The 144,179-nt window shown below is 40.1% G+C and overlaps 1 protein-coding gene across 2 annotated transcripts; it reads right to left on the bottom strand.

Moving 5' to 3' along the window:
• Window positions 1–31,635: 31,635 nt before the first annotated feature.
• On the bottom strand, window positions 31,636–118,898 carry GPRIN3 (GPRIN family member 3). Of its 2 annotated transcripts, XM_075201767.1 has the most exons (3): window positions 118,629–118,898; window positions 88,467–88,569; window positions 31,636–36,090 (listed from the first exon to the last, which is right to left on the bottom strand). In XM_075201767.1, exon 3 carries the CDS (start codon window positions 35,993–35,995, stop codon window positions 33,776–33,778), a length of 2,220 nt encoding a protein of 739 aa, XP_075057868.1. In that variant the 5' UTR covers window positions 35,996–36,090; window positions 88,467–88,569; window positions 118,629–118,898; the 3' UTR covers window positions 31,636–33,775. The 2 variants fall into 2 exon arrangements, with proteins under 2 accessions (XP_075057868.1, XP_075057877.1); XM_075201776.1 differs by lacking the exon at window positions 88,467–88,569.
• Between the last annotated feature and the right edge of the window lie 25,281 nt (window positions 118,899–144,179).

Here is a 144,179-nt window from a genome sequence, read left to right as displayed (position 1 = left end):
AAGGGAATGATGAATTCAGAAAATAGAGTGATATTATAAAGCACAGAGTTAATCCAGCTATGGAGAATAACTACCTACATGGTGATGTAATTTTCCAGCATGACCATACTCCTTGCCATATTTTAAGAACAGTAAAAAACGTTATTTGTGAACTGGAAATAAACATGCTTCAGTGGTGTGGGATCTCCCTTGGTTCAAATCCCATGGAGAACTTTTGGGGTACAGCAAAGTTATGGCTTGGAAAAAAATTGACTGTTCATCCAAGGAATGGTTAATTTCTAAAAGTGTGGTTTCATGATGATCAAATAAAAAATATACGTAAAAAAACTTGCTATGTCAATACCATATTATGTAGAACAAGTTATTGCAGTGTGATCATATTATAATAAAATGTAAAAAATGTCATGAATTAAAAAAAAACAAAGCAGCAAAAAACAGCTGTGTCCTAATTTATTTGCAAACCACTGTAACTTTAAGGTAGAGATTAGCAAAATTTTCAAAAATGTTCTGCGTAATATTTGTCTCTCTCTGGTGAAATTTGGCCTTATGGAATTCCTCCTACCTGATTTTTGAGCAGAAGCAAATTGCATCATCATAATTTATTTATATAGCTCCACCAATTCCGTAGCTCTGTACATAGAATATTTTTAGAATATTCAGTCCTTGCCCAATTGGAGCATACAGTCTAAAATCCTTAACACACACACACACACACACACACACACACACACACACACACGTTCCTTTTGTCAGCAGCCAATTAACTTACTACTTTTGGAATGTGGGAGGAAACAGGAGCCCCGTGGAGAGAAGCCATACAAACAAAGGGAGAACATACAAACTTCGCACACAGAAACCTGGTTGGGAATTGAACTCATGAACCCAGCGGTGTAAACTGCTAACCACTGAGCCACTGTGCTACCTGCATACCTCCTCAGACAATACTTACACATTAAAAAATTAATGGAATGCAGAAATTACAAATACAGTAACGAATGCCATTTTGCGTAATGGAAAAGCAAAATGCAAAGCTTGAAGACTATATTGAAGAAAAAATTCCGCCTCAACTTCCCTCATCTTTACTTTATAGCAACAGAAATGTGTTCTTGGTTTTTGGTTTGGATGCAACAGGCTAGCGTATATAAAGGTCACGTCCTACTATGACTTTAGGAACACCTCTTTATTCCCTTAAACATTATTTTATTACTAAAATACTGTTTAGTTTAGCCATTTGTAGCATTGTAAAGCCACAATCAGTAGAGGTCGGGACCTTAACCATCTAGGAGCCTTATTCATGTTACGCCATTTAAAGCAAGTTCATGGAAAGCTTTTGTGAAAATCAGAAACTTATGCTAAAAAATAACAACAAACAGTCCAGCATCAGATACCTCCCTTCTCTCAGCTAGGTCCCAGCACCTGTAATCTACTCTCCCAACACCTTCATCATCAATATCCTCACAAGTGATGGGAGTTAGTCCTGCATTCAAGTTTCTAAGGCGAGATGACTCCTCCCCTATCCCGGATTCCTCAGAAGAATCCTTGAGGATTTGGTCCACTGCTGCTGCTCCTGTTGCTGGGGGTGGATCTTCAACCCAGAAGCAGACCAAGAAGAACACTTCTAGTAGTTTATAACAATTGACTGTTAAGCAATCCTTTGCAAGAGAAAGCACGTATGAAAGCTGTCACCCAGTCGCAAAGCGGATCACAGACGCCATGACGACTATGCTAGTATTAGATCTGCATCCAATATCCACTATTAATGCAACTGGTTTTAGACAGTTACTTGAGGTCTTCTGTCCCCGTTACCAAATTCCAACACAACACCATTTTACTAGAAAAGCTATTCCTCACCTCTACCAGAAGGTTCGTAAAAATGTAATTATTGGCCTACAATATGCCATTCTACCCACTGTACACTTAACCACAGATATGTGGACAAGCAAAACTGGGCAAACGAAAGATTATATGATTGTGACAGCCCACTGGGTTGGTGATTCACCTTCACCAGCAGGAACAGTAACAGCATGTACCCTAGAGCGTCACATTTTTCAGAGGCAGGCTACTGTGTTTATCATCTGCTTCACTAAGAGGCATACTATTATTATTATTATTGTAGATTTATAAGGCACCACAATGCTCCACAGCGCCGTACAGTAGGGAAGACAAGGACATACATAAAATTAGACATACGTAAAACAAAAACAGAAAAGGCAGACAAAATGAATGGAGACATAAAAACAAAGGGTATAGAGGACCCTGCTCATTAGAGAGCTTACATTCTAAAGGGAAGAGGGCATAGCTGAAACAACAGAAGCAAATGTGGCTCAGAGTGGAGATTGGGATAGTTGTGAGGGTGCAGTAGTGTGAATAGTGTTATCAAGGATAAGGTCACCTCTAAAAAAGAGATGTGTTTTCAAAGAGCATCTAAAGATTTGAAGGCTGTGGGAAAGTCTGATTGAGTGTGGTAGGGAATTCCATAAGTGGGGAGCAGCACGGGAGAAATCTTGAAGGTGGTAGTGAGCGGTGGTTATCAGAGACGTGACAAGGTGCAGGTCAGAGGTAATACCGCTGACAACCTGTTTGAAAAACTAAGGGATATCATTGCAACATGGCTTATCCTGCTTGGACTCTCATGAGGATATGTGATTTTTGATAACCCCACCAATATTATTAGAGCATTACAGCAGGGAGAATTCCATCACATTCCCTGTTTGCTCACACAATCAACTTGGTGGTACAGAACGTTTTAAAAAATGACAATGACATGCAGGAGATGCTGTCTGTGTCCTGAAATATTTAGGGTCATTTTCGGGATTGTGCAACAGCATGTAGGAGAATGCAGCAGCTGAAGAAGAATAGAATTTAGGGGGAATGTACTTTAGTCCAGCGCAGTGGAGAATACTTTCCGTTTTGTGCAAGGTGCTGAAACCACTCTAAGTAGTCACCTGTGAAGAGAGTGTAGACACTGTTGGCTTGAATCAAGTGATTCTCCTAATTAGACTTTTTGAAAAGCAGCAAGAGAAATTGAAGGAGGAAATGAAACAAAGCAATTCTGTTTATTATATTGGACTTGTAAATTAAGTATTTTATTCGCTTCGCCAGGATCCAGGAGTTATCAACATTTTGAAATCGGATCATTAAATTTTGGCAACTGTATTTGATCCTAGGTTTAAAAGCTATGTATTTTCTTTCTTTCCAACTGACCCCGATTTTCAAGAGATCCAATGAGTTCCTGGTCAGCAAGCTGACAGCTCAAGGGATACATGACACAATGACGTCTCCTCCTTCAGTTTCTCTGAAAATTGCTGCTAGGAAAAAACTTAGCTTTCCCAAAACACCCAGTGGTGATGCAGATGAGTCTGCACAACATTTTGACATTTGGTCTGGTCTAAAAGAATTGACCAAAAATTGTGACATCTCTTCTGTAAAATGAACTACAAATTTCATGAGGAAGGCCATTACTGGCAATTACATCAAAGTACTCAGACTTCTGTGATGGTGGATTCCAGCCGGGATGAATTAGTGAATATGATGGCAGTGTAGATTGCATGTACTAAGATCTAGCTGAGAGAAGGGAGCTAGCTAATGCTGGTATGCTTAGTAATATTTTGGGTAGAATGGCATGTTTGCAATTTTATGTTTTTCTACAGCAAACTTTCACCTTTATTAGAGAGGTGTTTATTTCTTTAAAAAGGTACAAGCTTTTTATTTACAGTTTTGTTTCCCTGACTTAAAACCACTATGAACTTGAACATAGGCTTTAGCACATGAAGTAGAGTGATTAGTATCATCATGACTGAGACTGGAGAGTGACAAGAACAATGCCACCCCTGCTGTTTCTGTATGAGCTATGGCACAGTAGAATGTCACTGGAGACTGTTAAGAACACTGACAGCCCTATTATTATTACAATTTCTGTTTCAGCACTGAACCCTGACACCTCTCCTGTTTCTGAGTGAGCTATGATACAGTAATATGTAACTGCAGATTTAGACCAAGACTGCCAGCCCTATTATTGCTATTTCAGCAATGACAATTAGCAATGGAGCAGTGAAACTCTCCTCTTTGTGTGTTACCTATATAACACAGTACAATGTGACTGCAGATTTAGAAGACCAAGCCTGCCAGCCCTATTATTTCTATTTCAGCAATGACAATTAACAATGGAACAATGGAGCGCTCCTCTTTGTGTTTTACCTATATAACACAGTACAATGTGACAACAGATTTAGAAGACCAAGCCTGCCAGCCCTGTTATTTCTATTTCAGCAATGACAATTAGCAGTGAAACTCTCCTCTTTGTGTGTTACCTATATAACACAGTACAATGTGACTGCAGATTTAGAAGACCAAGCCTGCCAGACCTATTATTTCTATTTCAGCAATGACAATTAGCAATGGAGCAATGGAGCTCTCCCCTTTGTGTTTTACCTATATAACACAGTACAATGTGACTGCAGATTTAGAAGACCAAGCCTGCCAGCCCTATTATTTCTATTTCAGCAATGACAGTTAGCAATGAAACTCTCCTCTTTGTGTGTTACCTATATAATACAGTACAATGTGACTGTAGATTTAGAAGACCAAGCCTGCCAGACCTATTATTTCTATTTCAGCAATGACAATTAGCAATGGAGCAATGGAGCTCTCCTCTTTGTATGTTACCTATATAACACAGTTCATTGTGACCCCTTCTCTTTCTTTTCTACCTATAACACTGCCCAACTGCACTAGAGACTGCCAAGAACTGTGGTGCCCCTTCTGTGGTAATTATAGAGTCCAAAACTTGCGAGATTCGAGATACGACGAAATAACAATGACGTTTTGCCTCATTTTCAATTCCGAGGGCGCGCGAAAGTACCGAGCCGGCTAAGTTCGGTTGTGTTTGGTTCTTGGGGAACCGAGCCTGAGCATCTCTAGTCACAATGCACCTGGAAATGTATTTTCCCTGAAAAGTGCAAATGGAAATTACAAAGTACATCCCATTATATGCAAACGGATGAGGCCTGATCTCCCGGATCTCATTTATTGCAGAGAATTCAAGGCCTTTTGTGGGAATAAAAAGCTTTGCGCCCTCCAACAAAACAAGCAATGCCGCTGGAAATGTCATGTCATCATACCTTCACCTCATTTAAACAATCCAAACCCATACATTTTTTTTTTTCGTTTTTGCAAAAGGAGATACACTCCTGTGCCTATTCTACACTAAGCAAGGAATACCCATAGTAAGTGGGATAGCTGGGATCAATTGCCAAATCCATTGAGAGTGGTCTGCAATTGACCAGGATTACCAGTGCTAAATCCAATCATATTTTAATAATAGATTTTGTCAAGATTCTTTTTTTTTCCTTTATCCTTCTTTTAATTTAACATTGTAAATTATATTGTGTTTCTCAGCTAATTTTCTCATTATTCTTTTAGCAATATTGTCATATTAACAATTTCAATGTGGATTAGCTGCAGCTCAGTAATCAGCACAGTAATTAGTCACTGTCTGATTGTTTGCAGTTTTATAAATCTTAAAAATTGAAAGTGACAGCAGAACACACTGAACCTTTGCATTTTTGTAATTAAGAATAAACTGCAAAATGGAAAACATCCTGACATATCTAGTGCAGAAATGATTTACTACTGGTTTATACTATCGCCAAGCTGTGTGGCTATTGCATACAAAAAAAACATGTTATACTGAATCTCTGCACCACAAATAACAAAAGACTGTATTTACGACTGGGAAAATGTGGTTGTTGGTGGAGTGTGAGCAACCGCACCAGCAAAAAATATATAAAAATGGATTTTTTAAGAACTAAGTGTTTACATTTCAATGATGTAATTGTGGAGCAGTGTCATAAGAATTGTAAGGTAATTCCCTTCTTTCCCTCTCTCATTGGGCATTCACCTGGCAGCTACAAGTGATTCTTAATTCAAGCAGTATTATTCTTCTTGTCTATGTCAACCTTGGATCCAGGGGCGGGCTGGCCCGGGGGGCAGGGGGGCATCGGTTCCCCGGGGTGCTCAGTTTACCCATTGTTAGGGCCGGCCTCCCAGCTCCGCCTCCCCCCCCGACTGCACTATAACTTAATTAATGTCATGTGACGCGCCTGCTTCAGCGCACAGGCTGGCGCGTCACATGACACGTGATGCCTGTGCGCCCACCCGGGCTGCATCTTGCCATCCCGCGCCTTCTTGGATCATTCTAAAGATCAGTACCAGTACTGGCAGTAGTAGTACATTTTCAACCTCTACTAGTAAAAAAGGTTATGCAGGAACAAAATATAAGAAAGCGCCCTCAAACAAAACATCAGCTCTTGATATAAGGATGAGCATTAAGATCAAAGTTTCTGATGAATGTAGTGTGATTTGTACAAAAAAAGAAAATAGTTAACATTATATGCACCACCCGCAGTGGCAAGACAAAGCTCAGACCATGCCCACCTTTTGCTAGTAAGGGTCTTGCTACTCCTGGTACTTGTAAAAGTACTAAAATGCCCATTGCAAAAGAGAGTGACCAACACTGTCTTGCTTTTTTCTTAACTTCCCATGCACCACCTTCTCACTAATACCGCTTTGTCACCAAACTCTCAAGTCAAACACAGGATAATGAACATGGTTTCAACGTGTGTTGAAACACAAACACTGCATTTTGGACTCGGGTATATCCCGTCTTTCACAATGGATCCATTATCAAGCACAGTCATTAAATGGGGACAGTAGAGGTTCAAATAGATGACATAGCAGGCTCTTATAGATGAGTCATAAAAAGTGGGCAGTGACTATATTGTTATAATCATGGGTGACAAGAGATATAAGCAGCTACTATGCAGTATGAAATTCCTGTATTATCATGTATTCCTTAAGTTTCTGGATGCAAATGACAGCTTAATGCAACTGGTTACAGTCTGTAATCTTGCCCAGTGTTATTTCTGTATGAGAAGGGTGGAATTTTGTCTAAGAGGGCTAAAACTCAATGCCAATACTTACACAGGAGGAGAGCCTTTATATTGTCCACAATTGGCACCATAGTGAAATACAGCACTGGGACAAGCAGAAGAATGTGGGTCAGGGAACAACGTCATGGACAAGCTTTCTGGTGTATTGTTGAAGGTTTTGATAAAGAGCAGAGTATGGCTCACTTTCGTATGTGCAATATTTAAATATTTGTCAGAACTCATCACCCCAGCTCTAGCAAAACAAATGCAAACTACTAAAAACCCTTTGAACCAAGTAGGAGACTAGCCTTTGTGTTGTGATAGTATGCAAACCTGGGAGAGTACCGCACAATTTCTTGTTTGTTCGGTGTAGAGCTATCCACTGTTTGCACTCTGGTGCACGAAGTGACTGCAGCAGTGGAAAAAACCCTGTACCACCGTTTTATCTGCATGCCACATGGACAGCGCTTACATGACACTATAAAAGGTTTCAAACAGCGTGGATATCCATAGTGTGCTGGAGCCATAGATGGGACACTCATCCCAATTATTGCCCCCAGAGACAACCTGGCATACTACTACAATCAAACAATTTCTGGTAAGCATAATATGTTCTTCATGTTTAGGTTAAAATACAGCTAATATGTAATGTATCTCCTGAACCGTTATATGTATCCTAACTAAAATGCATTCTTTTCAGTTTCACAGAAGTATACATTGGCTAACCTGGTTGTGCACACGATGCCAGAGTTCTTTCCAATTTTGACCTCTACCAACCTACAGAAGAGCAACATGATGGCTGGCTTTTCCCCAGAGAGGTAAGAATGTAATTTTTGTTTAAATAGGTCTGAAATGTAAAGTATAGGATGTATCAAGTAATATTTAACCTACAGTGCTGGTCAAGAAATTTATAGCAATTTTAATTGATATATTATTTTTAGTCCTACCAATTTTAGAATTTAACAGCATGGATGCCATATGTGAACCTACTCTGCTGTTTGATTTACACTGCTTTATTGTTTTTCAGAAATCCAAGATGGTCCAGGAAGTGGAGATCCCAGTTTATAATATTGGCAATGCTGTGTATCCATTGAGGCGATGGTTAATGAAAGGATACACCCAGCATCAGCAACTTTCACCTGAACAGATGCTCTTCACCCATACTCTTAGACCTGCCCGGATGGAAGAAATTACTAATACATAGGCCCCAAAAGGAGTTAACTTACTGTCTGTTTTTTCATGTAGCACACAAATACTTGATAGCTTTATTTTTAAACTGACTTTTAAAGTTGATCTAGGACATGCCCTTCCCCAACTATAAGTCTGTACCCACATTTTAAATTTAGCTCCCCTCCAATGCAACATGGTTTTGCCAAGGTTCAAAGTTACTAATTTGTTTTCTTTACTTTCCTTAATGAATCAGGCCCAGTGTCATTACAGTTCCTGTTGGTGTAATGGTCAAGCGTCTGAATATTTTTGTCCATATAGGGTATATCCAATATGACTTCCTCTTTTAAAGGGCCAGCTCACAATCTCCACCTGTGCAGCCCATAATTTCCACCTCTGACCACAAAATGTCTTGGGAGATGTGGGAATTTAGACCATTTTTGATTTTGCATATGTGTTCCTGCATACAAAGCTTCAGTTGTCTTTTGGTCTTTCCCACAAAAGTCACGTTCTGGTTACACAGAATCATGTAGATGACAAATGTTAGCTTACAAGTAATGTTTCTCTCCGTCCCAACATTGAAACTGGTAGATTTCTTTTCCATAAATTTACAAATGTGACAATGTTGGTACAGGAAGTTGCTTTTTTTTTTATTCGTGTTAACCATTTGGAGTCACTAGACTCTATATTTTCTCTTTAACATTTTAATAGACTTGTTGTGCCCCAACTATATGTAAAAGAAATTCATGCTTTAAAAAGCGTATTTACCTTCAGAGGCTCAGTTGAACACATTTCAAGATGTGGCAGCTCTAGAACACTGGTATATGCACCAAGTTTATGTGAAGTGTGTATATTTATGCACCATGGTGGCATGGAAATAGATTGTACGCTCCTTTGAGCAGGGTCATCTCTCCTCCTGCCTTCACCACTCTGCTCTCCAGCTACCTAGCCCTCCTCCTCGAGGACCCTCTCCCCCCTGTCCCCTGTCGCTCCCTCCTCTCCCCTCTGTGGGTCTCCCTGTCATCCGTGCCCTCCCTTTGGACTCCGTCGTAGGCGGACCTTCCCCTCTCCCCTCCCCCGCCCCTCTAGCTGTGCTTTGAGCTCACTGAGTTACTGTGCTTATTGTTTACTGTACTGTGCTGTCTCACCTCGTATTGTATTTTCGTTTGTCCGTGTATGGTGCTACGGACACCTAGTGGCGCCCTATAAATAAAAATTAATAATAATAATAATAATAATGGAAAAAGTGTAGGGATAATGAGAGATGTGGCTTTACCGTGTTGGTAGTGAATTAAACATTTGCATTACCCTATTTGTATACAATATAATACTGTCATATACATGTAACCTTAATTACATTGTCATTCTTCAGAGTTGCTATTATTTTTTTAATTAGGTTGTAATACTGTTTATTGTTACCTCTTCTTCAAATTCAGGCCCACTTAAGGTCCACAATGTACGCTTGCCATTAGTATTAGCCTCTACATTTTATATGTGTGTTCAGTATTCAGTTTCTTGCATCAGGCTGTGCACTCATAGGTAAGTGTAAACCAAGAGTAATACCCCTCTTTACTATTACTCTAACTAATGATTTAACCAAGTAACATGATAATGATATACCACCTTATTCTTCTTTTTCACAGCTAAGTATATTACCTCTCTTAAGAGTCATTTAAATAATTATTAAGTATCATTAAGTCTCTTAACAACTTTACTACTGTTCATTCATTCATTGTGTTGAAATTGCTTATGACATTTCTATTCAGATATTGTCTTACGTATTAAGTATTTAGACACTGTCTTTGAGTATTATTACCAGGGCCGGACTGGCCATCTGGCACTTCTGGCAAATGCCAGAAGGGCCGATGGCTATATGGGCCGGCCCGACTCCCCCTGTCTTCTTGGTGGCTGGAGGAGCCACCTCTGCTGCGCTCTCCCCAGCTCCCTCCCCCGTTATGCTGTGCAGCCAGTTACACTGGTGAGTTTCCTGTCCTTTTTAATTTTTTTTTTTTCTTACTGAAGAGGGGGGGGGGGGGGGGGTGCCACGATTCTCGGGGAAGGTCGCGGGGGTGCCGCGATTTTCGGAGGGGGGGAGGTGCCGCGATTTTCGGGTGGGGGTGCCCGCGATTTTCAGGGGGGGGGGGTCGCGGGGGTGCCGTGATTTTCGGGGGTGGGGGTGCCCGCGATTTTCAGGGGGGGGGGAGTGGTCGCGGGGGTGCCGCGATTTTCGGGGGTGAGAGCCAAGGGGTGCTGGGAAAGAGGGTAAGAGCCAGGGGGTGCTGGGAAAGGGGGTGAGAGCCAGGGGGTGCTTGGAGAGGGGGTGAGAGAGCCGGAGGGGGTGCTGGGAAAGGGGATGAGAGCCAGGGGGTGCTTGGAGAGGGGGTGAGAGAGCCGAAGGGGGTGCTGGGAAAGGAGGTGAGAGAGCCGAAGGGGGTGTTGGGAAAGGGGGTGAGAGAGCCAAAGGGGGTGAGAGCCAGGGGTGCTGGGAGAGGGGGTGAGAGAGCCGAAGGGGGTGCTGGGAAAGGGGGTGAGAGAGCCAGGGGGTGCTGGGAGAGGGGGTGAGAGCCGAAGGGGGTGAGAGAGCGGAAGGGGGTGCTGGGAAAGGGGTGAGAGAGCCAGGGGGTGCTGGGAGAGGGGGTGTGAGAGCCGAAGGGGGTGAGAGAGCGGAAGGGGGTGCTGGGAAAGGAGGTGAGAGAGCCGAAGGGGGTGCTGGGAGAGGGGGTGAGAGAGCTGAAGGTGGTGCTGGGAGAGGGGGTGAGAGAGCGGAAGGGGGTGCTGGGAAAGGGGGTGAGAGCCAGGGGGTGCTGGGAGAGGGGGTGAGAGAGCCGAAGGGGGTGCTGGGAAAGGGGGTGAGAGCCAGGGGGTGCTGGGAGAGGGGGTGAGAGAGCGGAAGGGGGTGCTGGGAGAGGGGGTGAGAGAGCCAGGGGGTGCTGGGAGAGGGGGTGAGAGCCGAAGGGGGTGAGAGAGCAGAAGGGGGTGCTGGGAAAGGGGGTCCTGGGATAGGGGGTGAGAGAGCCAGGGGGTGCTGGGAGAGGGGGTTTGAGAGCCAAAGGGGGTGAGAGAGCGGAAGGGGGTGCTGGGAAAGGGGGTGAGAGCCGAAGGGGGTGCTGGGAGAGGGGGTGAGAGAGCTGAAGGGGGTGCTGGGAGAGGGGGTGAGAGAGCGGAAGGGGGTGCTGGGAAAGGGGGTGAGAGCCAGGGGGTGCTGGGAGAGGGGGTGAGAGAGCCGAAGGGGGTGAGAGAGCCAGGGTGGTAGGGGGTGCAGGAAGAGGAGTGAGAGAGCCGGGGGGTAGAGGGTGCAGGAAGACGTGTGAGAGAGCCAGGGGAGTAGGTGGTACAGGAAGATGTGTGAGAGCCAGCGGAGAAGGTGGTGCAGGGGGTTAAGTGAGAGGAACAAAGGAGAAGATGGTGCAGGGGCATAGGTAAAAGAAAGTGTAAAGGGAGAGACATCTTAAGAATGGGAATGTCAGGTATGCAGCCATCATAAAACACAAGTAGTAATGAAGAATGGAAATGCACAGAGGGGACAAGTGTTAAAAAAAAAAAAAAATCAAGCCTTCATACTCCATTCACTTATATTTTCTATACCCCCACTCCTAAATTTCTGCCCTTTTATTCCTGCTCCCGACTGCCTGTGTGAGCTGACAGCTGCTGATCCCTCCTCGCCCAGCGCGCCCACTAGGAGAACAGAACACAGGATGCCATAATCAGGTAAGTTCATATATTTTCTCGTGTGCAATATGTTTTTAACCATCCTTTCTTGAACTGGGGACACTACAGCGTATCCAATAATGTTTAACACTATGTAATGCTCATTATTGCGCTGTAATGTTTTTTGCATATTTATCTGTACAGAGATTTTTAATTAAGAGGAAAAAACATTGCTTGTCATAAATTTTATCTGTAATTGTGTCAATATATCTATTTTTGTTTGCATTGTAAATGATGTATTAAGCTGCTCTTGGGACTCACACTCAGTATCTGATATGCTGTAGCAATTTTTATTTGTGAATGAGTTTTTATCTGAGCTTTACTAATGATTTGGGGGCACTACTATGCCATAATATGATTTGTGGGCACTTCTGCATGACCAAATATGAATTGAGGGTAATACTATGTGGCATAATATGAACTGGGCACACTACGGTGTGGCATCATATGAACTTCTGCCAAAGGTAAGTCTTTAATTGTTGAATATGATGGGAGCCCAAAGAAGTTGCTGTATCGGGGCCCAAAATTCCTCTTGTCAGCCCTGCCTGTGAGTCAAGGGGGTAGACGCCTCCAGGTAAATAATCTAAATGTTTCCTATCTAATCAAACTGATGGATCACATCCAATTATTTCTCACCCACCTCCTCTACCCCCCTTAATTTATATACTGTGTTATTTAAAATGAATAGAAAAGATGCATATTCAGTTACTGTAGTAAAACAAAAATATTTTTCTCTGACATTTTGCTGTAGATGGAAATACTTTTAATGCGGCCGTGTGGGTTTAACTGATCATTCAATAGTTATGTTTTTTTTAGATATATGTTAGTTTTATTTCATGTGGAATGATTCATGAAAATTCTGCCATTACTATTTAATTGAGGGAAAAGGGTACCTGTTACCTATATGTGTGTGTAAGTACTCTGTTCGTTGTTGCTATTTTGTGGGAGATTTGAAAAAAGCAAAACATTGTTTCCTACAGTGGCGTCTGTATAATTGGTGGTATTGCTGTAGTATGGGGTGGCGTGCTGGTGGCAATGTTGTAGTGTGTTTGGTGCTTAGTATTGCTAATAAGTAGGAGAGGGTATTGCTATAATGTGGGGGGTGATGCCGGTTGATGTAATGTGGGGGGTGATGCCAGTTGCTGTAATGTGGGGGTAATGCTGGACGCTGTAATGTGGAGGGTGATGCTGGACGCTGTAATGTGGGGGGTGATGCTGGATGCTGTAATGTGGGGGTGATGCTGGTTGCTGTAATGTGTGGGGTGATGCTGGTTGCTGTAATGTGGGGGTGATTGATGTAGTATGAGTGTGTGTGGGGGGTTATTTATTGCTGTAATTTGGGTACTAATAATGTATTGTCATGGTGTTTATTGATGTAATTGCGGTGCTAATAATGTAATGTTGAGGGTCATTAGGAGAAATAAATCCCCCCCCTCCCCACACATCAGTGTGCAACAATATAGTGCATGGAGCCCACAACACGTGGGCCTGTGTGCTTTAAATGCCAGGGCTGATTTTTAGTCCCAGTCCGGCCCTGATTATTACTGTGCATTATTGTTCAGATAATCTTATTATTCCAATTTATTGTATCTTATGTGTTAATATCCATTCATCATCTTGTAGTTTATTACATTGCACCTTTTTCATCACATCAGAGATTATACTTGTTGTACACCCTTATTATTTTTCAGACCATTACAAGGCCTTATAATAAACATGCCAATTAGCTTGAGTGGGAGTGTGTGAGTATCCACAAAATTTTTCTGTGGTGTGCTTGTTGCATTGGAAAAGTCAGACGCTTGCTGTGGGCTAGCTGGTACCTCCTGACTTCTTACTATGGATTAGGACTGCTGGGTAGCGGGCAGAGTGTTGACACAGAGACGCTGAGTTCAACACAGGACAGCCAGGGAATGGATTACAGTGTAAGCTCTTACCTGTTGGTCACATGATACAGCAGGTAATAGTCTCAGGCAGAATCTTCAAGCAGTGATGGTTTATTGCTCAAGAGTCCCGACAAGGACTTTTCCACATCAGTTTGAGGTACTGGTGATCATCCAGAACAGAGGTCCTTTTATACAGAATCTGACACACATGTTGTCAGGGTGTAGCTCAGCCACCTGATTCGACCAGGCACAGAAATGTCTGATATTACTTTAGATAATTTGACTTCAGGATTTGATATTTTCCTAGACATGGAGTTAACGCAATTTAACTTACAAAATTCACATAAATCTGATTTCCTAAAACTTGTTATTGGCGTTATTCATGTAGTTTGTCAATTCTTTTTAACAAGGCAGGATACAGGTAACTACTCCCTTCCTGTGCTTTTAGGCTAAAAATACCTATTGGCTACTGAGATGAAAAGGTCTAATTAACATGAGATTAACATGGGGTCCTTTCTTCAGACAGTTGCAAAAACATATTTCCTTCACATACATGGTTATTGCATAAGGAATCAGTACATTGTAAATATACCAGTATCACAAATCAGTACATTTACAAGGATAAAAATTGATGCATTGCGCCCCTAATTTAAATACATTTATACAATACATTATTTATAAGTGTTCCAGCCACAATGACCCAATGTAGAGACTGTTATTGTTTAGAGTTAGAACCACCCTATTAGCAGAAGTACCTTGACAGGGCGGGTGTCTTACCATGCAATTGCAATTGTGTGGAATTGAGAATTCTGCATTTTTAATAGTTCAGCGGTGTGCTAGGGGATTTTTCTCTGTGATTGTTCATTTCAGAATAACCTCACCCTTTCAAGCGCCTGCTGTGACCCTATAAATTGATTGCTCAACTTCCGTTTCTGTATTATACTGTCACTGCATTTGTTATCCAGCAATGAGGTACTAATTTAGCATTCCTTATATTCAATTAGTCATCTTAGAGATTATACTCCTGTATATTTTAGAGGTCTCCAGTCATCAGGATTCTCACCTACAGTCCCTTTTTGAAATAAACATTTATATTTATCATTAGTGCAGAAACGTTATGACATGTTTAGGGAGTCAGGTGGGAGTTTCCGAGTCGACCCCTTTAGCCAATCAAAAATGTCCTGATCGTCATCATAATAATGTGTTTATATTTACACCAGCCATCCAGCACCCTCAAAAGACATAACTCCTGATATTCATCTGTGTTCAGGTCTAGGAGACAAACAATGGGCAGCAATGTAACAAATAATGATTTTGACAGGGTATGAGGATTTTCTATAGGCACTGTCTATATATATTCTCATTCAAACAGGTTATTTTCCTGTTTTCTGGTCATGGCCATCTATAGTGTTTTAGGTCACCTGACTGGTCATGCAGCAAGGGGCTCCACTGAAGTCTCAGGGTGTCTTGATGGTATTTGCAAATGTTATATTGCACATTGAAAGAAGAAAAGGATGCCAGACACTTTTTGTTTCGAACTGGATATTAAAACAAGGAGAGTGGATTAGGAGCGAGGGAAAACTTTTTAGGTTGCCTCACACATGTTGTTTTCCTGGCAGACAGTATCTGAACTTTATCTTCACAGTAGTGACATAGTGTAGAAGATTGTGGAAGGAGCCTGTTGTAGGGAGCACACACTGGACCTCCTAGCAATCTACAAAGTTCTTACTTTCACCAGGTGCGCTCCTTTTGAGACTATTCAGCATTGCAGCACTAATATTTAAAGCCAACCCCAGTCTAGAGATAACTAGTCAGGATTGGCTACTAGAACTGGCAGTCAAATATGCATAGGTATGTTCAACTCCCATACTCTGAGGTCCATAAATAAAGTCTAAACAGATAGAAAATAGGTTTTTGACTCCTTAAGGGACATTCACTTCAGGGGGTAAAAGTTTGCGTTTAAGGGCAAGTACAAGCCATTGCCTTTACAAGCCATCGCCGCTTTAAATATCCCCTGCAAAGTCGTCGATTTCTGGCATCGTGCATAAATCAGAGCTTAATACATTTACCCCCAGAACTTATATTTTACCAACTAATTTTTTACCTGGTATGGGTAGGCTAAGCCATAAACTGTCATAAGAATTTCATTATTATATCACATAAGAACATGGTTGCTGGCTGCCCAAATGTTACTCATACTTGCCAACTCTCCCTGAATGTCAGGGAGACTCCCTGAAATAGGGGTGATCTCCCTCACTCCCTGAAGAGTCTGGCATTCTCCCTGATGCTGAGCCAGTACAAGACGTGGTTGGCTTCGCCATCTGTGGCATGATGACACAGTTCAGAAATTGTGTCCTATATCCATGTATTGATGTTTATGGAGGTGGCCATTTTAATGGAGACCAAGATTTAATCAAAGACTGACAGGTAGACAACATGAGTTCAGTAATGGAGACAAATGTAAAAGACACTTCAGGCTCTAGAGATTCATTAACTGCTTTTCTTTAATGCATAGTTGCCTACTCTCCCGGAATGTCCGGGAGACTCCTGCATTTCTGCGAGACCTCCTTGGCTCCCGGGAGAGCAGAGCAATCCCCCGGTTCTCTCCTGCGCAATAGATAAGTTGAGGGGGGCTTAATGATGCAAATATTGTGTCACCTTAGCCCCAAATGATGCAATTTGTCAAGCCCCGGCCCTGCACACCCACCTCCCCCGGGATATCCCTGAAGCCAATGAGGAAAAGTTGGCAAGTATGATGTTACTCTCTCCACATTCTCACATAATATCTGACTCAAGTGGGGGTGATTGAAAGATAAATCACAATAGTTGATAGGTCTGCTACCTGTTTGGTTTTCATATGGACAGTTAGGTTTTGAAATGCCTTGTGCAGTTTACAGTTCACTGTTTGCTTATAAAAACTAGCATATTACAACCTACATTGGCACAGATGATGAAAACAAATCAAGTATGGCAAAGAGATAAACATAAATTAGACAGAATATGAACTAACAGAAAGCAAACATTTGACGGCTCAGCTGCAAATCTTACTGTTCTATTGTTGTTAATTTGCCACCCTTGCAACAAGAGTAAACCTTAATTAATCCCTTATTACTTGATTAGCCATCCAATGGCTAGCTCCAACATAATAGTTCTGTAATGATATTCATTTACGACAAGGTCTATTTAATTATACCAAGACAATAGCATGTGTGCATTAGTGATATGCAGACGTAATGCTGATCAATATGATGTATTCCTAGCTGCAATATATGTTCTGTGTAATCAGATATAGAAAGCATTTCTTTGCTAAGCATGTGTGAGCCTTCAGCAGCTAAAAGAAAAATAATTTATTTCACATGACAGCTTGTCAGGATTATTAAAGAGTTTAAATTGATTAATGCTTAATCCCTTCTGACAACTGATGAAAATTTTTAGTTGGTGCTGTAGCAAGTGTTGTGTTAGATGCTTCAAGATTGTACTGTTGGCACAGACTATTTCACGGAAAAAAAATCATTAGACATAGCAGAAATATTTGGTATTTGGTACAAGTTAGTATTCGTGATTCAGCTAAAGACAGTGTACCAACATGGTGCCAAATTTCCCAGCGGAACACACAGAGAATTTTTTTAAATTAAATTATTGTCACCTGTTATATTGTTATATCATCAGCATGTTTCTTAATGAATCAGGCCCATTATGTAACAAACTATGTTATTGTTTATTTAAGATATTAACTGTCAAATGTTTTTAGCAGGTACTTGTGCAGCCACAGTGTACAGATTAACAAGCTATGAGACTGGTCACATGGACACTCTTGGCAAGCTACAAAATTGTGGTAGCATAAAAAAAAAAATCCATGTATAGACCATGATGCGTATGCCCTAGAGTCTGCACATGACACTAATAGGTCCCACAATAATCAACACCACATAATAATTATTTACTGGAAGTCAAAATGGTGGAGCCTTGTGTAATGTGACAGACAATGCTAATAACCTATGCCTTCATATATATTCTAATGTTGTGGTTTATCACTATGAAGCTTACATTCATTACTATAAATGTTTTACCCACCTGTTGGGACATAATGTATATCTGATAAAAATTCTGCTACTTGCACTCAACTGCACTGCGGCTGTCAGATTGCCTTTTATTATTTTTTTTTATTTTTTTTTTAACGAATAAAATTTTTATTAGTTTTTTCAAGGTTTTTCAAAGGGGGTACAAAAAAAAAAGGGGAAAGGGTACATAAAGGGGATGGAACACATACACAATATCCTTGAGAAAAAATACAGCGTCAAAATCAAATGCAATTGACTATACGTTGTGTACACTCGGCTTGGTTAATACTTTACACCCCATCAAACAAAAGATCATTCACCAGCGTCATTGTCATTAGAGGGTGAGGTAAGTGAACGTGATGGATTTCCCTCCCCATCTGTCACATAATTATGCCAGGCTCTCCACTTAATCAGCGGGGACGATGTTGACGTGGAATATGGGACACCCAGGGTTTCCATTTCAAAATTGAAATTAATTTTGGAGATTATCTTGGCCAGAGTAGGGGGGAGAGGCTGCTTCCAGGCCTGGGCTATAGCTGCTTTGGTTGCTATCAGTATCTGGCCTGTCACGTATCTATCCCAACTGGGAAGAGAGGGGGGATAATATTGCAATAAAGCTAACTCTGGTGTGGGGAGGTCCGAGTGACGAAGGACTGAGCTTATCAATTGAAAGGCCTTATTCCATATAGGCCTTATTACGGGGCATGACCAAAATATATGAAAAATATCGCCACGCTCAGAACAATTATGCCAACATAGTGGGGATATAGAAGGCCAGATCTTATGAAGTTTGTCTGGAGTAACATATATTCTATTCAATAATTTTACCAACATCTCAGTGTGATTAAGGCACTTGGACATTTTAAAAGAGTTGGCGAAAATATGTTCCCAGTCTTCCTCTGACAAATCTAACTGAAGGTCTGATTCCCATTGGATCTGAGGTTTGGATTTGGGAGCGATATCAAGACTCAATAAGGTTTTATACCAGAGGGTAATACTGGCTCTACTACTACCTTTAGTTAATGGGGAGTAATACCTGGCTAAAGGAGGGCCTATTGCCGGAATGCTCAATGGTAAGGAAGTTAATAGATGCCTGATTTGAAGGTATTTGTAAAAGTCACCTTTGGGCAACGAATATAGGTCACTGAGGTGTGAGTAGGAGCAGAGCCCACCCGAGTCCATCAAGTATCCTAGAGTCCGAATACCCCTACCAATCCATCCAGAAAGATTCAAGTCTGGTATTTGTTTGGCGATTATTCGTAGAGACACACCCGTCGTGGGACGCAACAGTCCCTCGGTTCTCTGGCACAATCGATCCCACACAGCCAAAGTATCTCTGATAAGAGCCGGCAAGGTCTCCACAGGAGGTCTCCACTGGACAGGTATCCATAAAAGATCTGTCAAGGGGAACTCTGGAATAGACGCTACCTCCAGATCTACCCAAGGCTTCACTCCTCCTGGGAGATACCAGTCTCGAATCTGAGATAAAATACAAGCCTCATGATATTTTGTCAAATGAGGGAGGGCCAGTCCCCCTTGCTGTTTCCCCCTAGTCATACGCTGCATAGCAATACGGGGGGTTTGGACTTCCAGACATATGTTTTCAACAGGGAGGTCAATTTGGCCAGCAGACCCGAGGGAAGGCAAAATGGGAGCATGCGAAATAAGTACATTAATTTAGGGAGAAGCATCATTTTGAACGCTGAGATCTTGCCTAACCAGGAGACCTCGAAGCACATCCATGAACCTATAAGCTTCAATAGTTGTTGATGTAATATAGAGAAATTATGTTCTATAATTAAAGCTAAGTGAGGGGTTATTTGAATCCCAAGATAAGTAAGTCCAGTAGTTTTCCAAGAGTAATTAAATTTATCTTTTAAAGCCTGTAATACGTCTACCGGGACATTTATAGGGAGCACTTCTGTCTTTGAAGTATTCAATTTATAAAGGGAGGCTTTTCAAAACTGTAACAGCAGGTCCTGGATCGCTGGCAGCGAGGTCTCCGGGTTAGTCACAAATAGGAGCACGTCATCAGCGAATAGACACACTTTATGAGATGTCTCTTTCACCTCTAAGCCTGAGCATATTTGGTCCAGTCTTATCCGTGCCGCCAACGGTTCTATGGCCATCAGATATATTATAGGGGACATGGGGCAGCCCTGTCGGATCCCGTTAGTAATTAAAAAATTTAGAGAAAGAAATCCATCGCTATACACTCGCGCTGAAGGGTTCAAATATAGGGATAGTATGGCCTTTAAGATGTTGCCAGCGAATCCGAAGGTGTGAAGAACCTGAGTCATATAAGACCAGTGTAACCTATCGAACGCCTTTTCAGCATCCAGGGATAACAGTAACATGCTATCATTATTCTTATGGCATTGTTCTATTAAGTGAAGTATACGCCTCAAATTATCGGGTCCCTGTCTACCTGTCACAAAGCCCACCTGATCTGGGTGGATCAGTTTCAGGATGATAGGAGCGAGTCTGTTAGCAATCAGTTTTGCGAATATTTTAACATCTGAATTTAAAAGGGCTATGGGACGATAGTTCTTGCAATCAGTAGGGTCTTTTCCAGGTTTGGGGATAACTACTATATGGGATTCTTACATCTCAGAAGGGAAGGAGCCAGAATGAGTCCCGGCCTCATATAATTGGAGAAGGATAGGTGACAGTACATCTTGAAATGTGGAGAAGAATGAATTGCTGTATCCGTCAGGACCAGGCGCCTTATTCATTATTTTATTTTTTAAATAAACGTAGATCTATTATTTTACTAAAACAAGAAATGGACAATTAATTATTACCTTTAATAAAGGTTAAACACTTCAGTGCCTTGATTAGTTCCAGAAGGTTCATCTAGTCAGTTATTCCAGACATAATTAACTCTGGGGTGCTAGAAATGTAATGTTGTTTTCTGCTGCTAAAAATTACGAATTTAAGCCTTGCCTTTATCTTTTGCTTCCAGGGTGCTTCCTATTAAAAGCAGACCTTTATCGGAGAGGTTTGTTTTGTTTGTTACTCCTGAAATGTATTTAATTGTTGGAAACTTGTATTGCAAACTAATATTTTATATCATTCACTTTGCCAATATCCACCTACATTCCAATGCACAAATAACATATTTTACTGATCAAATAGAGAGGAAGGTGTCTGTCTTGTCCTGTTTGTATACATAGGGGATAGCTTTTATCTTACAATGAATATATTTTTTCGTCAAAAGTTTAGAGAAACAACTACCCATTGGATTTGGTTGTACAATACATTTGCTTCTAGGTTGTAGAACATATGTATGTTTTATCAGAGCCTGATTCATGCAAAAAGTTTTTTTAAAAGTGTATAGTGTGTACACATGAATCGACCGACCGATCGGACCTTTAGTAGTAGATACAATAATTGTAGATAAAACATTGGTCGGAAAAATTCTGCAGTGTTTACATTGCCTAACTCATGGATCAATGGGAGAGGATATTGTTTGTTTAAAAAAGTTACTTTATTAAATTTCATGTAAACATAAAAATAAACAATTTGATGACAAATGAAAATTGCATGACACATCTAGCAAGACCATTTTTATTCCTGAACAAGAGTGGTTGCTTTTATATGTATCTTTAGTTGTAATCTGCTTTAGCATGACAAAACCCAGCCTTTAGATTTGGAGACCTGTATCTATCTTTAAAAATTATTGGCAATAATAGGTGAGGATGAATTATTATAAGCTTTTCTTTATCTTCCTGAGATGTAAAGATATACAGTATGCAAGTCCTCAGAAAAGCTAATTCTTTTGAGATCTGCTGTAAATGTTATCTTCTTTACACTGCTAGAACAATTAGCTACATAATGACCAAGCTTAATGCATAATATACAAACACCATCATCTACACCTCATTTCATAAATTAGAGGTCCTTAAATCAAGACTACAAGCATTGGTTTAGAGCAGGGGTCCTCAAACTTTTTAAACAGGGGGCCAGTTCACTGTCCCTCAGACCGTTGGAGGGCCGGACTATTCAATTAATAGCCCAAAACCACCCCAGCATTAAATTAAAGGTCTTGTCACCTCACCTTAAATTAATAGAGCCCACTATTAAACAGTTTCACCATTAACCAACAAATAAATTAATAGCACCGACCATTAAATAATTAGCTCCGACCCACAGTCCATCTTTAAATTAATAGCCTACCTCCCACCCAAATTACAGTAGAGACCCCCCCCAGCAATAAATTCATAGCATTTATGTTAAATATACCTATTTCCTGCAACCATCACTGCCATAAAATAATTCATATTCATATTTACATTCACCCCAAAAAATCCCCACATTCAAATTATACCATACCCCCATACCACCCAAGGATTAAGTTAAAGGTCCCATCACCCCATCCTAAATTAACATCCCCACTATTAAATTAAATTGCCCCACCATCACCCACAAAAATAAAATAACACTTACTAAATAATTAGCCCCAACCTACACTCCATCATTAAAATAATTGTCTACCTCACACCCACATTATATTAAGACCCCCCACTCACTTCCCTCGCACATTATAGTAAAATAGCAGCCCCCTTTCTGTCACATAGTATAATAGTATATAAGCCCCTTCTCTCACATAGTATAATAGTAAAGAAGCCCCCCCATAGTATAAGAGCACCCCACATAGTAAAATAGCATCGCAGCCCCCACATAGTAAAATAGTATAACAGCCCCCCACATAGTAAAATAGTATAACAGCCCCTCACATAGCAAAAGAATAGTATAACAGCCCCCACATAACAAAATAATAGTGTAACAGCCCCCACATAGTAAAATAATAGTGTAACAGCCCCCACATAACAAAATAATAGTGTAACAGCCCCCACATAACAAAATAATAGTGTAACAGTCCCCCACATAGCAAAATAATAGTGTAACAGCCCCCCCCTCACACTTACACTTACCTTGTTGGAGTCATGCTCTATTGAAGTCTTCTCTGCTGCATCGCCGCGCACACATGGGACAGCACCTGTCACGTGGTGCTTGTACCATGTGGCATTCTGCTTGAACGGGACTGGAGGAGGCCAAGTATGGGAGGAGGGGAGCCCTTTGATTCTTATTTTTACAAGTTTTTTTTTTACTCCTCGCTGCGGCGCCGGCCTCGTTCTGTCCCCCCCTCTCGTTGGAAAATTCCGGCCAGCGCAATGACCAATCCGCCCCCGCCCGGCAGGCCACCTAAATGGCCTTCGCGGGCCGCATGCGGCCCGCGGGCCGTAGTTTGAGGACCCCTGGTTTAGAGTTTGGATCCAGAGTAGCAATAGTTTTAGAGAAGTTTTGAATGGTAAGATAAGGACAACTTTAATACTTAAGTTGTGGCGCAGATATTCCTCATCAATTTATTCTTTTTTCAGAAAGTAGTTTATCAATCTAAATAATTAACATATGCATTAAAATTATGTGGCGTTAAGATCATCTCTTATTTGTTGGATAAACATTTATGAAAATAATGTCGCTGTGTAGAAGCACTTAAAGTAATATAGTACCAACAAGAATTCAGTACTTCAATACCATGATTTTGGCCATCAAAAAGTACAACATATCCTAGATAGAAAATATAACTAAGAAGAAACCTTCATCTTAATCCCATTACCGGGGATGTTTTTTTATCCTCCTGACCTGGCCACACTTTAAAATCTTCTTTTGAGTTTGTGTAATTGGAAACTATTTTAAGCACTTTGAGCAGCCTAGTGAAAGATTTTTTTTAAGACAGATAGCGTTTCTTTTTAGTATCATATAAAATGAATATATTTTAATTGTGTTATACAGGAAAAATAGGGAAAAGTTGCAGAAGTTACACTTTTATTGATTCTTCTCATAGTTACATTGCAATTATAAAAAGTTACTCTAAATATTAATGAACTAGTCTTAGAGTATAGTGATATAAAAAATGTGTACTTTATGTAAGGATAGTCACAGCTGTAAGGCCCACTAGCAAACGGTTTCATAATTTTAAGTTTTTTAGTAATGTAAAGTTGGACAAACAGTTGAAAAAGAGGAATTATCAAATTATTCTGAGTAGCTGTTAGTCTAGTAACAAGACTGGTGCCACATTTATATTGGTTTACTTGCAAGTACACATATGCATTTAATGCTTTTATATACATATATATATGTTAGATTGTCTAGTGAATATATAGGGGCCTCTTTGTTTGAAAGAGTAGACTCTCCATTTTTAAATCAGGGTGCCCCCGCACATATCAAAAATGGGGAAGCAGAAATTTGGTTTCTAGGAGAGCCACCCCTGATGTATTTTCATAAATATTGTGGGTTTTTTTGTTGGATGATCATGATTGTCACCCTAATTTGAAAGAGGAGACTCCATTTATTCAAAGAAGGGTGTGTCTTTATTAAGGAATGTGGGGAACTAATATCAATGAAATTTGGTTTATAAGAGTCACTCTCTATTTTTTAAAAAATTAATTATGCTATTTATTGCCTTGCTGACCAGCATGATATGGACACCTTTGTTTGACTTTCCCCTTTCAAAAAAAGGTGCCCCCAAGTTTTGTGCCAGGAATAGGGAGACCAAGGCTCTAAAAGAGCCACTCCCTACCAGCGGAGGGCTGGCAAATTTCAGCCCGGGGGGGCAGGACTTGACTCAGCAGCCTATTTTAAAGGGAAAACAATGCAGATGCCCCCTGCCCCTGCTCTCTACCCATGACATTGGCAGTGCTAGTTGCAGATGGTTTGTGTATGTGCACAGTGTAATGGGTTAGGGTTAGCAGAACTCCCACTGTAATACTGCAACAAAACCCACCAATGCTCATAAGGGGTAAGTACCACTCACCCTTAGCAGTTAATAGGTTGTGGCAATAGAAAAACACAAAAGAAACATACTCATCCAGTGTAAACTTATGCTGCTTTTAAGGGTCTATTTATTAAAATGTGTTGATAAGGCTTATTGTTTATTGCCGCTTGTTGAGGCAGCTGAGTGATGTTGGTAGCTGTAAGGGTTACCACTTCATCAAACCAGTTTCAGGGAATATGCACGAGTGACCCAGCTAGAGAAACAGAGCTTTAAGTATTTAACATTTATGTTTTTGTTTTTCTGTGCCATATGTTGCAGATTTATTAGGCTTGCAATTTTTTAATCATTACATTTATTTTTTAAAGGGGCCACTGCACGCATTCCCTGAACGTGCTGGGTATGCCCTAGAAAGCACTGCTCGTGGCTCAGTTGGAACAGAGTTTGTAACACTGACTCAAAAGCCAGGTATGTATATAAATAACATAACACAAGCTGTGCATTTTGCAGTGATAGTCCTGTACTCTGTTTATATCATAAATAGTCCTGCAGAGTTTCCATGGTAACATGATTTTTCACTGTCTAAAACCATGAAATAGGTCACAGCAGTCTTTCCTGACACCACTTCTACACTGAAGTAGGTGTGCATGGAGATTCCACAAATAATGGAGAGGGTAGATTATTTGCTAACAAAGGGCAAACACCCACACCAATCAATCAGACGAGTTGCAGGTTAGCAAAAGCTAATTGGTTGACATTTGCACTCTGTTAGTAAATAACCATCATATGTATCTTTCCTTAAGAAAAAAAAAATTGGTACTCTCTAACTGCCTACTGGTTAGAGAGGGGTCAAGCAGTGAGCTAACCCTGAATGAGGGCTAGGGGCATATTCAATTGTCACAAAAGTAACGCGGCTTGCACACTATTACCGTTATTATGGTAATAGTCCGCGTAATTACCGTTATTACGGTACCTTTAACGTCGACTTTAATCCGGGTTAGAATTACCGTAATAATGGTAATACTTTCAACACCGCATTACTTTAGAGAGTAACCCGGACAATTGAATATGCCCCTAATTGTTTTTGCTTTCTTTAAAGACAGTGTTATCTTGATGCAAGATTGCTGATAATTAAAACTCATTTATATTAAAAAGTCCCGTGTTTGTTGTTTGGAGACCCTTTTTGAGCACCAAAAAGAATACTACCCGCTGCACTTCCTGCCCCAGGGAGCAGACAGCCCAATAAATGAGAGAAGCCTAGTGTGCTGGATATTTTCCTTCAACACATATCATTGTCATGTAGTTTTAGTCTGGGGTAATAACTCACCCACTGATGGGGGAGGGTATTCTTCACATCTCACAGGGCAGAGGGAATGTCTGCATGACTCCTTTGTTGCCTAAACTCCGGGCCATAAATACCTCCCTGATAGCCTTGGGAAGTAGGGAAGCAGAATACTGCCCTTCAACCTAGCATGAGGTGCCTTTCCAACTTCCCTTGATGGTAGTGAGAATGGGGAGAAAATATTAGTCAGCAACCTATGACGGAAACCTATTCCCATTACCCCTGATGCCAATGGGGGGGGGGGGGGTGGAAAAGAAATAAGGCCCACAGACCAGCACTGTGGGTCCTATCCAGCCTAATGCCTGTATGTTTTCTTCTTATCCTCCATGATAATGTACAATAACCTTGGGGGTCACAGAGACCGTGATTAGTATACACCTATACAAATGGGATGCAAAACTCTGCCAAATAACGCTTGATTGTATCATTTGGCTGAACCAATCCTGTGACATCTGAACAACCACTTTGCATGTGTTTTGTTTGCTATTCTTTAAGTGAGAAAGAAAATATAGCAGAATTTGACTTGTCCTCATATTACAGTTGGATAACTGGGCACACATTAAGCTTCATGGGCTTATTTTTCAATGTGAATACTTAATTAGTTATTTTTAACTACCTTTCCCTATAACACTTTGTACTGGATCCTGTCATGGATGGTGGTTGTTATTCCTGTGCGAACTTGGGAAAGTTTCTTTACTAATATATGAAAGATTTCAGTGGGTTTTATGCAAAATGGGGCCCTGGGCAGGAATCTAGGTGGCATCCTCTAAGTAAGTAGTGAATTATGAGCCAGTGCCATTTTATCTATAAATAAACAGCCATTACTGTAGCAGTCAATAATTTAGATCTTTCTATAAGCCACATTGCACGTTCCTGCAAATCTACTTCACACAGATCCACTGAGCAAACCCATTGCACATCTACATTGTGCAATATTTCACATCCACATTTGAAATCCCAGTATATTTAGTACTAATATTACTGCTACTACTAATATTAATAACATTATATTAAGAAGAAAAGACTTGGGTTGCAGGCCCATTTTACTGATTACCAGTTCAAGTCTAAGGGTAACTATAAGGGTCATTTTGAGTTGAACGCAAGCTCAATTTTTAGCACAAAATGTGCATTTTTTGCATTTTCTGCACACATGCCCCAAAATCATGTATCCCTGACAGGCACCTTCTTATGAGCAGGGAAAGAATACATAAGGGTAGGCAGAGTACAGTAGAGGCATGTAATAGTCCACAAAGAAAACCCTGTGTGCAGTGGGTTTTGGGGTAATAGTGTTATATAGTGAAAATAAAACATTTTGGTATGTGCCACTTCTGGCCCTAGCAAATTGTGGCAGCTATAAACTACTTGGGTATGATAGCGCTCGTAGAAACCATGGCTGACAGACCATGCTGACACTTGTAGAACTACAAGCACTAGTATTCCTTGTCAACTAAGGCACAATGGGTACCACATAAGCATATATGATTACAAAAAACACAGACACCATGAAAAAAGCCTTTATGTCAATAAGGAATCCCTAATTCACCTCATTTATTATTCACTTTGGAATAAAAAAAATAAAAAAATGACAATCTATCCTGCTCCTTGCTGATGTGATTTACAAGCCAGGAGAACTGTCAGCAACTAATCAATACAGAGTAACTTTTCACTGATCGGTCAGAGAGTGAGAAAGCTGCTCAGACTAGTTAGTTGCGGCTAGATTGTAAGTGGAGTCTAGTCGCAATGAAATTCACTGTGTCAATAAGATTCATTAATACGATATATGAATGAAACTCATTTATACATTCATACATAGTCACTCATTGATACAGTGAGACCTAGCAGCAACTAACCAATTTATTTATGAGTGCTAGCACTTGGATCCTATTTTTTATAAATATATATATATATATATATATATATATATATATATACATATATATATATATATATAGGAAAAAGAATCAACTAAAAGGGGGCTTACATGAAGGAAGAATCTTACAACAAGGTATGATTGCTTTGTTTAAATATAGCTAAGGTGAATTCAATCACATAGCTCAGGGGGAGTCTTTCTTTCTACTGTCATGTTGATGACAAGGTCACTTGTTCATGCCAGTATGAAGAACATTTTACATACACTTGATGAGCTAGTCCAGTTCTTTCAATGACCCTATTTAACACCATGGTTGTTACATTTTGGAATCTATCATTAAAAATTCCATAATGTAATTTATGCTTGAAAGTAGTTTCTGCTGATGGAATTTGTGGTTTGCTATACATGTAAAATTATATTGCACGTTTTATGTTACCCTCTAGAGAAAGATATACAGATGTTACATTTCTTGTACTTCTCTATAAGACTCCACTTAGTTTATGTTGCCACAAATAATGTAAGTGTCCACTCTCATTTATCGAATAAAGTTTTATTTGTAATGCCTTTGTTTATTTGTCTATCCTTTCTGTCAGAACTGGCTTCAGTCATTTAACCAATACGCACTGCATTAGACACTATATTGTGGAGACAATGGAACGCTATAGGCCTGTGGCAGTACTACCATTGGTGCGTCAGGTGCTGTGCACCGAGGCCAATGAAGATAATGGGGCCCGCTGCATGGCACATGCAGAGGGTGGGAGGCCCCGGTTCCCTTCTTCCCGCCTCTTTGCGCCGAGGCTTATAGCTCGCTAGTTTAGCTTCTGCTACAAGCTGTTAATGAGAATATATAAAAATGTATTAATTGCTTTATAATGCCAACCAATTTATCATAGTTTTTCGTATTTCATTTTCCACCGTTTTTTAAGGACACTAACTTATTTAATAGACCAATTCAGTTTTATAATGTTCTTAGTTCCCTCAATTAGTTCAAAAGTAGATTATTCCCTCTCTAATCTCAATTAATTTAATAATTCCTCAGGTCACCTAATGATTCATATCAATTTTGCCTATATTTCAGCACTAATCTTACCAAGTTTGACTCTGAATACTGAAGGAACATGCGGAATGTATTGTGAAAACGTCGGAGGGTGGTCATGTGTCATACTAGTATGTTTATATTCTCATTTGAAGGGCAGGGAGATGAAGGGTAACAGCTCAATCTTTGTGATGTTGATGATAACAATTTATCCACCTCCTTATTTTTCTTCTCATTAATCATGGTCTAGACACTTCCAGAAAGGTAAAAAAAAAGATATTTACACATAACAAAATTCAGAGGTAGAGATAGTGAGCTAAATGAAAATGTTGCATTTAATATTTTAGCACTTTATATAATTTCCACGTAAAATTGTTATACTTTCACCTCTCTCAAAAAATTGCAATAGAAACATTTCACATCAGAATCACAGGGCGTATAGGCTTACTAAGCTAGCTGTGCTAGTAAATTTGCTTATATAGGTAATCATTAGGTAGAGTTAACATTTTCTGACTTCTCTTAACTGCAATACCTTCATCTTTTTCAAAGCTCTCACGTCAGTCTTATTGAGAGGTGCTAATAAGTTCAGTAGATAATAGTTTGGGGGTGATTGACTAGTGTCTAGAGATATGTGTGACTTCACTGGGGGTGTGGTAAGATATCACTTTATGGGGGGAATTCAATTCCTACAAGAATTACGCTGCACTAAGTGTACTAGCGTTAATACGGTAATTTTAACACAGATTTCCGCTGGTGGCTCAGCGAGCCGCAAGCAAAAAGCCGGCATTCAAATTACCGTATTAATGGTAATTACGCACACTATTACCGTAATATTGCAATAGTGCGCAGACCGCGTTATTTTTTACAGTAACGTGAGTTACCAGACACATTGGGGCATATTCAATTCCGATCCCGATTTGCGGGATCGCGCCGGTACGGCCGCAAACCTATTCCGCGGTACCGCAATAACGTGGATTTTCGTTCGCAGCCCGTAGGGCTGCGTACGAAAATCCGCTTTATTGCGGTACTGTATTACCGGCAGTACTGCGCATTTTCCGCGGAATTGAATATGCCCCATTGACTGATTGTTGGCCACCTTGTATACAGCATTGCTTTCTCCATGATAAGCTGATGATTTACCTTTGACAAAGTAATATGATGTATATTCCACTAAATAAAACTAAATTAAAACAAAATTAGCCCAATGCTGAAGAGAGACAAATAGTCTAAAAAACACACATAGTTTATAAAACATTTAATACATGGTTTATTTTATATGTATTACATATTATTGACACAAGTGCATTTAATTATTCCAGATATATGTTTATAAATGTTTACATACTACTATAATAAAAAATGTTCATATGTTTTCCTTTTTCTATTAAATTACTATGATGGTTTAGATCTGAAATGTGTGCCAGAAAATATGAATTCATTCAAATAAAAATACCTTTTTTTCTACAGCTCTTGACACATAAAATAACATTCTTATCTTTCAATAGCTTCTGGATTAGTGTTTTATTACGTCACCATACATATAAATTAAATGTTTTTCAATTTTATGGATTTAAGATATTTATTCTTATAGCTTTAGGTAAATGTTTACACAAAACATCAACCAAGATTAACTCCATCTTTACTTGTTTCTATATCACACCTTTGAAACACTGAAAGTGACCTAAAAGGATATGTATAAAATTAAAAAAAAATATTCTATTAGCACATTTTTCAAATACTTTGCATCAAGAAGTGAAAATTTTGCGGGTTACAACACTTGAAATACTACAATCACACAGAGACTTACAGATTGTTTTCAAATACAAACCTCTTCAATGTTAGTATACATTAATTTTCGAAGACTGACATTATTTTATATTTCATCATGTAGAGGAAACACATTTATAATGGATCATGAAATACGCTGAGATTCAAATCAATGCATATATATTTACATTGAACTTTTTTATATTGCTTTTACAAAAGTGTAAGAGAAAGCATAATCAAATAAAACAGGAATAAAAATGTGTTACCCATAAAAAGGAAAAAAGACCATCTTTGCTATTCAATATGAAGAACTTAGTGGCAAATAGTAAAATATGAGAACATAACAAATCGCTTTGCACTGTTAAATTAAAATTATGGAATTATGGGTAAAATGCACAATTTTACCCAGCATGCATTTGGGCAACACAGCACTGCAGTGTTAGGCATGTCCTAGGATTAGCTTGGATTGACAATTCAGTCATTTTGATTTATTCTCCTGTGCTCACGCAGGAATATCCTTAAAACCTGCAGTTGGATGTGTCTTAGAGAAAGAAGGGTTAGGAACATATATTGCCCCTGATTACTGGTACATTGGATAGTGCCACCAATAGCTGTTCAACACCCGCTTGCTATGTTATCACACATATATACTCTCATGCTTGACAGGTGGAGCGTGAAGAAAGTTCAGTTTGAGAATGAGCAGATTCAACTTTCAGAGCTTGATATTATGAGCTGTGAGAAAGAGATCATTGACAAACATGTCCTGATTCACTTCTAGAAGCTAATTTAATACAATTACAAGTAGGAACAATATAGAAAGTAATTTGAAATGTAAATATTAAAAATAAAAGCAAAGAGAAATGGATAATTTAGTAGGCTTTGAGGTTTGAGGTTGAGATGTCATCCGAAGTGTTTTTGGCTGTGTAACTGAAACTGTTCTTGCAAGTACTTTTGGAATGCTTCATTGCCTACATACTGTAGCTTGGTGTGCTAATTGCTATCACTGTAGATATGTATATATATATATATATATATATATGCTGAACGTTTTGGATGCTATTTTTCGATACATTTAGCTTACTAAATGTTGGCTGGAAAATAGAACACTTTCTAGTTGGATTATGCATCTTCTGTTTGATACTCTGTAAAGGGAATCATTGCCAATAGTATATTTTTAACACTATTTTAACTACTCATTTCTTAAACATTGTCTTCAGATGATAATAAGTTTATTTGTTTTTACATTTTCAGCTGCTGTTTAGTAGACCTTTCTCCTTAAGTACTGCAGTTGTCAGCAAGCTACAAACTTATACCTTTTATATACAATTAAGACCTCATTTAGAGTCGGACGCAAAGTCTGTTTTAGACGCAAGTGTCCAAGATGCAGGTGCTTGGTGCTTTCTGCACATGCATGAGTGTTTTTTTGTTGGATGCGCCTGAAACGGACTTTGCGTCTGACTCTAAATGAGGTCCGTACTGCTTATTCCTTGTTTACCCATGCTGTGATGCAAGGTGTGCAAATGCTATTTCATTAGCCTGCAGGGACAATACTACCTACTCTTTCTTGTAGCACACTAATACTGGACAGCATTATTTTAGCACCGTGCTTTAAAGGTGAGCTACGGCCCACCCCTTCTAACTCCAAATCTGTCACATCTAATAGATTTGATCCCATGCAGGGCAATATGGTTTTGCCAAGGCGCAAAATTGCACCTTCTAGCTGGATATTCTCCTAACCCTGAATGAGGCCCTGTGTGCAGGTAAACCAGAAGAGCAGGAACAGGTATCATTAATTCCTAAGGTAAACTGTTCTCCTCATTGACACTAGAATACACATTAAAATCCAAAATGCTGAAAAAACAACACAGTGGTCTTTCAGCACATTGTATTTTACTATCTGTTTAAGTATGAGATGGAGAGTTTTTGTATTAGGAATGATGAATCCTTGTGACGGCTCTTTATTTCCTCTTGGTTACATGAACTTTTAAAACAAAAATGAAATAAAATGACTTGAAAATCATGTTGTTAACAATTGGAGTAGGCTATATGAGTTAAATAATGTGCAATATAGGAATTTACATAAACTACACTACTTAATATTCAACTAACCAAATCATCTAAAATGTTTGCACCTATATATTCCATTCTTTCTTTCTTTATGCTATTGATGAACTGAAATGTATTTCTCTATCAGTTATTCATATTCTCCAAGCCCTTTCACCATGGACACCCAGTTTCAAAGATCACTTCCTAATTTGTGTTTAAAAATATGTATCTTGTAATGCTTATTTTCTCATGATGCAAACAAATGAGTAGAATTAGTAGTAGCATGTGCCTTCTGCTTTTCTTCAATATTTTGGACTAAAAATTGTGTGTCTTAGTGGATAAAGTAAGCTTTATCTGAGAGGAGAGTCTATGCTTTCACTTCTGATAACATGGAAGCCCTAATTTCCCCAAATGATGGCTACAAAAACATATTTACCTACAGTATGGCTGGACCATGCATAATAAACATATATTACTGAATTATTATAATCACACTGGATGGTGTATGTGATTGCTGGAGCAGTATCATTAAGACGCTAATTTTTTCCAGCATATTTGACATACCACCGGCCGTATATAACGGAAAATATTGTGGTCAATGAGCTATTACTACTGGCGCTACATGCGTCACTCTGCTCACTGTGTTAAGTTCCCATTGTCCCCGATAAAGCAGGTGCTGTTACATATCTAGGTTAAGGAGTTTACATTGGTAGAGTGGAAGATAATTATGTTGTTTTGTTTAAAATGTATTGGTCTAATATACAACAAGTCATTGTCACTCATTCTTGTAGCATAAACGTCAGAGTACAAAATAAAAAGGCTGATGTGATAAAGGCGTCTCTGGCACTGTATTTAATGGCATACTTATTAACATTTCAGGAACTAAGTAACTTCAGCATAAACTTGGTTCTTTGTTTATAGTGATGAAAATATAAATTCAACACTTACAAAACTGGTATCAAATGTTGGTCCTGTAAAGACATGTTAGTTTATTTAATATTGTCCACCCAGCCAAGAAATGTAAAACCAGAATAAAGTGATATTGCATTATAAAATAGTGATGTGACAATCACCCTAAACCCTGTACAGTAATTAAAGATTACCCACAACATTCTTAAGTGCAAAAAACATTTTTGTCTACTAATTGAGGTGGCAATGGATGGAAATGTTTCACAAATGTACAGAAAGTCACTCTAACACAGCAGAAGGAGGAGGATGGCCACAGCAGTTGGGCCGTCTGAAATTCCTAAGTATGGTTTGAAATACTCTGTGCTGTCTTCTTTTGTGCTTTTTTCCTGAATTTTCAGAACAAATCGATTTACGGTTTTGCTTTAATTGAGCCCTAATCATTTTCTCGTGTTCTCTGATTTGTCTTTGTAAATGGTTCTGTATTGCAATCCCTAATGCTTCAGGGTCCATAGCAGCTCCATAGACTTCCCATGTCATTCCCTGTTCATCCCATACCACATCCTTCACACTTTTAGCTGGCTGTTTTGCGTGGGATTTTGCCTCTGCGCTTGAACCTGGGCTTGATTTTTTTCCATGTGACTTTGAAGGTTCGGAGGTCGGTAGAGTGACCAGAATCGGTTCCTTTTTCTCCTCCCTAGCTTTCCTTAAACGTGGTGTGAGCTGCACTGCACCCTGATGCAAGTCTGATGCAGGTCTGGTTTGCAAACTTAGACTGCTTGACCTTTTGCCATGCTCACCTTCATCTTGTTCCTTTCTAACTAATACTTCAAGTATTTCCTCTACCTGACCTCCAGTAGCCCCAATACTGCTGTTGACTTGAACTTCGACATGAAGCGGCGTTGGCCTTTCCTCCTTCTTTGGCTTTTTTATATCTGTGGTGATAATAGCCTGGGTGGAACCCTGTTCATTTGTAATTTTAAAATGAAAAGGTTTGCGATCAGAGCTACCTTCCCCAGGAACACTAAGCGTGTCTGTCTGTTCACTGTCCTGACGGATATTATGCAACTGGATGTTTTCTACTCCACTTAAATGGTGCAGTCTAGCTTTGCTGCCCATTTCATGAGCTGCTCTAAATTGCGCCTGCTCGTTAAACATGTCCTTTGTTCTCTGGCAAGCTTTGGGTTGACTATTGTCTATGTTGATTTGGTAAACAGGTTTCACATTCATTAAAATTGGAGAAGCATTAGCCTTTTGCATCTGTGGCATTGGGTAGCTTTCTCTGAGACACAACCCTTGTCCATCTATCTCACTTCTATATAAAACCTGTGAATTTCTTGCTAGTTCTGGGTGCTGAAATGGAGACCGTACCATATCTGGAGGACTTTTATTGTGCAGCTGGATAGGCTGTGGGCCCATTGCATCAACTGGTTGAAAACATACTTTTGGAGTCAAGTGGTTTTGAGAGAGCTGTGAATGCAATGCAAAATTAGCACGGTCCATCTGTGGGTTTCCAGGGTTACCCTGATAAATGATACACACTTGTTCCTGTCTTTCCTTAATGACTGGAGAGTTGGCTTTTAGAAATGCAGCCAATATACTCGGGCTAGTGGAAACAGACTTGTTCTCTACATTTGCTACCGCTTGTACTTCAGCATCTTGCTTTGCCCAGCTTTCTAGTTGTGATGTCATCGTACCCATTTCCTTAAACTTGCATACTACCTGCAATTCCAGCACTTCATCATTGCCGTTTGTATTTACCTCTTCAACTAGGCTAAACTGTGCATGTTGTTCAGGAGAAAGGACAATTTTAAGATCCTGTATCTTTGCTTCTTCTTGTATAGGAGCGGAGTTAAGATTTGATTCTATTTGTGTGTTCTCTCTCTCTGTTTCTTGGCTAACAAAAGAAATATCTCCATTGTTGCCACTATCTAGCATTTTAGTGTCCATGTTTGGTGGCATTTCAGATAACTGTGTGCTTGTTGTACTGGTCTCTAACTTCAACTCTACTTTGTCATCTGTTGCTACTTGTACTACAGTTCTGCATTTTGGCAAGCTGCTCTCCTCTGTTGCTGGTTTCTCACTCGGCAAAGTTAATAGTGTTACATTAGACGAATCTATGATTGTAGGTGACTGTACCACATTGTTGGTAGTGGAGCTATGTTGAATAGGGTCTTGTATCTCTTTCTTTGTTGAATGATCTACACCTATAGGAGGTACGATTTCTGACTGGCTACAAGTCCTAAATGAAGACATTGTTTTGTTGGTTTCCTGCGTTTCAAGTTCACATATATTTTCATTATCAGACCTTTTTGTGGATTGATTGCAATTTAGGTCAGGTAAAGCTACACTTGTGATTTGTGTGGCATTTCCGTTATTGATGGATGCTGCCCCTTTAAGATGGTGAGTAGCTGTCAAGGACGTATCATATGCAGGACATTCTTCTTCTGCTGATGTAGGTGATGTCTTATCAGATCCCGAAGGATCTGGCACAGTCCCCATGGAATCTATTTTCTTTGGCTACAACTCTAGGACGGATTCAGTTGCACAAAGCAATCGATTTTACAGATCAAAGATGATCTTTTAAGTTCTCAGATCTATACAAAACAAGAAAAAAAAATAAAAAGGTTACAATCACAAAACATTAAAAATATAATAGAAATGGTTATGATAAATCATATATTTCAACAAAGATAATTAAGATGACCCTAATTCCTCAATAATAATGCTAAACTGTCTACTGTAGGGTTTTACTGATAAACTGCTATGTAGTTATTATAATAATTAAGTAATGTAAAAACTTTAGGTAGTATAGGTAATTTATGGTGCACAGACCATGGCAAAAGTGTCATCTAGCTGTGTTTAAGCTTGTCATAGCTTTGACTTATTTCTATGCATTTTACAATGTGCATAAAATTGTCTGGTGATCATTGTCCCTCTGCACATGGACAGTACACAGTTCCCAGGTGTTTTATGTCTAAACACTGCCTACTTGGCACACATTGCCCATCTACCTTATTGAATCACCATTATCCTAGTATGGAAGTTTCCTGCTTATATCATTATTACTATAAAAAGGGTTATTTATTTTTGGACAGCTCCTGCTATTTATGCACAAGATACAATCCCTAGGAAGGGTTGAATCTACTAGTACCAACACCTACCACCTCTTCAGATTGTCAGTGCTGTAACACCAGTGGCTGCATTCTGGTAATAGGGGGTGCCAGGAGGGGTGATTTAATCATCATCAATATTTATTTATATAGCGCCAGCAGATTCTGTAGCGCTTTACAATTGAGAACAAATAGTAATAAAACAATACTGGGTAATACATACATACATACAGAGAGGTAAGAGGGAACTACTCGCAAGCTTGCAATCTATGGGACAAATTAATGAAGGGGTAGGTGAGTTAAGAAGCATGGGTTATTAGTGGACAGCACCTTTACACAACTCTCGGACGTAAGGGGAGATAAGTGATGTGTCAATGTTCCCTTTAAGCTTGGCACACTATTATTATTATTATTATTATTATCGTAGATTTGTAAGGAACCACAGTGCTCCACAGCGCCGTAGGAAAACAGTACATACATAAAACAGGCATATACATGGTAGACAAAACAAATGCAGACATGAAAACAAAGGGTATGAAGGACCCTGCTCATTAGAGAGCTTACATTCTAAGGGAAAGAGGGCACAGGTGAAACAAGAGGAGTAAATGTGTTTCAGAGTGGTGATTAGGATAGTTGTGAGGGTGCATTAGTGTGAATAGTGTTCTCGAGGTCACCTATAAAAAAGAGATGGGTTTTCAAAGAGCATCCAAAAATTTGAAGGCTGTGGGAAAGTCTGATTGAGCGTGGTAGGGAATTCCATAAGTGGGGAGCAGCACAGGAGAAGTATTGTAGGTGGGAGTGAGAGGTGGATACCAAAGATGACAAGGCGCCGGTCAGTGGTAGATCTAAGAGGGCGGGAGGGAGAGTATTTTGATATGAGATTTGAGATGTATGAAGCAGTGTTGTTGTTGAGGGCTTTGTAGGTAAGGGTGAGTAATTTGAATTTGATTCTGTAGGACACAGGGAACCAGTGTAGGGATATGCAAAGTGGTGCAGCAGATGTGGAGCAGTAAGAGAGGAAGATCAGTCTTGCAGCAGCATTTAGGATGGATTGAAGTGTGGATATATGGGTGTCAGGAATGCCAGATAGCAGGAGCTTGCAATAGTAAAGACGGGAGATGATGAGAGAATGGATAAGAGTTTTGGTAGCATGTTGAGTAAGAAAAGGGCGTATTCTGGCAATGTTTTTAAGGTGGAGTCAACAGGACTGGGAGATAGTCTGGATGTGAGGAATAAAGCAGAGGGCGGAGTCAAGTGTGACACCAAAGCAGCAGGCTAAGGAGACTGTGCAAATTGTGGTGTTGTTGCAGTGATAGAGATCTGAGGACAGGTGGTGACAGGCAGGAGGGAAGATAATAAGCTCTGTTTTGGATATGTTGAGCTTTAGGCAGCGTTGGGACATCCATGTGGAGAAAGCAGAAAGACAGTTGGTTACACAAGATAGTACAGAAGGAGAGAGGTCAGGGGTAGAGATATAGATTTGGGTGTCATCAGCGTAGAGGTGGTATTGGAGGCCGAATGAGCGAATTAGTGCCCCAAGAGGTGTACAATTAAAAAAATAAAGGGCCAAGAAAAGAGCCTTGTGGGACCCCAACAGATAGTGGGAGTGGAGGGGGGGGATGTGCCAGAGGTAGAAACACTAAAGGTGCTGTTCGATAGGTAGGAAGTGAACCAGGAAATAACTGTGTCACGAAGGCCAATGGAGTGAAGTGTGTGTAGTAAAAGAGGGTGATTAACAGTATCAAAAGCAGCAGAGAGGTCCTGGAGAATGAGTATGGAGAAATTACCATTAGATTTTGCAGTAAGTAGATCATTGGTCACTTTTTTGAGAGTAGTTTCAGTGGAATGTTGGGGCTGGAAGCCTGATTGCAGAGTCGGGTCATAGTCGAGTCGAGAATGGAATGAGAGGAGAGAAAGTGAGACAAGCGTTTGTACACTAATCGCTCAAGCAGTTTAGAGGCAAAGGGGAGGAGAGAAATAGGGCGGTAGTTGGAGAGAGGCTGGATCGAGAGATGAAATGAAATTTCACTACAAATGAAAGTTAAAACAATAAAGGATTGTAATGAGAATCTGCTGTTCAGTGCAACCCAGTACAATAGATTTTCCTAAGCAGCTCAACTGTCAATACTTCTTACTCTAAGATTGCTAAACTTAGATTACATAGTGTGATGTATTTCATTCAACTATCAAGCATGTGTGTATCAAACTCTTACTTAAATTCCTACTGAGCGTAACCTGTGTTTGTTTTAAAAGAAATGTATTCTGGCTTTACACACACCCAAATTCATCAAGGCACGGATCTCAATATACGTGTGCTGTTGAATTCGGGTGCAGGTTTGCTGTGCTCTAATACACTGCAGGATACGTCCAAAGCTTAGGTGAATTAAAAATTTGCAAACAATTGCACAGAAAAATAAACATATATAATTAATGCCACCAGTTAAAAGTAAAGGCATTAATGATCAAACAGTCAGAAATCTCTCATGAAATACATTTATTAGTACACTATATGGACAAAAGTATTTGTCTACTTCTGTTAATTATTGAATTGAGGTGTTTCAATCAGACACGTTTCCAGAGGTGTATAAAATCAAGCACCTAGCCATGCAGTCTCCATTTGCAAACATTTGTGATAGAAAATGGGTCATTCTGAAGAGCTCAGTGACTTCAAGCCTGGTACTGTGATAGGATGCCATCTTTACAATAAGACAGTTCCTGAAAATTCATCCCTGCCGGATATTCCATAGTCAACTGTAAGTGATATTATTAAAAAGTGGAAGCATTTAGGGATAACAGCAACTCAGCCACAAAGCGGAAGACCACGTAAAATCAGAGAGTGGGGTCAAGGACTGCTAAGGCGCATGGTGTGTAAAAGTCGCCAACGCTCTCATTCCATAGCTGAAGAGTTCCAAACATCCACTGGCATTAATGTAAGCACAAAAACTGTGTGACGGGAGCTTAATAGAATGGGTTTCCATGGCAAAGCAGCTGTATGCAAACCTAATATCACCAAGACTAATGCCAAGTGTTGGATGTAGTGGTGTAAAAAGCTGGACTGTGGAGCAATGGAAATGCGTTCTGTGGATTGATGAATCACACTTCTCTGTTTGGCAGTCAGATTGGCGGGTCTTGGTTTGGTGGATGCTGGGAGATCATTACCTGCCTGATTGCATTATGCCAACTGTGAAGTTTAGTGGGTAAGGCATAATGGTATGGGGCTGTTTTTCAGGGTCTAGACTAGGCCCCTTATTTCCAGTGAAGGGCAATATTAATGCTTCAGCATACCAAGTCATGTTGGATAATACTATGCAATACGAAGGCCATTTTATATTCCAACATGACTGTGCCCCAGTGCACAAAGCAAGGACTACAAAGACATGGTTTGATGAGTTCTGTGTGGAGGAACTTGACTGTTCCGCACAGAGCCCTGACTTCAACCCCATTGAACACCTTTGGGATGAAGTGGAACAGAGATTGCGAGCCAGGCCGTCTTCTCCAACATCAATGCCTGACCTCATAAATGCTCTACAGAATGAATGGACACAAATTTCCACAGAAACACTCCAACATCTTATGGAAAGCCTTCAAAAAAGAGTGGAAGCTGTTATCGCTGCATATGGGAGACCAACTCTCACATTAAAGCATATGTATTTGAATACAATGTCACTGTTGACGTAATGGTCAAGCGTCCGAATATTTTGTCCATATAGTGTATGCTGTTAATGTCTACTAAACATAAAATACCTTTTTACGGTTGCTCCTGATTGCAAACACGTGTTATAGCATGCATACGAGAATGTCATTAATACTGCTCAAGACTTAGACTAGCCCTGTAGCTGGAGCAAGAGATACGGCAGAAAAACAAGGAACTTTCAGATGCTCAGAGCTTGATTGTACATTAATTAAACACCCCTTCCACTCCCTGAAATCGTATCCTTTGCGTTCGAAGATGGAGCGGCAGGGCAGCGTTTACTGGCATATGTCTTGGATCTACGCATACACAGAGTGATTTTGCTTGCAATACACTCAAAATCGACAGATATGTGCCTTGATGAATCAGTCATATTATAGAAATCTGCAAAAAAGGTGTTAAAATTATCCTTTTCTGTCGCAGTCCCACTTTGTCCAGTCACTCCCCTTTTACTTTATTGAAATATGAGAGGCCACATCTGTCATAACCAATTTTCCATGAGTATTCACAAGTAATGAGCAAAAATTTCAAATCTGTACTGTAGAATATTTGTCTCACTCCACATTTGGGTGCACAATTTTATTTTTCCCTCAAAAATTGGCCTTAAATGACCTGCTCAGAACAGCCCCGATCATAGTTGTTCTGCTCAGTTCTTTACCCCAAATACACAACAGAGCAGAATGAGTTGACACTTTTGTTGCTCCAAGCTCTATGCAGATTATAGATTCAGCAAAATGCAGAATTTACAAATACAGAGCAGAATGCCATTTCGCAAAAACAGCCGTTTCCACCAAAAATTCCACCACAATAACATCTCTAGTGTTCACAAACACAGTCACATACCTCCCAACTGTACCAGATTGGGGGGTAAATGTATTAAGATGCAATTCTGATTTTCCAGTGATGTTCTCGGGTGAGTTTAAAATCGCAGATTTAGTAACTGGCGATTTGATGTAAAATCGCTGGAGATGCGTTTCTTTCAAAATCGACGTTTTCAAAACCGCTACAAATCTCAGTCCTGATTTTCCCCACTTTAGCTATACAAATTGCCAAATGTATGAAGCTGCGATTTTGCAAACTCGCCCAAGTTGCTGTAGAGGGGCAAATATGATTATGAATTTTCTTACGGGGAACAATTTATTTTAATAAGTTAGTGGCCCAAATGTAATTATAGAATAAATGTTTTTTTTTTTATTAACAGTGGCTTACTATTTCATCAGCAGTGGGGCAATATGTATATTTTTATTAAAAGTACAGACTTGTGGCACTACAAGTGCTCATGTGCATGCTGACACTAGTAGTGCCACAAGTCTGTACCTTTAATGGTCTCACCATCACTAAATTTTAAATGTTGACATATCATAAAAATATACATAATACCCCACTGCCGATAAAATAGTAAGCCACTGTTATTAAAAACAAAGCAAATACCAAACAAAACAAAACAATTACATTTATTCTATAATTAGATTTGGGTCACTAATTTATTATTAAAATAAATTGTCCCCAATAAGAAAATGCATAATCATTTTTGCCCCTCTACAACAAAAAAGATGGGTTATTTAAACTTCCAATATGCCTCCTGTTATATTAACATTGCCCTGCAGTGTAACAGTGACGTGTTTGCCAATCACACCTGTAGAAAGCAGCATGTTGTCTCTGGCGTTTTTGAATTCAAACTTGGTCGAGTTTGTTTTTAATCTCCTGCAAGTTTGACTTTAACATGGGAGAGATAGGGGTTTTAAAATCGTCACAAATCACCAGAGATTGGATATAGGAAAGTCAAAATCGCTGGTTAATAAATTTTGAAGTTCAAGCTTATCTCCCGCGATTTGCAGCGATTTTAGATCACCGAAAAAATCGCAGCTTGATGCATTTACCCCTGGGTTTATTTTGTCCCAATTTTGACTGGATAAATGTTGGGGAAAAAAAAGCAGCCATCTTTCCTTGCAAAGATTGTATAATATTTACATGTTATCATAGATATATGATAACCCCGCATCCCATTAATCAGATGTGCATAGATGTAGATGCAGTTTTGGTACATTAAAATATTTTTTTTTTATGTTTTCCGAATTTTTCTTTACTCTATTAAGAGTACTGGCTGGCAGTTCGAATATACATCCAGAAAAAGAAATAGATTGAGAAAATTAGGATATATTAGTTGGGTTGTGTCTTCTGTACCATCTGGAAAGATATGCTGTATGCATTGTTTGTTTAGGGATTAATTATCATGAGGTCTACTTGAAAAGGATGGGTTTGAATTACAATAGACATCCAGATGGGCATTACATGGAAGTAGGCATGTTTCTGATTAGGAACTTAGCCAATACTTGATTTAAATTAGAAATACATCAATGGCATTATCACAGCTTAACTCTTCTTTCGAAGTATCTCCTATTACGATCCTGTTCACTTGCTAGAAATCCTATAGGAGGTAACTGGTTAAACATATCTTGGACAGTATTATACTATTTTTCCATATTTGAATAAAATAAAAACATAAATAGATAAAATGACAAATATTATATTCTATGTTGTATTTATTTTTTAAAACTTTTTTTTACTATTGAAAGCCCATTTGGGGTGAGAGAACAGTGATAAACAGGCAGCAGGAAAGTATTAGTAGCATTAATTTCATTTATTTTTGTATATTGCAGTCCTCTCTCTTAATTTAAGTTGGTGCCACCACACGAGTAAACTTAAATCATATCAAGCGATGAGGAAGTAATTACAATCTATGCTTTGCCAATTAACTGCCAGACAGGCACCACCCTTAGGCGAACCTAGACTTTAAGGGTTGCCTAAAACAGTGACTGAGTGACATAATGTCCCCAGCGCCCGCACACTAAGCACATGCTGCTGACAAGAAGGGGCAGCAGTCGGCAGCTGCGAAGTGGGGGTGCCCCACAAACAGGGGTGGAGGTACAGAGAAGGGGTGCTCAAAGATGTTTCCCCTGTCCTCCTGCCAGAGCTCACTTAAGGAGAACCAATAGCAGTGCTTAGGAGAGATGTTAAAACCAGGGTTACAGTTAGCAGGGCTGGATTAACAATGGAGCTGAAGGATGTACAGCTTCAGGCCGCACATCACAGGGGCAGATCAGGGCTGGCCCCAATTGTGTAGCGCATGTATCGCCCAAGCTGAACTGAAGGAGGATGGAGGTGGAAGCATGAAGATGAAGAAATATGGAAGTATGAAGGGGAAGGAGAAGCAGGATGAAGGAGAAGTAGGAGGAACAAGGAGAGAAGAGAAAGGAGGTTGACTGAGGAGAAAGAAGGAAAAAGTAGGAGGAAGAAGAAAGAGTGTAACTCGGCCACAGTGTGTGCCTTCCATGGAATAGATGGTGGTTCCTATGGACTGATTCATTGTAGTGCATAAAAGGGAGAGGTGATTACATGCGGTTAAAGCAGAAAGAAAAGGAATCTGGACTAAGCTAGCTTGGGAAGGTGAGACTCAACCACGCTCAGATGTGTATTCTCGGTGTTCCTCTCATTCTGGTGGGGTGTGGAGGAAACCTGTGTAAAGTGTAGCCTGAGCATCGGCTGCATTTGTCATTGTGTATTATTTTGGTCATCCATCACTTGGATGCTCTTTGCATTGTATTGCGGTAACTAGGATGCTCTATGTGTTGTATATCGTTCAACAGGATGATCTCTGTATTATATATTAGTCACTAGAATAATCTTGGTATTGTATGTCACTAATATGCTCTTTGTATTATGTATTGGTCAATAGGATGTCTGTATTGAATATATATCTGAAATATAATATCTGCTTTATCTTACTTGCAATATATCCCTGTTAGTTTATGTGCAGTCTCCTGTCTACATTAACAGAATTAACTCCTCACTAATTTGATTGCTACCTTATTTATCTGTAGTATTCTGTCTAAATTGACTAATACCATTTATATGAAATCTTCTGTCTCTATACTGGGAAACTCCTGATTTTCGGGTAGTTCTCCCGGTCTCCCACGACCGCAGGCCATCCGCCGCAACCTGCCCACTTCCTAGTGAAGTGGGTTGGACGTGGGGCTCAATGGCGTGTTTTGAGATGTATCATGTCAGTTTGGCCACGCACATCGGGAGCCCCATCAGCCTATCTGCTTTGATAAAAAGTAAATTGCCGGTGTGGACGGGTTGGGGGTATGAGTGGGTGGCATCAGAGCAAGAGCGGGGGTATGCTGAGGTGGCACATGAAGCGCCAAATAGGGCTCCCTTTCATTGACAGGTCAATTAATATTATAGTAGTTTTTTTTCTATTATTCACAACTTATTCAGCATGAAGTCACCTGGTAATAAATGGCTTATGTACCATAATATGAGGTGTGTATATTATACAATAATATGTGGTGTATATATAAGCTGTGAGCTGCTATATATAAATTTCACATTACGTCAAGTGCTCAGAATTATTTGCATGGCTTAGTGTGAAAATACCATGGGCTATGATCCTGTTTATTCTAATAGAGCATAAAATTAGCTCTACTGCTTTATATTAACTGTGAAACTCACATCGGGATTAAAAGTGCAAAGTTCAACAGTTCTGGAATGAATGTGATGTGCTGAGTGGAATACCAATGTGGCCAGCCCACTGCACACCACTGACAAGCATGAACACTTACTACAATGGTTAGTGAACAGGAATTTATCCCTATGCTTATTAATAAATGTCTTCACCAAATACATTTACCAAGTAAATAATTGTCTAAAATACATTACATACAATTATTGCTTTAGAGCTACAACATATTTCTAGTAACTAGAGATGAGTGAGCCACTCCATGTTTTTGTTTGGTTTGGTCAAAAAAATGGTAAAAGAAAAAACCCTCATGAAATCATGTCAATTTATGTACCTACATTTGTATATCATTAACATTTATCTACCTACTATCTATTTTATTGTGATTACCTCAAAGGTAGCAACATTATGAGCTACAGAGAGCTGGTTCATTGAAAATGTTACTTACACTTAATATTAAATGACTGTGTCACAGGTCGAAGGAACATGAGCTTGTTCTCTCCGTAACACGGACTGACCTGGTATTTTCTCCACTTATGGAACTCTTTGACCTGTCTGACCAGACTACCTAAATCTTCCGCCTGTTAAGCACTTTCTCAAACCCCACCTTTTTACTATAGTCTATCCTACCTCCACCTGATACTATTCCCTCTGAATGTTCCACATAAGTATTTTTTCAATTTGTATGTATCGTTTGCATTTTGTATTATTTGTCATTTTGACTATCCAGCACTGGGGAGTTTCGTGGCACCTTAGATATAAATAATGATGATGGTCATAGATATGATGCAGCCAGGACATCTCAAACGTGTGAATATAAATTATAGAATGTGTGACAGCGTTACAGTGGTTTCTTAGATTCTCTCCTTTATTGTTATATCGAAATCTAATGTTGACGTTCTTATGTACGTAATCCATAGATATTAAAAATGATTATGTGACTTATGCTGGCAATAAACATATGTTATCCCAATTTATCTGTTCATGATTGTTCCAATAAAAACCATATTTTTATATATCAAAGACAATGCTGTACCAGTCATCACTATTGGTTGGCATTTTACCCTTGCCCTGTAGTGTGTGCAAAAGATACAGGTGAAAACAAGTGATAGGTATTCAATACAAACACAGGATTTGAATCAGGTGCATCTGCGTCAGAATGCCCTTACTGTACAAGGCCTCTCTTAGTCACCCCTTCCCTCCCCCTTTCTGTCTCTCAAGTCGTAGGGAGTCGTAAGAGTCATCTACATTCTAAAATGAAATGCATGCAATTACGTTCATTGGCATAATGTCCGTTTCTAGGCATGCGCAGAGCTATTTCATGCAAGATAGGCTACACTTCACTACATTTCGACCACTGTATTTATAATAATAATATGCACCCTATACCATCAACTATGAAAAAGGTGTTTCTCGTCTCAACTTTTCTTCAAAATTATACTTGTTTTGAGATTCTTTCAAGCTCTTGCTCAATGTCCATATGGGTAAAAGGTGAAATCTCTGGAACAGCCTACTGGATAAATGGCCAACACTTTCCATGGTTGCTATGCAGATGCTGCTATGCAGGGTGAACGGAGATAATTTGGTGTTTCCTAACACTTATTAGGTAAGGCTGTGTCATAAATAGTGTTTTCTCTTAACTAGAGTGATTGTTGATGCACTGTAACATAAAATATTAAAAACAATACAGTCACAGTGAAAGCTGAGTTGGTAGATAAAGAGCCTCACTTAACCAAGGACTACCAAAGAAGCCATGCTATAGAAATAATGGATAATAAACTCATGTGAATTGAATCATTTTAAAAAGGCAGGGAAAATAAAATTGTTAAAATAACTATGAAATAGATAAAATAAATGTGAATAGGGGCGCAGACCTTTACACACTATGAGCCCGATTCATAAAGGCACATTATCTGCCGATTTTGAGCGCATCGTACACAAAATCACTCTGCGCATGTCCAGAATCGGCAGAAACATTCGTGAACGCAGTCCTGTTCCTTGTGCCTGCGAGCGCAAAGGACACTTATTACATCCCATGATTTTGGGGAGTGAACTGGGCGAGGAAGGAGCGTATTGCTGCATTGAAGTTACAATAGGAGCATGCCAAACTCGAGGGCACACAACTGCATCTGATTCAAGCACTCTGCATCACAAAGTTACTTGCTTTTCTGTTGTATCTATTGTTCCAGCTACAGGGCTGGTATAAGTCCTAAGCAGTAGTGATGAAAGTCTCGTACTCATACTATAACATGTGTTTGCAATCACAAGCAACTGTAAAAATGTATTTTTTGCTCAGTAGACATTAACAACATTCACCAACTACTTCAATTTCAAATGTATAAGGCGCACCTTAATTTTGGGGCCCGAAATTTGAAAATAAAATGTATTACATAAACTTATTGAACTCAAGTTGTATTCATCATAAAACTACTCATCACTGTCAAAACCCATCTGTGTTTGATGACGAATCACTGTCTCATATATTGCCTCATCCTCAGTTCCATCTATGGCATTTGAAATACCACACTTCTTAAATGACTTGGCAACAATCTCATTCTTGATATAATCCCAGGATCACCCATGTACAAACTTCATCATCATCACCATTTATTTATATAGCACCACTAATTCTGCAACGCTGTACAGAGAACTCATTCACAGCAGTCCCTGCCCCATTGGAGCTTACAGTCTAAATTCCCTAATTCCCTAATGTTATGTGTGCCCTGAACTGATCAAGCACCAATAGGGCAGGTTTGCGTAAGAGCCCACGTAGTCTCCGGCTCCAAACTTTCTCAAAACAGATCTTCATCCCATCCTGATCCATCCAACCCTTGTCATGAACGTGGACAATCACTCCTCGAGGAATGTCTTTTTTTGGCATTGTTTTGCGTTTGAAAATCAGCATAGGAGGCAGCTTGGTTCCGTCAGCACAACAAGCTAGAACAACTGTATAATGGCTCTTTTCATGTCCACTTGTCTTCATAATTACAGTTTTCACCCCCTTCTTATCAACAGTTCTGTTACTTGGGACATCAAATTGAAGGGGACTTCATCCATATTTGCAACCTGTCCCAACTCAAACTGATGTGTCTTCCGACATTGAGTGACAAAACGATGAAATTCAAGGACCTTCTGCTCATAGCTTTCAGGCATCTTTTGGGCAAGTCTGGTGCGTGTACGCATGCTTAGTCCATTACGTTTCATGAACCTGAAGCACCAAATGTTGCCTCCTTTGAAATCGGTAACTTCTTTTTTATTAGCAATTCTTCTTGCCTCATGCTGAAACATCTTTGTGGACACAGGAATTCCAAGTGCCCTTTGCTCTTCAATCCATATCTTCAATTCTCTCTAAATCAGGCCATTTTACTGACTTGTCTCTCATAGCCTTCTTCTACCGTGGCGCTTTCAGTGGGGTTTCTTCCTGCCGTAGCCAGTCTCAGATTGTTTTCTCATTTGGAGGAGGACCAAACTTACGTTCAGCAGCACCATTTCCATTCACTTTTGCAAACTGGATCACTTTTAATTTGAATTTAGGACTGTACGAAAATCTTTTCTGCAAGATTAGAGAAATTATATATACTGATGTTAAACATCCAATAGAAAACCTCAGACATACTGGTGCTGCTAGCAGCAATGTAAAAAGGTGTTAAACCCTTCCAGGCTGATTTATGAGCAGGCTGCATAAAGCACCTGGATTGGTTAGAGGGACAGGGGGCTGGATTACAACAACAACACAACAGAGTGGCATAGGATGTCCATCCTGTCACAGTTGCTATAGGCAATACCTGCACTTTTTCAAACACGCAGTTTAGCAAATATACCCCAAGGCCTCATTTAGAGTTGAGTGCAATTTTGTGGTCCAAACATAAATGCAAAATTCCACTCTCCTATGTATTTTAACCTATCCCCCCCAATCCTCCACCTTGAGCAGTAGGTATTTAGTGTTAAAAACTAAAAAACTATGCAGGTATGCTCTAATGGCATTGGGTACTTAGTTCTACAAGCACCAGTATGCCCAAGCAGTTAATGATTGCCAGGGCTTGCTGGAACTACTGCTTCTAACACTGTAATTTATTACTCCAACCTCTAGACATACAAGGCAGTTTGGCATGAGTACCTGAGATCCAATAAAAGTTTTTATTAAACTATATTATCATTTATTAATCTTGGCTTTGCCCCTTAGTTAAACTGAGTATGTCCCCATTGTCTCAGGTTGTATTTCACCAGCCTCCTTGGAGTCATCCCAGCAGGAGACCAAAGGAGATATTGGAATAAGAAAGGATGCCCTGTAATTGTGGAGGTGTTTTTTCACCTAGGGAATGCTGACCAAGCTGGGGCTAAGCCCTGCTATCACATGATATCCCACACTATGAGTCTCCCTGTTATAGGGTGGCAGCCTAGTCTGTCACAGCCTAGTTCTAGTTGTGGCTACTGTGTGGGGTTGTTTATCGGCCCCACATTATCCATAACGAGTCCAGTCCAGACTATTAGCTAGGGTGCTGGTTTAACTTTGCACTTTTCACACTTATCCTCCCTGATCACGAACATCATCACCATGGCTTAAGTAACCGCAAATATATGCCTGCTGACAGGGATATGTGGAGATGTGGCCTGCTTTTGCACACAAGCCTGTTGGGTTTGAAATTTAGAATTCTAAAATCTCGCATTTATCTAATTACATTGTTTTGTGCAAACAAGAATTAGTGTTAGCAGACATCTTGAAAAACATTCTCGCAAAGCTAAACGTCATTGGCACCACAATTTCCTCAGTCTCCCAAGCCCGCTGCCTTGGTGTCACACTTGATTCCACCCTCTGCTTTATTCCTCCCATTCAGACTCTCTCCCAGTCATGTCGACTGCACCTTAAAAACACTGCCAGAATACGCCCTTTTCTTACTCAACATGCTACCAAAACTCTTATCCATTCTCTCATCATCTCCCGTCTTAACTATTGCAAGCTCCTGCTATCTGGCATTCCTGACACGCATATGTCCACACTTCAGTCCATCCTAAATGCTACTGCAAGACTAATCTTTCTCTCTCACCACTCCACATCTGCTGCACCACTTTGCAAATCCCTACACTGGCTCCCTGTGTCCTCCAGAATCAAATTCAAATGACTTAAAGCAATTACCTACAAAGCCCTCAACAACACTACCCCTGCATACATCTCAAATCTCATATCAAAATACTCTCCCTACCGCCCTCTTAGATCTACCTCTAACCCGCTCCTTGTCTCATCTCTGGTAACCATCTCTCACTCCCACCTACAAGACTTCTCAAGTGCTGCTCCCCACTTATGGAATTTCCTACCACACTCAATCAGACTTTCCCACAGCCTTCAAATCTCTGGATGCTCTTTGAAGACTTTATCCTCGATAACACTATTCACACTAATGCACCCTCACTATCTCAATCTCCACTCTGAGACACATTTACTCCTCTTGTTTCAGCTGTGCCCTCTCCCACTTAGCATGTAAGCTCTAATGAGCAGGGTCCTTCATACCCTTTGTTTTCATGTCTGCATTTGTTTTGTCTGCCTTGTATGTCCCTGTTTTATGTATGTACAGTTTTCCCTACTGAACGGCGCTGCAGAGCACTGTGGCTCCTTACAAATCTCCGATAATAATAATAATAATAATTGTGGTAAATCTCATGCTGCTAATGATTTTTTCACATATACTGCTATCTACCATCTCTATCGAAATGCTCTGGACACTGCCAAACATACTTCCAATCTCTTCTCAGGCTTCTAACCCCAAACAACTCTTTAATAGATTTAAATGTCTTCTCAACCCTTCCACCTCAAACCCTCTTACTACTATAAATGCACAAGATCTTAATTCCTACTTCTAGGACAAGATTGATAAAAACCATCATGAAATGGTATCCTCTTCTTTGACAAACTACCTGTCCTCTTCAACCTATACCTTGACAAATCAGTCGATCCCTGACTGTGGTCATCCCAAGCCTTAGCTTAATAAAATCTGTATTCTTTCTCTCTACTGGTATCTTCCTGTTATTCAAGCAGACAGTGATTACTCCTATTCTGAAAAAAATAAATTCAGACTCAAACTCTATCAAATTACTGTCCCATCTCTAAGCTCCCATGCCCTTCCAAGCTTCTTGAGAAAATTGCCTACACTTGCCTCACACGCATTCCTTCCTAACAAAACCTACAGGATCCTCTTTGACCGATATTTCATTAATTCCACAGAAACTTCACTGAGTAAGGTTGTCAATAATTTTATCACTGCTAAATCTAAAGGCTATTACTCACTTCTAATTATCCTGGATCTCTCTGCTGCATTTGACACTGTTGACCACTCTCTTCAGAACACTGTCCAATCCTGGTTCTCATCCTACCTATCTAATAGCTCTTTCAGTGTTCGTTTCTTTGGATCCACCTTCTCTCCATTTCCTTTATTAGTTGCAGTACCAAAGGGCTTAGGGCTAGGTCCTCGGCTTTTCTCTATCAAGACCACTTCTCTCAGTAAACTAATAAGTTCCTGCGTTGGCCCATGTTACTGAATGTTGTTCTGACATTTCGTCTTGGATGTCCTCACGACAACTCAAACTCAATCTTTGAAAAACAGAGCTAATAATATTCCCATCAGCCAACAGAAGTTACCTACCTGACATTTCTATTTCTGTTGATAACATGACATAAATCCTACCTCTCAAGCTCCAAGCCTAGGTGGGATTCTTGACTGAGAACTATCCTATGATCTCCACATCCAATCTATAGCTAAATCTAGTTACATACATCCAAGAAACATTTCCACAATACCCACATAATTTAATTAATTCCGACACCCATCATCTTCTTCATTGACTATTGCAATACCATCTTTACTGGTATTCCCCGATCCAGACTCTCATCCCTGCAATCTATTTTGCACGTATCGACTAGATCGATTTCCCTGCAAATTGTTCTTCCACTGCTGCTCCCCTCTGTCAGCCTTTACATTGGTTGCCTGCTTTATTGCCAAATCAAATATAAATAACTTAAGGCAATTGTTATAATTTGTTGTATGTTACAATGATTACTGAGGAGTCAGGAGTAGGTGAAAAATAGGATGTCTAATTCTGTGGAAAACACAGTAGCATTAAATAATGGAGGCCCAAGACTGAAGATTGGAGCCCAGCTAAAACAGAGATACAAAGTCTTAATTCAGGATAATAGGAGACAGACCACAATCATGGTACAGCAGGATATACTGAATATAAAATGCCCGTCATTGAAAAACACACTGAGCTGCAGGGAAAATGAAGACTTACAAATGCAGGGAATATGAAAACAAACTGTGAGTTGAATAATGGTATTCAGATAGGACCAAGGACACATAGGAACAGAACACTGGTTGACAGGTTATCCAAAGCACAGCAACATAGGATTGGAAAAGTTGGAACATAATAAGCATAGTGAAAAACAATCAATGACCAGCACGGTGCAGGGTGTGGTTTGGGAATATAAAATCTGTAAAGCAGGTGCAAGAGATAAATTCGGGGAAGGAGATTGTCTCCTGCAGGTGAGGTGAGGTGTAAATATCCAAACGTTTACAAGAGATGCAACTCAGGTTTACAGCCATCAACAAGACTGCATCAACGTCTGTCTATTCACTTGTCTCAAAATATCTCACAACTTGAACCCTCCGTTCTGCACAAGATCTGCATCTATCATCCCCCCTCATTACCTGCTCCCATTCCCGGTTACAGGTCTTTTTTCGGGCTGCTCCCACTTTATAGTATTCCTAGGGCAATTGTAACAGCATTATAGGCCCTGGGCAAAGCAGTGCACTAGAACCCCTACCTACACAACCACTGACAGGAATACCAATTAAAATTATCTATAAAATTAAGCTTATATTTATTGGTACCTTTAACAAAATTAGTGTTTAAACATTGAAAAACAAGAAATTCAACCTAAAAATGATACTCAGTTAGTAAATCATACAGACAAAGATGGCACAGTACGAAATTACTATGAATTATTTATTATTAATCAAGTGTTCCACAAATGTTTTATTACTGTATTTGTTTCCAATTGTAAAGCACTACTGAATATGCTGGCGCTACATAAATAAATGTTAACAAATAATAGTAAATAAATCTTTGATTTGCAGAGCTGAGATTTGTCATATCTGAACATTTTATTTTATTAGAAGATATGCAATATTTGTGCTATTTTCATTACTGACGAAGGGTTAGCCTTATTTACTGTAGGTCATATTGACCCTGGAGACAGACATTCTACACCGTAAAATTTCAGATTTTCATTATTTAAATACCTATCTGAACTTAATCATACCTCCCAACTATCCTGATTTAGGGACAGTCCAAATTTTAAGGCCCTGTCTAACTATCCTGTTTAGGACATCTTTGAATGAGGGGCAGGGGGGAAGGGGAGGGTCGTAAGGTGCAGCCAAGAACTTCAAAAGTCCTAGGTGCATTCCAGGATGTGTGGTCATGCCCCCATTGTGATGTAGCCACTCACCTAGTACCAGTCCCTAGCACTAAAAAGTTGGGAGGTATGACTTAATAGAAGTAGTTGAACAACTTAAGTATAGTAGGGTCAGAGATAAAGAAGGATTCGGGAAAGGTAGGTCAAATACAGCAATCTTCGACGAGATAACACAACACTTGATTTAAACAGTCTAATGCTACATTTACATGATATTTTAACAGAGAGATGAAAAAAAATTAAGGGAAAATTAGGGAGAGAATTTTATTTAGAAGAATGGCAATTAAGTGCATGTCACTATGTGCGGTGAATGTTGGTCTAGTGGAGTGTGGTTTTATGTGTTCTCTTCACTTTGGGAAGAGCCAGATTGCGCCATTCTTCTAAGTAAAATTTGTTTTATCTATAAAACCCCAATACCATGTGTGTTTTTCGCACAGCCCCTTAGAGTAAGCAGCCTTATGCTGACCAAAATGGGGCTGGTTCTCCCTGTGGCAGTGGACTCCCTGTTATAGTAGAAAGTAGCCTAGATTGTCTTGTGCTGGGGCTGGTTGATGATTCTTTTTTTTCCTAATACACAGCACTGTACATGGGGGCAAATTATCTTCTCCAGGGGAGGGCTGGCCAATCGCCCAGGGGGCAAGATTCGATTCAGCAGCCTATTTCAAAGGAGAAAAAAATGCAGGTGGCCCAGTGACCCAGCCCAAGTTAGCCCACTATGGGACCGGCCCGGGGGGCAGATGCCCCCCTGCCCAGCCTCCCCTGATCTTCTCCATACTTCCCAACAGTTGTGGAGCATAAAAGAGGTGTGATTTAATAGAAAGTGGGTGTTTTTTTTACATACATTTGACCATTTATTATCCTTTCTTACTAGCTCTGATTCTGTAACATAGAAAGAGGTAGTCAGCGAGGTCAATTAAGGTCACAAGTTCAAATGGGGACACACTATTCAACTAGCAATGACTAAATCCAAAATGTGGTGTCTAATAGGAACTCAGTCTTCTCCAGTGAGCCCCGAAAGAAGCAGAATGCTGGAGTCAGGTACAAAGTGAGAATCGAATGTCTGGGTAAGCAGGTACAAAACAGAATAATAAGGCAGAAGTACAAAGCAATCACAGCAGATGATAGAGACATTCAGAAAACTAAGGTACCAAGACACTGATCAAAGGGGAGTATTCAGTAAATAGAAGCACATTGACATTATGGTCATGCACCCCAAATGTAAAAATAAACAACACACACAGAATTTAAAAATAAACTTTCACTGAATAAACCACTCCGTCAATCCTCATTTACCACTTTGTTAAATACAAAATAAAATTGTTCTTCTTTTTTGATCTGTCCTAATCCAAATAAAAAATAAAATCTCATTTTCTTTCTTGATTTCTTTCTTTTAGTCCAAATGATAAAAAAAAACCTTTTGGAAATCCACATAAAAAGCCACACCCACTGCCACTTGATTAAGATCATCCATCGATAATAACTTCACTTAGCAGTATGGAATAAATCCCATTGTCCTTCAACAGCCTAATATCGATTTTCCTCCAGTACCTTGTTAAGAAGAGACATACGTCAACTCTGTCAGACTTAACTTTCCATCACAGACCTGTAAACTGAAGTAATGTAGTTAGACAATATTAAAGCAGTGGGGGTAACTTCCAAAGAGTACAATGTGCATTACACTGGGGGGAGTGGTGTGGAGCTTGCTTATATAGGCTACTCATAAAGGCAACAGTGCTACACCTCATTTAATGCCTATTATTGGAACAAATAGCCCAGATCTCATGCAGCCTAAAGGAACACTCCTAGACTAATTAGACTAGACAACGAGAAACCATTATACCAACTTTTGTTGGTATAGTGGTAAGCATCCCTGGTTATCATGTAGGACAGTGCTCAACCAGTGTCCCGTGGCACACCGCAGATGTTGGTAAGTGTGCCTTGGCGCAATGCCTCCAACAGGAGAAAAAGCACAATATTTATGGCGGTACATGTGTCATACTATAGTTAACTGGAAGACCTGGTCTTAAGGAAATAATTTCACCATTTGTTCCATATGTTTTCTTTGTAAAATATTTTAGTGAAATAAAGAGTTCATTAGTATTATTATTATGTTACGAGGGTGACACTTATGAATGTATCGCATACGTGTGATGTTCCTGCAAGAGGTAATTTCTGCTTTTTTTGTATATTTTTGCTTTTGGTGTGCTGCGGAATTCTAGGAAGGGCTTAGTTGTGCCGAGGGTGAGAAAAGGTTGTGGAGCACTGATGTAGGAGACTGGTGAAGTAAGGTTTGTGACAATATAATAATAGGACATTTTTTTAAAATCATGTGTTGCAACTTCTATTTATTGTTTTCTTAATGCAATGTTTAAATGTAAAAAATTCCAAAACCACCAGTCTCCTACATGACAGACAGGGTTGCTTACCCCTATACTAGCAAGAACTACTTATTACAGTGGTTTACTTGTTGTCTCTGTAAAGAAATTAACTTAATCAGTCTACGGCCTGTGCTCGATTGCAGATCATTTGAAGGAATGTTGTGAACTTTAGGCTTCCCCGGTTGGCTATCCTTCTGATGAAAATGCATATAGCACTGAAACCGGTCAAGGTCCATATGTAGCGTCGGCGGCCGTTAGGCTCCGCCCTTCGCTGACACGAGTGCAGCGTCCTTGGCTGGGGGCGTGGCCACGGAAGCCGCACGTCGGGAGACGGATGTGGTCAGGTGGGATCCAGAGTCTATAAAGGAAGTGATCTGGGAGCCAGGACACGGGAGGGACGTAGTGGTCCTGGGTCCCCGGCAAATGAAGAGGAGAGGGGCGCGCCGGACGCTGCAAGCTGCAAAATAAATATAAGACCCCTGTAGGGGGACAGTGCCTGGAAGGGCAATAAAGTAGGGGGGCGCAGTAAGTGCCGCAAGATGGCACTAACAGATCCATCTGAGGTAAGTAAAAGTTCTTATTGATGAAGGGCAGCAAGGGAGCCCTAAAGTGGAGAACAGTCATGCGGAGGGGGATCCCCACCATTAGGGGTAACCCAGAAGAGGCACTAATGCAGAGAGAGAGTGCCTGGAGTGATGAAACACATGTATGACAGTGGGAAAGAGGGGGAGAGCCCCCCCCACTACAAAGGCCAGCAGAAAGGTAGAGCCTTTGAAAGAGAAGCTACTGAAAAAGTGTGCCTGAGGGAGAAAGGCCTGGATGGATGGCATCCAGAGATCCTGGATAGGGGTGAGTGAGTGGCAGCTGACACGGAAGCACATTTGTACGACAGCAGGGGGGAAAAGAGAGCCCCTGGATAGAGTCCCGATGAGTGTTAGCACCCGGGGAGAGAGTTCATGGACAGATGCCCTGTGAGACTGATTCAAGTGTCCTGAGCAGGAGGGAAAGTGCCATGTGTAACAGTACGGTTGGACCCTGCAACCAGGGGAGAACTGTGAGTCAGCAAGACAGTATATGTCTAAAAGAAAGTGATGCAGAGATCCCCAACAACTGGGATGTGCAGCAGCTATAAAATGTTCTGAAAGTATTCCCCCAAATAGTTAATGCAGCTTCAGCAGAGAGATGAGGGGACGTCCCTGGAAATGGGGAATCACTCTGTTCAGCACCAGTAGGAGCCCCCTTGGAAAGAGCTCCTACACCGTGACTACGAGATCACATGATCGCAGGGGAATGATTCCTCCACCCCTGCGATCGCATTCTGGTGCTTGGCTGTCACGGTGACAGCCAGGCTTAGGACATCAGTGCACAGTAGTGGAGACCAGCGGACTGCAAGACAGCGGGCCCCCAGGTAGGTTTGTGTTGCGCTGTTGTACCGGGCCCCCTGGTGAGCCCGGGCCCGATACAACAGTACCCCCTGTACCCCCCTGATGGCGGCCCTGAGCTTATCAGTACTTATAGTTCCTTTGTCATCCAGTCACATATGACAAAATGCGATATTGAACACTTTGGAACTCCTGAACATTCAGTACTGTCCAGCTATATCAAGTGGTTTTTGCCCGTGTGAAGGTAATGTGCACTACAGACACTAACTCATGTAGAGACAAGTTTCTCTGCACCTCTGAGGTTTAATCTATCTGCCACTTGCTAAAGAACCACCAGCTGTATTTTCACCAATATTGTAGATTATGTGATTGGAATTGCCTAATACATCTGCTCGGGACGCATTCAATACATATTAGCACTGAGAATCTATTGGAAGTTGGGTATTCTATTGAACACTACAATATTCATGACTAATGATATTCATAGTTACCAACACCTGTGAATCATTTACGCTGCTTATAATACTGGCAAATTGGAGTTTTTTGTGGACCTTGCTGCATTCTGCACATAAGGAAGACCTTTCCTTAGAGACTCTTGCTTCTTTTTTATTACAACATTTTTTTACAGGCTCTTTCGTATATTGGTTTTAATATGTTGTATATTGTGGTCATACATTTTGTTTGTTTTTTATAATAGTTCATATGAATACATTTTCTACTTGTTTTATGTACAAGGAATGTGACTATTATTGCTTTTTGCCAAATAAGAGCGCAGTCACTATACATTTTATTTTATGATTCTTTCCCAGCGCTTATAGGGGCATTGTCCCTAAGGGTGGTATAGAGTGGGGTTTTGAATTTTTTGCTCACTGTATCGCACATATAGTGACATTCTTTATTTCCCCGTTTGTGAAATGTTAAATTTTAGTTTAACGTTTGCTACATCTGTGCACAGGGGAGGGCTGGCAACTTTTATCCCGGGGGGCAAGACTCGATTCAGCAGCCTGTTTTAAAGGACAAAAATTCAGGTGATCCAGTGACCCAGTCCAAGGTAGCCCATTATGGGACTAGCCGGGGGGCAGATGACCCCTGTCCCCCAGCCCAGCCTGCCCCTGTCTGTGCTGGCAAGAAAATAACACTTAAACAATACAATCAAAATATACATTATTTTAAATTACTGTTATTTAACCTTTACTAACTTATGGCAAAATCTCTTGTCTTGTAATAACAAAAGAGTTCTGTGTTTATCTGAAGATTATCAAAAAGCCCTGAAGCAGAAGGTATGATACAGTTTCAAAAATGGGTTTCTTTATTTCACATATCACGGGATTCTAACACTCCCACACAGTAGTCTTACACAATAGATCAAGGCTCACTCTTCATAACATTTGCATGGAAGGGTCAAACACAGAGCTCTTGGAAATTGCCATCTGTCATCTGTTCCCTTCTTGGAAGTGCAAGACACAACTAGATGCATATTCTATCTTCTTAGTCTCTGATGATTACACAACAGCATACTTCCCAACTGTCATGATTTTAGCAGGACATTCGGAGTCACAGGCCACAAAAAGGGACGTGGGAAACTGGAAATTGGGTGATGTTTTTCACAAATATGTCCATTTGGTTAGGTGGAACTGGGGTGTGGTGTATTTTTTCTAAAAGATTTCGAGGTATGCAACAGTGATACATGATGGAATAACCAAAACAGACAAAGCATGATAATCATGTATTAATGCCTGTTCTAAAAGTTCTACAGAAAAATACATAGCTAACATTCCTCCCAAATGTCCCGATTTAGGCAGGACAGTCCCAATTCTGGGGAACTTTTTCTCTGGACAGTTGAAAGGTACTAATTACCAAGGCCCGGGTATGCCAGGGGGCCCTAACCTGCACTGTAGACGACAAGCTTTTTTTGCTCTTCATTTTTATTTTTTTCCCTGCACTCAGTGCTAGGTGGCCGAGCTAATCTGTGGAGGCGGCGGAGCTATTCAGACCAGACATGACAGGCAGCCAGGAAACAAATCAGTCTGCTGCAAGGCTGCCTGTCATTATAGAACCTGACTGCGGAGCTATCAGCCTGGAGATAACAGATGTCAACAGGTAAGTACAAGGGGTGGGGATGTTCTATGCCTGGCATTGTGTATGCATTTGGAATTATAATTAGAAAATTATTTGACCAGGGGCGATTAAGGGGGGCGGGCAATTTAGTCCCCGCCCCCTTTTTGGCAGCTAAGGCTGTCTGTGGCTGCACACTATGTGCAGGTCGGTTCGGCAGAGACAGACAGGAAGAATGTACTGCCTGACTGCTCTGATTGTTTTAAAACAGAATCAGAGCGGCCGGCAGCACACTCTCCCTGCCTGTCTCTGCCGAACGGACGTGCACATAGTGTACAGCCGCCGGCAGCAAGCCCCTGCTAGGAGGGTCGATTGCCCCGATCGCCCCCCCCTGGATCCGCCACTGGTATATATATGGTTTTGTGTGTGTATGTATGTATATGGCATTGTGGGATGTGAAGGATAGAATCCAAATCAGTTGTAATTGGCAGCATACAGTGCGATCAGCTGTATTTCTGCTTTCCACTATGGTGATAATGTGATCTTCTCTGCTTGTAAGTTTAAAGATTTTCACGATCTGTCTATTTGACTGCGAATTGTTAGGACTAAAAATCCAGTTAAAAAAAAAGATGAAAAGAAAAAACTTCCACTGCCAATTCTGCTGCAATTCCTGTTGAAAGTCAGAGACTTTCTTAACAAAAAGCAATAGACCTGCAATATGCCAAATCATTTTTTCTCTTGATCTCATGATCTATCTGGATCTGGTTTGAAGTACTTGAGTTGTTGGTCTCAAGGTTGCCCTCTGTATTGTGTGGCGCACACAAGGTTTCCCTCTGTACTGTGTAGCGGGCACAAGGTTGCCCTCTTTATTGTGTGGCGGTCACAAGGGTGCCCTCTGTCATGTGTTGCGGTCACAGGAGTGCCCTCTGTATTGTGTGGCAGTCGGAAAGGGTGCTGTGTATTGTTTGGAGGTCACAAGGGTGCTCTCCTTATTCTCATATTTTCTGTAGTCACTTACTGCTCTGCTTTCCATATGTCATGCACCCATACATTTTCCAAACAGGTCCTAACATTCCAGGATCCACACAAGAATCCAGTACCAGGTTGTGAAAGCTGCACTAACAGGTAGGTGAGAGCAACAATATTTTAATACATAATATGCCATCTCTAAAGAGGCGCAGCCACACCCCATTTTGGGCACGCCCCCATCACTACATGGCTACGCCCTCTTTGGCGCCTATACAGCGGCACACATCTCTTCTCCTACTATGTGTGTGTGTTGGGGGGGCAGAAAGTTCCTGTACCGGAGCCCCAAATTCCTCTTGGCAGCCTCGGGTATATCTTCTGCTGCTGGATTCACTTTGTTTGATCTTGATATGTTTACTGAACCTTACTGTTGCAACTATACACTAATGGGATCAAGTCCAGGGGGCATCCAAGCAACAATGAACAGTGTGGTTTTGGAAAAGGCGGCTGCTAATGGTGAAAAACATCCTGCATCATAAGTTCTGTATAGGGGTCAAATAAAATAAGTTTTTAAACTGCTGTTTGTGTTTTTACATTTTGATTGATGCACAACCGGTCCCAGTGGGCCCTGGGTGCCAGACATGCTGGAATTTGTGGTTCCCCAAGTGCCAGTATGTCCTGGTAGCCATGGGTATGCTTGTGCTTGCATGAACCAGCTAGCCAGGTCACGGTAATGTAAAAAAAAAATTATTGCTAGACTCAGCGGCCCAGGTGACCGCTGCCCCCCGGTCCAGCCCGCCCCTGTTTGTGTACAAACCCCCTACTTCATCATACACATAATACAACATACCAACTGTAAACTTTTTTTTCACAGTGTAATCTCAATGGCCGTGATGCATGAAGTGCATCACCAAAGTTTTATGTTGCATCATCGCGCTGTGCAAAGAATTTAAGTTAACTTTAGAACGAAAATGGTATACTGAATAAGTTGCAATGCTCACTGCAACCACCAACTGTAAAATATAAGGCTATTGGAAGTTACAGGATTCCTTGAAAACCAAAGTGGTACAGGATGCAGGCTGAATGCTTACAAAGGTCAAGGAAGTCAGGGGTGATTCCTAATATACTACACACATTTTCCTAATGAACACATAATGGATGTGTTGTTATATATTTATAGATATTCTTAGATATGGTACATTCACATCAATAATCATGTGTGAATTATTTCAAATAAATTATAAACTAGGGCTGTCTAGCGTTTTAAAGCACTAGGCTACCCATTGGATACCTCCATTCCCCCAACATTCCCACCGACTGGACAAACATTGCGACTGTCTCGCTGAAATCGACAGTTGGCAGGTATGCTCTAAGCTTTGTATCCATTAGCATTAATTAGATTTGCTTTACTTGTCACAGCAATAGGGTTTCTGGGATCCATCTCAGGATCCCTGAAACCTAGTCCCAAGGGTCTCAGGACCCTTGAGACTAGCTGTGGAACTAGCTCCGGACAACTCAGAACTCAGAACCTGGGACAAGCCTGGAACTGGAAGCCGGTACCCAGAGACATAGAGATGGCTCCAGAAGTTGGAAGACTCAAAGGAGTAATCTACTACTCCAAATAGCCAGTAGGTGAGACAGAAATAGGCTGAAGAAGGCTGAATCCACAAAAGGGGTAACAGCTGGAATCTGTACAGCAGCAGATAGAATGAAGCTGAATCCACATGAAGGATTAAGAGCCAAAGTCTGTAGTACAGCAAGCAGAATGAAGCTGAATTCACAAGTAGAGTTAATGACTGAAGTCTGTATTACAGCAGGCAAAATGCAGCTGAATCCACAGGAAGGGTTAATAGCCAAGGTCTATATTATAGCAGGCAAAATAAAGCAGCAAGCAAACAGTAACAGTGGTAAGCTGGAGCCAGGAACTAGGAAAGTGTTGCACTGGCAATTAGCTGAGTGTAGGAGGTGACTTTTACAGTCTGCAGAGGGAGCTAACTGGTAGATAAAGTCAGGTGCTCAGAATAAGCAGGATGTAGCAAAATGTCTTGCCTAAGATGGCAGCCTCTAGTACAGCAGACAGAAGTCACGCTTTGTCCTAGGATTTAGAATGCCGCATTCTGAGAGGAGGGAGATACACATTGATATGATATCGCTTAGTGGCATAAACAGGACTAAGACCCCGATTCATGACATTACTAATATTTCAATGACAGTTGAACTCATAAAAAAGTGAAACCCTTGTTTCAAGTGTTACCTTGCTGGTTACTGCTGTTACTGAAGTCTTCTAGCAACACGGTAGATTTCTGTTTGCATTCTGTTTTTCTTGTTCTATTCAGATGGTTTAACTCATAATTGCCTACTCTCTTGGGAATGTTTGGGAGACTCACGGGTTTCGGGGATTCTTCCCAGACTCCCAGCACAGTAGGTCACCCTTCTGGATCAAGCTTCAGTTTATTCCAAAGTGGACACGGTCTTGATGACATGATTTGATACAAATTGTGCAATAATTGCCCCATTGCTCAGTCATGCAATCTCTTATTTGCACCCTGGGGGGCTTGTACAAAAAGCAGGCATGCATGGTTTTACTACACGTAAGTAAATTCATTCAGGAAGTCTACACTGACCTCTGAACACTATTGAAAATGTTAGTAATAAAGTATTTCAAAGCATTGGGTACCTGTCCTTCTTAAGTCATACAGTATAACCAATCCACAGCAGAGCAAAAACAACAGCCTGACATAACAACGCCTATGGAAAAGCAAGAGTTAAAAAAAATAAGATGCTATAACCATGGAAGCCAATTAAACATTTTCTTACAAATTAAACTTAAATTTTACTAGAAAAAAACATAGAATCATTGGCTGCTAATGGTTATAACATTATTTTCATGTGCACCAGTTTTCATAATCTTTCCATTTAATCTCAAAACGTAGACCAGTGATTATCATCCAGTGTATCAGAACACTTTTTTTTCCACATGAATGTACAGGTATTGAAGGAAAGATTTTAAAGTAAATTGAAGATGGGGATGGTCAATTTATGTTAATTGTAAGTTAAACCAAATAGCTATAATTCACTACGGTTTTCAAGTATACACCGATTTCATCCTGATTCTGGTTTTACAGTGGAAATTGCAGGTGTTTGTGATGTAAAGCCTAGAACCAAGATAAATCATGCAGACCTTTTTGTGAAATTGCAAACAAAAAATTCAAACAGAAACAAGTTTTAGGAAAAATAAGTGAAAAAAAAAACTTCAATACCCCGGTTGCATAAGTGTGCACACCATTTCTTAGTGGTAATGTAACTGTGCTCAGAGTCAATAAATCATATCCAAAATCATGTTCACATGTAATTAGCATACATTTGCCAGCAATGCAAGTGATTAACTCCAAATAAAGATCAGCTGTTCCTGTAGGATTCCCTTGCAGTATCTTTGGTCGCATCCTACCTGTATAGCGATGGTCCGCAAGGGGCTTTCAAAACATCTATGGGATCTCGTTGTTGTAATGTACCAACAGAAGTCTGGTATAAAATAATTTCAAAGGTATTACATGTACCATGGAACACTGTGAAGACTATCATCAATAAATAAAGAAAATATGGCACAATAAGTACATCGCCAAGATCAGTATGTCCCTCCAATACTGATGACAGGACAAGCAGGAAGCTCATCAGAGAGGCTACCAAGAGGTATACAGCAATTTCTGGCAGTAACTGGCAACCCCATGCATTTGCAAACAAGCTTTCACATTCTGCATATATCTGGGCTATACGTTAGTGTGGCAAGACCGAAGTCATTCTTCACAAAAAGAACATCCAAACCCTTCTAAATTTTGCAAAGAAAATACATTCAATTACCCAAACCATGTGGGAAAATGTCTTATGGTCTGATGAGACCAATATTGAAATTTTTCACTTTAATTCTAAAATATACGTTTGTTGCAAAGACAACCCAGCTCATTACCCAAATAACACCAAACCTACTGTGAAGCATGGTGGTGGCAGTATCATGCATTGGGGATGCGTCTGTTTAGCTGGGACAGAGCTCTAGTCATGATAGAGGGCTTTAAATATCAAGATATTTTGGCACAAAACCTGTTGGCCTCTGTCAGCAAGCTGAAGATTAGCAGGGATTTCACCTTTCAACATGATAATGATCCAGAGCACATATCTAAGTCAACCAAGTAATGGCTTCATAAAAGGAGGATGAAGGAATGGCCCAGTCGTAGCCCAGACTTTTATCACATTGAAAAACTGTGGAGTGATCTAAAGAGAGTTGTGCACAGGATATCACCTTACAATTTGATGGACCTTTAACTTTTTTTGCAGGGAAGAATGAAATAGAATTGCAAAGAATTGTAAAGTTGATACAAACTTACTGAAAAAGACTCACTGTTATAATAAAATCAAGAGATGTTTCAACAAAGCTTTAGTTTAAGGGTAGGGACAATCATGCAATCAGAATTATGTAGGTTTTTTTTCATTTTCATATATTTCTTCCCAAAAAATTGTCTATTTGTTTTTCACTTGGATTTTGTTGGTTGCAAGGTCACATTAATGGTGGAAAAAACTCTGTCTGTCTGACTTATCCTGGCTTGAGTATAGCCGGCTCTCGACTAAGTATCAGGATGGCATTAAAAGATGAGCCTACTAAAGAAAATAATTTATTAATTAAATACATCATTTTTATGGATCTACTGTATATGAATAGAGCTATTGTCCAGGAACCACAAAAAGAAATATAGCTAAAACATGTGTCTATGTTTAAGGATAAATATTAATTATATTAATATTACATGTGACTCTAACAATTTGATTAGACTATTCATTGTACTAGGATCGCTAAGAAATGAGGAGGTGGCGGCTCCAACAGACGCTTTGTTTCCAAACAGTCTTTATTAACTCTATGTTTTGACCTAGGATCCCAATAGACGGTAACATTAATATTGTGGTAATCTGAATTCATGATACCAGCACTGAGATATGTTTAATGGTACTTTAACCTCAAAATATGTTTTAACTTAATTGTACAGGGTACAGCATATCTTATACTCACCAACCAAGGAATGCAGCTATTGGATTGGGTTGTGTACAGGGACTGGAGATTTGGTAAGTGTTTACCTTGAAAAAGCATATACAAGCTAAATGGATAGCTTTACATGAATCTAATTACAAAGTATGGCAGTTTTTATAAGTTAATTCTGTGGAAATCACTGTCTAAATTTTTTGCAAAAAAATAGATTTTTTTATTGAATATGAGCAGCTCTATTGTTGTTTCATATCTTTTTTCTGGTTGATTTCAACTTGACTTGGATTCCTGAAGCAGGGGGCATCAGTCTGTGAAGCCTGACACATAGACATATTTCACTTGGATACTGTACAGTCACAGCACATGGAAAAGTACTAGGTTCGCAAGATGCCCCTTCCCCCCTATGCTCCCCCTCAGAAATGCACCTTTCTTGAGCACTCCGTCCCCCCTGACTTTTTAATTGTGTGTATTGTGCTAGTTGGGGTGAGGGCAGTGAAGGGGGATACCCAGCACCAGAATCACATCTGATCACTGCCATGGAGAAGCAGCAGCACTACAGATAAGAAGCGAGCAGGGCACCCTCAATCTAATTTACAGACTATGATCAAGCACACCTTTCCCAGATTTATTAGACATTTATACATAAATAATTACATAAAAATATTTAATTTGTGATGTGTGCTGTTTGCATCAATATGCATGTGCAGCCCCAGCAGAAAAGTAACATCATTATCCTCCAGTGGTAAAGGTCTCTCTAAAAATTTTCATAGCGCCATCAATGATTATACACAGCTCAAACTGGCTGCCCACTATTAAGCCATTGACAGATCTGTAAAAATGGGGGGGGGGGAACTATCTCTGTCGAAAACGGACGGGTCTGATAAATAGTGGAAATTGATATGCAAAATCGCACCTTGATACATTTACCCCCCAAGTCTTATTTAGTTCAGTAATATACATTTTCATATATTTTTACATAGTGGGTTTAATCGCTCTGATATTTTTTTTTAAGGCTATTTCTAATTACTTTGCTGATAAACTTTAATATGATGTACCAGGTGAAAGTGTTACAGCACTTATTATATCATGTTAATTTCTGAAGGAATAAATGATAAAAAAAAGCAGCTTTGTCTGTGGAAGGGTGTGCTTTGAAGTGGTATCTTGAAAAAGATTAGATAAAGTGCTTAAATGTTTCCAATTCTCCTGGTTGCCAGGACAACATTTGTACGGTAAATTCAAAACCTTTTTTCTGTCCTTAATAGATTATAGCTTTTACTTTATCTAAATAATTTTTTTATTTTTACAAACAATCTCATTAAATAGTTTACCGTTTTAAAACCTGTTAGCGAGTTATGTGCACTTCAATAGACATACGAGAATGGCTTTTGCTAATTGTCCATTTACTATAACATTTGTTGTGTGCACCGGTACACAGTGCCGACACATGCAGCCGCATGGACTGCCAAGACCTATGGGGCGCCCCACGCAATGCACAGATATTCAATGTCGGCACGCAAGAGCCGCTCGAGATACAGTCTGATTCTATGGTCAGACAGTGTCTCGCCCCCCCCCCCCCTCCTGCATTTTCGACACCAGGCTCTTTCCTCTCTCTTTCTCACTGACTGTTTGGCATGATGTCATCATCATGTCCAACGCTGTCAGTGAGAAGCTGCACCAGAAGAGAAGACATAAGTAAAGAAGACCAAAGAGTAGAAGACAGATAAAAGAAGGTCATAGAAAGGTAAGCAAAGAAGGTCTTATGAAGGGGCACAGTGTGATGAAGGGGCACAATGTGATAAAAGGGGGAACAGTGTGATGAAGGTGGAGCAGTGTGATGAAGGGGCACACTCTCCCTTTTGTAAAAAAAAAATGTTTAAGTTATTTTTTACAGTAAATAATAAAAGTAGAATTTCTAAATTTAGTTGGGGGGCATCAAACAACCTCTGCTAGAAATTGGGTATATAGGAACCAAACAGATTTGGCCAAACAAGTGAGAGTGCCACACAGTCAGATGTGTGATTGGATGATACCGACATAGTCTAAGTGCATTTACTGTCTATTCTCATCTACATCTGATAGATTCCAATCATATGATGGTCAGTATTTACGGTCTTTTTTGGCCCATACGTGCTGTGACTAGCAGCTAGTTAGGCCTAAAATGTCTTAATTTACCAGGAAAAGCTTTTGCATTACCCTAACTGTATGGGATTACATTTGCATGGGGAGGCAAATTTAACGAGTACTGTGGCCATCTTAGGATGCCATTAACAGAAAAAAAGATTATGTTATTATTTTATGTATAAAGTCTTTTTTTTTTTTTAAAAAAACAAACAAACCAAAAACAGTGTTTCAAAATATTTATTTAATTTTTGAAATAAATTAAATTAATTTTATTTGTCATTAGTGAAACTTAAAGTGATGTGGTAACTTACCCAGTGATTTAGCAACTTACCTATATTAAATAGACACCTGGGGGTAAATGTATTAAGGTCCGATTTTTTCAGTGTGTTAAAATCGCGGCAAATCGGGGGTGTTAACCCGCGATTTTAGTCAAAAATTTCTCTAATGTATCAAGCTGCGATTTTTACCCTGATCTTCAAAATCGCTGGTCATCTCTGGCAGTTCGCTGCGATGTAAAACACTCCAGTGTGAGCCAACTCTCTTGTGTTGTAGCAGCGAGTTGTATAAACCCATCACTGTTACACTGTCTGCCTATACAGCTGTAAAAAGTGTTAAAAATAGATGAAAGTAAAAAAAAAAAAAAAAGCGTGGGGTCCCCCCTCTATTCAGTATTAACCCTAGTGTTGCCAGACTACTGCTGGTTCAGTGAAAATCTGGGAAAAATTTTGCGTGGGGTCCCCCCGATTTTTAAGGAACCAGCACTAGGCAAACCAGCTGATGGCACTATAGCAGGGGGACACACGGCAGGGGTCCCCCTGCCATAATGACATCCAACCCCAGGCTGTTTAGTGCTGGGCTGGATTCCCTAGGGAGTGGGGTCCGCCGAAAAACGAGCGAGCACCCTCTCTAGGGACACCCAGTCCAGTGCTGAAAGAACAAGTGCCTAAACCCCTGGGCAGTGAGTGTAGGGTAATAAACGGTAATTATGGTTGGAAAAAATAAACAAATGCCATTTTGTTTTGTGGAACTACAAGTCCCAGCCAGCCCGGGTGCCATAAATAGTGTGGGCATGCTGCTACTTATATAACTACAAACACCAGCATACCCATGGCAGCCAGGGCATGTTGGCACTTGGAGAACCACAAATGCCAACATGCTCTGACCCACGGCTGGCTGGGACCGATAGTTCCACAAAACAAAATGTTTACAAAATCACAACACCCTCATTAAAATCACTTACATTTAATAAAAATAATAAACCCACAATAAAGACAGTAAACAACCTCATATATACCATATATTTTTAATAAAAATAATAAACACCCTATACTTACCACAGATGTTTTAATCTGTCGTCAGCAGCTTTTAATCCAAAAATTTGTATCCAAAGTCCCTGCTTGAAAAGTCCAAAATAAATTTGTAGATCCAAAAGTCCCTGCTGGAAATGTCACCAAAGTATTTGTACATCTAAAAGTCCCTGCTTGAAATCTCTTATGTTCTTCTTGGGCACAAAGCCCACCTTGTTGCTAGCAGTCTTCAGCCAGGAGGACCCCCTTGTTGATAGAAGTCTTCTTTGCTTCAGCCAGGAGGGCCCTATATTTGTAAAAGCCATGATTTTTCTTGCTTGATTGAAGAAAAAAAAAACAGCTGGACTGCCGCAAACAGCTTCTACCAGGTAGAAGCTCCAATACGCAATGTGCTTAGCTCATTGCACTAGGTCTATTTATAGTATTAGGGGATTTCCCACGGTTGTGGGAAAATCCCTTAATACTATATATAAATAGACTTTGCGCAAGAGCTAAGCTCATTGCGTATCGGAGCTTCTACACTGCAGAAGCTCCGATGCGGCGGTCCAGCTCTTTTTTTTTCTTCAATCAAGCAAGAAGAATTGTGGATTTTACAAATATAGGGCCCTCCTGGCTGAAGCAAAGCAGCGTGTTGTATCTGGCGTGTTTTAAAGCAAACTCTCCTTAGGTTGCTTAATTGCAGCTTCATACATTTGAGACTTGTATAGCCAGAGTGACAAACAGTCGGGAATTTGATCTCTATCGATTTTGGAAATGGCGATTTTGACAGAAGCACATTTCTGGCGATTTTACATGAAATCTCAGCTTCATACATCTGCGAGTTTCAACTCTCCCGAGAAAATAGCTGGATTTGCAAAATCGCAAATTGATACATTTATCCCCTAGTCTCTTATGACATATCAGACAAGAAGGGAGCACAATTACAAGCTTAAGTCCAGTTACTTTTGTAACTCTCCTGTCTGAATGAATGTGAGATTAGCAGATTCAAATGAGAAAAAAAATGGAAAAAAAAATACAAATTGAGATGAAAAAAAAGATTTTGAATAAATAAGTAAGACAAGGGGTGCTCAGTGTAAAAAAAAAATACAATGAAAATGCACCAATAAAAGCACAACTGCACACTAGTTGTACAGATCAGTGACACAATGCAATTGTTACTTCACAAAACTGTAATTGTGGAACATGCACATAACTTCATGATGAAGAGGAGACCCCCACTTCATTGCAATTCAATTTAGCAAAACAAACCAGTTTCTTTGGCTTTTAAATATGATCTATACAGACCTGTGCTAGCTTGGCTTCCTCCCAGTGGTCAAATTAATACATCAAGGGAAACCATGGTAACCTATATTTGGGACAGACCAGCTTCCGGGGTGAATGGGGAAAACACACATGTTCGTTTATTAAGTCACTCACTTGGAGGACAGAGAGAGATCTGTTGTTGGACGCTCCATGGATAAGTGTGAAATATACAGTCATGGCCAAAAATTTTGAGAATGACGCTAATATTGGTTTTCACAAAGTTTGCTGCTTCAGTGTTTTTGGACCTTTTTGTCGGATGTTGCCATGGTATACTGAAGTAAAATTACAAGCATTTCATAAGTGTCAAAGGATTTTATTGACAATTACATTAAGTTTATGCAAAGAGTCAATATTTGCAGTGTTGACCCTTCTTTTTGAAGAACTCTGCAATTTGCCCTGGCATGCTGTCAATCAACTTCTGGGCCACATACTGATTGATGGCCGCCTATTCTTGCCTAATCAATGTTTGGAGTTAGAATCAGAATTTGTGGGTTTTTGTTTGTCCACCTGCCTCTTGAGGATTGTCCACAAGTTCTCAATGAGATTAAGGGCCGGGGAGTTTCCTGGCCATGGACTCAAAATTTTGATGTTTTGATCCCCAAGCCACTTAGGTATCACTTTTGCCATATGGCAAGGTGCTTCATCATGCTGGAAAAGGCATTGGTCATCATCAAACTGTTCTTGGATAGTTAGGAGAAGTTGACACTTTGTGGAGATTCTTTTTTCATATGAAGTAATATTCATTCTTACCTGCATTAAGCTGTGGTAATCAAAGTATATAAAGCAGATATTGAAATAGAATAATCTTTCTAAGAACTGGGTTCAAATTGGAATTAACCTTGTGTGATAATGAAGGTAGCTTATTAAATGGTTATTACGATATTAACATTAATAGTATATTTGCCACATCATTGGACCTTCGTGCTTTCAGATTAGCACAGTAAGTAGAAACCAAAATAGCTACCCTTTTACACTGCACATGAATTTTTACAGCAATGGGAAATATAGATATGGCATGAATGAAATATAGATACTTGGCATGAATGATAGGTGAATGACAGCTATACTTCACTAATGCATGATAAGTCCAACCCTTATGTATTATTTCAGCAGCTATGTGAAACATAAATGGTCAAACTAGCAGTTGATGTAATACATCAAGCCCACAGTAGCAAAGTGATGGGCCACAAAACCCATACCTCCTTGACCATTTAGAAATGCACCATGACATAAATCAAACATAGGATTCACCAAGTGGTGGCTTGGCATTGGAGTCACCAATGTATCTGCTGGGAGATGGGATGCTTGTTCATGGATCTCAGAGCTCCAAAAGCATCAGGGTAGCAGAGCTTTGTCACTACATCCGACACCTCGGTCCTTTGGACATTTAAAGATGTTGCACATTTCTCTTTAACATAGATTCCACGTGTACGGACAGAGAAAACTTCCTATAATGCGGTATACTTATAGCAAGGAAGACTCTTCAACACCGTGACCTTTTTCATGCAATAACGGAGCTATAATAAATCTTTGCCACACAGGACCTCTGTCTTCATTACCACAACACTTCAATAATATTTTTTGCAACAGCGCTTGATAAAACACAACACCTCAATACATTTGCAAGAAACCATGCAACAAGAAACAATCTTTTTTTGGATACATTGTTCATTGTATAATTCTGGCACATGATATGTTACTGTTGTATGTCAATTCAAGTTCTGTATTACAACCACCTGTACTATAGTAAATATAGAAACTCCTATGAGATGTTATTAAGCTCAGGTAGTTTTGTTCTGATTCAATTGTAGAGTATTAATGATGTATGAATAAAATGAATTTTTTATGATATGTGTATCTCATCCACTTAACATGACCCTTTAGGTGTTACTGTGCAAATGTAAAATGGTTATGGTAATATGGACAGTAGCCTGTTTTCCAAGTTGTTGCTTCTTAACCGTAAGTTACCTGCGGTCGCTATGACCTACACCGATCACTGAGGTCACAACTGATGCAGTAACTGTGTTCTGTTTCTTACCATACTCTGGCTCCACACACTTCCCCAGCCTGCTTATTTAGCATAACACTATCACACACAGAAGTTTTATACTGATTAAAGCATGGGCTGCAGTGAGTGGAATAGGAGCTAGAGGAATGGCAAAACTGAATATGACTCTACATCCTCAAAAAAGGCAGTATATCAGAAACTAAGGTATGAAAGAAAAGCAAACATGACAGTTACAAAATAAAACTACAACATTTCCAGGGAAGGAGAAAGAAAGGGAAAATGAAGAACTGGAGAAACAACGTCCTTCAGTCAGTCAGGTAGTCATTAGTGAGGTGCTAATAAATTCCATTAGAATGCAGAAATACACTTACTATTAAGCAGTGCAGCCTTTAACTATATGCAGCACTTAATTGTGCTTACGTCAATTTTGGCGTGAGTATATGCATTTCTGTACAGCCTATGTGCATCAAAATGCACCTGTATCTAGATTTCTGCATATATTTGTCACAGAATCCTTACGCTTATTTCTGAAGAGTAATATTAGGCAATATTTGTGCAAAATTGTAAAGGAAAGGACTGTCCAAATGGAGGCCCTCTGACACTTTTTATGGCTCGACAATCTCTGACCCCTCCATAGACTCTAATGTTCAACATCATTTTTATAGTATTTGGCCCAGAGGCAGTTTTTTTCATTTTAAAATGTAACAGATTTTTTATTTAAATGGCCAAAATGATTACTAACGTTTTATAATATTTATATAACAAGTAACATTTTAGGGTAATATCTCTAGTGAAAGCTTATTTGTCTTAAGAGTAATTTATATTTAAATGTATTATATATATATATATAGTGTTAATTTAATAATTATTAATTTTATACTATTGTCTTTTACCATGTTTTCTGTGAATATCCCTACCATGATCATTGATTTATTTTGAAAGTTTAAAATGACTGGGGTCTTGACTCTGGATGGGTGTCTTGCCTGTCTCCGCATCAGGATTGACAACACCCGCTCTCTAGGAAGAGCAACGGAGTCCCACCTTCTAGCACTACTAAAAGAGTACCATAAATGTAAATAAAAAACATGCAAAAATAAAATATATCTTTCTTTCAGAGCCCCATAACTGTGTCTATCTGATAACAGACATATACTTGATATCCCTATACTATGGAAACTAAGCAATTAATGGTTTGGTATATTTTCAGTGGTTGCACTAATTGGGTAAAACAAATTATGACATGCAGTATAGAAATCTATAATATAGAATGTATTTGTTTTCTATTCTTGCTTGATATTTCATCTGTAATACATTTCAATGCACATTCACTGCAATATTCTACCAAAAGAAAGCTTTATAAGGCCTGAAAAATGCCCCAGTGTAAGACAATGGAAAAAAAAAATCTATTCAGAAGGGTAAGCAAAGTAGGTAAAATAACTTAAATTAAGCAAAATATAAAAGTAAAATGTGATCAGCTCACATAAACAGAAAGTATAAGTCATCCCTAGTCATGACGGGGTTAAACTAAAGCAGAAAACATGGATTATGCAAAATACAGAAGAGATAAAGAGAGCAACAACTGAATTGTATCTGCCTACCCTCAGTTTCAGTAAGCATGAAATAATACATGAATTCCTAACTCAAAATGTAACAATCTTTTTAGGGTTAAGAGCAAATTCAGCGAAAGGGTGCAAATTATAACCTGGACAAACCCTACTGCATTGTAAGGGGAGAAAATGTAATTATTTTGACATACAGGCAAAATACAGTCTTCTTTTTCATGTAGCACATAAATTCTGGACAGCTTTATTTTTATTTGAATCTCTTTACTTTACCCCTCCCACTACGCAACATGGTTTTGCCAAGGTGCAAAATGGTACCTTCCAGCTAAATTTACTCCTCCACTCTAAATGAGACCCTAAATATTATCAGAATATTATATATATATGCTTGCCTAGAATGGCCACTGTACATAAAGACTTTGGGCTAGATTTACTAAGCTGCGGGTTTGAAAAAGTGGGATTGTTGCCTATAGCAACCAATCAGATTCTAGCTTTCATTTATTTAGTACCTTCTACAAAATGACAGCTAGAAATCTGATTGGTTGCTATAGGCAACATCCCCACTTTTTCAAACTCGCACCTTAGTAAATCTAGCCCTTTGTGGTGGTTCAATACTGTGTGCAGTTCCGGTTAATATGATACTGAAATCTTTGCTTATTTTTGTGAAGATTTCAGGTAGAACATCACCTCATTGTGCTCCTTTGAAAAAAAATAGATAATTCCCCTTTACCACAACAAATATGGATTTACATGTATGATTATACAATATGTTTATTCTCAAACAGACATTTTCCAAAACAAGTCTAATTAATGAAGATAGAATTCTCTTTATATGAAAGAAATGATAACACACAGAGACAATGGCTCAGGGTAAAGACAGAAGACATTTAAAACAACAAGACTTCTGCTGTGGGTTAGGCAGTGTAAATCATAAGCAATAAGTGTTGAAATTCCCTGTCGGCCATTTCTGTATACATCAAACTAATAGATTTATCCGAAAAACAAACACAGGTTTTCCATTTGCGAAAGCTTAATTGGAAATAATCTAATAATACATTTTGACAAATGCTTGCAGTCTCTCTAGTAAGCATGTAGCAGAATTAATTCCACACACTGGCATGTTTCAGTGCAATATAAATGCTTGGAAAATAGGTCATACATTGACTCAGGCACTAAGTAGGTTACATATTGTATTATTCGTTATTTAAAATAATCTACTAGTAGGTTTTTCAAATTACAAATTATAGATGTATGGATTAAATCCGCAACGAGACTCACTACTATAAGAGTCACTAATATTTCAAAAAATGTAAACTATATAGTTTAATATGATTTACATTGCTTTCAAATATAATAGGGAACATACCATACAGGCCTGTCACTAGAAATGTCTTGGTATACTTTTATTTGGCCTTAATTAACAAACAAGAAAACATGATTTTCTTACCACTGAAACTGATCTGCATTTCATTGTTGCATGGAAATAATCTCATCTGTATACACCAGTTTTCAGTGCCAAAACCATGATGGAATACATAACCAGTGTCGGACTAGGGCATAAATGGCCCACCGGGGAAACCAATGACTGAAGCCCACCTAATACCATCTAGCGCTGCAAAGGGGATGTTGATGGACCTGGTGCTCTTAAGACAGAGGGTTATCATTTTAGACACATTTAAGAAAAATACACAAGCAAAACTGTGTGCACTACTGTTAGGTGCATGCAGCTCTGCCTTCACGAGCAGTACAATGTGAAGTGGAAAATACCTCCCACTGTCCTTGTAGTCGGACCTAATCCTGACTAAGAAAGACAGTCACCCAAATTCGGAACTGCCCCACCAGATTCAGGACAGTTGGCAGACTGTCCTGCTCACTCCTACCTGTTCTTGTCACTTTCACCAACTATGGCTGCTGGTTTCTTTAGGTCAGCTGCTTGTCTGGATCCTTGGAGGCTCTATTGGAAAAAAAAAATGGGTACATGAAATTTAGAAAACTCTAGCCATCCCCGGCATTAAATCAACAGCACCCACATTTAGTAATTAGGCCTCTCTCCAGCCTCAACATCAAAGTAATAGTACTCACATTTAATAAATAGATCTATTTTCCTCCAACCAACCCCAAAATTAAATTAATAGTATTCCCATTTAATAAATAAACCTATTATCCTCCCTTTAAACAGCCGCAGCAATACATTAATAGCATTTACTCTTAATATAACTATTTTCCACAACCATCCTCTCCAAACTCAGCCCCACATTCAATTATAGACCCAAACCACCTTAGCATTAAATAAAATGTCTCGTCACACCATCTTAATTTAATAGGCCCCACCAATAAATTATATTGCCCCATTATCACCTCACAAATAAAATGGCATCCATTAAATAATTAGCCTACACCTAAAGTTCACCATTAAATCAATAGCCTACCTTCCACCCATGAACTATTAAGACAGCCCCCATTCTGTCACACATTATAGCCCTCCTACTTATAGTTTAGCATAGGCAGCCCCCCCTATAGCTTAGTATATGCAGGCCCGGCGCTCCCATTAGGCAAGGTTAGGCACTTGCCTAGGGCGCCGGGCTCTGGAGGGCGCCTGGAGGGCGCCACAGAATTCTAAAATACTTTAAAACTGTGCGGCGACCGCTGACCATACCTGTCACGGCCGCCGCACAGCATTCAGATGGACGGGGAGGGGGGGAAGAGGCTATTTTGTCACCACCGCCGCCTCTCTGCTCCGTCTCCTCCCCTCCACTTACTAGTGTCAGTGAGTGGAGGGGAGGAGACGGAGCAGAGAGGCGGCGGTGGTGAGACAAAGTAAGGAGAGGAGGGAGGAGGGTGGCGATTTTTTAAAAATGCCTAGGGCGCCGTGGACCCTAGCACTGGCCCTGAGTATATGTATCCCCCACCCCCCTCCCTATAGTTTATTATAAGCGCGACCCCCTCCCTCCATCCCTATAGCTTAGTAAAAGCAGCCCCCCTCCCTCCATATATCTTAGTATAAGCAGGCCCCCCTCCCTCCATCCCTATAGCTTAGTATAGGCAGCCCCCCCTCACTTTCCTTTAGCTGCTCTGACCGGTGCCACTCCTCAGATCAGGCAGACAGGAAGTGAATTGAGACTCCTTGTCTGCTGCACAGCCCTGTTGGACCCCATACAGCAACAGGCAGCCTAGTGATTGGCTGCCAAGTATCGGGGCCCACCAGGGAATACCCTGGCACCCCTGCGGGCCAGTCCAACGCTGTACATAACTGTCAGTGAAGTAGAAACAGACCTGTACATCAGGACAGAATATTGTACACCTCCCAACTGACTCAATTCAGGGGAGAGGGTTGTGGGCGGAATTGCACTTTGGAAGAGCTAGGCACTGATCCCACGAAGGACATGCAAATCACTGTTATTATAGCCCTGTAATTGATGTGTAATGAAGCAATCATATTATTATGCCTCCCATGCTTGCCCTCTGGACCTTCCTTCTGGGGTCTCCAAGCGTCAAGCACAGGGAGCAATGTTAATAAATGAGGTCCAATTAGAGGAATGATTATGCAAAACACCACATATTCCAATGTATAATAAAATAAATTACAATAAAATGTACATATGGAGTAATTCAGCACATGAACTGGACAAACATGACATGTGGGCCTGTATCATTAAGGAGAGCAATGCATAAAAAAAAGTAACTTTACACCTGGGCAAAATGATGTTGCATTGGAGGGGGAGGTAAATTTAAAACATGGAGACAGATTTATAGTTGGAGTATGGCATGTACTAGATCACCTTTAAATTTCAGTGTAAAAATAAAGCTTTCAAGTATTTGTGTGCTACATGACAAAACAGCCAGTATTTATCTTATGTGCAAAATAATAAACTAATTTGCACCCCTTGTATTGTAACATGGCTTGTCCCGGAGAACATTTACTCCTTTTTTTTTTACTTCATTTCTTTAATGACTCAGGCTCGTAGAGACAATTTACACTATAAGGGAATGATTCATTAAGGAAAGGAAGGCAAAAAAAATAGTAACTTTTAACCTTGGCAAAACCATGTCAAAATGCAAGCGGTGCAAATTAGTTTATTATTTTGCACATAAGGAAAACACTGGCTGTTTTTTCAAGTAGTACAAATACTTGCTAGTTTGAAAGCCACCAAAGCTTTTATATGTATCAACCATCCCTGACTACCGCTTTAGACTCTACTGCATTACACCACGTTTGTAATAGTATTTGGTCCTTAAGTAACTAGTTATACAATTAAATGTATTAATGTGAATTCCAGTAAATACTTATACAACACTGGTATAGCGGTGAGCTATTTTTCTCAGCAATTGTCATTAAAAGGATGAGACCACTTTTGTGGACTTTCTTTTATAATAATATATGTTAACAACCCTAACAGTAATTGTGGCTGGATCATTTATAAATAATTTATTGTAGATATTATTTTTTTATATTGTGTTGTATTACTGTATAGGAAATGTAATGATTTCTGAGATGGTAGCCATGGTGGAGGAAATGTGTATTTGTTAGAAAGGAAATCTTAAATTAAGTGAATTAATTATTTTCATCTCTGAGCGACTAACATGCCTGTTGAGCCTGAAAGCACAGGAGGTTGTAATTAGACTTGCTATCTAAGGGGAGGGATTTATGCACCACTGAAATGGACCATGCGGCGAAGTGACCCCTGTGCTGCGAAGGATTTTTCCTGTTTGCCGGCAGCCTACCACTGCCGGTGAAAGGAGAAAGTGTTGTGTGCAAGAACACAGCACTACTTCTGTAACAGATGCTGTGAAGCCAGAGAGGCTTCAGCAGAATCCCATAGGAAAATAAAGGTAACGCCATGCTGAGAAGATGTTATCTTTCTGTGGAATGCAAAGCTTCATGCATTGCAGAATTTTGTAGTCCCCATATTAATCCATGAGGACTGCGAAGACAAACATAAAGTAGGCTATGGCAGGAGAAATATTTGATTTTCCCTTGATGCATTCTACAATGGCCACTTAACAGAGAAAGCTGCTGTTTTCTCCGTTTTAATGGCTTATTGAAGTTTGATGCATAGACTCCTAAGACAGGATGCAAGCAATATAGGAAACATAACACCAAGTTTTAGGAACTCACATATTGACTTTTGTAAGTTAAATTGCATTAAATGCAAGATTACAGGCTATATTATATCCTGATGGTAATGATTAAAAAAAGTATATCGGCCATTTTGGTGCCAGGGAGGATCAGGGAGACTGAATTACCCCTTGCGAGGCTGTGTCCAAAACTGCATAAAAATGCACTGTTTCACCATGTAATGTATATTTCCATCTATACACTTCTGGAAAGATCACTATTACCATAAACTGGCGTGTAACTGTCCATAAGGACAGTTAGAGCTAATAAAACATTGCTGCTTCAAGATCCTGTCTTGACTCCTACTCACCTGCAGCAATTCCTGTGACCTACAGCTTAGACCAATTTAATCCATTATCCAGCTGTTCTGAGGTTGGAACCCAGCATTCCAGTACCAACGCACTGTCCGCTACTTTGCAGCTCTGGCCAATGTGATAGGCAAGGGGGAACCATCCACAGCAACCCTGATCTGATGAGGTCAGGGGTACCAGCCCAGGTGCCCAGCGATAGGGAACCCTAGAAGCGAGAGTTACCCAGAAGGAATCGGTCCTAGGTGCCAATGAAGAAATCTAGTGTTGGCAGCAGTAAGCCCCTCCTACTACGGTTAAAGGAACAGAATTTGGGATACCAAAAGGGGAATGTGGCAAGGCAAGCCCAGCCAGTCGTCAGCAAGCATGAACAGGGTGGCATAAGAGGTCCATCCTGTCACAGTAATGTTTGCCAATACAGTCCCAGCACATTTTTTATGCAAACTGCACGCCTGAATACGTTTAGCCTCCACCACTGCATCATCTCCCTGATGTTACCAGACTTTAAGTCCCTAGTGGGCATGACTTCTGTAACTGTCCTGACACCAGGACAGTTAAGAGACGAGTCCTGCCAATAGATGCTGCACACACAATGCTGCTAGTATGTATGGCACTGAAGGGCCATTCCAGGGGAATGGAAGGAGGTTGGGTGCCAAAGTGAAGCAGCCATACTCCATGTGGTGTGGCCACACCCATATGTGACGTGGACATGTCCCTTTTTCTGCAGCATTGCACACAGTTAAATACTGGCAAATATGCCACTGAGAGGTTATATTGACAGCTGACTAAGTTTAGCAATCACATATCCATCACAGTCCTATGCACATTACAGACTTTTGCCCAACATAATGCCCTATTCCAGTCTCCTTTATCCCCTCCCTGCATTATGCATTTCCCAATCTTTTCAACACTGGTTTGGCCAGTGTTGTCTTCACAGGGATAAGAACACCCAGCTAGTGTGGAGGGTTGATGATAAAGAAATCCTGCGACTTTGTCTAATGAAATCACAGGACTTCTATTCAATGAAAACAAAGCTAGTTGATTGTGAAGGGTAGGTGTAGGCGTACCGGTCAGAAAGTCTTGGTGGGTGTAGTCTCATTTTTGTCAATCATGTGCACATAACCATAGAAAGTGGTATGGTGGGCTACATTATACTATATATGACCATACAGAGACAGCAAGTAAAGTAACACAAAAACAATTACTTGACAGATTGCATCTTTCTCTTCCCCTTTTTATTAAATTGAACTACCATAAAGCTCTTTTTAGATCTGACAGATGAAATACAGGTATAGCATTAACTGATGTGTAATATGATAAATCATGCACCAAGCTGTAAACCTCTTGTGAGGCTTAATATTTCTGTATAGATTGTAGGTTTCCACGTCCTCTGTAACATAAGAGACATATTTACCTAAGCCATAAATTAATTACATATATAATTCATGTGCAAAAGTCAAAGTCAAACAGACTCATTATCCATTACATAATGAAGGGGTATTATAGATTCATTCATACTTGAACCACCTGGCCCAACCTAAACTACTGAAAAAACAGTTTCTCTATATGATTATAAAAATGTATGACACTCAAATCAGATTTATTAGTTCATTTACTGATGTGTGTAATAGCAAGATAATTTCCAGATTCACTTCCACAACATTAAAATGCGGAATTTTCAACATACATTGTAGCTTTTTCAGGTGGTTGAAGCAAGCAATACACATGAGCCAATCCCACTGCTTGTCACTTGAGTTCCTTAAAGCGTACACCAATCTACATTTTCCAAAGAGAATGAGAAGAATACATCCCTACACTGGCTCCCTGTGTCCTCCAGAATCAAAATGAAATTACTCACCCTTACCTACAAAGCCCTCAACAACAACTGTAGGCAAAATGCTGAGGGTACAGCCGAGTACACAAAGTGTGGGGATTTGGTAACGTGCAACAGAGTACACAGAGCACAGAAGTGTTGGCACTAGTTGAACGGCACGTAGTGTACAATAAGGTACACAGAGGTGCTGCCACTGGTTGAACAGTGCGTAGTGTATAATAAGGATGTGTTGGCACTGTTTGAACAGCAGTAGCATGCAATAAGGTACACAGATGTGTTGGCAGTGTTTGAACACTGAGTAGCATGCAATAAACAAATGAATGCCATGGAGTATATCGCACTGACCCTGTAGAACAGAGATAGACAGTAAGTGTAGTGGAGTACACACACAAAGATGACAATAGCTAGCAGGTGGGACAACCAAACACACTGGCGCGGAGTCTAAGACCCCTACTTTACCCTGTAAGAGGATATGGACTTCGCTCTGTTTGGACCCAGTGTAGTTGGTTCCCTCCATGAAAGCAGCAGAGTACTGGTATGAGGACTCTGACAGAAACACAGCAGATGGAAATACATGTATGGGTGTTCTGCTGTCGGAGAGACTGTATACGAGAGTTGAAGAAACACGAATAGCAGCTATACTTCCTAGTATAGTCCTGGAGCTGGAGTATCGATGTTGACACAATTGATACTCAGGCACTGAGGAGTGCACTGAGCAGGTTCAGGTTCATTGCCTGTTGCTGACTATAGCTGGTTATTGCGGCTACCGTGCTCTTAGTCTAGACTTGGTACACTTAATATTTTATGTGTCATAATGTCCATAGAAGTCACTATGACTTATACTCCTCTGATGATCATATCTAATTCATGGTTGTGCACACGCAATGTGTTTCTGTTTATCAATTAGCATATATTAACTTGACAAAAAGTTAATAATTTAGTGTTGCAAATTAGATCTAAAAACAAAGAAACATTCTGCTCATAATATAACAGCAAAAATATTTAAATTTTGTCTTTACATCTTTTTCTCTGACAGGTCCTTAATGTCAGATGCTGTGGTATAATAACACGGATATATGTACTTTTATAATTGTGAAGGATGAACTCATATAATACACATACCGACATGTACATGCTAAATTGGGCAATTTATTTTATACACAGTATATAAATCTTCCATATTCTCCATGTTACAGTTTTTTCTAATAATTTCCATTTCATTCACTGTAAACTGTCCTACAATGTGACTCATTTCTCTGTCACAAAAGGCTTCCATTCTAGTTTTATCCAACAATAAAAGCTATTACTTCACAGAACTTACATTCTGATTCTGGGTACTACTGACACACAGTAAAATGAGTTTTATAAAACTGAAAGGAGCTGAAAATGGGATAAACACAAGCCTCATTTCTTACTTGTAATGGGCTCATTGACACAGTCTGGTTAAAATGCACTGTGCTTGTGACTTATTGGAATGCTGAATGTATGCACCCACACCACATCTCCCCTTTTGATAATACAAATGGTGCAGTGGTGTGTGTGTGTGTGTGTGTGTGTGTGTGTGTGTGTGTGTGTGTCTGTGTGTGTGTGTGTTGCTGTCAGGGGTTTATTTTCAACTCTGCCTTTATTCACTCCTCATATAAACTCTGTTTCAATGTCCTGTCATCCGCTAAAGGACATTTCCCATTTACAACCTTTTCTCATCCAGAGCTCCACTAAATGTATATCCACATATGACTACACACATCTGCTAGTTGCACTACCACTGTGCAGACTCCCGCCTCTTCAGTATAACATGCTACTTACATAGCTCACATGTTGGTCCTCTTCGTTGACCCATTTTACAAATGGCTTCCAATTTAATGACATCTAAAAAGTCCTACCTCTCATGTACAAGGTTCTAATTAATGCAGTGACCACCTACAGCACTTCCCTTATCTTCAAGTTATCTCTGAAATACAAACTCTGATTCATGTTTGCAAAATTTCTCCTGTGCTGTGTGTGCCATTTGGAACTTTCTGCCTCAAAATATCAGACTGCCCGAGCTTCCAAACCTTTGAGAGTGTCGAAATACACTTCTTGTGTAACCCTGTGGGAAATATGTATGAATGGATTATTATTCACCATTGATGATGCCATTTACGTCCTCTGTATTGACTTTCCGCGAGTACTAGGTAACAGTTATTCCTGCCAGGGGTTGACTTGGGAAACTGTGATTCGCCCAGACACAAGCAGAAGCATAAAGGTAAATAGGGAAAAAGCCAAATCAGTACATTCATTTTGAGGGTAAAAAAGAAGGGATGTGGTGGTTTGAATGTAGCAGATAGTGAAATTAAATAATTGAGTAAAAGGGTGGTGAATGAATGATCAAAAATACTATAATCACAATGCAAGGCAAAATAGTAAAGACATTTCAGTACAATTAATATTAACTTAATTAGCAAATCTCTAAGGTACACAATAGATTCTAAAACAAACACTATGAGAGTCTCTGAGGCTATGATGTAATAAATCCGCAACTCTCCCTTAATTTCCCTATTTTTATTACTAAGCACATGCCATGCAAGAGTGTGGCTGATTTTGTGATGGTGCACTTATTTGGTCCCGATTTTTTTCCTACTTGGCAACAAAGTTAGTAATTCAGAGGTTTATAAAATTTCCTTGGGGACCGGAGTGCCTCTATCTACTCTTTCTATCCCCTTTTTTGTTTACAAAATATTCTATTAAAAGGTAAAGCGAGTGATGGTTTCCTATTGCCGCTTATTGCAGGTGATTTGCATGGGGAAGGCTACCGGCAGAGAAACCCTGTGAAACTTGTTAACCTCTTTGATAAACACAGACCTCAGTACTTAACTTGGGTCTGCTCATCTGTTACACATTCATTCAATTACATCTTCTCTTAAATAGCAATAACTCAGTCTATCATCCGTGTTAGCCCAAGTATTCAACAATATTGACTAAATCTCAAAGCAGATCCTAATCCACAAGAAGGACTTTCTTTCAAGTCTCAATCCTTATTCCAGTTTAATCTGGGTAATGACTAATGCATGAAGTCTCTATTATTATTATAATCACACTTGTGAGCAATGCCTGCATAGCAAAGCTAATAATAAGGGAACTCTTTCTCAGTCTCAGTTCCAGCTACTTAGGCTCAGAGATGTAGTCTGCCCAGCAACCAATCATATAAGTGGACCAAGAACCCTGTAACACCTACCTGCTCATACATTTCCACTCCCACTGGCACAGCTGGGGTTACCATCCTTTAAAGCCTAATTTACTAGTCTCCCTAATAAGTCCGGCCCTCACCTATTGTCATGTATCCCCCTGCATATGCATGCTTCCTATCCTGCCAATCTCCTCTTGTGTCCCTGACATCATTACAAGCTTGTAATAAGGTGTGTTACTTTGACCGTTTCATAACACTGAATACCAGTTTTAAACTTATATGTATCCTAACTAGAGATGAATGAAAGTACGATGACATTTTTCATAAAATGTGACCAACTTCTTTAGGGACTCCTACTATTCAGGTAAGGGTGGTAAATAATTCATTTTTAAATAACTTTTTATAAAGTGTAATTGTCCTTTAACAATAATATATATTATTTTCAATAGTAACTCTTTTCCTGTTAATTAATTCTAATAAAAACTCTGTTCCAGCCCTTTCTGACTGACTTTCATCCATGTTTTGCTGTAAATTAAAAGGAACTAGGCAGCTCAGCAGTTAGGCTTATATTATTGTGGGAATACTGTAGCCTATTATTCTCAAATATTTAATTTCCTGTGAAATATTATGGTGAGTTATTTAATAAACCAGTTTCTTCATAAAAATATGACATTAAACTGCTATTTCTTCATGAAGCAAAAAACATTCTATGGAGTGGTGGAAGTGGGCCAGTATACGGTGGTATTCTTTACTGCCAATTCACCTACTGCTTTTATTGTAAAGCTGTCAAGTTCCATTCACTTATCATTATCATAACGCCACTTCTAAACTTCCAATTCGACTAGTAATTCTGTGTATAATATGTTCATAAAACTAGATTAGTTGTGAATGCCTAATGAAGGAACTGCTCGTTTTTTTGGTGTTGACAAAACTGCTGACACAGAAGCCGTATTATTGTCTTTTTATGTTTTGTGACAAACCAGAGTTAAAGTGTTTGAAAAAAGAAAACTGAAGAGAATTTCAGTTTATTTCTTTCATTTACAATTAAAAATGCAACATTTTCAATATTATGCTTATTATTATGCTTATTTTGAAAGTTTTCCATAAATGCACATCCAGTCTGGTATTGTTCCACACAAATTAATTGTCAGTTGCCTAATGTATAAAAGACAGGCTAATTTAAGGTGAAGGTTAGAATTAGAGATGAACAGTATGGAGTCTATTTGCCATAACTTGGAATAACACAGAATGTTTTGCTTGCCTCACATCTGAAAGTGATGCACAAGGAGCCTGATTCATTAAGGGTCTTAACTTAAGAAACTTCTTATTTAAGTCTCCTGGACAAAACCATGTTACAATGCAAGGGGTTCAACTTAGTATTCTGTTTTGCACATAAGTTAAATACTGACTGTTTTTTCATGTAGCACACAAATATCAACTTTAAATTTCAGTGTACAAATAAGTTATCAAGTATTTGTGTGCTACATGAAAAAACAGTCAGTATTTAACTTATGTGCAAAACAGAATACTAATTTGCACCCCTTGCATTGTAACATGGTTTTGTCCAGGAGGCTGAAATAAGAAGTTTCTTAAGTTAAGATCCTTAATGAATCAGGCCCAAGATGTCACAATCTCATGAGCTATGGACACTGCAATGTGTATATACATAACTCCCTTCATGTGACAGCCGCCATTTTGTGTTAGGGAGTGGGTTTAATTAATTAGCCAAAAGTTAATAATTTAAATGGAATTACAGCTCTATATACTGGGAAGTTGTAGATCTGTAGTTCTTTCTGCAAGGCAGGGTACAGAAAAGTTAGTGTACTGTCAGCTACTATATAATGAAAACTGGTCCCAAAAAGTACCTACCATTAGTAAATATAATTCATATATACTTCAGAGTGACAGTAGTGAGTGAATAATTAATAATCTACAAAGTTTATTGCATCAGCAAAATATCATTTAAGTAAATAATAATACTATCTAAAATAAATGTATGATATTTTGAGATAATTGTTGATTTCAAATCAATACATTGCAAACATGTAAAAATCAAATCAATGTTGTGTGGCTGAGCAGCGAGCCTCCGTAAGTGAGTGAGAGAACAGAACAACGTATGGAGAGAGCCCTCTGTGGAACATCCAGAAAACAAGCAAACACAAAACAAAGCCATGAAGTCCCTTGAAAATACCATTGTACCAACTACCCACAAAACTACAGATATCTGGACAAGCGGTACTGGTGAAACTAAAGATTACATGACTGACAGAGCTCACTGGTTAGGTGTAACAGCTTCTGCAACAGCAGCAGCAATACCTTGAGCATTATTATAATAATCTTTGGCAGCGCCTTAAGCATCACCCTGGCTCATGCACACCCAACCCACACCCTCTTCCTTGTTGTAACCAAATCTAACTGTACTATTTTACCCAAGTTCCACGCATTGGGAACCACATACCAGCACCAAATAACCACAACCTGACCTCTCAGACAACGGCCAAGGAAATCTATACTGTAAACCAATTACAGTCTGCGCTCCCTGGCTACGAACAGATAAGTATTACTTTTATTTTTTCTAATTTTACTAACTGTGGCTACACCTATACCCACACCAGCCAAACGCAATTAGTAATTCTTTACACTATAGTACAATAGCCCTGGCCACGATTAAAAATGACTGGCAGCACAAGCTAGAGAACAGGAGATGTGACTGTAATATTTCTTCTAGACCTAAGTAATGTCTTTTACTGTCGACAAAGCCTCATCCTTCCTTTATTAAAAGCTATTGTCACCAACAGGCACCGAAGCTCAAGGTAAACTTTCTTTGTGCTTTTTCTTTAATCTGTTAACGTGAGGCACCACAAAGGGATCCATCCTGGGGCCACTCTTATTTGCCATTTATATAAACAATATAGATGGACATCAAAGAAGTGAAAATTAATTTCTTCGTAGATGATACAATAATCGATCTAAGGTACAGGAGTGTCGTGTATCGATTTGGTATCTGACTTTAATACCAACTCCTTAGTTAACAATTGCTTATAAATGTTGAAAGATACATAGGCGATACTATTTTCGCCAGTTGACCATGTAGCTTACCTTGCTCTACCCCCTATCACTATACCACTAGGAGAAACCCTGGAATTTGTACCAAAATTTAAACACCTTGGTTTTTGTATTGATTACAAACTCTAGATTAAACCATCTAACTTCAGATGTGAAGAGACAGCTAATTTAATCTACATCTTTTCTCTAAATAACTATTACAGTCAATATGCTACTTCATACCTTGGTAAATTGAAGATACCTTACCACAGAGTCTGTGATTAATCATCCAACCTCACTTCTAAAGACAAATAACAATGCAACTATCTGGACATACAGAGCTGTTACTGGCAAACTCCCACAGTACATTGTAGATTGTCTGTATCACAATATGCATAGAATCTATACACTTAGATGCAGTTCACTGATTTCTCCGAAAGCACATAAATCCTTATAGCATTTTGGTAGAGATGCCATAAGAATTACCCTACCATCACTCTGCAATATGCTACAGAAATCACTGAAACTGAGTGCTCCTGTTTTATTGTATTTAAGAGAGTTTTTTTTAAATACATTACAGAAGCCTGCCATCGCTTTCTCTTCCACAATTCCTTCTTGCATCCATGTATAACTTGTCTCAGAGTAACCGACCCGAAATCTAACCCTCCCATGGTTACCTTTTCCTTGTATATCTCATTTCCTTATCTCAGTTCCAGGCTGCCCTCTTCTCACTCGTTGTTCCTTTCAAACAGACTATGTACATCACTTCTTTTGTAGCATCCACTTTTTATTACATGGGTTAGACTTTACATTTTTACTTAGTCATTATCTTTAGCCTTCAGCAATATATGTGACAGGTTCTCCCTTGACATTGGAACATTTGCCCAATTTATTTTGACAGTCTACATCTAGCCACATTTGTGCTGACTTGGTCAGTAAATCTAATGTTTTTTGAACAACCTGGTTTAAAACTGGAGCATGTGTTGACGCTGCCAACATCTGTCTTAAATGGTTAGGTTTGATCAGGTAGGATGGAAATCCTGTCAGCCAATGTGCCATCATGTAGTTATCAACTGACATGGGTGTCCAGCAATCCATTTGTTTTCTGGCCCAAAGTAGTCCATTTGGCTGGCCTACCCCCAAACTATCAGATCTATTGAGGTTGGCCACATATTTTTCTGCCCAGCCATTTCTAGATGTGAAAAAGTTGATGACAAAACTCTGGATAACATTATGTGACCTATCAAAATGTGATATTTTTTCACTAAGATGTTCTTTTGCTGTGTTTATTTTTTTACTAACAATCAATTCACATGAAGTTGAACTTGCGGAAGAGGCTCAATTAATCTCCCATTAAAATAAATGGAGAAAACTTGTTTGATTGCACTGAGAAAGCAGATAAAACATGTGTAAAAACCAACAAATATATCTTTATATTACACACTGTACACTGCAAACCTAATACTAATATGTCCTAATGATACTAATAGTACTAATAGTAACAACAAATGAAAGTTTGTCTAATATAATATTTGAAAACTGTTTATACATACACAGAGAACAGTTCTTAACACAACTGTAATGCAAATAGCAAAATAACTAACCTTTGGGTAAAACCAGGTATTGATTTAACCCCTAGCTGCTTTACAACCCTCCATCTCCCCATCACCACAGAACTTCATGGTCCCAACCTTCCCTACGCATCATCTGCATAAAAAAATTAAGTATGAGAAATAAGTTTATTCTACTAATGTAAATTGTTCAAAGCTGTTTCGTTTATGCACATAGGAATAACTAAGAAAAACATGGTAAATTGATAGAAGAGGGGGTAGTATGCAATCTCTGTCGCTACACCTACAAGACTATGGCCTAGATTTACTAAGCTGCGGGTTTGAAAAAGAGGGGATGTTGCCTTTAGCAACCAATCAGATTCTAGCTGTCATTTTGTAGAAAGTACTAAATAAATGAAAGCTAGAAAGTGATTGGTTGCTATAGGCAACATCCCCACTTTTTCAAACCCGCAGCTTAGCAAATCTAGCCCTATATGGTCTTTCCACAGATCCAGACCTGGCTAAAACCAGGGTACGGTCCCAGAGTATGCAGAAGATGCATCTGTGTTGGACTGTGCTATAATTGTCCTCTGTATGAATATTACAATATACGCTGGAGTTTGACAGACTTGTTGAAGTGCATGATTACAAAATTATTGGTATTACTAAAAAAGCTGTATTATGAAAGTAAAATTTATGGATGTGTCTTTATCTAACACCAATATTGCTTACATCAACGCATATAGCTGTCACTATAATGAGGTCACTCATTAATTAATAAAATAACATTGCAAAGCCTAGGACTTAATTAAAAAGTACCTAACACCAGGGCCCTTACATGAAATGAGGGAATGCTCTAACAGTTCAATAATTATTTAACACATAAAATGCATTATTTTTCTTTTTTTTCTTTACGGTCCCAAATGACACTGCAAGGAGTCTTACTTTTTCTAACTAATGAACTTTCTATCCTTCTGGGCTAGGTTGACACCGTGACGTAATGGGCAGCGTTGTATAAATACCACAGTAATACAAGATTCCTGCATTACTTATCTTATGACAGCATGTCCCCTGGGACATTACTCCTCTCTCTTGACCTCTTTGTCAGTGAAGGAGGCAGGGGTGCATGGCTGGGCAAGTATTGGATTCACCATAAAAGATGATCCATAAGGAAAGAGGACCTGATGGAATTTGCACCTGATAAACTTGTGTAATAAGGTCAACCATATACTAGTAATAAAATGGCAACAAAACAGAGCTTTACATTGAAATGTATTGTAATTAAATTTGCAAGACACTTAAATAAAAAAATATGACCAAGCAGAATGCACTGAAGTCAGACATATCACTAAAAGAGCAAAAAGAAAACTAGCAAGAAAAAAAAGTAAAGTAGGTACTAAATAATCAAAGTAGAAAATAAATATTATTTACTGTTTAATTCCAGATTGTAAATTTCCATTGCAGCTGAGGTATATGCAGTATTGTTCTGTGAATATATGTGAATACTGTGTGTTGTTAGCAGGGAAAATGGTTTTCTCCTCGTTCTGTTCCCTATGAATTTTTAGATTGTAATCACTGCATCTAGGTCAGATGAATGAACAGTGCTATGTCATACCAGCACATGATCTGGGCTTCTCTGTGCCCCTGTTTTCCACTGTTTTCTATTGCAAATCTGTAGCTTGAAATATTCCTAGAATCCATCTGGATTGCCAGGATTAGTGAGAATATACATCTAAAACCAGTCTACTGCATTAGGAACACGTGTGTTTTAAGCTTCAGAAAAATGGAAGCCAGATGGACTTTGATATCATGCCATGTAAGAAACCAGCCTGACACTGCCACATACAACACACTTGAGAGTATATTTATCAAAATATGGCAATACGTATAATTTTTTAATTGTCGCTTATTGCATTGATAAAAGATCGCTTAAGTGACTTGTGGACACACAGTGGAACTGAATGCCCAGACTAGTGCTTTCAGTTATACTTGGTGGAAAAAAATACTAAAAACAAAAACAGTTTAAAATCAACATAAAAAAATTCTTGGTGATAACAGAACATGTATTGCAGAGCTTCTACCGCGACTCTTGTTAAATAAACTTTGAACGAGGAAGCCATCGCTGGCAAATTCTATTTAAGCATCTCTACTCACCACAGGTGCAAAAGAGTCTTCCCCATGGCTTGTCATTAAGTCATATTTTTAAGGATTTTACTTCTGGAGCACAAGCAAGTTTAACAAGGAAACATTTGTATATGAGTTTTTAGGGGCCAGATTAACAATTGTGGGGGGACAAGGGCAAATAACTTGTGCGGGCACCTACCACAGTTCTGCTGTCTGCATGCAACATCCCATGGTCCATGGTCACATCCAAGGCTGCTTGGGCAGTAGTGACAAAAGCACATGCTGTGTACATAACCTAGTGCGTGTGCCAGCCATATTTGCCGACTCTTCCATTATGTCTGGGTGACTGCCGGATTGCATGTCGGTCTCTCAGACCCCTGGAAAGCAGGTCATTATCCTGCATCCTCCCCACATCGTAGTGAAGTGGGTGGAATGGGAGCCTGCATGGCGCGATTTGTTGTGAATCACAGCATTTTTGCACCACCCTGCACCAAAATAACTCAGTGCTTGGCACAACAACCCCATCTGTATGCACATTTTATCTCCACTCTTGGTAAGTATAGTGACAGCACAGACCAGTAGGAAGCCCTAAACTCTTGATCTATCACCCTTTGGTAAAAAAGTTATTTCTTGTATTACCTTTTAGTCTCCCTCCCTCTTATTTATAGTGTGTGCTTTTATTATAGAAATCCTTTTATTTTTCAAAATTCTGCCTTCCTGAACTCTAATAATACTTGATATATTTGAATATTACCTCTGATACCAAGAGCCCACATGTGGAGGTTCTCATTGTCCAAAACCATCCACCAAGCTTGAATCACATCACACTCTGATCAGAGGCCCACCTGCCCGACATTCTTTTTTTTTGCATCTTTATTTCTCCCAGGATATAGTGCCCATGACAGGTGTGCCCAAGTGTAACTAGCATGTCACAGGTAGGAACTATTACCAGGGCAGCCTAGAGCTCTATGTTACTAATCAGAGGAGATGCTGTGTGTTCCATGAGTGGATGACAAGGAGCACACACTGCACATCATGACATCCAATCAATGATTAGACAGTGGCTGATGCAGAGTTTGTTGCAAAACAATAACATTTCTGCCAATAATATTTCTGCCCATATGAAGAGCTGTACACATTTTGAGATCCATCTGCCGCTGGATTAGAAGCATATACGTCTGTTATACAACAGCTTAGCATCATCAGCAAGTATTTACACCTGTCCTGTAGCAAGGGCAAAAGATACACAGCCTAACAGGTCAGGATGGTAGATCAGCAGATCTGCATGAGTCACATTTGCGTAGACATATCTTTGCTATACTCGGCCTATGTTAAAACGCCCCTTCTCTCCGTCATCCCATCTCTCCAGGAACATGAGGGCCAGAATCACGCAACTGCATAGGTGCCTATGTGTGTGCCCACTTTCTGGGCATACACAGAGAAGATTCATGCAAGGTTCCCTATATAAAATGGCATCAGACCCACAGTGTCTCCTCTGAACTGGAGTAAAAAGAGAAAACAAGGAGGAGAAAAGTGATTTTGATGATTTATAAAGTGCACTGTTGGAGAGAAGCCCGAGGGACAGATTTATTAAAGAACAAAAAGCCATATTGTCAATGAAAACATGAGTTGGGCTTTTTTTCATTTTGTTTTAAATATCAAAGTGTTATTGCAGGCTTTCGACTGAGAAGGTTTCCCCATTCCTCTGCATGGGGAAGCTTGTTTAATAAACATTGTGACATTACTTGCTTTAAAAGTGTTTACTGAAGGATCGATGTAAGCACTTACAATTCTGTGTATAAGCCAGAAGGCAATACGAAGTGGTACAATAACTTGAAAGTAACAAATCTAACACTTAATATAAATAGTGAGAATTAGGAAAAGATAAATTTTTTGTCTATTAAGGTGGGTATTGGGTAGAGGGGCAGAGACAAAAGAATGAAAACAGAAAAGAGTTGAAGGAGGGGTATGTTATTTAGGGGGGCTCTGTGTCTGTGAATAGAGATAAGAGTGAGCATCTAATTATATTATGAAAGGTTATCTTAGGCTATAGAGTGATGCCCAGGATTACTAGATTTTACAGACTGACTTTGTGGAGTTTTTAATAAAACAATCAAAATACTTCATGTGGCAGGTGTACTATGGCATACTGAGGACAGCGTGCAGAGAGGGGGCATTTGGCTGGTAGGTGGCACAGCAATTATGTTCTGATTAGAGTTTTTGCTAATGGGTGACTGAGGGAACCATGACTAAGATGCGAGCTTGCTCTAGATCAGGTGTGGCTTTCAGCAATGCTCCAGGTGCCGACAGCCAAAGATCCGATAGCTTGGTTCACTGAGAGCAGCAGTGTCATGTGACCTCCTCAGCATAACGCAGGGAGGTCACGTTATCACTGCTATCCAATCAGGGAAGGAGGAGGAGAGTGTGCACTCTGCTCTCTCTCCTTCCGTTGCGCGGGATCCAGGATCTGTGTGACAGGTAAGTAAGAGACATGTGAATGGCATGTATGGGGCACATGGTGATGCTGAGTGGCATGTATGGGGCATGTAGGGAGACTGAGTGGCATTTATGGGGCATGTGGGAAGGCTAAGTGGCATTTATAGGGCATGTGGGAAGGCTGAATGGCATGTATTGGGCATGTGGGGAGGCTGAGTGGCATGTGGGGAGGATGAGTGGCATGTATGGGGCATGTGGGGAGACTGATTGGCATGTGTGGGGATTGTGGGTAGATCTCATGGCATGTTGAGAGACTGATGTGTATGTAAGGGGCACAAGGTGAGGTCTGTGGGAATGTGAAGAGGTCTGAGGGGCATGTTGGCTATTTATGTCTTTTTTTTATCCCCACTTCAACAGTTCCCTCCTCAGCGATTGTGGATACAGAAGAAGCGTGAGCTACTGTGGAGAGACTGTAAGTACCCTGTGAACCCTCCTCTGCTGGACACAGCAGCAAAGTAAGAGCTGAGCTGATTATAATTATGAACATTTTGGCAATGCTGGATATCTTCTTTTTCACTTAGGGAGATATTGTAAATTATTTAATATTTTCAATGTATGTTTGTGCGTTTTATATATGTGCATGTTTATACTGTGTATATTTAATGCACACATATATAACAGGTAAAGTTGGCTCTTTGCCGTATCTATGGGTATTTTTTGGCTCTTACGCTCCGACTGGTTGGCCACCCCTGCTCTAGATTATCTAGAAATTGCACCCTACCTGCTAGCAAAGGGCCGAAGAGTCCTTGAAGGAAAACTGAGGATACTCCAGAGTGGAAATGGCAAAGGGAGGAATAGCCTGAGGTTGATAGGGAAAATGAGATCACCGGATGGGATTTAAATGTGGAAGGTTGACAATGACTTGGGAGAGATTAATGCATCAGAGTTTTGAGGGTCACTGCTTCTATAATTGTCCAAACCTGAGGGAGAAACATTTCACTGTACACAATGGGCAAGCTATATATATATATATATATATAATATCTTTAAAGGTGTGGGACTCCCAAACTCCTAAAGTGAAGTGTAATGTTGGAGGACATGAAAGCTTTTGGAGGAACACAAACTGGTAGTGTATGAAATAAGTGGCAAAGCCTGGGAAGCAAATTCATTTTAATTTTAATAGAGTTGACTTTTCCAATCCAGGAAATAAGGAACCCATTCTAAGATTAGAGGTGTGTTTTGATTTTGGCTAAAAAGGCTAGATAAAGCACAATGGCTAAGTGGTTAGCACTTCTGCCTTACAGCACTGTTGTCGTGTTCAATTTCTGACCATGGCCTTATCAGTTCCCGACCATGGCCTTGTATGTTCTCCCTGTGTTTGCGTGGGTTTCCTCCGGGTGCTCCGGTTTCCTCCCACACTCCAAAAACATACTGGTAGGTCAATTAGCTGCTAACAAATTGACCCTAGTCTGTGTGTGTGTGTGTGTGTTAGGGAATTTAGACTGTAAGCCCCAATGTGGCAGGGACTGATGTGGGAGTTCTCTGTAGAGCGATGCGGAATTAGTGGCGCTATATCATCATCATCATCATCATTTATTTATATAGCGCCACTAATTCCGCAGCACTGTACAGAGAACTCATTCACATCAGTCCAGGGCCCCATTGGAGCTTACAGTCTAAATTCCCTACTATAGACACACACTCACACACACAGACAGACAGTCCTGAAAAATCCATTAAATATAACATGCAGAATATAAATGACCATGAAATACACTATAGTACTTTTTTGGCATAAAGAGCCAACAGGAGGAGATTGCAATAAGAGGACAATGGTGGTACTTGTTGATAAATAGGTTTCATTAGGCAATAGTTATTAATGGCTTTGAGAAGTCCTCTCTACAGCAAAAACTTGCTTCATAATGGGCCCCAGTACATTTTAGTAATTTTCATGGGTCATTTGTAGGATTTTTTTATTGTTTACAGTCAAGTCCATAAATATTGGGACATCGATACAATTCTCATATTTTGGGCTCTATACACCACCACAATGGATTTGAAAGTAAACTAACAAGATGTACTTTAACTGCAGACTTTCAGCTTTAATTTGAGGGTATTTACATCCAAATCAGGTGAACGGTGTAGGAATTACAACGGTTTCTATATGTGCCTCCCACTTTTTTAAGGATCCAAAAGTAATGGGACAATCGACTCAAAAGCTATTTCATGGACATGTGTGGGCTATTCCCTCGTTATTTCATCATCAATTAAGCAGGTAAAAGGTCTGGAGTTGATTCTAGGTGTGACATTTGCATTTGGAATCTGTTGCTGTCGACTCTCAATATGAGATCCAAAGAGCTGTCACTATCAGTGAGCCCAAAATATGAGAATTGTGTCGATGTCCCAATATTTATGGACTTGACTGTATATAGTGATGGTTAGAATTAATACAAATATTTTTTTTTTATTTTTTATATTTTATTTTAGATTGTACAGCATGCGGATCATAAGCTCTGTTATATTTGCTTTTTTGAGGCTTGAAATGGCTGAGGGGGAATGATCTCTGTATGGTGTGTCAGTATGCTTTCTGTCACAAGGATGCTGAACACTACTCAGATGGGGCTGATAGATGTTGTATTTGATTGTAGTTCAATGTCATAGCAATATTCCATATATTTTATTGGCTATATATACCCACACCCACATTAGATAAACCACATCTGCATGATATTTTCGTCAAGGCCAATTTTTCTTTTTCCGATTGGTAGAAGAGCATGGACCTTTTTCTTGTGTTTGGCTCTCAGGTCAAACGTTGCCAGCACTCCCCTGCTTGTGAGCAACCACAGATTTTCCCTGTGAGCCTATACAGACTGTGTGTAATAAATGTATGTTATATTATAATGTACACTTAGTGACCACGTTAAAAGGTACACTTACTCATTAATACAAATACCTTATTAGTCAAATATGTGTCAGCAACTCAATGCAGAATAGCATGCAGAAATGGTCAAGAGGTTCAGTTGTTGTTAGTGCCAGACGGGGTTGAAGAGTATCTCAGAAACATTATCTTGTTAAATCCATGCTAGTAAGAATTCAGGATGTTCTAGGACAAAGGGGGGTTCCACCCAGCACAATAAATGTGTACCTAATGAAGTGGCCACTGAGTGTATTTATCATATACTGCGTGATCGTGCTGTATTCGGTGCACACTTGCTTGGCTTTCTGGACGTCAAGTACTTAAACATTTCCCAAACAGGCCCCAACATTCCAGGATCCAGAGACTAAGCCAGCAGCAGGCTGTGAAAGCTGCAAATACAAATAAGAGAGGGCAACACAGTTCACAAACACCCTTGTCCTTTAGTCTCCCTAATTTTGTTTCCAAACCTCTCTTGATCTCTCTTTTTCTCCTCCTCCTTGATGTCCCCTATATTTCACTACCCTCAATGTCCTGTTCAACCTCTCAACATTAGTCACAGTGCTTGGTGTCGCTCTTACAAAGTGCTAAGCCACCCACCATACTCTTCTCCTAAAAAGATCTTTGAATTGCCACAAACACCGATAGCAGGTAACATACATTTCAACTTCACGACAGCCAAAACAAAAGTGTCAATTGGTGGTAAAAAAAGAGAGTCACCTCAAATTTGGACTATACCACTAAAATCAGGACAACTGGAAAATGTGAAGGAGCTCTGAAAACATCATCACGGGAGGCTGAACATAGGCCATGGAAATCCTGGAGGGATTCCCATAACGGCCGCTTGTTGCAGGCTGCAAATCACTCCTGGCAATATGCAGTTGGTAGGGGGCTGTGAGGATCACTGACCCCACCTGTGTATAGACACAAACTGGAAGAATGAGGCCTATATAAGCCCAGGTTCCACCTATATCCAATCTCTCTGCCACCACCTTCAGCATGTTTCCCTGTGCACGCTGCATACTCCAGATACTTTTCCTATACTATTCAACTAACTCTTCCATATTTATTTATACTGTTTTAACCCTAACTACTGTATTAACCCTAACTCTGCAATCAATTGTTTAACCCTACCTTTACAATCAATGAACCTCAACTATACTGTTTTAGCCCTTACTCCATATTCATTTAACCCAAAAACTCTACAATACTGCAATGATCTCAATGTACTGTTTTAACTCTAACTCTGCAATCAATATACCGTTTTCTGTAATTTTCTGCTATCAATTAACCCTAACTCTGCTATCAATACCCTTTTTTCAAGATACTGTTTAAGCCAAAATCTGAAATCTCAATATACTGTTTTAATAACATAATGGTATAACATGATTTAAACTACTCACTTTTCAGAGTGGTTGAGTAACATCTTATAATATCTTGCCTGGTTAGTTATAATGTAATGTATGTATCGTATATATGATCTCGGAGTTAGCTCTATAAAGTAGAAAATTTTGTCCCTTATATATGTCTGTGTCTCTAATAACTGACAGGATGGTTTGTCTATAGTTGTAATACATTATAGTGTGTTTGATAACAGAACTGTGGGGATTTAATGACTACCACGGATTTCTGTGCTATTGTATGTGGAGGTCAAGAGATGAGTGGTACTTGGGAGGTATAGAAACCAGTCAAATAAAGGAATCATGTGAGTAGCTATTACGGATTCTTAGTTGGGATGCATTAGCATCTCAGATGGAACCTCCTGTCCTTTGGTGTAGTGGTACAAGGCGAATGTTTATAAAGGTTGAGTAAAAAGATGCCTCATTATAACATCTAAAATGTCACAGGTTCCATGTAAGGAAAACGGTGGCTAAGCCGCAAATTGCTTTATGTCCCAATAATTAATGAGATTAGTTATTAGTAAAAATCGGCACATTTCTAATTATTATTAGGAAAAAAACACATTTCCTACTACAGAAAATATGGTCACACTGCACCATTGGACTAATGGACTAAATACTAATATATGGCCAAATATTATGTTATGAGTATACCCACCAAAAACCATTCAGTTTTCAGATTTTCTAAATTTCAGAGTAGATTGAGCAGGGAAGCTCTTTGTCTCACGAGATTACCAAATCTTGTGAGACCTAGAGCTCCTCGGCTTGCTCTGCAGGCTGTGTCCAATCCAGAGACTTGGAGCAACTATCAGATTCCTCCTGCTAACCAGAGCTGGATTAACGCTCGGGGGGCCTGGGTTACTTAAGACAGAGGGCCTCTATTATGTAACATGGTTATCATATTAGACACAATGTTAGACAAATACACAGGCAATACTGTGTGCACTACTGTTAGGTGCCCGCAGCTTTGCCTTCACAAGCAGTACATTGTGAAGTAGGACTTACCTCCCAACTGTCCTTGTAGTCGGCCCAAATCTCACTAAACGAGACAGTCCCCAAAATTCGGGACTTTCCCACCAGTGTTCTTGTCACTTATACCACCTGTGGCTGCTGGTGTCTTTAGTTGCTGCTTGTCTGGATCCTCGAATGCTGGAAGCCCTATTTGGAAAAAAAAAATGGGTACATGTAATTTAGAAACCTCCAATCAGCCCTGGTGTTTAATCAATGCAACCCATGTTTTATAATTAGGCCTCCCTCCAGCCCCAACATTAAAATTGTAGTATTCACATTTAATAAATAAACCTATATACCTCCCTCCAAACAACCCCAGCAATAAATTAAATCGCATTTACGTTTAAGAAATATACCTATTTTCCCCAACCATCAATGCCATGAAATAATTTCTATTCACATTTAATAAATAGACGTTATTTTTTTCCCAAACAGCCCCACTTTCAATTAATAGCCCCCAAATCATATTATGCCACAATAGTGCCCCAGTTCGTACAATAGTGCCCCCAAATTATATTATACCACAATACTGCCCCCAGTTGATATTATACCTCAATAGTGCCCCCAAATCATATTATGCCATACAGTAGTGCCCCAAATCATATTATGCCACAGAGTAAACATAATAACAACACTAAATTACATTTGCATAAAATGTGAGGTTATATAAATATCCAGTAGTAATATACAGCACCCCACCCCCTCCCCTCGTGTGGCATCCTTTCTCTTCTCTCCCTCGCCCCCCCCATGTGACATCCTCACTTTTCTCTCCCCCCCCCCGTTTTCTGTGTGCCATCATTCCCCCCGTTTCACTTTTTTCTGAGTGCCATTCTGTCCCCCCTTTCCCTTTTTCTGTGTGCCGTTCTCTCCCCCCTTTCACTTTTTCTGTGTGCCGTTCTCTCCCCCCCTTTCCTGTTTTCTGCGTGACATTCTCTCCCCCCTTTTCCTGTTTTCTGTGTGCCATTCTCTCCCCCCTTTTCCTGTTTTCCGTGTGCCATTCTTTCAGCCCCTCTTCCCTCCCCTGCACATATTTTCAGCCCCACTCCCCCCCCTTCAAACATTATCGGGTCCTCTCCCCCCGCTTTACATATTATCGGGTCCTCTCCCCTCCCCCCTTCACATATTATCGGGTCCTCTCCCCTCCCCCCCTTCACACATTATCGGGTCCTCTCCCCTCCCCCCCATGCAGACATTATCGGGTCCTCTTCCCCCTCCTTGCACCCATTTTCCCTGTGAAAAAAAAATATACTTACCTCAGCAGCCTCTGCAGCCTCCGGGAATCTGTGCGCCCTCTGATCCAGTCCTGCGCGGCCGCGCATAACGTTCTGACGTTACATCACACGGCCGCAAACCTGAAGCGTGACGTCATGACGGCTCCACCGCAAGTAGAATTTTTTTTTTTACAATTATTGCAGTGGTGACCGCAGGTAGCCGGACCGGCCCACAGTGCCATCGGCCCTTCTGGCATTTGCCAGAAGTGCCCGATGGCCAGTCCGGCCCTGCTCCTCTGTGTACCCAGCCCAATTCACCTGTATTTTACTCTGTTCAGATTTATATATATATATATATTCACATACACGTATAATATTCTCATGCATTACATATCCTCAAGTATCTTGTACGTGTATTAAATGGAAAATTAAATTAAATATATGTTAAGAATTCAGGCTTCTAGTTTCCTGTATGTTCTTAATGAAAACTGTTTGTCATTTCTAACTGTAATCTTGATGTGTTTTATCGTTGGGAGAAAGGAATGACATGATGGTAAAAGCAAACATGCTTGTTTCAATAGGTCATTTACTGAGAGATTAATATATGAAAGGCTGCACATGCTCTCAGTTCAAAGTCCACAGTTAACCTTCCATAGATACAAAGAAATTTGCACACAAACATTAAATCACAGCCTACAAAAATAACACTGTCAACAAATGGGCCAATTTATTATTTCATATTTGTAATTTGAAATTAACATTTATCTCAGCATTAAAAAATGTCAAAGTTTATTTAGAAAAAAACATTATTATGTTAAATCAAAATAAGTAGAGGTTAATTCCATTGGCTAATATGGGTCATGCAGGCCAGTCAGTAGATATCTAAAATAAAAAATAGTTTTTTACTATTTCTATCTCTTTCACCTAATATGAGCTGCCTCTGTCTAGCAGCTGTCACCACACCATAGACAGGGTTGTTTAGAAGATCTACTGAATACCATCTCAGTTCAGCTGCTGGATCCTGTGGGGCCAATTCCATTTGGCCACGTTATTCTGGGAATAACGCGTCCTGCACACTATTACCGTTACTATGGTAAAAGTGTGCAGTATTAAAGTTAGTACAGTAATTAACGCTGATTTTTGCTCGCAGCTCTATCCGGGTTAAAATTCCTGTATTAACGATAATATTTTTAGCAACGTATTATTCCTAGAATAACGTGGCCGAATTGAATCGGCCCCTTTAAGTTTAACTGTCATTACTGCTGCCATCTCTATTCCTGCATTTGGTGATCTCAACAGCTTCCATGGTGGTGGCAGCTGCTGCCGAACATGAAGAACAACTGTCCTGGCTCTGTTTCTCACAGCAACTATGGCACGAGATAATGCAGCTGCCTTACAGTAGAGACTGGCACTTTACCCACCAGAAGAGACGGTTGTTATTCCGCTACCTTATGTATCATGTGTTCCCCCCATCTCTTAGATCAGGGGTGTCCAACCTTTTAGCTTCCCTGGGCCACATTGGAAGACGCCGCACATAAGATACACTAACAATAACGATAGCTGATCATCCAAAAAAACATAGAAAACATAGTTAACATATATATGAGAAAAAAAGTGATTGATATATATATATATATATATATATATATATAACTTACCTTTTAATCGGCTTGTTCTCCTGTCCTCTTATCTTATTTTCTCCAATTCTGTGCTGCTGATTGTTCTTCTCACGCGGGTGACTCCTCTGTGCTGCGCTCCGCAATGGATGTTGGGCGTGATGACATCACGCCCGACATTCACTGCGAGCACCATACGGAGGAGGAGACAAGGGAGGGAGCCGGAGTACCAGCTGACGTGACCGCGTGACCGCAAGGTAAGTATTTTATTTTATTTTTTTTTGCAGGATTTTTTTTTCCATTAACAGTGCTGCCCCCTTGCCACAACCAAAACTCCTTCTGGGCCACATTTACAGGCGTGCTGGGCCGCATGCGGCCCGCGGTTTGGACAACCCTGTCTTAGATTGTAAACTTCTTTTGGCAGGGTCATCTCTACCTTCTGTTTAATGTCACTGTATGTAATTTGTTTGCGTCATGATCCCCTCAACATGTAGTGCTGGGTAATAAGTCATCAACTTATTAAGGATAATAGTAGCATGATACCAAAGAAACATCTCTGGCACACATCTACTCCAAGCTGGCAGATGGCCACAGGACGGCCCAAATAGGACAAGAGCAAAAGCCTTTCCCAGAGCCAGAGGAGGTTCAGTTAAGAAACAATGGTGAAGAACGGTCATGGTTGCCAGCAGCCGAATCTATTGACATTTCTACACTAACTGGTTCACATTTCATTTCTCCACATTTCTCAGTCTCTCCTCATTCCAAACATACCACACCACTGGTAACTGCACAGAAATCCTAGTTGTCAATGGCTGGTTTAATATTTGTAGCTGATAATGTATTTTCCCCACCACTAGCTGCTATTGTTAATTCATAACATTATATATTAGTTGTTCCCCACACCTTTTAGATTGTATGTCCATTTGGGCAGGACCATCTTTACATTATGGCTTTTATGATTATATGCTATTTATTTGTATTACTGTGCTGTGTAATATACTGGGTCTTTATAAATAAACAAAATTTCCATAGGTGTAGTGTTTATGAGCGTTTTTTGCACATTTTACTACTTTAGCTACGTGGGAAAAACATTCAGGAATAACTTCCACACTCCAACGAGGTATGAGAGAAATAGTCTGCACACATATGGTGTCCTATATATTTTTCATACATTGTTGTAGGTGTCTGTCAATACAGGTTGTCGACCCAGAAGACACTTCTAACACACAAAGTGCATTATTCTTTAGAATTAATGAGGATTATCTTTAAAATGCTGTGACATGTGCAGTGCAGAAAGTGGACTAAAGTGTACTCCAGTGTCATGTTACATTTAGTGAGTATAAATAATGTAAAAATACACAATTTTTAATGCTTTTCCATTTTTTTTTATTTCTGTTTATCATCTACCACCCAATGGCAAAACTACTATTGTCACAAAGGGCCTGGGGGTTCATAAGAGCCATGGGGTCTTGCATCATACAGGTTTAATATACAGACATGGCTATAGTGATCCACTGTAATTTACAAACAGAATGCAATTAAGTATTTATTCTATCTAAAGATACAGCTGCCAGTTCAAATAATGTTTTTAAGCTTTCTTCTGCAACTGCCTCCTTTGTAAATATTCACTGTATTCCACACCTTAATTCGTACAAAATGGTAAGTTCATGGTGGAGGGCCATTGGCAACATCTCTTAGGGCTAGATTTACTAAACTGCGGGTTTGGAAAAGTGGAGATGTTGCCTATAGCAACCAATCACATTCTAGCTTTCATTTATTTAGTACATTCTACAAAATGACAGCTAGAATCTGATTGGTTGCTATAGGCAACATCTCCACTTTTTCAAACCCGCAGCTTAGTAAATATACCCCTTAGTGTTTACAACAGCCAACTATTGAATCAGAGAAAAGAACAGAGCTGGGCACATGGAGCCCCCTGGGCCACACCACAAATAAGATGAACTTTGTATTCTATTAAAACTTAGTGGAGTGTTAAGTTTCAGTGTGGTTCTGTTTTAAATAACATAAGGAGCAATAACAGATATAAGCTTAATATCTCTTGCCTTCACCTACTGTTTTGCAAATATACTAGTATATAATGGCCTATTTATCAAGTCTCTAGCCATATCAAAATGTAGGTCTCTGCATGGGCTAGGCATAATTTAGTATCAGGGCTATGTAACAAAAGCCTAAAGCTGGAGATATCAGAGATATCTCCTGTGTTAAGCTAACTATCACAGCATACTGCTGTACCCATAATTCTCAATGCAGACTTTGGTCTGGACCAATTTATCAAGCTTGACCCCGATAGCTAATGTTATCTGAAGATGGCGTGAGCATGAATAGCCTATGTGAAGAGCATCACAAGAGTGGGATCTTCTGATCCCTCCCCGACAGGCTTCATGCTCCTCCCCTCCCTTCTATCACTAATTGTTTTCTGAGCATGCGCAGTGATTAAGCCAGGTCAGACCGTAGAAGTAAAGTGATAGCGATTGCTATCTCTTTACCATAGACTCTTCACCGGGACAGGCTCTTATTGGATCTGCTGTCCCGGCTGAACAATTTTAATAAACTGCAATGTTAAATAATTTCTTATTACTGCGATAAGAAATTATGCTTAACACACAGGCATAAAATGTGAAAGGTCATTAATAGACCCCATAGTATGATTTTTTTTTATGCAATACGATGCAATAAGAAATCATTATCTCCATTGGTTAATAAATAGGATCATAAGTCTCTACAGAAAACACAATGGAATGCAAAGGTAGTCTGTCGCAAATTAAGCTGGCCAGATGGCTTATAAATTCTTATTACATGTACATACTGGTTTGCATAATACAATTTTAAATTTAGATCAACATAATAAAACTAATAAAATAAGCAGTCATGGCACATATATGCCTGGTTTTTTAAAAGGAGAACGAAACTACTGCGTTAGTCTACTAACATGTCAAGATAAGGTTGATAACAGGTGTGGAATTGCCATAACAATCAGTTTAATGAATCTGAAAAGGTAGCTTGTAATTTTCCCTTAATGATTAACCAAATGTTTTTACGTTGAGCTGTAAACTTTATTTTGCAAAAAAGACAAATATTTACTATTATTTATTTACATTAGCTAAGTTTGTAATTACACACTTCTGCATATCCCAAATATATTTTGGATTGTAAAAAGGAGTACAACTGGGTTTGTTTGTTTTTTGGGGGGCGGAGTGGAGTAATGTGCTGTAAAAAAATAAATAAATGTAGAAAATATTTAAACATTATTTGAAAACATGTCATGGTGTAAAATACCATAAAGACAAGCAAAGACTGATTATAGCAAGTATATTTTTACATACTTGCCACACAATTAGACATAGATACATCTGCAGATTTTTGGAGGAGTACCTCATGCAGGTACTCAAAGTCTTGTGCAATGGTACGAAATGATGATGTTGTCAGCAGCACTATCCAGCCGTTTCTGGCTGATTGCGTACTGACCCCTCCAGCTGACAATACCTAATGCAGTAGCATTGCTTATGTGAAGTTGAAGCTGTTTATTTGCATTACTTAATTGACATTTCTTTTTTTACTACTGAAGGAAATAAGATTCCATTTTGATTGTTAAACAGCAGGCATGGTGTGGTTTGTATTTCATTACATTTTTTTATTTAAATTACGACTTTTACATTTATTAATAACACTGTCAAGTCACAACTCTACAATATTGTGGGCTTACCAATATGTCCTTTTATGTCTGACGTACATGTGGAGCAAATTATACTAATTTTGAACTGTAACCTTCTTGAGATACGTTCAACTCAACATATACGTGTAAGTATATTTTTCTTGCTTGCGTCTTTTTTCTACATGCCGTTAGTGCGCAAATCAATCATCATCATTATCATTTATTTATATAGCGCCACTAATTCCGCAGCGCCGTACAGAGAACTCATTCACATCAGTCCCTGCACCATTGGAGCTTACAGTCTAAATTCCCTAATATAGACACACACTCACACAGACAGAAAGAGAGGGAGAGAGAAAGAGAGGGAAAGACTATGGTCAATTTTGATAGCAGCCAATTAACCTACCATTATGTTTTTGGAGTGTGGGAGGAAACCGGAGCACCCGGAGGAAACCCACGCAAACACAGGGAGAACATACAAACTCCACACAGATAAGGCCATGGTCGGGAATTGAACTCATGACCCCAGTGCTGTGAGGCAGAAGTGCTAACCACTAGACCATTGTGCTGCAAATGCATCCAAATCTAAATTAGCCCCATTTGGTGCATTTCCAAAACACCACAAAGTCTTAAGATGTAAAATGGTAGCAATGCACCCATTGTAAGGTTAGTATTATATGAAGCATACAGTTTGAACATACAGAATAGAGAGTATAACATTTTTAACTTGATCCCAGAAATAGTACAGGGTAATAGAAAAACAGAGCAGTATACATTTGCCTTAAATCATCACTTGCATTTTGCTAAATTATTTTACTATATTCCATAGTCATGCAGATTAAAAAAAAAACATCTGCAAGGTGAATGTGACCTTGATGACAGAGATTTAGCATATGAATCCAGATGCTATCACATGTGAGAAAATTACTCGCAGCTAATAAATTGGCTTGTGTTCATTCCACCATGAGATAGCATCTGTTTTTAACTTAGGAGGTTCAAGTTTATGACACACAGCCAAATCAGTTTACTATGGTTCTGATTACTAAACTATTCAGATTAGGTTAGCATGAAGATGTATTGATCAGGAAAAGCAAGCATTTGCACACAGGTGTGAGTATATAAGTAAGCAATTAATAGCCCAGCAGTTTTTAGGTCTCATGTAGCGATTAGTTAGTAGATTCATATTCATTGGATTTTTGAACGGTTAAGCGTAAAATAATTTTCAAATTCCTGAAAAGGTTGGTTTCAAATAATCTTAAAGAAGCCAATCAAAGCCTGCCAGCAAATAGATTTTCAGGAATGTTGGACCGTATGTATGGGTGCAGATTGCGTTACACTGTTTCTTCAAGCAGCACCACTTTCTACAGAACAACTGCAACGCAGTGTGGAAGTGCCACTCCATTACAGCACTGCAGAATTAGTGGCACTATATAAATAGAATATGATGATGATGATGATGGTAGAACTGCAGCAACAGACAAAGGAGCACTTCATCTAGCAACAGGAAATGGACCCATATCTGCACTAATTACAGACCAGTGGTATGTGCCCTCTAAGCAGTGGTGCTTCAAATCAGGGCCGGATTTACCACTAGGCAACCTAGGCAATTGCCTAGGGCCCAGCGGTCCCCAGAGGGCCCTCCCAGGGCCGGCGGTGAGACCAACCTTTAAAAATGGGCTGCTACTTATGGGCCAGTGCTATGTGCTTGCCCCCCTGGGCTAAAGTCTGCCAGCCAACCCCTGAATAGGGGTATATGTTATGCTAAAAACTATAGTGCTTTGGATTTTTTCATGGAGGGGGCCCCAAACCAGTATCTTGCCTAGGGCCCTATGAGGTCTAAATCCGGCTCTGCTTCAAATCAGTTGTTTAGGCAAATTCACAGAAAGGTTACTGATCTCTAGTTATATGTATATATATATATATATATATATATATATATATATATATATATATACATCTCTATATGTGTGTGTGTATAAATATATATATATATATATATATGTATACATATATATATATATATATATATATATATATATATATATATCTATATGTGTGTGTGTATATATATATATATATATATATATATATATATATATATATATATATATATATATATGTGTGTGTGTCTAGATATATATCTTCCATCATTCACTGGTCAGTTTACAACTACTGCCATTTATTTTTTACAATTAATATTACATTGTGATGTCAACTTAACAACCTGTCAACCTAATGAACATGTTGACATTCTGATTGTTGACATCACGGTGTCAACATTCTGAATTTCTACATGTTTATTGGCGACATTCTGATTACATCCTGGAAGAAACGGCTTCTTCAACAGCACCGAGTAATGATGGTATAAGAAGACAGTGTTGTCAAATACACCTCTGTGTGAATTGATGCTCATACATCAAACTTGATGAAAGTCAACCAATACTACATGAAATGTTTATGGTTTCTATAGCACAAATACACATGTTATAAATAATACACCACAAATCAATCATCATAAAAACATAACTATGAAGATCATTGGTCATGGGATACAAACCAAAGCCCTTTGATTTACTGATGTTTTATTACTCTTGCCTTTGTTTAGATTTCATGTAATCAATTATTTACAGTTTTTATGTCTGTATTGGGTTATTTGAAAGCATATGGCATGGAGTTGAATTCAGAGGCACATATTGGTATATTATAAATAAATCTATGTTTTTACAGAGTACACTAAATCAAACATACATACATAATCTATCCAGTTGTTCTCTGACATGCTTTTTAGGTTTAGTAAGCTGTTCATATAAGTCCCGTCCTAATACCCATTCATCCATCAGGAAAGGCTTAGAAATTGACAAATTATCTGTGTCAATCACATTTAACACCCCTAAGCCCTTATAACAGATATTTGACTGTGAAATCAAGAGTTTGGGTTCCAGATTTTTTTTTTTCCTTATATGCTAAATTTCTTTCTACAGTGAGTAAAAATTACTAATTGAAATCACACTGGCACCCTATACCTTATTGTCACTCTATGCCCAATATATTTTGGTTTCTACAGAACAATACACATTTGTAGTGACAACCAAACCTCCAAGGACTTTTCCTACAGTGTTAATACATGACAACACCTTGGTTCCTTTAAACTAAATGTAAAATTCTGTAAACTGGAAACAAATATGGTGCATTGAATGAATTACCTAGTACAACTGGAGGCCTCTTTAAAGCTAAAAATACTGTTTCACAATTAACTTATCTTTAAAGTAATAATGAGTTCTGCTATTTCGATCTTAATTGTGTCATTTACAAATACTGTATGCTATATGGGCACTGCAATATATTATTAACAAATACACCATAAAAGATAGGATGTTTTTTTAATAGCACTGCCAAATTACTGTTCTAAAACAGTAACATGACATAGACTTAATGTACAAACTGAAAGTTATATTTGTTGTCCAGGAATAGTAACTAAATTATTTGCATTTAAATTTTCATATGTAGCTATGGATAAACAAGGTGAAAATGGACAGATGATTTAAAAAACAATCCACATAAACCTAGTGGACACAACTTTTAAATACTGGACACAAATTAATATAAAACTGCATAAAAATTAACACAAATTAACAAAAAACACAGCTTCATTTAAAAAGAACAAAACACTATAAGGAGTAAATTTTTCTATAATACATACGATGCAAACAATTATTTTACCCTTGGAAGGCAAGGAATAAAGTAATAATAAACATTTATTTAACAAATTTAACAGAAATAATAAAATCTGTACAATGGGTCTCAGACCAAATGATGACATTTGAGTGATACAGATCAAGGGATATATTTACTAAACTACAGGTTGGAAAAAGTGGAGATGTTGCCTACAGCAAGCAATCAGATTCTAGATGTCATTTTGTAGAATGTACTAAATTAATGATAACTAGAATCTGATTGGTTGTTATAGGCAACATCTTCACTTTTTCAAACCCGCAGTTTAGTAAATATACCCCTAAGAGTTTGAATGATAATTGCATTTTAATATGTTGATTTACAAGTGAGCACATCTCAAAAATGCCCATTTGGGATTCTATTCCTACAATTTTTTTCTGACTTTATTGCATGTTAGATCAATTGTTGCTGATAATCACATCACTGGCTCCAAACAAGTTCAGTTTGGCTTCTAAATTATATATGCTGTTGAGTGTAATGTGTGGTATACAGGACACTCAGGGCCACCTTAACAACATTATGGGCCCCCGGGCAAAGCAGTGCAGCGGGGGCCCTACCTATATATATATATATATATATATATATATATATATACATAGATATTTGCAGGATTTATTTTTTTTTGCAGGATTATTTATTTAACTGTCTATGGGGCCCCCTTGCCTGTGGGGCCCCCGGGCACCTTCCCATCGTGCCCATCGTGCCCAATGGAAAAGATGGCCCTGAGGACACTGTAACCTGTGTTTTGGTTAGTTAGCACTACATTATCTATATATGAAGTACAAACTCTAGAAAAAGTATATTTTATTTGACAAATACAATTTGAAGTTAAAGATGTTTCATTATTAGTCATTAGTAGTCAATTCACACTAGTAAAATCAGGTTTATTATTTATTAAGCATTTTATTTTGAAAATCTTTTAATCCTTTCAGATGGAAACAATACCTTACGCAAAATAAATTATTTATAAACTGGAAAAAAAATGACTGTGCTTCACAAAGTATTTACACTACTTTTCTATGGATCAGTACATTTATTTACTGGAAAAGATAGCATCTTTTGATGGATGTTCATGTATTCTGAGGGTGATGGGATGACCTGAGGAGATTTAGTGGTAGATTTATCAAACCTTCTAAAAAGGTGGATGTTTTGCCAATAGCAATCAATCAGAGTCTAGCTATCATTTTTTAGAATGTACTAGATAAATGATATCTACAATCAGATTGGTTGCTATGGCCATCACCTCCACCTTTTTAGAAGGTTAGAAAAATCTATCTAGGCATTTCTTATCGAATATAGGACAATTTGACTAATAGTTGCAATATAACCCTTTCAATGTCCTCATTAGAACTTATTTTAAATGTGCACAGATTGGGCAACACAAAATGCCGAACAGTACAATCTCTTCTCTCAGAAGATACTGTTGCATACTAAAAATTTGCTTAGACTTGCAAAGAATCTGAAAAGTCTGAAGAGATGCATTGTGCAAAAGAGTAAATGTTACATCAAGTTCAACTTCTTCCCACTTTTGTAACCCTATGGAGCACAACAGATCAGTACAATGGGATCCAGAACCATAAATGGAAATCTACAGCCCACTGGGAAACTAGTACTGCATTAGTAATATCATACCTCCCGACACTGAAGGATCTCAAACCGGGACAGTCGACCAAAGGGGGCGTGCCTGCGTCATCATAGGAGTGTGTCTGTGTCATCCCAGGGCTGTGGCCACTCTACACAGGAAATTGCCTAACACTAGTTTATACATAAATATAGAGCAGGGGACTAAAGACTTGGAGAGGTCATTATCCTATGTATTAAGGTGTGCTGGACTCAGGAACAATGGCGATCACTTTTTCCTCCAAAAGGGGGGCGCGCACATAGTAGCACTCTGACAGCAGCTCACATACCTCCCAAATTGCCCACAAGCGGAACAATGCTGTCCCGACAAAATTGGGACAGTTGGGATGTATGTATTTGTGTACATGCTCATTACAAGCTACCTTGCATGTCTTCCCTCTTTGTTATGCTGTTATGCAATTTCTGTAATTTCTATTTAAAAATGCTATTTGATTCAATTTAGCTTTGAGCTATGAATATTATAATGCCACAGTTGCCTACTTTCCTGGAATGTCCAGGAGACTCCTGAATTTGTTGGGAGTACTCCCAGACTCCGGGGAGAGCAGTGTTACTGCCCGCATCAGCCAACTTCTCTTTTGAAGTGTGTAGGGGCAGAGGCTAAAGGAGGTGATTCACAGAGATATCCTCACTCCCAGCTGTATTCTCGTGCAAAACGTGGTATTTGAGCAACAGGAGGCAGGGCCTAATGGCGTTATCTGCTTAACCATACCACCTGCACTCAGCTACAGGATCTCCCCTCTGCTAAAAGTTGGCAAGTATGTATAATGCTATTATTTACAGCTACATGGGTGCCCAAAATGGACAACTTCCATTGTTTGGTGGTCTGGTTGAAAGACTGGATTACACAGAGCCCACCTAGTGCAGCTAATCAATAACTACATACTCATACAAACTGTATTCACAAGGTTACTGGATTTTGAAGTTAATACATGTTTTTGAGCACACGAGTACAGGGATTTCTAAGCAATGTGATTTAAAACTTCCAAATACATAATTTCTCTGTGTGCAGTCTGCTTAAAAGTATAAAAAGTCAGGTCCTTATAAGACATATAACGTTAATACATTTTATAAAAAAAAGAGAAATAGGTAATCACTCATTAATTAATAGGCTAAATGTCCATAATCTCTACAGAATAAGGCTGGATGACCCCAGGTGCTCTTCTAAAGAAGACAGTTTTCATAAAGAGGTGTTACAGAATATGCATTCCGCTGTAATCTAGGATAAAAATGATGATCCTAAATACGAGACCAAAATAGACCTGGCTCTACTTCAGGTAATTCAACTATTTTTTTAACCCGACTGTTAATTTATTGGTATTGACAGCATCACAAAACATCAAGCAGCTGTAGACAATAACAGTGGCTGAAACTGTATCTGGATAATGGCACATTAATAATGTGGCTTGCATGAAAAATATACTCACTGACATAATTTCATGCTCATAATGTCTGAATTGCCAACATTTACTGCTAATTGTGTTTGTTTTATGCTACCATAGTTACCAAACTGCTGATACAATAAAAAGCTGATATTAATTATACAAATACAGATCCTTTGATGCTCTTCAGTCCTAGTTGAAATGGCAAACGGTAAGATTATTCACACAATATAATTTAGCAGTTAACTCGTCTATAATCGGAGATTATGACAAAGTGCAGCACATGCCATCGACAAGTTCACATTACAGACGTCATAGGTTGGGTATACAATGAGGCAGCTGCCATGCCCCATCATGCAGATCTGCAAAGTATGATAGCAAAAACAATGGTGAGCCTCAGACACTAAACAGTGGTGCACGCTGCATTAGAAGATTTAGGCAGGACAGTCCAGATTTGAGGAATCTGGTACACAGTCCTGTTAGAATGTTGAAAGTTATGTTCACAGAGCAGCGTTAAACCAGTGGCTAGCGCATGTGAACTTTTAGGGGAGGGGGGGCTGGGAGTTAGAGAATAATTACAGTAATAAAAAGATTAACCATTAATTTTAAGAGTTTTCAATCTCTTTTGCTGTGAAAAAATTATTATTATTATCCTTTATTTATAAGATATCACAAGGGGTGGTAGCAGATAGGCCATTGAAGAAGGGCTAAAATCAAGCGGATCTTTGGGGGCATGGAAAAAATGCAGGATCATTTGGCATACTCCTGACATATTGTCTAAATATCAAAGTACTCCATAACTAGTTTGTAGAGCTAGTAGAGGAAAACTGCATATGCAGCTTTCCCATTAATTTCAATACTTGTATGCATCAAAGATTGCATTAATAGATTGCTTTTTTTCATCTATTTCTACTGTCTGAAATGAGTAAAAACATTTTAGTGCTTTACACTGTGATTATTTAATTGTCCATTCATAGGAGAAAAACAATTGTCTGTGGAGTTCCTCCGGAATGCTCACAGGGGCAATCTGCGGTGATGCGCATGAAAGTTGTTCAGTAGCAGATCACGCACAATTGAATACCCCCAATATATTTCTTCTGTCCTCTACTTGGGTTGGGTACGTTTAAGCGATACTGACATCGCCGACATAGTAAATGCCTACAAAATAATGGCGAATGTAATAAATTCAATAAATAAAAAATTTAGACTTAACTTAAAAAAGGCAGAGTACATCCCGACATATGCGTTACACGACTGTTATATTTATCTACTGAAGGCAGGACTTGGTATTTACGTCAGTAATGTGCGCGACACTGACATTTTCAGAATTAAAGCGGCAATACCATCAGTTGCGGCTTATAGGATGGGATTCAAATCCACAATTAGAATTTCCAATGTAATAAACCTATTCCTATTCCTATCCATATTCCTAATCCTAACCTTTAAATTAGATGCTAAATGCGGCGACTGATGCTATTGCTGCTTTAATTCCGGAAATGTCAGTGTCGCACACATTACTGACGTAAATACCAAATCCCGGCATTGCCTTCAATCGATAAATATAACAGTCGTGTAGCGCGTATGTCGGGATGTACTCTGTATTTTTTAAGTTAAGTCTTAATTTTTCATTTATCGGATTTATTAAATTCACCATTATTTTGTAGCAATTTCCTATGTCGGTGATCTAAATCATGGGAATGTGACTACCACTCCTATACTTAACACTGAAAAATAGGTTCAATGATTTTATAATTTCTTGTATTTTTTTAGATTTTGAAAACTGGTGATTTATAGGGTGATTTGCTTTTAAAAGATTGTGAGATTAGGAAGTAAACATGTAAACCACTGAAAAAAATGTGATTTTAAAACTATTTCTCCAGATCGCCATTTACCAGTTCTCTCCTTTAATTCTGCACACTCTATGAGGTAAATTTATCAAGCTGTGGGTTTGAAAAAGTGGAAATGTTGCCTATAGCAACCAATACGATTCTAGTTATTATTTATTTAGTACGTTCCCACAAAATGACAGCTGGTATCTGATTGGTTGCTATAGACAACATCTTCACTTTTTAAAACCAGCAGCTGGATAATTTTACCCCTATAAGTTTTGCCTCCCCACTGTGATGGAGATGATAGATATTACCTCCTATTTAGGCATAGGGTATTACATTTACTAATACTGACTAATTTTTCAAGGAGGGACCCCCTTACTGGATGCATCCAAAACTTCATGCACATTTAAAAGGGTAGGAAGTTGCATACACAATGATTTTTATTTAATATTGGTTGAATTTTATATTTTGCAACTGTTTTTACAATAAGAATTTATCCCATATTTGGAATGCAAAGTGGTTATTAAGGAGATATAGGGGAAGCGGGGGATGTTAATGATAATTAATATGAGATCACAGTAGTAATAGAATTGGATTTACCATTTCTGACCCTAAAGAACTCCAGGTTTCAATTTGCCAACTATTTACTTTTTGGGTTCACCTAGCCCCTACTCTACCCCACTAATTTTATGCATCGGCATTAAACTTATCAATTCCACATATAGCACATTGCTTTCCTGTAAGAAATCTGCACTAACATGGCAAATGGTGATGAAGGAGATTATAAATGTATGCTAACATTTAATGTTTTCATTGTATTCGATTGATTTTAAAACTACTGTTATTCCTACTCTTCTGGAATGTCTGGTAGACTTCCGAAATAGTGGGTGATCTTCTGGACTTCCCTATAGAGTCTGGCAATCTCCCTGAAACGGGACTGCAGTAACAGTGGATAGAGCTGAGCCTGATGATGCAATTTGCACTATCATGCACTGTCCACCGGATGCAATAATGACATTTGCATCACCGCACTGAGGTGGCCTGGCTTTATGACGCAAGCTGCATTGTTAAATCCCGCCAGTCCACAATTTCACGGAGTTATCCTTCGCATTTCCTAAAAGCATTATTTATTATACATTCTAAACAAAGCTTTACATTTAGGGGATCAAGTTACGAAGAAACTAGATTCCATGACATGAAAACATAATACTGTAAATTCAGGAGTAACCCAAAAGATAAACCAACATTTAATAAATGTGCATATTGGTTTGGGACCTAAAATCCGATGTATCCCAATGCTGATTCGTGATTTCTAGAGGCATATTCACCAGGCATATTCCTAAATAGCACCTTCATGTGACATTATACAGATTGTAGATTTAAAGAGAAACGAAAGTTCCACAACACCTCTGTAGATATCGGTATGTTCCTGGACAAACCTTAATTTATTGAACACAGATAGCCTACTTTAATGTGCATTTCAATGGATGATGTCATTATTCTAGAGAGATAAACTCATTTTATGTTAATGTGAATCATGATTGGTTCCATATTGCTATATGGTTCTTATGGTCATAATTGTGTTTTATACATTTGGAAGTATATGAAAATATATACATGTATAGCGGGTTAAAGAGTTGCCATGGAATAACAGGCATAATTTACAGAATAATGTGTCCCTGGAGCACATGTTACTTTGTGACATCATGCTCATGGTTTGGTGGAAATGCACTTGTTTATATGGAATGTACGAGGATCTGTGAATCTATGGAATGCGCAAAAGTCTGCATCTTCTGATAAGAATGCAGGTACGGGGTAATCATGTGCCTTGCAAGAGATTTCATTTTGCAGGATGATATATTTATATGAGGTTTATTGGAGGTGCATAGTTTGGATTTAGGGGACATTTCGTGCATAGCAGGTGGTCTCAGAGCCCCTTCCCCCCAGAAAAATGATGATTTTTTTTTAGGTGTAAAAGAGTTACCGCTAATCGGTAGTCATCCTATACTTTGAATGGGATGGCTTTTGTGCAGGTGCATTTCATGCTGATTCAGTAAGAGCATTTATCTATAATATAAATGTCTAGTGGCGTGTGTTAGTCTGTCTGTGTGTGTGTGTGTGTGTGGAAAAAATAAAACTAAGCTGCAGCGCCACCTGCTGGGCGGAGTTATACACTGACCTACTAAATTCTTAGTGTGTGTGGAAAAAAAAATTCAGAAAGGGCTGAAATTTGGTATACTAAGATGTTTTTAATTTGTTAATTTAATTTGTTAATTGTTAAAAGGGTTTATAAAGATTTAAAAAATATATATATATTTATTGAAGGAGAAGTGACAGTTGGGAGTGGTTGGTGGTTGCCGGGGGTGACAGTGGGGAGTGGTTGGTGGTTGCCGGGGGTGACAGTGGGGAGTGGTTGGTGGTTGAGGCCTGGGCTATGGCCCAAATGCATGACAAGAACCTTTTTAACACCTTAAGTAGCTTGATTTGACTAGAATGCATGAGTATCATGCACGGGTTAACTTGTATGTACACAAGTACCCAATATATAATACACACAAGTGTTATACATATACTAAACATGCCCCACTGCTGTCATGAAATTCAATATTAAGACATAAATGAGTAAACTGTTTGTCAACATAAAAATGCAAGTTTCCATCAATGAAGGGGATGTCCCTAAAGTGGTAGTAGACTGGGCTTTTTTAGTGATTTCTGCAGGATTTAATTCCTGCAAAGTAAGGAATTTCTTGCGATCTAGCAAATAAAGAGGCATTCCCATTTTATAGGAACAATTCCCAAGAGTGAAATGTCACCATGCACTCATACTTGCCAACTCTCCCGGAATGTCCGGGAGACTCCCGAAATCCGGGTAGGTCTCCCGGACTCCCGGGAGAGCAGGCAAGTATCCCACATACTGCAATCTACTCGCCAAAATTACGCGATTCGCGGTGAATCGTGTCATTTTGGCCCCGCGACAAAATGATCTTTTGTGGCGGGGGTGGGGCCAACATGAGGTGCTTGATCATGCCCCGCCCCCTCCCACCCTCCAACCAGGCCCCCTGCCCGGGATCTCCTGGAATTCACTACTCAAAGGTTGGCAAGTATGCATGCACTTATGCATGTGCTATGGGGACAATCATGCAGATATATGCCAATTTTTGCAATGAGTTAAACACATGAAAACCAAATGAAAAATACATATATTTTTGCCCAATAATGATATTGTAATTAGAAGACACATGTAAAAAGATATATCAAATGACATACCCACATGTTTGTACACATTGTTCACTTATGTGGATGTTAAGTATTTGTGCTGAACAGACAAATTACTGCATGTGTGTATGCATACTATGCAACCATCACTCACTCAACACAAACGTAAGCCGTAGTTATCCTTTTGAGACGGCCCAAAGCTATAATTCTTCATATGATGGCTAAGTTACTGGTAGTGGATTTCTCCTTGAAACACAGCACCAGTTTATGTCATGAAATATGTGGGAAAATAATTGACAAGCCATGTGTCATCACTCTGTATTAAAATACCATCCATTCTACTATTGACTTAACTACAACATAAGAAAAATGTAGAGTATTTGTTGTGGACTATACTACCTTTACACTTCCCTGTCAGTGATTTTTGCTTTGGTACATATGTTGGAATCACAGAACAAGATGAAGTCTCTGTGCATATACCATACTGCCAGTCTGCTACTGCACAATGCACATTGTCATGATTTATATAATACACAGAACAAAGAATCAGAAAAAAATGCCAGTCTCTGATGTTGTCAGGAAAGGCAAACCATTATCAGCAATAAAATCTGAATACCTGCACAATTAACATATAACTGGACTATATATGACAGCAGGAAAAAGTTGACACTTGTATGGTAGATTGACAAAAGGTTCACCAACATACTTACATATATTTTATATAATTACATTATTTTAAGTGACAAGCTACTGCACAGTTGTTTTCATACTTTTGTGGATGTTACATATTCCCTGTGCTGAGAAGCAATAGAGGAACATCATCATCATCACCATGCCAGACTCAGACTTCTTCAGTTCCAATGATGTCCTTTATTAGGATCACTACATCTGAATAAATGCCAGGCTATTGATAGTAGAATGTTCTTATTACATTTATACATTCAAGTCTTTGTCATGCAAAGCAAGAACTGGGCCGCATGTCTTTAAATGTCCTATGGCACATTGGCCCAGTTACTCTCTATGTAGTAAAAGATAGAGATTAGTTTCATATAAAATGTATTTATCGGAAATTGAATGAGAATAATCTGAAAACAGCCCAAATCCACTTACTTATTAGGATTCTATATTTGATTGATGTTAATGTAAGTTAAGCAGCTAAAACATATAAATTAATATTTGTGCCACAGCTCCACAGGTTAAAAACCCACAAAACTTACATTAAATATGTATTCTATTCGTGTTTTGCATTAATGGATTATATGGACAAGAAAGCCTTGACACTTTCTACACAGCAGGCAGTCCCAGAGAGCTGGCTCACATCCCAAGCTAAACAACATGCAGATGTATACTTCTCCTGTTTGTCAATAATGTCCATAGAGAATTAGTGTTACCTGGTAAACACTAAGTGCTGTTAAAATGACATTTAATAGCAGATTCCCTCTAGCAAATTGTGCCAAAATAGCATCATTATGAAGGGTATCCCTTCTCATTCTGTGTCAGCTCAATGTAAGCACTGATGTACTCTGCAGTGAGCTCTGTCTGTGTGCAGATGACTCTATGCAATTCCCAGTGTACATGGACCCTCTGTCACTGGCCATTAGCATTCCCAAGCACATCCACACTGCAGACAGCACTGGGCATATAAACAATCCATTAAACGGCAAATTAGCGATTTTCTGGTGTTTGCACACAAGTATTTTCCTGCTTAACTGGCAGACAGAACTTGCTATTATTAAAGCCACTGGTAGAAATGTATAAGGAATACACCTATATAGTGATGTATTCAAATTGTACCCCAACAAAGGTAATCTGCTGTCTTCCTGGTATGTAATCAAACACACTAATATGGTTATTTGTATGTGAAACTGGTTAATTCCCCTTGTCTATAGTATGTCATCATTTTCAAAGCAATTAATAATTATTAGGATATGTAATTAATGTTTGATGTAATTACATATAACATAACCCCAAATATACAATTATTCAAGCAATTTAGATGCCACAAACATAAACGTTCAATACATCTCTTACCCTCAGCCCTGAATACAGAAAAGCCAGCATTGACCTTGCAGAGAAATTCATCATCTGCCACAAGACGTTGTTCCTACTGTAAATGATAATCCAATAGTAAATGAGGTGTCACTGGTGATATTCTAGAGCAGGCTTCCCATCCATGGAGGTTAGAGAGAGAATAAAAGCCAATGGATAGTGAGAAGAATGCCCGTGGCCGTGGCTCCAGTTAATGAGCACTGTTTGCCCTATTTGTGTGTTGTGCTTTTCGAAGCGTCCCTCCTTCTCCAGTAGATGTGCACAGCAGCAGCAGAGCAGCTCCACAGTGATCCGTCCGGGCTGACACGCCCCCGGTGATGCTGCCTGTCACTCACTGGGACTTCCCTGTAAGACTGGGAGGGGATCTCACTTTATTTCTCTCCACAGACCTTCAGATGACTATCTCAACGCAATGTTACAACATCGTTACAAGTTAAGCTTCGTTGTAAATTGATCATTTACCTGTACAACTAGTGGTTTTAAAAATAACAATAAGCAGCCAAGGTGTTTGTACCAGTCTATGAAAGTGGCAATTGGAATGGTGATGGACTTAAAAATAATTATACCATACTGTGATTTTTTTCGTTTTGTCCTGAGCTCCTGTCAAGTGTTTACATGTGTCATAAAACATTACTAAGTTATTTTTAATTATGATGACACTGACAGTGGAGGATAACATTGTATGGTAAAGGCAAGAGATGAGGTCTCTAGATGAGGGACTGCTGACAGTGCTGTTAAAATGCATATAATAGCCTGGCAGAGGTTCTTGTGATAGAGGAATGGTAGAAATGACAGCATTTGTAGGTACTGGTGAAATGTGTGAAAAGGGGGACTATGTTTTTCTTGTAAGCAAGTGAATTTAGGGAAAGGAACACTTTTTGCAAGGTCATTGGGGATTTAATGTGAGAAGCTAGCTAATGAGTGAGGGCAGCATGGGTGAAAATCTAGATTAAACCAGAGGGGTATGAGTGGAGATGGAGACAGAGCTAAAGAGTTAAATCTGTTGCAGCTGGACCAGATTGTAAGTGACAAGGTGATAACTGGGTGGAAGAGAACCTGTGGGGGGCCAGCTGACCACTAGGGACCAGAGAATTGCAGAGGTCAAAGTAGAGGAAAGGGTGGCGGACTATTTAGCCACCCAAACATGAGACCCGGAGGGCAAATGTCACTTAATACATTGTGCACGTTGAGACGTATAAAAGTATCTTTTAAAATTAAGGGCACCCAAACCTTCGGACTGCCCTTGTCTCTGATGGATATGTGTCTTAACTCTGGCTTTCTTGTCCATCCATGTGAAGGATGAGATTAGTTGTTGATGCAAGGTAAGGGTCCTGGAGGGGATGTTGACAGGGAGAGGCTGGAAGAGGTACAATAATCTAGGGAGTACGTTCACTTTGACCTAATTAATTTGGCCTGTTCAGGAGATGCATAATCCCTTCCAGGTAGGGAGGTCAGATGTAATGGCATAAATAAGAGGGGGATATTTACCCTTATATAGTGAATCAACTTCTTTAGTAATAAAAAATACCTAAGTATTTGAATTTGTGCGCTTTCCAAGAATAGTTCTGTTAAAACTGCACATAAAACTCACATCCAGGACAGAACATAAGTATTGGCACTCTTCAGTTTTATAGACATACATAATTAAAACAGCAAATTGGGGATCACATCCAGTGTACAGAATGAGAGTTGTGTATTGTACGATAAAATACTGAAAATGAATTCTAACATATTACACAAGTGGGGCATTGTAGATGTCTGCATATAAGGGTCTATTTTTTACGATCCATGTATTTTGAGCAGTGACAGAAAATCTTCCACTGCCCAATGAAATGTCACCGGGCAGCTGAGTGATGCTCAGCTATCTAGACACTGGCCATCTTACCGCTCCCCAGACCAATGTGGGGCCCATCCTCACATGGGTGAGTTAGACTTAGGCTTCCAGTTCCAGATTCAGTGAAAAAAAAAAAATATTAGAAAAAAAAACAACAACAACAAAACAATGTGTTATTTTGATAATGAAGCATTTTTTTGAATCCTCAGATGGTAGTAGCTGTAGGAGGTCAGAAGTGTTACTTGTACCACCACTGTTCAGGATAAATAGGCTTCATCCTCACGCATGGGGAAACTTTGCTGGACGCCCAAGACAAAGCTTTCACCTGATGGGGGCTTTGGTAATTAGAGAAGCTAGAACTTTTTCACATGTTAATAAATAAACCCTGTAGAGAGTATGAACAGATGGATAGCAGACATAGAACAATTTTGCACAAATTTTCACAGTTTTAAGATGAAGTATAAGTAAAGGAAGTTTAATTATATAATTTGTGTCTAAGCATAGTTCAGGTCCCCTCGAAGCCCTGGGTTCCCATTAATTGTGTAAAGGCTTCTCCACAGTTAATGTTGATAATAAAGTAAATGTCCAATCAGGCACACAGTACCCCAGCTATGTATAAGTTATAAGTTTGTCAAAGGGTTGATCTCAGAGGGCCAGGTGAAGAGCAGGGGGGATTGCACAATATGTAGAGATAGTCCCGATTGGGGGTTACATTATCCTTGCCATTGGTATTTGAAGGGGGAGAATGTCATTAATATTATTTATAATAGAGCTGTTTAACAACAAATAAAAATACCAAATTAAAATTAAAATAAAGACCCGTTATAAAAGAAAACATTAACTTTGCCCCCCTTCCAATGTAAAAGGACCAAGTAAAGGCTAGTCTTACTTACGCCCCAATGTTGACAGAATCCTGAAGTTAGATATGCAATAAATGACTTGCGAATTGCCTATTTTGGAGACCTAGGGCAATGACACATTAGCGTCATTCAATAAAATGTCTAGTTGATTTAGTCCACCTATGTTGAGCATAGTGGATACATAGATGCAAATGCACATGTGCAAATTATGCAGTTAATCACACTTATTACATGCTAAGATGATAACAAAGATGACCAGAAAGGCTTCTAATTATACATGCCCACTAACCAAAGGTAGCTGCCTAACTGGTCCCTAATACAGGGGAATCATATTGTGTACATTCATCATTTTGTGATTGTGTTTATTTCCATAATATATATATTATAAACCCTATAAAAATAATACCTCTTACAATAAGTGTTAAACAGATAATGTTTATTTTTAATAAATATTTGTATTTTGAAATGCTGCCTAACCTTGAGCATCAATTTCATAAGGAAAAAACAGATATTTATTTGAGAGTTATTATATAAAACCTTCATCAGTCTCGTCTTACCCATCTGAGAAGAGGAAAAATGCATACTTGCGATTCGTAATATGCAAAGATGACCTAGTTTCCTAGGAACTTAATTTATTTGATTTGCATCATACCCTTAACACAAAAAAATATTCAGCTAATTAATATATAATGGCAAGCTTACAAATAGGAAGCTCTCAAACTGTTTATTTTGGACTTACAATGTTAAATATATCGCTTATAGTTGGTAGCATGACACTGCTTATGTTTTCCTTCTTCCTGTTATTTTAATTAAAGTGCTGCACATGCTAGAAACTGAAAATATTTGTATAATAACTAATCTCCATAATTTAAGGTTGTGGATCTTCCAAATTAAATTTTCAATTCAAGTGTGGCTACAATAGACTATGGAATCAGTATTTTAATTTTCAGAGCGTCTGCAAAGATTTACAATTCATCCAGTTTCATGGTGGATTTGAAGTGATTCATTGAAAATAGTAAATTACTGTAATGAGAATCTGGGAATCCCATTAAAACTTTTCTGTGGCCTCTGTTTTGTAATTTTTGTATATAATGTACAGGGCCGGATTAACGGAATGGAGGCCACTGGGCTAAGGGCACCCCCATTCCCCCGTGAGGCCCCCCCCGTTAGCAGACTGGCCCCCCTGCTAGCCGACCGACCCCCCCCCCCAAGCGCTTACCTTCTCCTGTCACTGCAGTCCTCCTTCCGCGGCGCGCTGTAAGCTGCTTACTGAGGAGTTCTCGTGACACTCTCGCAAGATCTCCTCAGTAAGGAGATTACTGAGCGCCGGAGAAGGAGGACTGCAGTGACAGAGCTCAGCATTGATCGGGCCGGGGGGCGCCCCCGCCCCTGTTCCGATCAATAATTCTGCTGAGCTCTGTCAAGGGCCTCCTGGATGCTCGAGGCCCCTGGGCTGTAGCCCAGTTATACCTCGGGTTAATCCGGCCCTGATAATGTACCCTAAATACTATTAGGCATGTATATCTATAGTAAAGGCAAATGAAGTGAGGTAGCAAAATGTAGCATTCTCAGTTCATTCGTTTGATAGATTGTATAATAAAGTGAATGATTTGATAGAAATTGAACTACTGGGGCAGTGGCTCAAATTAGTTCCTGAAAAGAAGGAATACCAGTTATCACAGTACCATTCTTGATTCCTGCGCTGCACTCAGGGCCGGATTAAGGGGATGGAGGCCCCTGGGCTAAGGGGAGATTCCCCCGTGAGGGCCCCCCCCTCGTGATCCGAGCCGCTCCCCCGGTGATCCGAGCCGCCCCCCCGGTGATCCGAGCCGCCACTGAGCGACTTCCCCAGCATGCTGTACGCTCTTTACTGAGGAGATCTCGTGAGAGTGAGACTCATGAGATCTCCTCAGTAAGGAGAATACAGCGCGTCAGGGAAGGACCGTAGTGAAAGTGCTCAGCAGCATTGATCGCGCTGGGGGCGCCCCCGCCCCTGACCGATCAATAATGCTGCTGAGCACTTTCAAGGGCCCCCTGGATGCCCGAGGCCCCTGGGCTGCAGCCCAGTTAGCCCTAGGGTTAATCCGGCCCTGCCTGCACTTCATCTAACTTTGAAGCAATTCCAGATTTCATCCACTGGGAAACAAGACATCAATAAACATGTTGAAAACCTCTTCTTTATTGTTTCTAAAAATAGCCACTATATTGTTAATTATTTTTTAAGGGCTGCCGCTAGCTGAGTTTCTTCTAGATGGTAGCTAGGCTCAGTAGACTCATGGAGTAGCCTGTATAATTTAAAAGTAATGTTTAATTTTAAATAAAAGTTATAATATATTGATTGCAATAATAATAACTTTAGAAATGTACATTTTAATCCTGTCATCATAATTGCAAAGAACTAGCTTGAGAATGTTTTATGACACAGGTAAACATTTGACAAGAGATCAGGACAAAAAAACACAGCATGGTATCATCATGATCATCATCATCAATATTTATTTATATAGCGCCAGCAGATTCTGTAGCGCTTTACAATTGGGAACAAACAGTAATAAAAAAATACTAGGTAATACATACATACAGAGAGGTAAGAGGGCCCTGCTCGCAAGCTTAAAATCTATGGTATAATTAATATCAAGGACAATCAAAAATGTACATCATCTACATAGCAGTCAAGTGTTAAGTTAATTGCCACTACAAGCACCAGCATGTTAATGGCAGCCTGGGTTTGCTGGGACCTGTAGTGCACCAACACAAAATAGTGTCTTTATTATAAAAATATATTTTATTACCCCACACCCACTACCCAGGGGTGTGGAAGAGCTCTAGTGCTTTTGTGAAGGGTGCCCCTGGAGGCCATAGCTGCAGTTACTGACGGTACTTTCTGCCCAAGCTGGCTGATAGGTACAGGCAACCAATACCAGAGGACTTCTTCTCGAATACATGGGTGTTTAACACAATCACATGTGGGCAGACTTTAGTGCGGTGGTGTGCTGCAATGCAAATGAAATTGGGCACCAGACCATCTCAGTTCAAAAACAAACAATAAACTGTATTGCAAACTCCTTCCTCCAGCACATAAGCATAATGGTTGCAGATAGAATTTCGTTCTCTTTACGCCCACTCCTCCAGCACACACTTAGCAGATGTAAAAGACTTTTCTATTAAACTCATATGTCCGGTGTAATTGGGTGCAGTAGTTCCACAGCATACCGTCATAGTTCTTCATAAGCATAGGCACATAGTTGTTATGTGTTAGAGATTCTTGCACTTCTTCGCTCCTGCCATCCCAATATCCAGGGACACTCCTCCATACGTGCACACCATCCCCTACACCAGGGACCTTCTTTCATATCTCATTGCTATAGTGCCGCCACACAGCAAGTGTATGGAAGTACTTTACAAGGGGGCTCTCCTCCTGCGGCTATACAGGCCATGATCTCAAATATCCAGGGACTTTCTTTATTATTATAATGATGCTGACAACTTCTAGTATTGAATGCATCCAGACTGCTCTGGGCTTACAAAATTTCCCACATTTTGTGTTTTACATGTGGGACTTACATGTAAGGATTTTTCTTGAGTATTTCTCTTACTCCTCGTGACTCTTCCATCACGCTCAAACTCCCTTGTTTACAGGAGCTTGTTATGGGTACCTACCCCTAAATGATGCTCTTCTTTTGGGATACCCAAGATGGGGATCCTCCTGCTGGCTCTACGTCAAGGGCCTTACAAGTTCTATTGGGTCAAAATTCCCTCCTGTAGCACTCGCCATACATCCCCCCTCCCATTTTCTGATGGGGTATTTGGACTAAAATGGGGTTCTCCCCTTCTCTGAACCCCATGAAGATCTCAGAGCTCGTTGCAATTCACCACAAACCCTCTGCCCAAATGCCAAGAGAGCCCAGGACCTCTTCCTCACCTGTCTCGCTCTGCACGGCTAAGCTCCGGCCCGCTGGTGACCAGACTATTCGCGTCACCGACCCTGTCTTAGGTAAGGCACTAGCCTCATTAAACTAGACATTCCTTCCAGTAACCTTGCCTGCCATCACCAGGAGGGCAGGGCCTTACAACCCAACGCTTCACCTGCTACACTTTCAGCACGGGTCTGGGTACCTCTGTGGGGGGGGGCAACTTCTTTTTTATTTTTGCGGACCACATCTCCTAAGGAAGTCCAGCTCTAAACAGTTTAGGGCTGGTTGTCATTATGGCAGGAGGACACCACATTCTGAGTTCTCATTGTCACGGGCACTAGGAGTCTTTACCCAGGGATCACCAGATGGTAGGCTTACCAGAGCAATGTAGATGGTAATAGGGTACTCTGGTAGCTGGGTGATCACGGAACATGAAATGATGGCCGATGAGATGCTCAGGAAAGTCTATGACTAGCAACACTGGTAATAATGAGGTAATGATACACAAGGAACTGTATGGACAAGGACACGTGAAGGTAGTCAGTGGTCTGCGATAGCAAGTTGTACCACTGCTATAGTGAGGAGGAATGTCCAACAGAAACAAGGAGGTGATGAGAGTCAGCGGTCTGCGGGTAGCAAGTTGTACCGCTGTCTGAGTGAAGGAATGGAATCCAAGTGGGGGTATCCAGGTAATCAGTGGTCTGCGGTAGCAAGTTGTACCACTGCTATATATATGTGAGGAGGTGCACGGGGGAAGACTGCAACACAGGATATACACAGGCACCTTATACACGATCCACAGTAATATGCACAATATAGGTATATATATATGTAAATGACTGATCAGGTCTGCAATCTAGAAAGTCTCTTGAAGTAGTCCAGCACAATGATAACACAGTCAATGATGGCAATAGACTCAGCGGATAGCAGACTCCAGAGAGAACCAAACACAGTCCAGCAAGATATGCAATACACAGCACAGTCAATGAGAAGTATGCATACCGTGGTTCAGCAGTAGCAGTCAGATGGGATTGCAGCGGTACCTGAGCGGCTGGAGGCCGACTGGATAGGAAGTCCCTGGATAGGAGAAGCAGCGGTCTAGCAGGTGCAGCGCACAGGTGAGTAGACCGACAGGGACACGAATCCACAGGAGCCAGCAACACGTGGAACTGGACTCATAGGAAACCCAGGAGAATGGAGATGATCCAGCAGAGGGTAGTAGAAGAGATACAAATCCAATGCTGACAGGAGGGTAGAGGCCAGTGGGACACGTGAAGGCGTGGAGAGTGGATCAGCAGGAGATGGACGATAGCGCTGACCACAGCGGCAGGACTCAGCGGCACACGGAGGTAACCAGTAGCAACCACAGGAACCAACTGCGATGGGAAACAGGAGTGCAGCGCAGGGCAGGAGCTGTAGATCACGAAGTGTAGCAGATGGTAATGAAAAGCGGCAGTCTCGAGGAAGTCACAGCACAGATGAGATGAGAGTGTAGTGCACGGAGGCAGCGGATAGTAATCAGCTGGCAGTCACGATGTTGAACACAGGCGAGTTGCAAGCAGGAGACTGTAGTGCACAGAGGCAGCGGATAGTAGTCAGCTGGCAGTCACGATGTTGAACACAGGCGAGTTGCAAGCAGGAGACTGTAGTGCACAGAGGCAGCGGATAGTAGTCAGCTGGCAGTCACGATGTTGAACACAGGCGAGTTGCAAGCAGGAGACTGTAGTGCACAGAGGCAGCGGATAGTAGTCAGCTGGCAGTCACGATGTTGAACACAGGCGAGTTGCAAGCAGGAGACTGTAGTGCACAGAGGCAGCGGATAGTAGTCAGCTGGCAGTCACGATGTTGAACACAGGCGAGTTGCAAGCAGGAGACTGTAGAGCACGGAGGCAGCGGATAGAAATCAGCAAACAGACTTGATGAGAAGCAGGTGAGTGAGGTAAAAGCTGGAGTGCACGGAGGCAGCGGATAGCAATGAGCAAACAGTCACATAGATATAAAATAACGTTGAAGTGGTGTAGAAGACTGTAGTGCACGGAGGCAGCGGATAGGAATCAGCAAACAGTCATGATGATACAGTTGATGGTAGAAGTGGTATGGAACCACAGTAGTAGAAGTGGTTTGGAAACCACAGGAATCAGCAGCACTGAATACACAAGTAATACAGGAACACCTTCAGAGACTCATGAGGAATGAGACTCCAAGATCAGGCAACGTGGAGGTGACCACAGGTGCTTAATATAGGGAGGTTGCCTGATCTGCCAATTAAGTTAAAGGGGTATACACTGAAGTATAGAAAAGGGCTGCGCATGCGCAGACCCTCAGGATGGTGGACGGCCACGGTTCCTAAATGTCCGGGAAGAGGCACTCACGGTCCGGTGAGTGACAGTACCCCCCCTTTTAAAGGCGGGCACAGAACGCCTGGAACCGGGCTTGTCCGGATTTTTGGAGTAAAACTTCTTCAAAAGGGCAGGAGCATTAAGATCTTCAGCTTTGATCCAAGAGCGCTCCTCAGGACCAAAGCCCTTCCAATGAACGAGGAAGTGGAGGACTCCTCGCGAAATTTTTGCATCTAGTACCTCGGTAATCTCAAAATCCTCCTCCTGATGGACTTGAACTGGCTGCGGAGCTGAGGGAGGAGTTGAAAAACGGTTGATAATAAGAGGTTTGAGCAAAGATACATGGAAGGCATTAGAAATCCGAAGACTCTTAGGAAGAAGGAGTTTCACACATACTGGATTAATAACTTGAATGATCCTATATGGACCAATAAAACGAGGGGCGAATTTCATGGATGGAACCTTCAAACGAATATTTTTTGTGGATAACCAGACACGATCTCCAATTTTTAGTGGTGGAATAGCCCGCCTCTTCTTATCAGCGAAAGATTTATATTTGACAGATGTCTTCTTTAAACAGGTTCTAACCTGAGACCAGATTTTTTTAAAGGTCTGACAAACAATCTCCACCGCAGGAACTTGGGTGGGCGGGAGGGCAGGAAATTCCGGAAAAGACGGATGGTGACCGTAGACCACAAAGAATGGAGTTTTGGATGATGACTCATGGTACATGTTGTTATGGGCGAACTCAGCCCAAGGGAGTAACTCTACCCAGTTGTCTTGATTGGCTGATGAAAATATCCTTATAAAGGTCTCAAGATCTTGATTGACACGTTCGGTTTGTCCATTGGATTGTGGATGGTAAGAAGATGAGAGTGCTAATCGTATGCCCAAGGTTTTACAAAGGGCTCGCCAGAATCTGGACACGAATTGTACTCCTCTATCAGACACAATCTCAGATGGACATCCATGGATACGGAAGATCTCTTTAATGAAATGTTCAGCCAGGATAGACGAGGAAGGCAAACCAGACAGAGGGATGAAATGAGCCATCTTCGAAAATCTGTCCACTACCACCCAAATAGTGTTATGGTTCTTACTAGGTGGTAAGTCAGTAACGAAATCCATACTAATATGGGTCCATGGTTTGGACGGAATGGGTAGTGGTCGCAGCAACCCTGCTGGAGTTCTGCGGGAGGATTTGAATTGCGAACATAATTCACAGGAAGCAATGAACTCTTTGACGTCTCTCCTCATTGAAGGCCACCAGTAACTTCGAGAGAGGATCTCAAAAGTCTTGTGTTCACCGGCGTGTCCAGAAAAACGAGAGGCATGGAACCACGAAAGGATTTTCCTCCTTAGAGTAGAAGGCACGAGGGTCTTCCCAAATGGTAGCGTTTTGGTGGATGAAGCAGCCAGTGAGATACATTTGGGGTCTAGAATGGTATGGTTGGAAACCTCTTCTATATCAGAGGACGTAGCAAAGGCTCTAGATAAGGCATCAGCTTTTTTGTTCTTGGCAGCTGGTTTGAAGGTAATTATTAATTCAAAACGGGAAAAGAAAAGAGACCATCTTGCTTGACGAGGGTTCAAGCATTGGGCAGACTGGAGATAAGACAAATTCTTATGATCCGTGAAGATCGTCACCGGATGGCGAGCTCCCTCCAACAAGTATCTCCATTCCTCTAATGCGGCTTTGATAGCCAGTAATTCCTTGTCTCCGATGGTATAATTCTTCTCTGCGGGTAGGAGACCCCGAGAATAGAAGGCACAAGGGTGGAATTTTTGCTGTTCCGAGCGTTGGGAGAGAATAGCTCCTAAGCCCACATTAGAGGCATCTACTTCTAGGAAAAAAGGGAGTGTCACATCAGGCTGACGAAGGATTGGAGCCGAAGAGAAGGACTCTTTTAATGTTTGAAAGGCTTGAATAGCCTCAGTAGACCATTGCTTAGGATTAGCCCCTTTACGAGTCAGGGCCACAATAGGAGATGCAATGGAAGAAAAATCTTGAATGAAGCGTCTATAGTAATTGGCAAAACCTAAAAAACGCTGGATGGCACGAAGAGTAGTTGGCTGGGGCCAATGTAGTACAGCATTTACTTTGTCAGGATCCATCTTCAGACCAACTCCGGAAACAATATACCCCAAGAATGGAATCTGGGGTAATTCGAATGAACATTTTTCTAATTTACAGAACAATGAATTTTTCCGTAGCCTGGAGAGGACTTCTGCCACATGTTGGTGGTGAGAAGGCAGGTCCTGTGAAAAAATCAATATGTCGTCCAGGTAGACGACGACACATACATATAATAAGTCCCGAAAAATCTCATTAATGAAGCCCTGAAAAACAGCGGGGGCATTACATAGCCCGAAAGGCATTACCAGATATTCGTAATGCCCGTCTCTGGTGTTAAACGCCGTCTTCCATTCGTCACCGGAACGGATTCTGATTAAATTGTAAGCACCACGAAGATCCAACTTAGTAAAAATACGGGCTCCCTTGATGCGGTCAAATAGCTCAGTGATCAACGGAATGGGATACCGGTTCTTGATAGTAATGGCATTGAGTCCACGAAAATCTATACAAGGGCGTAATGATCCATCCTTCTTTTTGACAAAGAAGAACCCAGCTCCAGCGGGCGAGGTGGAAGGTCGAATGAACCCACGCTGGAGGTTCTCCCGGATATATTCAGATGTAGCTTGAGTTTCAGGTAACGAGAGTGGATAGACCCGGCCTCTGGGAGGAGTCTTGCCAGAAAGAAGGTCAATCGGACAATCCCAAGAACGATGAGGAGGAAGACGTTCAGACTGAGCTTTATCAAAAACATCGGTAAATGAAGCATATTGAGGAGGGAGTCCCGGTGAAATAGCTGAAATGGAAGCTTGCTGTACCTTGAGAGGAATGACTTGGGAAAGGCAATGATGGTGACATTCAGGCCCCCAAGACGTGACTTGAGGGGTGCGCCAGTCAATCTGGGGAGAGTGACACTGAAGCCATGGAAGGCCTAGGACAATCGGACTTGTCGTAACAGGAAGAATTAAAAACGATATCTCTTCATGATGCAGAGCACCAATCTGAAGGGTTACTGGAGACGTACTCTGGGTGATGAGACCGTTGATGAGACGTGATCCATCGATAGCCGTCACAGTAATGGGAGTTTTTAAGGTAATCATTGGTAGAGACCATTGATTAACTAACGATTTGGAAATAAAATTTCCTGCTGCTCCGGAGTCAATCAATGCCTGTGACTCAAAGGTCTTGGTAGCAAAGGAAATAGTCACATCAAAAGCGCAGACTTTAGATTTCATAGACGATGGAGAGGACTCCAGGGACCCTAACTTCACCTCTCCAGAACTAGTTAGGGCCTGGCATTTCCCGATCTCTTAGGGCAGGAGCTGAGGACATGAGTGGAATCAGCACAATAGATACAGAGTCTATTCTTGACTCTTCGTTTCCTCTCCTCAGAAGATAACTTGGAACGTCCAATCTCCATGGGAATCACAGCGGGTGACACTGGACGAAATTGAGGGTTAGAGCGAAAAGGTGCTTTAGCAGAAGTCGTTTTCTCAGCCTCTCTTTCACGAAATCTCATATCAACACGATGGCATAGAGAGATCAAATCTTCAAGTGACGAAGGAAGCTCTTGGGTAGTCAGTGCATCTTTAATTTTATCGGAAAGCCCCTGCCAGAAGGCGGCAACTAGGGCTTCAGTGTTCCACTGAAGTTCAGAGGCTAAGATCCTGAATTGAATGACGTACTGGCCTACAGTATGAGATCCTTGTCGCAGACGGAGGATGCTGGAAGCAGCGGAGGTCACACGACCCGGTTCATCGAACACACTTCGGAATGTAGAAATGAATTTGGCACTATCTTGTAATATTGGATCGTTCCTCTCCCACAGAGGGGAGGCCCAAGCCAGGGCTTGTCCTGAAAACAAAGAGATAAGATAGGCCACTCTGGAACGATGGGTAGAAAAATTTTGAGGTTGGAGCTCAAAATGGACTGAACATTGGTTAAGGAAACCCCTACAAGTTTTGGGGTCTCCATCGTACTTTGACGGAGTAGGCAGGTGAAGCGTGGAAGCTATAGACACCTGGGATGGCAATGGGGAAACGGAGGAAAGCACAGGAGCTTCAGTAGTAGCTGTCACAGTCTGTCCAGATGTTCCTTGGGAGGTTAATGACTGATAACACTGAAGTAACAGCTGTTGGCGGGCATCCTGTTGCTCCACACGGCTAACCAGATGTTGCAGCATCTCTTTGGCGGTAGGTTCCACATCTGGGTCTGTCATGGCCTGATCTTACTGTCACGGGCACTAGGAGTCTTTACCCAGGGATCACCAGATGGTAGGCTTACCAGAGCAATGTAGATGGTAATAGGGTACTCTGGTAGCTGGGTGATCACGGAACATGAAATGATGGCCGATGAGATGCTCAGGAAAGTCTATGACTAGCAACACTGGTAATAATGAGGTAATGATACACAAGGAACTGTATGGACAAGGACACGTGAAGGTAGTCAGTGGTCTGCGATAGCAAGTTGTACCACTGCTATAGTGAGGAGGAATGTCCAACAGAAACAAGGAGGTGATGAGAGTCAGCGGTCTGCGGGTAGCAAGTTGTACCGCTGTCTGAGTGAAGGAATGGAATCCAAGTGGGGGTATCCAGGTAATCAGTGGTCTGCGGTAGCAAGTTGTACCACTGCTATATATATGTGAGGAGGTGCACGGGGGAAGACTGCAACACAGGATATACACAGGCACCTTATACACGATCCACAGTAATATGCACAATATAGGTATATATATATGTAAATGACTGATCAGGTCTGCAATCTAGAAAGTCTCTTGAAGTAGTCCAGCACAATGATAACACAGTCAATGATGGCAATAGACTCAGCGGATAGCAGACTCCAGAGAGAACCAAACACAGTCCAGCAAGATATGCAATACACAGCACAGTCAATGAGAAGTATGCATACCGTGGTTCAGCAGTAGCAGTCAGATGGGATTGCAGCGGTACCTGAGCGGCTGGAGGCCGACTGGATAGGAAGTCCCTGGATAGGAGAAGCAGCGGTCTAGCAGGTGCAGCGCACAGGTGAGTAGACCGACAGGGACACGAATCCACAGGAGCCAGCAACACGTGGAACTGGACTCATAGGAAACCCAGGAGAATGGAGATGATCCAGCAGAGGGTAGTAGAAGAGATACAAATCCAATGCTGACAGGAGGGTAGAGGCCAGTGGGACACGTGAAGGCGTGGAGAGTGGATCAGCAGGAGATGGACGATAGCGCTGACCACAGCGGCAGGACTCAGCGGCACACGGAGGTAACCAGTAGCAACCACAGGAACCAACTGCGATGGGAAACAGGAGTGCAGCGCAGGGCAGGAGCTGTAGATCACGAAGTGTAGCAGATGGTAATGAAAAGCGGCAGTCTCGAGGAAGTCACAGCACAGATGAGATGAGAGTGTAGTGCACGGAGGCAGCGGATAGTAATCAGCTGGCAGTCACGATGTTGAACACAGGCGAGTTGCAAGCAGGAGACTGTAGTGCACAGAGGCAGCGGATAGTAGTCAGCTGGCAGTCACGATGTTGAACACAGGCGAGTTGCAAGCAGGAGACTGTAGTGCACAGAGGCAGCGGATAGTAGTCAGCTGGCAGTCACGATGTTGAACACAGGCGAGTTGCAAGCAGGAGACTGTAGTGCACAGAGGCAGCGGATAGTAGTCAGCTGGCAGTCACGATGTTGAACACAGGCGAGTTGCAAGCAGGAGACTGTAGTGCACAGAGGCAGCGGATAGTAGTCAGCTGGCAGTCACGATGTTGAACACAGGCGAGTTGCAAGCAGGAGACTGTAGAGCACGGAGGCAGCGGATAGAAATCAGCAAACAGACTTGATGAGAAGCAGGTGAGTGAGGTAAAAGCTGGAGTGCACGGAGGCAGCGGATAGCAATGAGCAAACAGTCACATAGATATAAAATAACGTTGAAGTGGTGTAGAAGACTGTAGTGCACGGAGGCAGCGGATAGGAATCAGCAAACAGTCATGATGATACAGTTGATGGTAGAAGTGGTATGGAACCACAGTAGTAGAAGTGGTTTGGAAACCACAGGAATCAGCAGCACTGAATACACAAGTAATACAGGAACACCTTCAGAGACTCATGAGGAATGAGACTCCAAGATCAGGCAACGTGGAGGTGACCACAGGTGCTTAATATAGGGAGGTTGCCTGATCTGCCAATTAAGTTAAAGGGGTATAGACTGAAGTATAGAAAAGGGCTGCGCATGCGCAGACCCTCAGGATGGTGGACGGCCACGGTTCCTAAATGTCCGGGAAGAGGCACTCACGGTCCGGTGAGTGACACTCATGCTACAATGCCTCCAACCCGACTGGCACAGCCTAGTGCTGGTTCAAGTAAAAGCAGGGGGACCCCGTGCTTTTTGTCACCTCAATTTTGCTAGTACTTTGGCATTGTTCTTTGGATGTCGACAGCGTAACTGTCCACATTTTGGAGTTGACAGTCTGACTGTTGACAGATTCACCGTTGCCATATTATACCGAACCCCTCAATCAGGCCTGGAATTGATATTTAAATAAATGCAAAATAAGCCAATTTAGTTTGTTTTGATAGCTAAATGCATGTTAATTTACCAAGTAAAGTTTACTGTGTTGTGGTTTTAAGTGTAGTTTAAATTTATTGAAATAGTTTACTATTTTTCTGTGTAACGAATGAAAAATGGAATTCATAACCTTGTGAATCTGTCACTATATTTTATTTATTATATTGTTATCTTTTTGATCGGTGGATCTTATCTTGTAGTTCCCCTTTTCAGTTCCTGTTTATTGGACATTGTCATGGAATAATTTTCTTCCATAGATACATACAGTAAGAGATTAATATTTACCTTGGAACCCACAACACCATGGGTACCAGGATGAGCCTTTATAATATTCAGGCTGATTTTCTATATGATGGGTCCTACAATTTTGTTTGTAGGCTCAATTTCATTATCGTGAATGAGATATCAGACATTCATATCAGCCATGCTGATATGTATGCTGGTTTTAAATTATTGTTCATTTATTAATATTTATTTATATAGCTTCAGCGTTTTCCTTAGTACTTTACAATTGGAAATAAACACATCGGTATTAACAGACAAGCAAAGAGGTAAGAGGGCCTTGCTCGCAAGCTTACAGTCTATTGAAAAATAGGATTTTGATACATGAGGTAAGTGACATATATTCTATATAGAACCAACAAGATTTCAAAAAAAGAACTTAGTGGGGCTATATGACAATCACACAGCAATGTTGGTATGGGGGTTCTAAGGGTTGTTTGAGTATAGAAGGCGAATCAATGTAAGTTATGAATCAACTATGTTGAGAGATGGTCATTGTGTAGAATAGCCTAGTGAGGATAAGAATGTGGGGCCTGATTCATTAAGGATCTTAACTTAAGAAACTTCTTATTTAAGTCTCCTGGACAAAACCATGTTACAATGCAAGGGGTGCAAATTAGTATTCTGTTTTGCACATAAGTTAAATACTGACTGTTTTTTCGTGTATCACACAAATATCAACTTTAAATTTCAGTGTACAAATAAGCTATCAAGTATTTGTGTGCTACATGAAAAAACAGTCAGTATTTAACTTAAGTGCAAAACAGAAAACTAATTTGAAACATTTTAGCATATCTTTTGAAAGAATTGAGTTTAAGGTGGTGAGAGGATATCCAAAATGAGATAATGCGACCCAACAGAGATGGCGAGAGATCCATAGAGGATAGAAACTTTCGGGAATCATCCACACAGAGATCACGCTGAAATCCAACAGTGCTACTTAATTATTTTTTCCGCAACAAGTTGTATACATAGAAAAGATGAGAGTTCCTAGGACCCTACCCTTTCTGTACTTTGCCTACGTCCAGCTGCCCGTTCCCACCGCCGTTCTACCATTCAAGCCGTAGAGAGAGAGAGAGAGAGAGAGACAGCATCACTCGCTTACTTATGCTGAGAATTTGATAGATTTGATATTCAAAGTAACTCCTGGAAGCACAGGAGGCCAGCACACAAATGAAGAAAAACAGAAACATTCCTTTATTCAAATCAAACCCATAGCCCGCAATTGTTGCCAGTTCTTACATGAATTAGTTAAGAAGTTAGCAGTTTTGGGTGTCCTCTATGAAATTGATTTATTGATATGATTCTCTCATAACCATCAGTCAGTTACCAATGGTTGACAACCTAACAAGTGCACTCTATGGTGTTCTAATCCTTGCCTTACCTTATGCATCCTCTTCTCTTCTAATGTATCCACTCCTCTTTTGACTACCTCTCCCTTTCTCTTCTACCAACTATTTATACCGACCACCGGGCCGGATTAACCCCAGGTCTAACTGGGCTACAGCCCAGGGGCCTCGAGCATCCAGGGGGCCCTTCAAAGTCCTCAGCAGCATTATTGATCGGTTCAGGGGTGGGGGCGCCCCCAGCCCGATCAATGCTGCTGAGCACTTTCACTGCAGTCATCCGTCCCCGGCGCTCAGTAATCTGCTTAGTGAGGAGAGTATGAGTCTCACTTTCGCGAGATCTCCTCAGTAAGGAGCTTACAGCCAGGGCCGCCGAGAGGGGTGGGGGGGGGAGCGGGTACTAATTACCCGGGCCCGGGCATGCCAGGGGGCCCGGCCCAGGCCCTCACTGTTCAGGTTTTATTTTTTTGCTTTTTTTTTAAACTTACTTTTTTTGCCTTTTTTTGTTTGCGTGGGGGGGAGGGGGGGATGCGGTGGTTTAGGGCTCCGCCCCTTCGTTGGTGGGGGTGGAGCAGCGTTGTAAAAAAAAATAAAAAATAGATACTTACAAAATAGCGGCGCCGGCGGCCCCTCCTCCTTCCTCTCTGCTTTGTTTACACTGACAGCCGGGCGTGACGTCATCAAGTCACGCCCGGCAGTCAGTGAGGAACAGGGCAGACAGGACCAAGACAGAAGAAAGAAGACAGAACACAGAAGACAGAAGACAGAAGACAAAAGAGAAGAGAAGAGAAGAAAACAGCTAATACTAATGTAAGTAAAAAAAAAAAAAAAGGCACAGTGTGAGGAACATTGGTGGGGGGAGAGAGAGGCACAGTATTGAGAAAAAGGGGTACAGAGAGGCATAGTATTGAGAAAAAGAGGGGTACAGAGAGGCACAGTATTAAGAAAAAGAGGGGTACAGAGAGGCATAGTATTGAGAAAAGGAGGGGTACAGAGAGGCACAGTATTGAGAAAAAGAGGGGTACGGAGAGGCACAGTAATAAGAAAAAGAGGGGTACGGAGAGGCACAGTAATAAGAAAAAGAGGGGTACAGAGAGGCACAGTATTAAGAAAAAGAGGGGTACAGAGAGGCACAGTATTAAGAAAAAGAGGGGTACAGAGAGGCACAGTATTGAGAAAAAGAGATGTACGGAGAGGCACAGTAATAAGAAAAAGAGGGGTACAGAGAGGCACAGTATTAAGAAAAAAAGGGGTACAGAGAGGCACAGTATTAAGAAAAAGAGGGGTACAGAGAGGCACAGTATTAAGAAAAAGAGGGGTACAGAGAGGCATAGTATTGAGAAAAGGAGGGGTACAGGGAGGCACAGTATTGAGAAAAAGAGGGGTACGGAGAGGCACAGTAATAAGAAAAAGAGGGGTACGGAGAGGCACAGTAATAAGAAAAAGAGGGGTACAGAGAGGCACAGTATTAAGAAAAAGAGGGGTACAGAGAGGCACAGTATTGAGAAAAAGAGATGTACGGAGAGGCACAGTAATAAGAAAACGAGGGGTACAGAGAGGCACAGTATTAAGAAAAAAAGGGGTACAGAGAGGCACAGTATTAAGAAAAAGAGGGGTGCAGAGAGGCACAGTATTAAGAAAAAGAGGGGTACAGAGAGGCACAGTATTAAGAAAAAGGGGAGAGAGAGGCGCAGTATTAATAAAAAGGGGAGAGAGAGCCACAGTATTAAGAAAAAGGGGGTAGAGAGAGGCGCATTATTAAGAAAAAGGGGGTAGAGAGAAGCACAGTATTAAGAAAAAGGGGGTAGAAAGAGGCGCAGTATTAAGAAAAAGGGGGTAGAGAGAGGCGCAGTATTAAGAAAAAGAGGGGTACAGAGAGGCACAGCATGAGGAAAAAGGGGGAGAGAGAGGCACAGTATGAGGGAAAAAAGGGGGGGGCAGCAGAAAGGCACAGAGTGATGGAGAGGGGGAACAAGATGGCACAGTGATGGAGAGCGGGGGCAGCATGGCACAGTGATGGAATGGGGGGCAGGATGGCACAGTGATGGAGTGGGGAGGCAGGATGGAACAGTGATGGAGTGGGGGGGTAGGAGGGCACAGTGATGGAGAACGGGGGCAGCATGGCACAGTGATGAAAGAGTTTTAGATGGGGTGGTTTGGGGGCTACTGAATGTGGGGGACAATGAGGTCTCTTTATTAAATGTGCCTATGAATTATTTAATGTCAGTGATGGTTGCGGTAAATAGGTATATTTCTGAAATGTAAATACTATTAGTTTATTGCTGGGGCTGTTTGTAGGGAGGGAAATAGTATTCACATTTAATAAATAAACCTATTATTTTAATATTGGGGCTGGAGGAAGGCCTAATTGTTAATCGTGGGTGCTATTGATTTAACGCTGGTGTTGGCTGTAATTTTCTAAAAGTACCCATTTTTTTCCCAAATAGGACCCCCAACATTCCAGGTTCCTGCCAAGCCACAGCTAAGGAAACCTGCAGCCACAGTTGGTGAAAGTGAGAAGAACAGGTAGGAGAGAGCAGGAGAGTGTGAGAAATGTTGTGATTCTAGTGGGACAATCCCAATTTTTGGTAACACAGCAATGCAAGTTTTTTTTCTGTAAGAGGGTTTCCTGGGCACGCCAAGTGATAGCCATGCCCCCAATTGTATGACCACACCCACATGTGTGTGTGGTCGTACAATTGTGGTTGTGGCCATACAAATTTTTAGTGACGCCAAAAAAAAAATCGGTGTTTTTTTTTTTTAGCCGCACCAAAATATGTTGGTGCCGCAAATGTTTGCAAAATTTTTTTCATTCTCAGCTTTAAGGGGGGCCCCATGAAGTTGTTGTACCGGGGCCCTGAATTCCTCTTGGCAGCCCTGCTTACAGCGCGCCGCGGAAGGAGGACTACAGTGACAGGTAAGTGCTTGGGGGGCCGCACGGGGGGCAGTGGGCAGCTCACATTGGGGGCCTCACGGGGAAATGGAGGCCCCAGGGGCCTTCATTCCCTTAATCCGGCCCTGCCGACCACCTTTTCTCTAGAGGTGGACCACCTCAGTATTCCCCAGTCTTCCAGGCCAGAAGTTACCACCTTTCAAAAATTATTTGTATCTCCTTTCATGTGTTTATTTTCCTTGTCTTTCTGAATGCTCATTCTTAGTATCACTTTAATTTAATCAGGTTCTCCTGTATAATACTTCAGACCATCTTTTGTCTATAATTTTCTTTCTTTTCCTCTCCTTTCTCTGGTCCATGATCAGAGTGGTGCACACGAAGACGCCAAACAGCAGAGTGACTAGTTTTATCCATTTAAATTGAATGATTGATTAGAAGATTGAACACGTGTGGTGGGTGCTAATTCAATGAAGCAATTAGTTTGATATATCACTGTAATCCAGATATTTATAATATTTTCTAAGAGGTACCAAGAAATCAGTCTCACCCATTTTAGAATATCTTTGTAGAATAAGCAATAATTTATCTATTTTCACTGTTTGTTTGCTTTATTCTATGACATACCAAAGGCATGTAGGTCTGCACGAGACGATATCTTTTAATTTCATCACTTGTCAGGAGGAATGAAGCATTATGTCATATTAACATAGTAAAGTGCTACAGAATATGTTGGTGCTATATAAATAAAATGTTAATAATAATAAAAAAATAAAACTCAACTACAATAAGAAACAAATATGTATTAGATAATGATTTTGCTATATAATATAGTATCTTAAATATATATGAGAGACCTGAGTCATTAAGGAGACCAAAACATAAAAACTGAGTAACTTTGCTCCTGGGAAAAACCATGTTGCATTAGAGGGCGAGATACATTTAAAATGTGGGGACAGATTTATTGTTTGGGTAGGGTATGTCCTAGATTAACTTTAAATATCAGTGTAAAAATAAAACTAACAAGTATTTGTGTACTACATGAAAAACAGCCAGCATTCAACTTATGTGCAACATAAACTAATTTGCATTGTATGTATATACCCTTGCATTGTAACATGGTTTGTCCCAGAGAACCCAATTGTATATCCTGTGGAAGGCTAAATTAGCCAAAAAATTCTTCTAGTAACATCTAATATATAATCGGAATTTATTTTACAGCTCTATATTGGTGGAACTTCGCTATCTACATGCATTCTGGAGGTAGAATTAGGTCCTAATTAAGGACCTTTTATTTGCTATACAATTAGGCTCTACGAATATTTTCAGACTGCCACTCAATAGCTATATTTGTGACTCTATCTCAGCGCTTCTACCGTTTGCAGGTGGTTTTATTTCATAGAGCCATTGTGTATATATATATATTTATATGTTTATATGTATTTTTATGTATTTACCACAGATGATATATGCATATATGTTTTTTGTGTTATTGTTTTTTGTTGTTATTAAATATTTAGTTTGTATCATTCATGAACTAATTAATGTCATTAGCATTACTGTTTCTATTGGTGTTTAGTGGTTTATCTTTTAAGAAGAGTACACAGGCTGCAGATTCTGCAGCTGCAGGTCACAGGTTGGCTTTATTTTTATTGATACGTCTGCCAGAGCTAGGGATTTTTTTCTTTTTGTTTTCTGTCCTGGAGAACATTTACTCCTTTTTTTTTATTTACTTTTCTTATTGACTCAGGCCACAGATTTGTAGTGCACATTTTGATCAACAATGAATGCCCATCTACTGCAAGTCCTCATTCAGATAGGTTATATGCACATACATACATTGATATACATCCCTGTGCACAAATTTCTTTCTCTCTCTTTAAGGAAGCAGGGTAAGTGACTGGCAGGTATAGATAGAATCAGCATTGTTTGAAACTTGTCTTAACATTTTGACATTACTTCCTCCTTAATACTATTGTGACATGTGCTCCCTTCTGATGATGCACACATGGCAACTTCTTACTTGTACTTTGCTTTTATTGACAGGATGGCAATGTATCTCATAATACTAAGTTCCACACACTTTTCCGTGACCATAACTCTAAATTAACAGAGGCCAACTCCCTAGTCAGTGCCAACTTGTTTGACATCAGTCACACTGCATAATGAACAACTCAAGCTTAAATAATTTACACTTCTCCCACAGCCCTAGTTTGATGGACAGGTGACACTCCCATCTGGTCTTTATAGAGAAGTTCTTTTCAGGTGCTCTGCTTGATTTGTCTCACTGCAGTCACACACTGTCAGCTTCTGTTGGCAGAAAAAAGATATATGTAAACCTCTTAAAAACTCGACTTAGCAGCCTATTTTAAAGGGAAAAAATGCAGGTGGCCCAGTGACCCAGCTTAAGATAGCCCACTAAGGGACTGGCCCGGGGGGGCAGATGCCCCCCTGCCCCCCAGTCCAGCCTGCCCCTGTGCCCAACCAATGAATATTGCAAATTTCTGGTTTTCCTTATCATATATGACATACAATAACCATCCAAGATATCACCATCCACCTATATATTTATGCGCATGCTCAGAACCAGACAATACATAACAGAATGCAGACATGTCCAAGGCAGCTTCGAGTGCTAATGACACTTAGGCAATATACAATAAGGGCGTTCCCGTGCAGCCATGTCCAAGTCAAACTTAAGTGCACACAGAAGTACTCTGGTTTTCTGCTGTCTCTTGCTCCAACTGGCGGGCTAATTTAAGTTCCGAATACTAGTGCTAAAGACTGAGTATGTATGCGAAAACATGTGTTTGCAATCAGGAGCAACAGTAAAAATGTATTTTATGTTCAGTAGACATTAAGAACATCTTAATGTTTTTCCAAGGGAAAAAAAATATAATTTTTTTAAAATTACCATGTATAATCATAAATGACTATATTATTGTCAGGTAACATTAATTGCTTTTTTGTTTTATTTCTGTGCATTCTTTTGAGATTGTATATTCTGCAAAGGTATTGTACGTATCTTGCAGTGTCTGGTCTAATAGACCAGAGTAAACCTACACCTGTAGTCAACACCACATGTATCGTTAGATCCATTCCTTGTTGACTTCGGGAGTAAGCAGAGCCTATTTACGTGCAGTTTAAAACAAGTCGCAAGGCGCTCAGTATGCATGCCTTAATGACTCAGGCCCCACATGTACTGCAAAATACAGGATTGCATGGAGGATAGGGAATCATATATGTAATCTATAAAAGTTACTTACAGTAGGGCCCTTTAATACCCATCCATGTCCAGCTAATATTCCTTAAACACTAATGTAAAGTTGGATGCATTTGTGAATGTAAGTAGGAAAAGACATAGGCATGAAAAGATGCATGTTAACATACATTAAACTGTACTAAAGCATATGCACCTGGTTTACATCAGAAATAATAAGTGTGTATACAGTGGTGGAAGTGGGGTGTATACGGTGGAATGCCATACCGCTACTTCTCCTACTGCCACTTCAAAATTTCCATTTCAACCACTGCTTACTTCCCATAATAGTGTAGAGAAGGCATAGATATAGCTTTGAGATGTGGCTTGACAGTGCTTGTAGTTACATTACCCTATTTGTACAAAATACAATAGTGTAATGAAGTGTCTTATACACAACAGAGAAAGTGTCTTGACATTGTTACTAATAAATGTGAAAGTCGCATATTCCATATAAAATCTAGAAGTGGAAACCTTGAGCTGCTGGTTATATTTGTCTTCTTTGCATCTCATTGCACCAGTCCTCCAACAAGATAGCCTTCTGACTGGTGTATATACGTCTGCTACTTATGTGAACATGCCTGGAATGTATTCGCCCTATAGTTTGCCTGCCCATTCCCTCCAGGGCCGGATTAAGGGAATGGAGGCCCCTGGGCTAAGGGGGCCTCCATTCCCCCGTGAGGGCCCCCCCATGATCGGAGCTGATTGCGCCCCCCGTGATTGGAGCTGCCTGAGCGCCCACCCCCACCCCGGCACTTACCTCCTTCTCTGGCCCGCTGTACTCTCTTTACTGAGGATATCACGTGAGAGTGAGACTCACGAGATCTCCTCAGTAAGGAGACTACAGCGCGACGGAGAAGGACTGCAGGGAAAGTGCTCAGCAGCACTGATCGCCCCCACCCCCGACCGATCAATACTGCTGCTGAGCACTTTCAAGGGCCCCCTGGATGCCATAGACCCCTGGGCTGTAGCCCAGTTAGCCTTATGGTTAATCCGGCCCTGATTCCCTCACCCCGATCTGCCTATGCAAGCGTAACAACTTGTAAGTGTAAGATGTGACAAAATCTATATATGGATAAATTAAAAAAAATAAACAAAAATACAAGACCCATTATGCCTTTAGCAACACTCACCCATATTATTCTGACATATAACACTAATCAAACATAGCTTCTGGGAACAGACCTGCCTCATAAAACCTAAAATTCATTAATTTGCATTAGGCATCTCCATATTAGTCAATAAGGTATGCACATATATTCTTAAAGATTTGAAGCAGTCCTACAATATACTAAAATAATGAAAAATTTAAAAATTAAAGTCATCTCAGATAATGAAGCTTCCCAGGGGCTCAAACTTGCAACTTCATTGTTCTAATATTAAATCTCAGTACTGAGTACTGAGATATGATATCCCTAAACTTGTGAGAACTTAGTCAGTTACATTTTGAGTTACATTTGAAAACTAAACTTTGTAGTGATTTTGACGTTTTCTCTACATAAAACCCATAAAGTAAAAAAAAAGTGCAATATTTATGTAAGTGCATTTGCATGACATAAATGTGCGTGCAAAAACAATGCATGACACATAATTTGCGTCTATGATAAGATGTGCTTGGTCAGGGGCGTTCTGACACAAGTTAATGACACCACTTTGAGATGTGCCGTGTCACACAGATCTTAAAATACATTAGCTATGAGATGTATCTTATATCTCTAACCTCCTCTCCATTCACACTCCTGCCCGCTCCCTGCGCTCAGCCAATGATCGCCGCCTCTCCTCCACACTGATCACCTCTTCCCACTCTCGAATCCAAGACTTCTCCCGTGCTGCTGCCCTTCACTGGAATGACCTCCCTTGCTCCATCCGTCTCTCTCCCAATCTGTGCTCCTTCAAACGGACACTTAAAACTCACCTGTTCCTTAAGGCCTACCAACCATCCACTTAACCTCTCATCTCTTCTGCTCATCCTCCCCTGACTCCTCTTCTCTCTCCCCTTTGATTCACAGGCTCCCTTTTGTGCCTGAATTTGTTTACCCTCCCTTAGGATGTAAGCTCGAATGAGCAGGGCCCTCTTCCCTCCAGTCTCCATACCTGTTCTTCTGCTCCATCTCTACTGTGTCTGCCCGCCCAGAGTTTCTGAAGTACTGGTACTTTGTGTTTATTGTTCTGTACTGTTCTACCC

Source organism: Mixophyes fleayi, chromosome 1, assembly GCF_038048845.1.
Source record: "Mixophyes fleayi isolate aMixFle1 chromosome 1, aMixFle1.hap1, whole genome shotgun sequence".
NCBI lineage: Eukaryota > Metazoa > Chordata > Amphibia > Anura > Limnodynastidae > Mixophyes > Mixophyes fleayi.
This window is presented reverse-complemented; position numbering and strand designations above follow the sequence as displayed.

Bases quoted from the DNA above. Each gene is read 5' to 3' on its own strand.
- GPRIN3 (XM_075201767.1), bottom strand. From the start codon at position 35,995: ATGGGGACTGTGCCAGATCCTTCGGGATCTGATAAGACATCACCTACA.